General features: G+C 45.9%; 3 protein-coding genes, 1 long non-coding RNA gene and 2 pseudogenes across 5 annotated transcripts; 2 read left to right on the top strand and 4 right to left on the bottom strand.

Annotated features, from left to right (window-relative positions):
* Positions 1–2,146: 2,146 nt before the first annotated feature.
* Positions 2,147–24,893, bottom strand: LOC148517292 (uncharacterized). 2 transcript variants are annotated; one of them, XM_088478872.1, is made up of 7 exons: positions 24,813–24,893; positions 20,813–20,962; positions 18,111–18,302; positions 16,300–16,378; positions 15,771–15,868; positions 15,357–15,612; positions 2,147–4,910 (listed from the first exon to the last, which is right to left on the bottom strand). In XM_088478872.1, the coding sequence occupies exons 2-7, from the start codon at positions 20,888–20,890 to the stop codon at positions 3,634–3,636; spliced, it is 1,980 nt and encodes a 659-aa protein (XP_088334998.1). In that variant the 5' UTR covers positions 20,891–20,962; positions 24,813–24,893; the 3' UTR covers positions 2,147–3,633. The 2 variants fall into 2 exon arrangements, with proteins under 2 accessions (XP_088334998.1, XP_088334999.1); XM_088478873.1 differs by having other exon boundaries at positions 2,147–4,907.
* A 266-nt stretch (positions 24,894–25,159) lies between these two features.
* LOC148517290 (uncharacterized) lies at positions 25,160–49,247 on the top strand. Its single transcript, XM_088478888.1, has 5 exons — positions 25,160–25,241; positions 28,689–28,839; positions 31,797–31,988; positions 43,253–43,508; positions 45,971–49,247. The coding sequence occupies exons 2-5, from the start codon at positions 28,762–28,764 to the stop codon at positions 46,960–46,962; spliced, it is 1,518 nt and encodes a 505-aa protein (XP_088335014.1). The 5' UTR covers positions 25,160–25,241; positions 28,689–28,761; the 3' UTR covers positions 46,963–49,247.
* Positions 35,558–39,419, bottom strand: LOC148517291 (uncharacterized; annotated as a pseudogene).
* Positions 49,248–65,324: 16,077 nt separating the features above from the next.
* On the bottom strand, positions 65,325–77,785 carry LOC148517289 (uncharacterized; annotated as a pseudogene).
* Positions 77,786–77,858: 73 nt separating this feature from the next.
* Positions 77,859–91,165, bottom strand: LOC148517288 (uncharacterized). Its single transcript, XR_015879303.1, has 4 exons — positions 91,137–91,165; positions 85,479–85,540; positions 78,241–78,338; positions 77,859–78,111 (listed from the first exon to the last, which is right to left on the bottom strand). It is a non-coding gene; the product is annotated as an uncharacterized LOC148517288 (long non-coding RNA).
* A 231-nt stretch (positions 91,166–91,396) lies between these two features.
* LOC148517287 (uncharacterized) lies at positions 91,397–114,110 on the top strand. The gene is made up of 5 exons (XM_088478874.1): positions 91,397–91,470; positions 97,116–97,265; positions 98,065–98,316; positions 98,420–99,182; positions 112,508–114,110. The coding sequence occupies exons 2-5, from the start codon at positions 97,188–97,190 to the stop codon at positions 113,293–113,295; spliced, it is 1,881 nt and encodes a 626-aa protein (XP_088335000.1). The 5' UTR covers positions 91,397–91,470; positions 97,116–97,187; the 3' UTR covers positions 113,296–114,110.
* Positions 114,111–122,320: the final 8,210 nt, after the last annotated feature.

The raw sequence follows: 122,320 nt of genomic DNA, 5'->3' as shown, positions 1-122,320 counted from the left end.
ACATACCATGGAGTGATATAGGAAAAAGCTCATGTGTGTATATAAGAGGGGAGTAGAGTAATGAGGAGGCAATGTGTACAGAGGGGTGACATACAGGGAGAGTGATGGATGTAATAGCCTTAGAGAAGATACCATGGAGTGATATAGGAAAAAGCTCATGTGTGTATATAAGAGGGGAGTATAGTAATGAGGAGGCAATGTGTACAGAGGGGTGAGATACAGGGAGAGTGACGGATGTAATAGCCTTAGAGAAGATACCATGGAGTGATATAGGAAAAAGTTCATGTGTGTATATAAGAGGGGAGTAGAGTAATGAGGTGGCAATGTGTACAGAGGGGTGACATACAGGGAGAGTGACGGGTGTAATAGCCTTAGAGAAGATACCATGGGTGATATAGGAAAAAGCTCATGTGTGTATATAAGAGGGGAGTAGAGTAATGAGGAGGCAATGTGTACAGAGGGGTGACATACAGGGAGAGTGATGGATGTAATAGCCTTAGAGAAGATACCATGGAGTGATATAGGAAAAAGCTCATGTGTGTATATAAGAGGGGAGTATAGTAATGAGGAGGCAATGTGTACAGAGGGGTGAGATACAGGGAGAGTGACGGATGTAATAGCCTTAGAGAAGATACCATGGAGTGATATAGGAAAAAGCTCATGTGTGTATATAAGAGGGGAGTATAGTAATGAGGAGGCAATGTGTACAGAGGGGTGACATACAGGGAGAGTGACGGATGTAATAGCCTTAGAGAAGATACCATGGAGTGATATAGGAAAAAGCTCATGTGTGTATATAAGAGGGGAGTAGAGTAATGAGGAGGCAATGTGTACAGAGGGGTGAGATACAGGGAGAGTGATGGATGTAATAGCCTTAGAGAAGATACCATGGGTGATATAGGAAAAAGCTCATGTGTGTATATAAGAGGGGAGTAGGGTAATGAGGAGGCAATGTGTACAGAGGGGTGATATACAGGGAGAGTGACGGATGTAATAGCCTTAGAGAAGATACCATGGAGTGATATAGGAAAAAGCTCATGTGTGTATATAAGAGGGGAGTAGAGTAATGAGGAGGCAATGTGTACAGAGGGGTGACATACAGGGAGAGTGACAGATGTAATAGCCTTAGAGAAGATACAATGGGTGATATAGGAAAAAGCTCATGTGTGTATATGAGGGGAGTAGGGTAATGAGGAGGCAATGTGTACAGAGGGGTGACATACAGGGAGAGTGACGGATGTAATAGCCTTAGAGAAGATACCATGGGGTGATATAGGAAAAAGCTCATGTGTGTATATAAGAGGAGAGTAGAGTAATGAGGAGGCAATGTGTACAGAGGGGTGACATACAGGGAGAGTGACGGATGTAATAGCCTTAGAGAAGATACCATGGGTGATATAGGAAAAAGCTCATGTGTGTATATAAGAGGGAAGTAGAGTAATGAGGAGGCAATGTGTACAGAGGGGTGATATACAGGGAGAGTGACGGATGTAATAGCCTTAGAGAAGATACCATGGGTGATATAGGAAAAAGCTCATGTGTGTATATAAGAGGGGAGTAGAGTAATGAGGAGGCAATGTGTACAGAGGGGTGACATACAGGGAGAGTGACGGATGTAATAGCCTTAGAGAAGATACCATGGGGTGATATAGGAAAAAGCTCATGTGTGTATATAAGAGGAGAGTAGAGTAATGAGGAGGCAATGTGTACAGAGGGGTGAGATACAGGGAGAGTGACGGATGTAATAGCCTTAGAGAAGATACCATGGAGTGATATAGGAAAAGCTCATGTGTGTATATAAGAGGGGAGTAGAGTAATGAGGAGACAATGTGTACAGAGGGGTGACATACAGGGAGAGTGACGGATGTAATAGCCTTAGAGAAGATACCATGGAGTGATATAGGAAAAGCTCATGTGTGTATATAAGAGGGGAGTAGAGTAATGAGGAGGCAATGTGTACAGAGGGGTGACATACAGGGAGAGTGACGGATGTAATAGCCTTAGAGAAGATACCATGGAGTGATATAGGAAAAAGCTCATGTGTGTATATAAGAGGGGAGTAGAGTAATGAGGAGGCAATGTGTACAGAGGGGTGACATACAGGGAGAGTGACGGATGTAATAGCCTTAGAGAAGATACCATGGAATGATATAAAAAAAAAAAAAAAAAATTTTAACAAATGTTGATTTTGGATTAAAAGGTGAAATTTGTAGGACAGGACATAAACAAATGTCAGGTTTGAATATGAAATTAAACAAAAGAGAGAGAACCAAGGGTTGTTATCTCATGGGCGCACAAGAGTAGATATATTAAAATATAACTTTTATTATATTTAATTTAAAAATTATCCCATATTAGGGACTTGAGCAGTGAAATATAAGGTTAAAGTGATAAAAAAACAACCACCAATAAGTGAAAAGAAATAAATGATATGAAAAAATAATAATAAAAAGCAAGGTCCACTATATGATTTCTGCTAATGCTAAATACTGCCTTAAGAGTATATCCTTAACTGGAATATATGAGGATCCAATAGGTACCTTATCATAAGCCTAATTGGCTGGGGTTATCCACTATGGTCTTAGTATTAAATATTTAAATGTGGTTCCTAACACCAATTGCCTCCAATCAATATAGGAATGGTTTATCTATTAATAATTTGTGTCCGCACAGACCACAATCATAATATTCTTCTATGATGGAGAGAATATAATTGATTAAATTAATTTAAGAGTATGTATTTGCTCCAAATGTAACTACAAGGCAATACTTATTTTAATTTAAGTAGCTGAATATTAGTATTGTCTACTTCATACACTCAGAATATACCCCACATATTAGAGCGACAATTGCATTTATAGAGCAGCACATCCAATTTTACTGTTCTCTATTAGTGATAATCAATTCAAGGCTGCTAATCATAAATCGCAACTGTGTGTCACTAATGATACCTAATATGTGCCAGTTTTATTAAAATACCAGGTCGTAACAGATTGTAACAAATTGTAACAATAAATCAACAGCTAGTCAGATAATGACGCTGTTGCCCAGTATCAGCGCTTTACTTGTTATTGTCCAAGTGGTTCATGCAATAGGATATAGAACTAGTTGTCCATATAATGTGAGATCCGCTTAATAAAAATTCTCATTATTAAGGCATAAACTGTGTGATAATTTGTCTCTCAATAGCTGACACAGCGTTTAATGATTTGTCATAATAGATGAATTACATAGTATACATTGTTTTCATTTAGTTACATCATTCTCTAATCATCCGCTAGATCAACTGGTGCATAGTCCCATTATTAGGGCATAAACTATATGATGATTTATTCTTCAATAGCCAACACAGCTTTTAATGATTTGTCATAATACATGGGTTATATGCTATACATTGTTTTCATTTAGTTACATCATTCTCTAGCCGTCCGCTAGATCAACTGGTGCATAGTACCACAATATAATATGTCTTTAGGCAGTAATATATATTAATCTCAAATGAGGATATATTATAGTGGACCCGCTGAAACGCCGACGCGCGCGTTTCACTGCATAAGCAGCTTTGTCAAGCATTTAGACCATCGGCATCCACGACTTCATACCCTCAAACCACAATAAATTAGCCAAAAGATTTTAAGCATTTGAATTGCTTAAAGTATTGTGTTTTATGTCTATCAGCTCGTTTTTTTTATGTATTATTTGATGTGTAACAAGATTTGATTTCTGTGTAAAACATTTCCCACACTCAGAGCATGGAAATGGTTTCTCACCTGTGTGATTTCTCTGATGTCTTACATATAAATCAAATCTTGTAAAACATTTCCCACAGTCAGAGCAAGGAAATGGTTTCTCACTTATGTGTCGTCTCTGATGTCTAAGTAGACTTGATTTTCTTGTACAACATATTCCACACTCAGAGCATGGAAATGGTTTCTCACCTGTGTGACTTCTCTGATGTATAACAAGAACTGATTTTCTGGTAAAACATTTCCCACACTCAGAGCATGGAAATGGTCTCTCACCTGTGTGATTTCTCTGATGTATAACAAGAACTGATTTTCTGGTAAAACATTTCCCACACTCAGAGCATGGAAATGGTTTCTCACCTGTGTGATTTCTCTGATGTCTTACAAGATTTGATTTATGTGTAAAACATTTCCCATAGTCAGAGCAAAGAAATTGTTTCTCACTTGTGTTACATCTCTGATGTCTAAGTAGACTTGATTTTCTTGTAAAACATTTTCCACACTCAGAGCATGGAAATGGTTTCTCACCTGTGTGACATATTTGATGTCTAACAAGATATCTTTTGTCTCTGAAACATTTCCCACAATCAGAGCATGGAAACGGTTTCTCACCTGTGTGACGTCTCAGATGTATAACAACAGATGATTTATAGACAAAACATTTCCCACACTCGGGGCATGAAAATGGTTTCTCACCTGTGTGACATCTCTGATGTATAACAAGATGTGATTTATGTTTAAAACATTTCCCACACTCAGAGCATGGAAATGGTTTCTCACCTGTGTGACATCTCTGATGTGTAACAAGATCTGATTTATAGATGAAACATTTTTCACACTCAGAGCATGTATGGTGCTTTGCACTGGTCTTAGTTGGTTGGTCATTAATGACTTTTGTGTTCTGTTGGGGATCTATGGAACAGGAACACATTTTATCTACTGCATGAGCTATAATAGGTGTACCACTATCTGAGGTATCAGGATAACATTCCCCATAATCAGAGGGATCAGATGACACATGTGCACTGTGAGGTGCTGGATGTATAATTGTGGTGTTAGGGTTTTGTCCTAGAGAATCTCGGGTGTTGTTGTGACCTTCTATGTCACCATCTGTAGATAAGATGAGATGTCCCTCTGAGATCTTCCTTCTGTTACATCCATCTGCTGGGAATAAATTAAATATATGAAAAAAGTATTGTTTCTCTGTAACATGGATAGTTTTCCAATAGAGACTACGGTGACAGGTCCCCAAATTAGTAACAAATGGGGAAGTTCCGTTGTGTCATGGTACAATGTATAGCGGTCACATATTATGCTATGTTATAGCTATCACAGGGGTTACATGTTTATTCTAATACAAAACATAAAGACAATTGTTGTCGGCATTGGAGTCACCACTACAAACCTGGGTACATCTAGCAATCCAAGCACAAGGACTTCAGCAAAACATTTAAGCTTACAGCCCAGTATCAAGGTTCCTGCAAGTATCTATATTGTATATACATCAAACACCATTAGACTTCTGGTAACATGTGCTCACCTCCCAGATCCAGAGGCTAACGCCTAAACAAGCATAGGCTAGTGAGCCACACACAAAACAGCCTCATATCGGCATGATTGACAGCATTCAGGACTTTAGGCACAATTTTCAAACAAAAGAAAACAGGCCAGTCCTGGATGTTACCCATACGTTACATGGCACCAGACGAGTGGCAATAGGTTTTTGTTTCACAATTAGCTTCTGTAGCTGAGAGACAAGAAAGATGTAACTACAAGATAGTGGTGTATGAAGGATCATTCATAGAGTAACTAGCAGAATATTAGGAACTCCTGATGCCGGATTACAAGCTTAAATGTTTTGACCAAAATATGAACAAATCCCTATACTGTCCTTTCAGTGTTCGCAAATACGCGCTATAGAACGTATTTTACCCGCTACTGAGCAATGGGGACTCACTTTTTAAAAGTAGCCGGGTCCCCAGGGACGTGCTGTGGCCAATCCCTGACAGCAGGCTGCAGCGCAGCGCGTCCCCCTGAGAAAGACACAATACTGTCTGTTATTGGCTGCTGCTGTGGAAAGCCATGCTAGGATCAAGTGTCTGATCTGATCCCAGCATCGGCACAGCATCCGTGCCGGGCGCTGGGATAGTGTGTTTGTTCCCAGCGCCGGGTAAGCCACAATGGCAGGTACCTGGTGAAGGGGCCGCCTGGTCCCTTCCACCAACGTCAGTGGTAAAGTGGCGGCGGGAGAAGCTTGGCTCCAGGCGCAAGCTAAGCTGAGCTCGCTGCCCAGAAGCAGCGGTTGTTTGGCACTGGCCACAAGCCAAACACGGCTCGCGGTCCAGCAGCCAATCGGAGGCAGATGCGACGAGCCAATCGCGGCGTCTTGAATCAGACGCCGCTGAGAGGGAAAGTTCAGTCCGGTGGTGGAGGGGAGGAGTGAAGACCTTCCGAAGACAAGAGAAGAGTGGCGCGGCAACAGTTCCGGCGGCCACGCAAGAGGCCAGAAGACGGCGTGATCAAGGAGGAAGAAAGGAAGAGGCGGTGCCGCTGGCCAGGATGGGCCAACGGCAGAAGACTGAAGCTGAGGACCGAAGCCTCTTCCACCTTTACGGGTAGGCGGCCTTCGGCCACCGTTATTTACCCCCTTCCCTAGACCACCAGGGTTGTCGGGCACTAGGCCCGTGGAATAATTTCAGGCAATAGGCCTGTGGGTATATAGGTGGGCACAAGGCCTGGGCTACATAGGGGTCATTAGGCCCAATTGAAGGTGTGAGTGACCTGGGCATTAGGCCCAGGTCACCAAAGGGTAAATAGGTAGGCCAATACTGGGGGCAATGCATAGGGGGGATTACTACTGAGGGCAATGCACAGGGGGACTACTAGGGGCAATGCATAGGGGGACTACTAGGGGTAATGCATACGGGGATTACTACTAGGGATAAAGCATAGGGGGATTACTACTAGGGGTAATGTATTAGGGTATTGCTACTGGGGGCAATGCATAAGGGGACTACTAGGGATAATGCATGAGGGTATTACTACTGGGGCAATGCATAGGGGGATTAATACTGGGGACAATGCATAGGTGGACTACTAGGGATAATGCATGGGGGTATTACTACTGGGGCAATACATAGGGGGATTACTACTGGGGGCAATGCATAGGGGGACTACTAGGGGTAATGCGTAGGGGGATTACTACTAGGGGCAATGCATAGGGGGATTACTACTAAGGATAAAGCATAGGGGGATTATTACTAGGGGTAATGCATAGGGGGATTCCTACTTGGGGCAATGCATAGGGGGTCTACTGGGGGCAATGCATAGGGGGTCTACTACTACTGGCAATGCATAGGGAGTCAATTACTAGTGGCAATGCATGGGGGGGACTACTACTGGGGCAATGCATAGTGGGACTAAAGGGCATTAATGTGTGGCATAATGTGTAAAGGCCAGGCATGGCTGTGTGGCATAATATGTAAGGTCTATTACTGCATGGCATAATGTGTAAAGACGGGACATTAATGTGCGGCATAATGTTTAAAAATCGGGCATTAATGTGCGGCATAATGTGTAAAGGCCGGGCATGGCTGTGTGGCATCATTTGTAAGGGGTTAGGGGAGGTCTGAGAGGCATATGGGGAGCTCTAAAGCATAAATTATGATGGGACCCAGAAATGGTCAGGTAGGACCCCATTTTTTTTTTAAAGTGGAGGGTCCCTGGGACCCACATATTTTGTCAACACCGCGATCACTGCCTTTGCTGGATACACAGATTGTGAGTGGAGGTGACAAGCCCCAAAGTGTCAGATGTTCCTCCAGGTGATTGTAGAATTATTTTGGGCTTACTTTAACAATCCTAGGGACTGTCAGCAACCGCCTGTTACTAACTCCTCCCAATGCCTCCTGGGTGGTGCTGGCTAATTGCCACTGATCTCTCACTGTGGACCAGTCGGCACATGGTAGCTGGCAGAGGGACTGAGCTTGGAGACACTGGGCTCAAACCAGAACAGCTGGGAGTAGTGTTTGGTGCTTCTCTGGTAGTCACAGGATACGAGCAGATGCAGGTGTCTAAGGCAATTGGATATTTGTTGCTCATAGGATTTGACAGTTACTCCAAAGCATACAAGGTGTTACACAGGTTCTCTCCTCTCAGATAGTCAGAGCGTATACACCTTACAGAGCTACATCAGTTCTTTACATGCAGAAAATGTATATAACACAGCGGGGGTCCAGCCCAAACTCTACATCAGTTATCACATCAGGAAACCAAAATTAAATAGAATTTCAATTTCACAGTAACAGGTTAATTACATTCCTCCTGTGATAAGCCTGACACTTATTACAGTATATTTAGTCATTATGAAGGAATACAAAATTATTGTGACTTAAACATGACGTGTTACATGATTGGTCTCCTTAGTACGGAAGGCATGAACAGGAAACTCCAATATGCATGAAGACCAAAAGACAAAGGCGTCATTAGGCCAAATGGACAATATGGGTAACACAGGTGCGGACATGTTTGTTTTAATAATTTACTTGCGCTGGAGATTGCTTTGAGCCATCACTGGAGAGTATATCTCATATACTTTAGATATAGGGTCTCATTCAGACAAAGTCGCAAGCGCTGAGCGCTTGCAACCAGGTTGATGTTTTACTACTGGGCATGCGCACGTCGGAGCCGACTAGCGTCGGGCGCTCCGTCGCTATGGGTCTCGCACCAAACGATGGAGAGTGACAGCTCGCCCCGTTTGGGAGGCGGGCCGGGGGGGGGGGGGGGCTGAGCAAACGGATGTGTTCCTCAAGGAACACCTGACCGTTTGTGGGTGGCCCCACTGACATCACCAGTGATGTCAGTGGGGAGCTTCCTGCTCGATCAGAGCAGGAAGCTCCCTGGGGCTTCCAGATGCCGAGACCCAACCTTAGGATCTCGTCGCATGCCCCAATAGTCGTGATGGTCTTGACCATTGCGACCATTAACCTGGTCGCTCGCTAGAGCTGTGGGTGGTAACCCACAGCTCAGCTAGTGACCAGGAGGCCGCACTAAAAAATGCAAGCGGCCGCCCTCAGAGCGATCACTTGCATCAAGCGCCCGACTCTGAATGAGGGCCATAATGTGTTCTGATAACCTAGACCACGCCTGGCCAACCTGCGGCTCTGCAGCTGCTGTGAAACTACAAGTCCCAGCATGCCCTGCTGTAGTTTGGCTATAAGGAAATGCTAAAACTGTGGCAGGGCATGCTGGGATGTGTAGTTACACAACAGCTGGAGGGCCACAGGTTGGCCAGGCCTGTACTAGACCATGAAAGCTGAAGGCACGTGACCAAGACACTGCTGCCTCCAGGCTTACAGGAAAGATGCGCAATATCCATGGGATGTACGGAAAGAGAAGCTGGAAATGCACAGACGTCGCCATTTTGGGGAATATTTACATGAATAACAAGAGATATGGTAACAACTTACCTTTGTTATCTCTGTTTCTATGAAGTCCATAGGGTCCACAGGGTTGACCTTGGGGGTATAGGATGGGAACCAAATCCGGGCACCACGCAGTTAAAGCTTTTAGCTCCCAGGATGCACTTGGGTCCACTCTCCCTATAACCCCACCCCCCAGCCAGAGGCACCTCAGTTTGTAAGTAGCCAAAGGCCGGAGGAGGAGAGAAAAAGAGAGAGAAAACTGGAACACTCAATAACCATACTCACAGAAATGGGAGATGGAAAACCGGTGACCAGCCACACAGCCCATACGAAGCCAGGTGCGTCAGGGCGGGCGCCCTGTGGACCCTAAGGACTTCGTAGAAACAGAGATAACAAAGGTAAGTTCTTACCATATCTCTTGTTTTCTACTTCAGTCTCAAAGCAGTTCAACCAAGGGTGGGGACGCTCCTGTGCTGAGAGGAGAATCCGTCGCCAAAAAGGAAGCATTCTGAGAGGCAAAGGAAACCAATGCCTAGAACCTTAAAAAGGCGTGGTCACCTAGTAAGGCAAAACAGCCGAGGCGCCACAGCGGGCCGCCCTCGAGGGTTACATGGCCCGAGAAAACAAGCCTCAACAGAAAGGCCTACCCATGGGTAGGCCCCTGAGGAAGACATACAAGGCCATCGAGCCAACATTTGGTTATAGGCCGGCCATCCTTTCCTGTGAAAACCAGAAATCGCAGACCACCAATAAGGGGTCCGATTTCCGTAAGGACCTTGAACGGATCACATAAATCCCAAGAGGCCGGACCACAGTCAATGAGGCCACACCAGCCGAGAGGACTGGGGACTGAATGGCCGTACCATAAGTTCCAGAATATGGTACCTAAAAACCACTTTAAAAAGAAACACAGGGCGAGAGCAACTCACACCCTGACATGATGCCCTCCAGAAGAGGGAACCACATGAGAACGCTCCCAATTCAGACACTCTCCTGGTTGATATAAACACCCTGAGAGAAAGAGAGAGCCTAAGCAATAGACCATGTAATGGCTATCACAACCAGCGGTTCCATTGACTGTCCCCGGAGGGAACGAAGAACCACTACTAACTCCCAAGGAGTCCCTAGGGAGGACAAAAGGTGGCATAATCCAGAAAACACTCCAAAGGATGAACTGGATACCAGAGTGGAGCAATTCCATATCTTAACCCTACTGACAGTGTAGGGATCCGCACTGTCAGGAAGGCCAGGCCGAGGGAGAAACCCAAGCCAGCCGGAAGGAATGCCAGAATATCTGGAAATCCTGGACACCGGAGGATTGTATCAACAGGTACAATACCATAAGAATTATGGCTGCCACAGTTTGTTTGTAGGTCCCAGCAAAAGCTGATCTATGTGCTCTAATCATTCCAACGTTGACAAAGCCAGGGAAGCCGTAAGACCACTGTAGGGACGCAGTCAAAGACAAACGACCCAGGTCCTAGGCAAAACCAAGGACCCTGAGACAACAGGTCCGGGCAGTGAAGCATCAGGAATGGAGTATCGATGGAGAGACTCCGAAAATCCAAGTACCCCTGACATCTGGGGCAATCAGGAGCCACCAGCAGGAAAGCGTCTCCGTCTTGATTGAAACACTTCCCTCGAGGGAGAAGGGAGACCGGAGAACACAGGTACGCAAAGTGGAAGGACCACTTCACCGACAAAGAGTCACTGAAAGTTGCTTCAGAATCCCGAGAGCTGGACTGTAACACCATAGTGTGATAAAGTCAGAAGGCCATGAGGGCCACCTCAGGGGCCCCCCCTGCTCACCAGGAGATGAAACCTCTCTTGGGGAAGAGACTAGTCCCCGGGATGCACGTCGTGACGACTGAGGACTCCCGCTTCCCAATGGAGAGCTCCTGAAATGAACGCTGCCAAGATGGTCGGGAGGAGACCCTCGGACTATGTCCGAATGTGTGACATACCTGTCATTGCCACCCAACCAACAGTGTTGCTAAAAAGGAAGCCACTGTCCTGAACCTGTCGGACTGAACCTTTTCAAGTTCACCGGGAAACAAGAGTTATGCCAGAGTGAAGGCCCAAGACAGGCTAAAGGTCCAACAAGTTAATTGACAGGGTAGAATCGACAAAGACGTCCAACTGCACTGAAATGGATGCGAACCAGACACTGTCCATAGCAAAGAATACCCTGGACGAGATGGCCATAGCCACCCGGAAAGGGACCGACTTGCCTCCGGAGAGAGCACATCGTTCGAACAGTGATCTGACAGAAAAAACTCGTTCCATCTGGAGATAAGCCAATTATGGAAAGGCCTGGAATGGAACTGAGCCCATTCCACCCTTCAAAAGGCAGACACTGAATATTTGATCATGCATCCCAGAGTGTAAAGACATATGTCGACTGCGTAGACATCCATGGACTCCTAATGGAAGAGTGGAGACTCCGTCTTACGCCAGAAGAATTCTCAGATTCTGAGAATCCAGCAGGGCTCCTAGATGAAGAATACCCAGAGAGGGAGGACTTATTCCCCGTTGATTAAACGTCTGCACCCTGAAGAAGCCACGGTCATCCTGACCTGGCAGTAAAGTACCCCGGTGATCCTGCTAAGAGCAGGAGACCGTCCAGGTACAGGAGCATTGGGATATACTGAACAGGAGAACTGTCAGAAAATCCAAAACGCTGGTAAACCACTGTGGGGCTGAGGACAGTCCCAAGAGGCAGAGCCTGAAAAATTGTAAGTGTTGCTGTTATATAGCAAACCTCAGTCCATGCTGAGGAAAGGTCTCTGTAAGTACCCGTAAGCAGGCGTCCTGTATATCCAGTGATACCATAAAGTCCCCAGGTTCCAAACATAGTATGATGGAGCATAGGGATTGCCTCCTGAGCCCAGGTAGCTTTAGGAACTGGTTCAGGGAATTGAGACAGAGAATAGGCCAAAGAGAACCATTCAGCCACCACACCAGAAAGAAAGCAGAACAACCAGTCCCTGGCTGAGAAAGTGGGGATGGCCTAATCAGCTCCGCTGACCGCAAGCTTTCTGGATTAGTAAGGCCCTGTTCGGGTCTGAATAAGGGCCCGCGTACCATCACATGTAAAGAGGCCGCCTGAGCAAAGAGAGGGCGTATCCTCCTACCCACGTAGCCGCGGCAACCTGACACTAGTACCAGGCTAACTGAGAAAATCGCTATCTCCCAGTGGGAGGCCTGTCACGTCAGGCTGAAGATATATCCGTAGGTTCAGAAGCAGGATCGGCTGGCAGTCCAGGCCTGCTCGGGACTGGATATGTCGGCCCTTGTAGAGGCCGACAGTCTACGAAGAAACAGACCTTTACGGCTGACCCAGAGGACACAAAGACTTAACAGACTTAGTCTGAGGCCTTGTAGTGGGCATAGCTGAAGGCGGTAAACTGGTCGTTAGTAATACTGCCAATGTTACTACAATCTTGTCAAGGTCAGGACCAAACAAGATCTACCCTATAGATGGTATCTGCACCTCTGCATTCCCAGAGCGTAGCCATAGGGTATGACGGAGGATACAGTCGCAACCGGAACTCTGAAAGTTAGGAGACTGGTATCCAATATAGGCATTTCCACCTATGACAACTGCATATATTACGTGAGCGACCAAATACATTTGAACCCCAGACGTTTTGGAGGGGAAAAAACATTACAAATGCATCAGCTCAGTATGCAATAGTATTAACCAACCATGCTATAGCCATGGTAGGATGGGTAACAACCCCTGAAAGCGAGTAGACTGATTTCAGGTAGAGTTACCACCTATGGATCCGAAGAATCCGACCACGCCGGAATGGGAGGCGTAGTAACATCTGTAATGAGACGAGTAACACGCCCATCCACCCCAGGAGGGTCTCGTGATGACCCTCAGGGAATTTGCGACAGGAGGCCAAACGCTGTTGTAATACCTCGTATCTGGCAACAGCCAGAGTCCCGCCATGCGATCCACCCGCTAGTCAGCAACAGGGAACCCGAAGGCACGTAAGACGGAGGGTGTATGATACAGGTGCAGATCAACATTCACTCTAACCAGAATGGACCTGCTACCAGCCCTAAAGCAGGGATAATAAAACCTGAAATAGGCTTCCCCCCGTGTAAGAGGGAAAGAGCCAAAAACAGTATCCAGTACACGGCAGAGCCAACTGGGAAGTAACCACAGGGCGCCAACCACGCCAATTTGCGTTTCATAGAAAACGACATCCACCCAGGGTGGCTGTGGTAATCCCTGCAAGGGGAATGACAGACTATTGTGGCACCAGGGGGAATTCATATACTTGGAAAAATCCCTGCAGGGAGCGGTAGTCTGTGTCACAGGGGAAGAGTGCAAGAAACTGCGAGATACCCTGAGATGAAGAGGGCAGTATGGTGAAGTAACCCCCAGGTGAGGTACAACAATGGGGCCCACCCGGCTATCCGCAATTGAGAGGATCCCAAGAAAACAAACTGCCCAAGGGGGTCGTGTAAGGGGCTCGGCACCAGATGGCGCCGCATACAGAACCCTTTATGAGTCAAATCCTCCGCACTAACACCTGCAGCACATGACTTGCAGGATAGTAAAACTGGCTGCAGTATAACGCTCTATCTCCTGGTCAGACATATCTGACCAATCTTGGCGGAAATATCAAGCAGCAATATACTGGTCCTGACTGATGCCAAAATTAGCTGCAGGGACCCATTTTCAGCGTATGCAACACACAGTTCCATCGAAAATATGGCAAAGTGCAGCACGCAACAGTATGTGACAAACCTCACAAATATTAACAAGTATATAAATGTGAGGCCTCAGAACCACCCTAAATACAGCTGTATTAGGGCAGATAAAGAAAAGGGATAGATATATATTGACAGGTGAGATAATAAAGTACAGACAGTCAGCACTAGCATAAGTCACATACCATGCAGATATATACATATATATACATAAACATGTCATATAATATACTGCACTATGTCACTGCATTCAACTGCCCAGATTCAGTGTCTGGGAAGGCTACAGCGCTGTGTACACTGACCTGATGGTGAGGTACGCAGGGGGACTGGACTCACTGCCATCTCCAGAGCTCTGCTGCTGCACATAGAAAATGACCGCCTGGAGACCGCAGAAGAAGCGTAGCCCGCGGAGGAAGCAGCTCAGCGACGCCAGACTATAATACTGAAAGGCGAGCTGAGCTGAGGGGAGGAGCCGCTGTAACAAGGAAGGCTTGCTCCCCTGGCCGGCTATTAACCCCAGGGAAGCCGGCTCCCTGCGCCGATCGTTAAGTCCCTGGTGGTCTAGTGGACACACGGGGTATGGGGGGCCCGCCGCCACTGCCGGCACCTCCGGTCTGTCCCCAGAGACCGGAGGCACAGGACTGCATTTGAAATGCGCGGATCACCGCAAGCGGTGATCCGCGACCTTACCTGCTCCCCGTGGATTCGGCAGCAGTCCTGGGCGCCCACAGAGTCCGGCTAGCACAGACTCTGGGGTCCCGCTGAGATCCCCAGATCTCTACTGGCGTCTCAGCGCCAGCGGGGCGACGGAGCGGCAGGTTAGACGTCCTATGGACAGTCCGACGCTGCCGCTCTGAAGAGTCCAAAGTTGGAAAAAACTTTGTCCCTAAAAAATAAAAATAAAATAAGCTTAGGGGCTGCTAATCAGCTCCCCCTGCACTAACGGTGACCCGACTCCGGCCGGGCACCAACTTACACTGAGGTGCCTCTGGCTTGGGGGTGGGGTTATAGGGAGAGTGGACCCAAGTGCATCCTGGGAGCTAAAAGCTTTAACTGCGTGGTGCCCGGATTTGGTTCCCAACCTATATCCCAAGGTCAACCCTGTGGACCCCCTATGGACCCTGAAATAGATAGGGGCTGATGGCTCCTGATGTATGAGATACACCAGAGAGTGTGGGGAGGAGACTGGTCAGATCTCTGGGCTGGTAACACACAGTGACATGAATTGAGGGGGAGAGCAGGAGTATAATAGGGGCTGATGGCTGCTGATGTATGAGATACACCAGAGAGTGTGGGGAGGAGACTGGTCAGATCTCTGGGCTGGTAACACACAGTGACATAATGTGAGGAGGAGAGCAGTATAATAGGGGCTGATGGCTCCTGACTCCACCACTGGACAGATACATTTCCCTCATTAGTTTGTACTGTTGTAGTGATTGAGTAAGTGTTTATTACTCACCTGTGCTGATATCTGTAGGGATTTCCTCCTCCTTACACTGCTGATCACCCCTCACATACGTTTCTTCTTCTCTCTCTATATCTTCTACCTTCATATCAGTCACATACGTCTCTTCTTCTCCCTCTATATCTTCTGCCTTCATATCAGTCACATACGTTTCTTCTTCTCCCTCTATATCTTCTGTCTTCATATCAGTCACATACGTCTCTTCTTCTACCTCTATATCTTCTGCCTTTATATTAGCCAGACTTTCACCCTAAGAAACCCACAAATCAATAAAATAACAATTTAGAAATGTCATATTTCATTAAATCACACTAATTAGAAGAATTCTGGTTAATAAGACACACACAGCTTCCTACAGATCCTATAAAGACACTTTGGTATATTGGTGAGACCCTAAATCCCACCTACCTGATGCTCCTGTGGGGTCCTGTGATTCTCCTCTGTACAATCCTGTGAATAAAGAGGACGGGGACATCTCTCTGGAGTATTTCTGTTACTGAGTCCATCTGTAGGAGACACACAGTGACTGAGGGCCTGATTCAGAGTGAGAAAGAGCATGTAACTGTGAACCAGGACAAACCATGTTGCAATGCAAGGGGTGCAAATACATACATTATTTTGCATTTAGGGTAAATACTGGCTGCTTTTGCATGTAGCCCACATATACTGCACAGCTTTATTTTTACACTGCAATTTAGAAGTCAGTTTGGACACCTCCCTCCCAACTCTAAATCTCTCTGCTCATTATACATCTGCCGCACCTGCAGTGCAGCATGGTTTCACCAAGATGATCAGTTACGTGCTAATTCTCACTCTATTCCCAAAGCTGAATCAGGCCCTGAGTACATTGTATATATGTGATTATCAGGTGATGGGTGTATATAGGAGGCCCCCATACCTGCTCTCCCCTGTACAATAAATTACAGTCTCGTCTTACCCAGTGATGTGAGGGGCCGGTGATTCTCCATTATCACGTCCTTGTACAGACCCCTGTCATCCACTATATACTCCTCCTCCTGCATGGAAACATAGACAGTGACATCCTGACACCTTATAGGAACCTGACACACAATGATACAGTCATCACCCAGACACATCCCCTGGTGTTACTGTACAATGTCCCATTCCCAGCAGTCACTTCTCCAGTCATCACCCAGACACATTCCCTGGTGTTAATGTATAATGTCCCATTCCCAGCAATCACCTATCCAGTCATCACCCAGACACATCCCCTGGTGTTACTGTATAATGTCCCATTCCCAGAAATCACAGCTCCAGTCATCACCCAGACACATCCCCTAGTGTTACTGTATAATGTCCCATTCCCAGCAGTCACCTCTCCAGTCATCACCCAGACACATCCCCTGGTGTTACTGTATAATGTCCCATTCCCAGCAGTCACCTCTCCAGTCATCACCCAGATACATCCCCTGGTGTTACTGTATAATGTCCCATTCCCAGCAGTCACCTCTCCAGTCATCACCCAGACACATCCCCCGGTGTTACTGTATAATGTCCCATTCCCAGCAGTCAACTCTCCAGTCATCACCCAGACACATCCCCTGGTGTTACTGTATAATGTCCCATTCCCAACAGTCACCTCTCCAGTCATCACCCAGACACATCCCCTGGTGTCTGTATAATGTTCCATTCCCAGCAGTCAACTCTCCAGTCATCACCCAGACACATCCCCTGGTGCCACCGTATTATGTCCCATTCCCAGAAATCACAGCTCCAGTCATCACCCAGACACATCCCCTGGTGTTACAGTATAATGTCCCATTCCCAGCAGTCACCTCTCCAGTCATCACCCAGACACATCCCCTGGTGTTACAGTATAATGTCCCATTCCCAGCAGTCACCACCCAGACACATCCCCTGGTGTTACTGTATAATGTCCCATTCCCAGGAGTCACCTCTCCAGTCATCACCCAGACACATCCCCTGGTGTCACTGTATAATGTCCCATTCCCAGCAATCACCACCCAGAAACATCCCCTGGTGTTACTGTATAATGTCCCATTCCCAGCAATCACCTCTCCAATCATCACCCAGACACATCCCCTGGTGTTACTGTATAACGTGCCATTCCCAGCAGTCACCTCTCCAGACATCACCCAGACACATCCCCTGGTGTTACTGTATAATGTCCCATTCCCAGCAGTCACCTCTCCAGTCATCACCCAGATACATCCCCTGGTGTTACTGTATAATGTCCCATTCCCAGCAGTCACCTCTCCAGTCATCACCCAGACACATCCCCTGGTGTTACTGTATAATGTCCCATTCCCAACAGTCACCTCTCCAGTCATCACCCAGACACATCCCCTGGTGTCTGTATAATGTTCCATTCCCAGCAGTCAACTCTCCAGTCATCACCCAGACACATCCCCTGGTGTTACAGTATAATGTCCCATTCCCAGCAGTCACCTCTCCAGTCATCACCCAGACACATCCCCTGGTGTTACAGTATAATGTCCCATTCCCAGCAGTCACCACCCAGACACATCCCCTGGTGTTACTGTATAATGTCCCATTCCCAGGAGTCACCTCTCCAGTCATCACCCAGACACATCCCCTGGTGTTACTGTATAATGTCCCATTCCCAGCAATCACCTCTCCAATCATCACCCAGACACATCCCCTGGTGTTACTGTATAATGTCCCATTCCCAGCAGTCACCTCTCCAGTCATCACCCAGACACATCCCCTGGTGTTACTGTATAATGTCCCATTCCCAGCAGTCACCTCTCCAGTCAGCAGGTGAATGTTATTGTTGATGAGTTCCAGCATCTTCTGGTCATTGTGTCTCTCATGTATCAGTGAGTGAGGTGGAGGCACCGTGATGGGGCTCTGGGTCCTGCTCAGTCCTCCTGTCACACGGGGACGGCTGCTGGGAGTCTCATGCTCACCGGATGTCTTCTTCACTACTGTGTAATCCTGTGTATTGGGGGAGACATCAATGAGGAGGTCAATTAAACTCCACCTAAATGGGGCTGTTTATTTAGATGATCACTTTGCATAATATACAAAAAGACTATTTCACTAAAGCAAATATTATAGCAATCTCCTATATACAGAAAAATGTAGAGTATATAGTATCTCCTGCAGCTCCAACATCTTTGTGTCAGTGACAGAAAGAAAACAACATATAATTCCCAACTCCAGTGAGGACTGTGGGACTGATACTAATATCTGAGACCAGCTCCCTGCTGCTTGTTTAATAATATAGATATAAGTGATGTCACTGTGACACCCCCAGATCCCCTCACCTCCCCAGTCATGTCCCTGTATTATTAATATAGATATAAGTGATGTCACTGTGACACTCCCAGATCCCCTCACCTCCCCAGTCATGTCCCTGTATTATTACTATAGATATAAGTGATGTCACTGTGACACTCCCAGATCCCCTCACCTCCCCAGTCATGTCCCTGTATTATTACTATAGATATAAGTGACGTCACTGTGACACTCCCAGATCCCCTCACCTCCCCAGTCATGTCCCTGTATCATTACTATAGATATAAGTGATGTCACTGTGACACTCCCAGATCCCCTCACCTCCCCAGTCATGTCCCTGTATTATTACTATAGGTATAAGTGATGTCACTGTGACACCCCCAGATCCCCTCACCTCCCCAGTCATGTCCCTGTATTATTACTATAGATATAAGTGATGTCACTGTGACACTCCCAGATCCTCTCACCTCCCCAGTCATGTCCCTGTATTATTACTATAGATATAAGTGATGTCACTGTGATACTCCCAGATCCTCTCACTTCCCCAGTCATGTCCCTGTATTATTACTATAGATATAAGTGATGTCACTGTGACACTCCCAGATCCTCTCACCTCTCCAGTCATGTCCCTGTATTATTACTATAGATATAAGTGATGTCACTGTGACACTCCCAGATCCCCTCACCTCCCCAGTCATGTCCCTGTATTATTACTATAGATATGTGATGTCACTGTGACACTCCCAGATCCCCTCACCTCCCCAGTCATGTCCCTGTATTATTACTATAGATATAAGTGATGTCACTGTGACACTCCCAGATCCCCTCACCTCCCCAGTCATGTCCCTGTATTATTACTATAGATATAAGTGATGTCACTGTGACACTCCCAGATCCCCTCACCTCCCCAGTCATGTCCCTGTATTATTACTATAGATATAAGTGATGTCACTGTGACACTCCCAGATCCCCTCACCTCCCCAGTCATGTCCCTGTATTATTACTATAGATATAAGTGATGTCACTGTGACACTCCCAGATCCTCTCACCTCCCCAGTCATGTCCCTGTATTATTACTATAGATATAAGTGATGTCACTGTGACACTCCCAGATCCTCTCACCTCTCCAGTCATGTCCCTGTATTATTACTATAGATATAAGTGATGTCACTGTGACACTCCCAGATCCCCTCACCTCCCCAATCATGTCCCTGTATTATGACTATAGATATAAGTGATGTCACTGTGACACTCCCAGATCCTCTCACCTCCCCACTCATGTCCCTGTATTATTACTATAGATATAAGTGATGTCACTGTGACACTCCCAGACCCTCTCACCTCCCCAGTCATGTCCCTGTATTATTACTATAGATATGTGATGTCACTGTGACACTCCCAGATCCCCTCACCTCCCCAGTCATGTCCCTGTATTATTACTATAGATATGTGATGTCACTGTGACACTCCCAGATCCCCTCACCTCCCCAGTCATGTCCCTGTATTATTACTATAGATATAAGTGATGTCACTGTGACACTCCCAGATCCTCTCACCTCTCCAGTCATGTCCCTGTATTATTACTGTAGATATAACTGATGTCACTGTGACACTCCCAGATCCTCTCACCTCCCCAATCATGTCCCTGTATTATGACTATAGATATAAGTGATGTCACTGTGACACTCCCAGATCCCCTCACCTCCCCAGTCATGTCCCTGTATTATTACTATAGATATGTGATGTCACTGTGACACTCCCACATCCTCTCACCTCTCCAGTCATGTCCCTGTATTATTACTGTAGATATAACTGATGTCACTGTGACACTCCCAGATCCTCTCACCTCCCCAATCATGTCCCTGTATTATGACTATAGATATAAGTGATGTCACTGTGACACTCCCAGATCCTCTCACCTCCCCACTCATGTCCCTGTATTATTACTATAGATATAAGTGATGTCACTGTGACACTCCCAGACCCTCTCACCTCCCCAGTCATGTCCCTGTATTATTACTATAGATATGTGATGTCACTGTGACACTCCCAGATCCCCTCACCTCCCCAGTCATGTCCCTGTATTATTACTATAGATATGTGATGTCACTGTGACACTCCCAGATCCTCTCACCTCCCCACTCATGTCCCTGTTTTATTACTATAGATATAAGTGATGTCACTGTGACACCCCCAGACCCTCTCACCTCCCCAGTCAGCAGGTAGATGATCTCCAGGGTGAGATGTAAGATCCTCTCAGTCCTGTGACTTTCATCCATGTCCATTTTCAGTGAATCAGTGAGAATATAGAACGTGTGATGTGTAATAAAGACTCTGGTTCCTCACAGCAGGATTATCTAGGAATAAATAGAATACACATCACAGAGAACACATGTAACACAGTCAGACATGTAACACTGAGTGACCAGTAAGTCTCCCCTCTCCCCCCAGCCATAGAGCCCTGGTCAGTGTCTGTCAGAGGTTCCTGTGACCCAGCCCCATAAGGCTCCTCAGAGGCCGTCACACAATGCTGTACTGTATAAGGTTACACCAATGCTCCTCTCCTGGCCGGGGGTCTTATTCCTCCCAGACACATATTTGGTGAAATTTGCTCCACGTGTATCTTGTACAAACACATGAATTAGGGATGTTGGGATTTTTTACTTTTGTTTTACATTTATTCCAGAAACGGAGAGAATCTGTGACTATACTGAGGTCATACAGGTAACAGGGGTGTGAGGGGAGAGTACACAGGAGAGCAGAAGGGGTGCAGATATGGGCAGAGGGGAAGTAACGTAGGAATACAGAGCACACAACAGGGGGTGTAACAGCTGTACAGAGGTGTCAGTAACACAGGGGAGGGGAAGGGAACAGAAGAGGTTAGTAACACAGGGATAGGACAGCAGGCAGCCCAGGGGACACACAAAGGGTTACACAATACAGAATCCCATCAGTCACTCTGCACAAATGATGAAATGACAAATGACCGCACCTCAGATGTATGTTACATGTGTGACCAGCCTGCCGGCCGTGTGTGTGCAGCGTAGGGTGGGGTGAGACATGTCCTGGGGGATAATCAGTGACACTCTGAGGATCTGGGGACTGTCACAGCCACTGGCTGTCTCTGAGAGAGTCTCTATTGCTCAGGATAACAAGACGCCCTGACAGACAGTCTCAGCTCAGGGAGTGCAGCCCTTTATTACATGGCCTGTCTGTGTCCTTCTCACACATCCTTTATGTATCATCTGGTATACACAGTACATACGTGTTATACCTATTATGTGTTATTCCCTGACCACTCATTACTGTTATTATTACTCTGCAGCTGCTGCTATAACAGGACACCACAGCCTGCTCCCCCTGTATAGGACACCACAGGCTGCTCCCCCTGTATAGTACATCACAGGCCACTCCTCCTGTTCAATAGGACACCACAGGCCACTCCCCCTCTATAGTAGGACACCACAGGCTGCTCCCCCTGTATAGTAGGACACTACAGGTCACTCCCCTATATATAAGGACACCACAGGCCGCTCTCCCTGTATAGTAGGACACCAAAGGCTGCTCCTCCTGTATAGCAGGACACACTGCAGGCTGCTCTAGCTGTATAATAGGACACCGCAGTCCGCTCCACCTGTAAAGTAGGACACCGTAGGCCACTCCCAGTGTATAGTAGGACACCACAGGCCACTCGACCAGTATAGTAGGGCAACACAGGCCAATTCTCTGTAAAGTAGGACACCACAGGCTACTCGACCAGTATAGTAGGGCAACACAGGCCACTTCCCTGTAAAGTAGGACACCACAGGCTACTCGACCAGTATAGTAGGGCAACACAGGCCACTTCCCTGTAAAGTAGGACACCACAGGCCACTCCCCCTGTATAGTAGAGTGCAACAGGCTGATCCCCCTGTATAGGAAGGCACCACAGGTTGCTCCCCCTGTAGGGTAGGACAATACATGTTGCTCCCCCTGTATAGTAGAGTGCAACAGGCAGCTTCCCCTGTATAGTAGGATACCACTGGATGCTCCCCCTGTATAGTAGGACACTACAGACTGCTCCCCCTGTATAAGACACCACAGTAGGACTCAATAGGCCGCTCTTCTTGTATAGTAGGACACAATAGGCCGCTCTTCCTGGGTAGTAGGACATCACAGTCCGCTCCCCCTGTAAAGTGTTGGACAAAACATGCCGATCCTCCTGTGCAGTAGGACAATGCAGGCTGCTACCACTGTATAGGACACCACAGGCCACTCCCCCTGTAAAGTAGGACACCACCGGCAGCTCCACCTATATAGTGTAGGACACCACAGGCCACTCCCTCTGTACAGTAAAATACCATTACCTTCTGCCGTTTGACACAGCAAGGTTGCATTTTTCGCGCTTGAATTAAAAAACTCTTCCGTCAAATCCTTTCTCCCTTATATAATAATACTACCACATATAAGTGTGTGGTGAGATCTGTTTTTCCACGCTGAAGTATCACTAAACAGTTCCCACAGCTCTTTATATTATTACAACATATCAGTCTGTGGTAACATCTGATTTAATCCCCATTATATATCACTGTAGTCCCTTATCCTTTAAATATTAATAATACAGCATTCTGACTAGGTTGTTTTAGTGGGCCAATTTCAAAGGGCAGAATGCACCCTGCCCCTTTGGCGGCGCCCTGTTGGCAAACCGCTAAAACATCATGCCGGGTGGTGACCCCACCTGTGGACTGCAGTGCACCTCGGGTGGGAAAAATTGCGGTGCAGCGCTCAACGCTGGTGAATATTCACAGAGAAAGGAGAGCTTGGGGGCAGCCTAGCTGGGCAAATCCCCAAGAGTGATGAACAGGCCGCATCATGCCCCCTTTGCAGGCGAGCGCTTGAGTGACATACCCCTTGCCGGACCTAGAATGAACACTAATAATACCACATATCAGTGAGTGCTGGAAGCAGTTATTCCCCCTCATATATCACTATACAGTCCCATTCCCCCTATATAATAATAATACCACATATCAGTGTGTGCTGGGAGCTGTGTTATTCCCCCTCATATATCACTATACAGTCCCCTCCCCCCTATATAATAATAATACCACATATCAGTGTGTGCTGGGAGTTGTGTTATTCCCCCTCATATATCACTATACAGTCCCCTCTCTCCTATATAATAATAATAATACCACATTTCAGTGTGTGCTGGGAGCTGTGTTATTCCCCCTCATATATCACTATACAGTCCCATTCCCCCATATATACTAATAATACTACATATCAGTGTGTGCTGGGAGCTGTGTTATTCCCTCTCATATATCACTGTACAGTCCCCTCTCTCCTATATAATAATACCACATATCAGTGTGTGCTGGGAGCTGTGGTATTCCCCCCCATATATCACTGTACAGTCCCCTCTCCCCTAAATAATACAATATTTCAGCGTGTGCTGGGAGCTGTGTTATTTCCCCTCATATTTCACTGTACGGTCCCCTCCCCTATATAATAATAATAATAATAATACCACATATCAGTGTGTGCTGGGAGCTATGTTATTCCTCCTCATATATCACTGTACAGTCCCCTCTCCCCTATATAATAATAATACCACATATCAGTGTGTGCTGGGAGATGTGTTATTCCCCTCATATATCACTGTACGGTCCCCTCTCCCCTATATAATAATAATAATAATACCACATATCAGTGTGTGCTGGGAGCTGTGTTATTCCCCCTCATATATCACTGTACAGTCCCCTCCCCCTATATAATAATACCACATATCAGTGTGTGCTGGGAGCTGTGTTATTCCTCCTCATATATCACTGTACAGTCCCCTCTCCCCTATATAATAATAATACCACATATCAGTGTGTGCTGGGAGATGTGTTATTCCCCTCATATATCACTGTACGGTCCCCTCTCCCCTATATAATAATAATAATAATACCACATATCAGTGTGTGCTGGGAGCTGTGTTATTCCCCCTCATATATCACTGTACAGTCCCCTCCCCCTATATAATAATACCACATATCAGTGTGTGCTGGGAGCTGTGTTATTCTCTCTCATATATCACTGTACAGTCCCCTCTCCCCTATATAATAATAATACCACATATCAGTGTGTGCTGGGAGCTGTGTTATTCCCCCTCATATATCACTGTACAGTCCCCTCTCCCCTATATAATAATAATAATATAATATATACAGGACACGTTACCTGGCTCCGGCTGTCAGGAATATCTATGACAAAATGGCAGCGAAAGCCCCTGTGGCCCCGCCCCCTCTGCTCTGTGACTGGGAGACTATAAGAATATGGCAGCCGGTCACCGCACATGAGGACACCATTAGACTATACAGCTGTTACTCTAGTGATGGAGATGGGAGCGGTAGGAGCAGGTGGCTTCTAGTTACAGGACGTCCTTCCTACTATATGCCTCCTGATTGGCTTCTCGCTGCTGCCAATCACCGCCCTGAAGGGAATGAGAGGGCGGTCACTATGATAAGAGGGGCGGGGCAGACAGTAGCCATAGCTACAGGGAGATGAGAGGGGCGTTTCTTCTTCCAGAACAGCAACTTACGTTACTGGATACAGTGTCAGTAGGAGGAGGAGGAGGCAGAGAGCGGCCATTGTTGTGTCTGGCAGCAGGTAATGGTGTTTATTTGTGTTATATAGGGGGAGCAGACTCCAATGTTATATATGACAGGTGATGCACTGCAGACTGTTGTTATTATAATACAGCTTTGGCGCTGCATTATCTTTATACAGGTAGGTTAGATTTCAGTGTTACATATATTACAGGTGGAGCAGACTCCAGTGTTACATATATAACTTAAGCAGACCTATGTGCTGCATTACCATCATACAGGTGGATCAGCTTCCAGTGTTTCATATACTACAGGTGGAGCAGACCCTGGTGTTACTATAATACAGCTGGAGCAGTCACTGCTCGGTGGGTAACAGACTATAGAGATAGGGAGGTGACCGGTGCACTCAGACCCCCCCATACAGAACGTAGCAGCTGTAGCTGGTGGTCAGTACCCTCAGTAGGTGGTTATTAGTGTTACATATAATACAGGTGGAGCAGACCCTGGTGTTACTATAATACAGCTGGAGCAGTCACTGCTCGGTGGGTAACAGACTATAGAGAAAGGGAGGTGACCGGTGCACTCAGACCCCCCATACAGAACGTATCAGCTGTAGGTGGAGGTCAGTACCCTCAGTAGGTGGTTATTAGTGTGGAAGTGACAGAATACACAGAGAGACACCATAGTGTACACCGGGTGATGTATAAGATGCACAGACGTCCTCTGTAATAGGCCCTGCTGACTCCTCACCTGTCTGAGGATTTCTTAGCTTTCTTTTCATTCCTCTAATTATCACCAACCTGTATGGAGCCGCCTCTGCTCCCAGCACTTTCTCTCTTACCATCATGTGTGTAAGGACCAGCGCCAGTCCTCAGGGATTCATGACAGTGCATGTTTTCCAGGTCTCCTTCCAGAATCACCAGTGAGATCATAAGTACCACCTATGGATCGTTTAGATTGTGTTAGTCAGTGATGCAGGCACCTCTGCTTCTGCAAGAAGATATGGAAAACATGGCCCTTTTAAGAACCTTTCGGGGCTGGAGCTGGGAAACACTGTTCTAGATTCTCAGTTTGTAAGTGATTATCCTCCAAGAAATGCTTCAGCCTCTCCCCTGTGCTACATAAATATGGCCTGGAGAATTGTCACACATGGAACGTACATCCTACAGTGGTAGGCTTACTGTGGATTCCAGCATGATAGGGCATGCTGGGACTTATGGTTCCACTCCAGGTGCGGAGTCACAGACCATAAAACACTGCTGACACTCAGTAATTATTGCAGATGTGGGAGCAGAGAAAATAAGATGGGTGATTGTACACAAGTCGCCCAGATATTAGGAGACAGAGGAATAGGGCAGTAGTGGGGGAGAGAGGCTGGCTGGGAGATGTGGTGCGCTATCGGGGGCATATAATGGGGGAGGGGGAGCAGAGAAGTAGGGAGAGATGATGGGGGCAGAGACTTTATCCCAGGTTACTGGGGAGAATGACCTGAGGGTGGAATGAGGAGGAAAAGGTGGGTGGGCTGTGAGGGATCTGGCCTGGGGAAATATCTTGTCATATGGTGCTGTGTACTTGTGTATTTTATACTGTGTGTAGTAATCACTGGTTATCAGGTGTGTGACCTGTGTATAGTGATCAGTGTGTATCAGGTGTGTGACCTGTGTATAGTGATCAGTGTGTATCAGGTGTGTGACCTGTGTATAGTGATCAGTGTGTATCAGGTGTGTGACCTGTGTATAGTGATCAGTGTGTATCAGGTGTGTGACCTGTGTATAGTGATCAGTGTGTATCAGGTGTGTGACCTGTGTATAGTGATCAGTGTGTATCAGGTGTGTGACATGTGTATAGTGATCAGAGTGTATCAGGTGTGTGACCTGTGTATAGTGATCAGTGTGTATCAGGTGTGTGACCTGTGTATAGTGATCAGTGTGTATCAGGTGTGTGACCTGTGTATAGTGATCAGTGTGTATCAGGTGTGTGACATGTGTATAGTGATCAGTGTGTATCAGGTGTGTGACCTGTGTATAGTGATCAGTGTGTATCAGGTGTGTGACCTGTGTATAGTGATCAGTGTGTATCAGGTGTGTGACCTGTGTATAGTGATCAGTGTGTATCAGGTGTGTGACCTGTGTATAGTGATCAGTGTGTATCAGGTGTGTGACCTGTGTATAGTGATCAGTGTGTATCAGGTGTGTGACCTGTGTATAGTGATCAGTGTGTATCAGGTGTGTGACATGTGTATAGTGATCAGAGTGTATCAGGTGTGTGACCTGTGTATAGTGATCAGTGTGTATCAGGTGTGTGACCTGTGTATAGTGATCAGTGTGTATCAGGTGTGTGACCTGTGTATAGTGATCAGTGTGTATCAGGTGTGTGACATGTGTATAGTGATCAGTGTGTATCAGGTGTGTGACCTGTGTATAGTGATCAGTATGTATCAGGTGTGTGACATGTGTATAGTGATCAGTGTGTATCAGGTGTGTGACCTGTGTATAGTGATCAGTATGTATCAGGTGTGTGACCTGTGTATAGTGATCAGTGTGTATCAGGTGTGTGACCTGTGTATAGTGATCAGTGTGTATCAGGTGTGTGACATGTGTATAGTGATCAGAGTGTATCAGGTGTGTGACCTGTGTATAGTGATCAGTGTGTATCAGGTGTGTGACCTGTGTATAGTGATCAGTGTGTATCAGGTGTGTGACCTGTGTATAGTGATCAGTATGTATCAGGTGTGTGACCTGTGTATAGTGATCAGTGTGTATCAGGTGTGTGACCTGTGTATAGTGATCAGTGTGTATCAGGTGTGTGACCTGTGTATAGTGATCAGTGTGTATCAGGTGTGTGACCTGTGTATAGTGATCAGTGTGTATCAGGTGTGTGACCTGTGTATAGTGATCAGTGTGTATCAGGTGTGTGACATGTGTATAGTGATCAGAGTGTATCAGGTGTGTGACCTGTGTATAGTGATCAGTGTGTATCAGGTGTGTGACCTGTGTATAGTGATCAGTGTGTATCAGGTGTGTGACCTGTGTATAGTGATCAGTATGTATCAGGTGTGTGACCTGTGTATAGTGATCAGTGTGTATCAGGTGTGTGACCTGTGTATAGTGATCAGTGTGTATCAGGTGTGTGACCTGTGTATAGTGATCAGTGTGTATCAGGTGTGTGACCTGTGTGTAGTAATCAGTGTGTATCAGGTGTGTGACCTGTGTATAGTGATCAGTGTGTATCAGGTGTGTGACCTGTGTATAGTGATCAGTGTGTATCAGGTGTGTGACCTGTGTATAGTGATCAGTGTGTATCAGGTGTGTGACCTGTGTATAGTGATCAGTGTGTATCAGGTGTGTGACCTGTGTATAGTGATCAGTGTGTATCAGGTGTGTGAAATGGCTCAGGGAAGAGGAGGACTTAACAGGTATATATTACAAATACCCTGTGATATTTATTATAATATATTGATTACTCAGAGATACATGTAATCTGTGATGATTATTATATTTATTACTAGACACAAGAAGAACCAGAGAGTCTTTACTAGAAGTCATGTGAGGGTGAGACGTGTCCTGTATAAATCACTGAGGATGGACACAGACAGGACTCACATGACTGAGAGGATACTAAATCTAACCCTGGAGATCATCTACCTGCTGACTGGAGAGGTGAGGAGATCTGATAGTGTCACAGTGACATCACATATATCTATAGTAATAATACAGGGACATGACTGGGGAGGTGAGAGGATCTGGGAGTGTCACAGTGACATCACTTATATCTATAGTAATAATACAGGGACATGACTGGGGAGGTGAGGGGATCTGGGGTGTCACAGTGACATCACTTATATCTATAGTAATAATACAGAGACATGACTGGGGAGGTGAGGAGATCTGATAGTGTCACAGTGACATCACTTATATCTATAGTAATAATACAGGGACATGACTGGGGAGGTGAGGGGATCTGGGAGTGTCACAGTGACATCACTTATATCTATAGTAATAATACAGAGACATGACTGGGGAGGTGAGGAGATCTGATAGTGTCACAGTGACATCACTTATATCTATAGTAATAATACAGGGACATGACTGGGGAGGTGAGAGGATCTGGGAGTGTCACAGTGACATTACTTTTATCTATAGTAATAATACAGGGACATGACGGGAGGTGAGGATCTGGGAGTGTCACAGTGACATCACTTATATCTATAGTAATAATACAGGGACATGACTGGGGAGGTGAGGGGATCTGGGGTGTCACAGTGACATCACTTATATCTATAGTAATAATACAGAGACATGACTGGGGAGGTGAGGAGATCTGATAGTGTCACAGTGACATCACTTATATCTATAGTAATAATACAGGGACATGACTGGGGAGGTGAGGGGATCTGGGAGTGTCACAGTGACATCACTTATATCTATAGTAATAATACAGAGACATGACTGGGGAGGTGAGGAGATCTGATAGTGTCACAGTGACATCACTTATATCTATAGTAATAATACAGGGACATGACTGGGGAGGTGAGAGGATCTGGGAGTGTCACAGTGACATTACTTTTATCTATAGTAATAATACAGGGACATGACGGGAGGTGAGGATCTGGGAGTGTCACAGTGACATCACTTATATCTATAGTAATAATACAGGGACATGACTGGGGAGGTGAGGGGATCTGGGAATGTCACAGTGACATCACTTATATCTATAGTAATAATACAGGGACATGACTGGGGAGGTGAGGGGATCTGGGAGTGTCACAGTGATATCACTTATCTATAGTAATAATACAGGGACATGACTGGGGAGGTGAGGAGATCTGATAGTGTCACAGTGACATCACTTATATCTATAGTAATAATACAGGGACATGACTGGGGAGGTGAGGGGATCTGGGAATGTCACAGTGACATCACTTATATCTATAGTAATAATACAGGGACATGACTGGGGAGGTGAGGGGATCTGGGGTGTCACAGTGACATCACTTATATCTATAGTAATAATACAGGGACATGACTGGGGAGGTGAGGGGATCTGGGAATGTCACAGTGACATCACTTATATCTATAGTAATAATACAGGGACATGACTGGGGAGGTGAGGAGATCTGATAGTGTCACAGTGACATCACTTATATCTATAGTAATAATACAGGGACATGACTGGGGAGGTGAGAGGATCTGGGAGTGTCACAGTGACATCACTTATACCTATAGTAATAATACAGGGACATGACTGGGGAGGTGAGGGGATCTGGGAGTGTCACAGTGACATTACTTTTATCTATAGTAATAATACAGGGACATGACGGGAGGTGAGGATCTGGGAGTGTCACAGTGACATCACTTATATCTATAGTAATAATACAGGGACATGACTGGGGAGGTGAGAGGATCTGGGAGTGTCACAGTGACATCACTTATATCTATAGTAATAATACAGGGACATGAGTGGGGAGGTGAGGGGATCTGGGGGTGTCACACTGACATCACTTATATCTATAGTAATAATACAGGGACATGACTGGGGAGGTGAGGGGACCTGAGAGTGTCACAGTGACATCACTTATATCTATAGTAATAATACAAGGACATGACTGGAGAGGTGAGGGGATATGGGAGTGTCACAGTGACATCACTTATATCTATAATAATAATACAGGGACATGACTGGGGAGGTGAGAGGATCTGGGAGTATCACAGTGACATCACTTATATCTATAGTAATAATACAGGGACATGACTGGGGAGGTGAGAGGATCTGGGGGTGTCACAGTGACATCACTTATATCTATAGTAATAATACAGGGACATGACTGGGGAGGTGAGGGGATCTGGGGGTGTCACAGTGACATCACTTATATCTATAGTAATAATACAGGGACATGACTGGGGAGGTGAGGGGACTTGGGAGTGTCACAGTGACATCACTTATATCTATAGTAATAATACAGGGACATGACTGGGGAGGTGAGGGGATCTGGGAGTGTCACAGTGACATCACTTATATCTATAGTAATAATACAGGGACATGACTGGGGAGGTGAGGGGATCTGGGAGTGTCACAGTGACATCACTTATATCTATAGTAATAATACAGGGACATGACTGGGGAGGTGAGAGGATCTGGGAGTGTCACAGTGACATCACTTATATCTATAGTAATAATACAGGGACATGACTGGGGAGGTGAGGTATCCTGGGATGCTCTTTCCCCTCCAATTCTGTTCTCTGTAATGCACTCAGGCTGACACATTTAGGATATCATGTGAGTACATGTGAATTTTATTTTTGGACATTAGCTTCTGTGAGATCCTTTATAGTAACAATTGTATTACAGGCTTAGCCTACCTCTGTCGCAGTCTCTGCCATGTGTAGTGGGCGGCTGGTCTGAATCCTCTTATTGATCTTACACTACAGTATCCTCTCGCTGTTTGCACTACTCTGTACAAAGCATATGAGTCATCTATGGGAGTCGGCCATAGACAGAGGACACAGGGCCTTATTGGCATGTGCAGATTTACACAATTTTAACAATTAACCACTAAAAATTATAACACCAACATTTTTTATTTTACCTCCTAATTGATGTCTCCCCCAATACACAGGATTACACCGCAGTGAAGAGGACAACAAGAGAGTGTGAGACACCCAGCCGCCGTCCCCGTGTGTCAGGAGGACTCAGCAGGACCCAGAGCCCCATCACTGTGCCTCCTCCTCACTTACTGATACATGAGAGACACAATGACCAGAAGATCCTGGATCTCACCAACAAGATCATTCAGCTGCTGACTGGAGAGGTGACTGCTGGGAATGTGACATTATACAGTAACACCAGGAGATGTGTCTGGGTGATGACTGGAGAGGTGACTGCTGGGAATGGGACATTATACAGTAACACCAGGAGATGTGTCTGGGTGATGACTGGAGAGGTGACTGCTGGGAATGGGACATTATACAGTAACACCAGGGGATGTGTATGAGTGATGACTGGAGAGGTGACTGCTGGGAATGGGACATTATACAGTAACACCAGGGGATGTGTCTGGGTGATGACTGGAGAGGTGACTGCTGGGAATGGGATATTATACAGTAACACCAGGGGATGTGTATGGGTGATGACTGGAGAGGTGACTGCTGGGAATGGGACATTATACAGTAACACCAGGGGATGTGTCTGGGTGATGACTGGGGAGGTGACTGCTGGGAATGGGACATTATACAGTAACACCAGGGGATGTGTCCGGGTGATGACTGGAGAGGTGACTGCTGGGAATGGGACATTATACAGTAACACCAGGGGATGTGTCTGGGTGATGACTGGAGAGGTGACTGCTGGGAATGGGACATTATACAGTAACACCAGGGGATGTGTCTGGGTGATGACTGGGGAGGTGACTGCTGGGAATGGGACATTATACAGTAACACCAGGGGATGTGTCTGGGTGATGACTGGAGAGGTGACTGCTGGGAATGGGATATTATACAGTAACACCAGGGGATGTGTATGGGTGATGACTGGAGAGGTGACTGCTGGGAATGGGACATTATACAGTAACACCAGGGGAAGTGTCTGGGTGATGACTGTAATGGGTGATGACTGTAACATTGTGTATGTCAGGTTCCTATAAGGTGTCGGGATGTCACTGTCTATGTCTCCATGCAGGAGGGGGAGATGTATTACACAGGGCTGTGGGGTCGGTGTTACTAATAGGAGTCTGACTTGAAGGTTTGGCTTCCCGACCCCACAGCCCTGATATCAAAGCTCCTAAAGAGTGGAGAGTTTCTCAGAGCAACCAATCAGCTGTGAGCTAGCATTTATCATATACATTCTATAAAATAAAAGGTGGATGTTGATTGGTTGCTATGGGCAACTTCTCTACTCGTTCACTCTTAAGAGGCTATGATAAATCTCCCCAAGGTCTCTTAGAAGCCTGGGGTCTGATTTAGACCTGTACACAAACCCGATGGTGGGTGGACGGCGCATGTACTGCGATATCACTGCCACCCCGGATTACAGTGCCCTGGACACCTTCGCCTGATTGACAGGCTGCATCCATTTGTGGGTGGGGGCGGTGGACGTGTGGTCTTCTGTCCACACATTCATCAGGTTTTAAGCTTTTGATATGTTTGCCTCTCAGGATGCTTCCTTTGGGCGGTGGATTCTCCTTTCTGCTCAAGAGCGTCCTCACCCTTAGGGAAAACTGCTTTACTGCCCATGGTATCCCTGTTTATCCTCATGGAGCCTGAAGAAGAAAATAAGAGTTATGATAGACTTACCTTAGTTAACTCTTTGTCTTCGAGGGTCTACAGGGCACCCACCCTGACACACCTTGCTTCAATGGGTACATTTTTCTCAGGGTCACTGATTACCTCATCTTTGTGACAGTGTATCTGGTGTATAAGTTTGTGCCCCTTCCATACGTTGCACAGAAGTAATGACACAGGGATACAGGAAATGTGCACATAAGGTACCAGGGGTGGTAATAAGCCCCTATACTGGAGCAGAGGTAACTTTTTGGACAAAGGAAGCACAGCCCTCAGTGACAGAACTTAGCAGAGGCAGCTGGATGACCTCACTAGTCATTACCACTGGGATATATTATCCTCTGCTGATTCTCAGTGTGCGACACGTTCTCCACACAGCCATGTAATAAATGTATTATTATACTCACTGATAATTACATTTCATCATAGAGACCCCATGTCAGCCTTTACAATGGGATAACATCCCTCCCCCTATAGTTTAGATAGGACATTTTCTAGGGACAGCCCACCTGCTGGTATATATCCTCACTCCCCCCTTCCTCTGTGTCTTTCCAGTGTCTCCGTATAATTGGTTCCTGGAAAACACTACAAGGGGAGGATATTCTGAAGGCTGCCATGGGGTCTCTATGAAGAAATGGAATTATCGGTGAGTGTAATTTGCTACTTTCTTCTCTGATCCCCCCATGGCAGACATCACAATGGGAAATACCAAAGCAGAATAAGGGTCGGGTCAGTAACGCCAACAAGATACTTTATCATGCCAACTTATTCAGCAAGTGCCCTGTGCAGAACATGACCCCCAAAGTGGGCGGTAGAAATATTAAGGGGTCTATGTACTAAGACTTCGAGAGAAAGAGGTAAAGTGGATGAAGATAAAGTACCAACCAATCAGCTCCTAAATGCCATTTTTCAAACAGCCTGTAAAGTGACAGGAGCTGATTGGTTGGAACTTTATCTCTCTATAAGGCTTAGTACAAAGACTCATAAGAGCATAATGTTTAGAGAACATATGAATTGAAGACCATGTGGCTGCTTCACACACATCCCTCACTGAAGCTTGAGTTTCCTTACCCATGAAGTAGCCATTGCTCTAGTTGAGTGTGCCTTCATCACAACTGGAACCTTCCGACCGTCATTTTTGTACAGGAATATGATCAGCTCTCTAATCCATCTGGAAATGGTTTTGTGGGAGCATAACCTTTTATAATTCCACCTGGAATAACCAACAAGTGTTTGAATTTTCTAATATCTTTCATTGTTTCTCTGACAAGGTCCAACGTTTGTCATTTTTCCTCCTTTTCATTCTGAGGCTCAGGATAAAATGAGGGTAATATGATCCCTTGATTTCAATTGAAAGATGTTACCACCTTAGGTAGAAAGGCTGGGTTTGTTCTCAATACCACCTTATCGGGCAGAACATTTAAGTAAATCAAGAATAATTATTCTCAGTGCTTGTTCCATGCCTAAGCTCAATTACCACCACACCTGCTGCAGAATCATTAAGAGGTAATTGCCCACCTCATACAAACACTAGACTTATACAAATATAATTCTGCGCTGGTATGATTGGTGTATTCATAACAAAATATTTATTCAATAATACATAAAATCAAGTAAGGTTGTTTTGTCCACAAAGGTTGCAACTCACTGAGAAGAAATACAATTTTCCAAGTCAGAAATTTTAATGGAACATCCTGTAAAGGTTGGAATGGATGCATCATTAGGGAATTTAAAGCCAAGTTCAAATCCCAATGAGCTACAAAAGATTTGATGGTTGGACGGATTCTTTTAATAGCCTGGCAGAATCTTTTAATGAAATCTTCTTCTGACAGCCTTCTATAGAATAGGACACTCAATGCTGCTTGATAGGTGAAATTGTCTGACTTTTTGAAAACCTCTCATGTAGGAATTGCAAGACTTGCAGAGTTATTGGCTTGGTAACCTCCTCAGCAGACCCTTTCCAGGTAATAAATCTCTTCCAGACTTTATCATTTCTTCCCTGCTTGCAGCAGGACTTGGATTACTTGGTCGGTTAGGCCTTTATCCTTCAACTGGTTCCGCCTAATCTCCATGCCTTCAGAGTTTTTGTGGGTATGGGTGGTTAACTGGCCCCTGATGTAGAAGATCTGGCCTCACTGGCAGAGTCCACAGCTCCTGTACTGCCAAGAACATGGCAGTTGCAAACCACACTCTCCTTGGCCAGAAAGAAAGAATCGCCACTACCTCCACCTGGTCTTCTCATCTGTTTTAAAACTCAAGCTATTATTGGGAATGGCGGGAAGATATAACCCAGTTGGAACTTCCATTGTATTGAGAGAGCATCCACTGCTTTTGTCTCAGGAAGATAATATTTGGAAAATAAGTTTTCTACCTTCCTGTTGAGATGTGTTGCCATCAAGTCCACATCAGGCTGGCCAAATTTGTTTACAATAATTCGGAACACGTCGCCATTCATCTCCCGCTCTCCTGGAAGAAGAACTTTCCTGCTGAGGAATTCTGCCAATACATTCTGTTTCCCAGGCACATGCATTGCTGTTAGAGATTTCAGATTCTTTTCTGCCAATCTCATAATTTTAGCTGTGTCCTGCATTAATAAAATACTTCTTGTTTATGATTCAGATGCCCCATAACAGTTAGGGTTAGGCACTAAGGGGGGAGGGTTAGGTTTAGGATGCGGGGAGGGGGAGGTTAGGTTTAGGCACTGGGGAGGGAGGGTTAGGGTAGAGGTTAGTGTTACTATACTTACATATGGGTGTCAGGATTCTCACTGTTGAACTTCCACTGTCGGTATTCTGACCAGCGGCATCTTGACCGGCAGGAACTCATGGCCTATAACTTTTAGCCTCAATTGTTGTCTGGAGGATGTAGGCAAAGAAAATCTATTCCTTCTATCTTGCGGCAGCCTGACTGATTTTTCAAAAGATGATCTCTGTGTCATAGCATCAAGTTCAGCGCTAAATAGTAAGGTACCTTCAAACGGTAATGTTGCCAGCCTATTCGTGGAATGGGCATCTGCCACCCAAGCTCGTATTCATAAAGCTCTCCTTTCTGGTACACACCAGACACTAGAGACCTTGCTGAGAAAGATGTCACATCCAGAGATGCTTCACATAGGAATTCTATGGCCTTTTGCATAATCTACAAATGTCTCATTATATAAGGCTTAGAAATCTTCTCCTCTAGATCCATATGCATATTAGAACTCCGCAGCCTAAGGGACCTAGCTACTGAGGCTGTCGCCACTCCAGATTTTAAAGACGCCACAGAAGAAATGTGCAATCTTCTAAGAGAATTTTCCATTCTTCTGTCCATAGAACCACAAAATGTTGCACCATCTTCCCAGGGTATCGTAGTTCTAGAAGTTAATTCTGCCACAGCTGCATCTACCTTAGTCACTACACACCAATTAAGGAACTGATCACCCCTAAAGGGATACATATGCTCTATCCAGGACAATTTTTCTTGTCTCCTATCCAAATTCTGCCACTCCTTAGAAATTCACTCTTTCATTACTCTATGCACAGAAAATCATTGACCTTTTTCTATCCTATCCTCAAATAACGGATCGTGTTCCCCTGAAGGAACCACAGCTGCTTTATAATTCATGGTTTTCTAGATATTTTTTTTAGCATACTTTCAACCAGGTCAACATTAAACATTCTAGCTTATTCCCTTATCTCACCGGATTATTCACTGGAAATGTCACATAATTCATCTTCCAAAGGCTCCTCTGAGGAAACTGCACCATCATAATTTAGGGGGATGTAGTCAATTTACCTCCGATCAGGATGCCGGCAGTCAAAATCCCAGTGCTGGAATCCCGACATCAGTTGAGATGCCGACGCCTGGAATCCTGACAGCCAGCAGCCCGATCGTAAGTATAGCGGGCCGGGTAGTTGTTTGCAGCGGGGGAAGGTTATGTTTAGGCACCACGGGGAGGCTAGGGTTAGGCTGTGAAGAGGGGGGCTTAGGGTTATGCACCCCCAGGGGGAGTTAAGGTTAGGCACAAAGGGGGGAGGGTTAGGCACTAACCGGAAGAATTAGAGTTTGGGGTAGGGAGGGTTAGGATGCAGGAAGGAGGGTTAGGGTGTGAATGGGCTGGGTTGATACTTATCTGGCCCCTTTCGGGATTCTGAGCATCTGAATGCCGCTGTCGTTCTCCCATACCTATCCCTAATTTAGGATAGTTTGAGATCTAGACCTTTTTTTTCATAATTCTTTGATCATTCAAAATACAATTTAGTACATAAGAAAAAAACGGGTCAGAGAGACCCAATACAGACCAAATTTTATAAACAATACTAAACAAAGAAAAGAAAAATAAAAGCTACTCAAAATACTTGGTAGAAAAGAGAGGGGTAAACAGAGGGTAAGAGAGGAGGAAGTAGGGGGGGAGGGGGGAAGAGGAGACGACACATCTTCCAAAGAACCAATACATATCAAATATCTTCTGGACGGTAATCATCAGTCGTTGCCCATGGGTCGCTGTACAGAGTGTGTGGAAGAAAAAGGGGGACTATACTCAGCAGTCAGCCAAGGAGTCCAAACTTGAGAAAAAACATGCCCTCGATCATGGAGGTAATAAGTTATCTCCTCCATGGTCGCAACATGCCAAATCTGATAAGAGAGGAGTGGTGGGGAGGTCTTTTTCCAATTTAGAGCGATAAGGGATTTTGCTGCTGCGAGGATGTGTGCAGCCAATTTTTTTGAAAATTTGCCAATATTCGGGGGTGAATAGAACAATAAAAATATCCAAGGATCTTTTTGAAATTGGAGCTTCCAGAAGAGAATTTAGTAGTCCATGAACCGAGTCCCAGAAGGGGACAATAATTGGACAGGTCCACCAGATATGGATCATAGGGCCTGATTCAGACCCACTCGCGAGCGGCTGTCCGCTCGCAAGTGGGTCGATGTTATGGACTGAGCATGCGCACGACGGAGGGAGCTCCGTCGTGCGCATGCGCCAGACGCGACGAGCAAAGGAAAGTCCTTCGCTCGTTGTGTCCGATCAAAGGGGGCGTGCTGTCAATGTTGATTGACAGCACGCCCCCTTTGGTGGGCGTGCCTCCCTGACGGGGGCGTTCCCACGGGAACGCCTCCCGTCAGAAGCCGGCCCACTGACATCACTAGTGATGTCAGTGGGAGTGATTTTGGCTCTGATAGAGCCAAAATCACTCCGGAGCTTGCGGTTGAAAACCTCAACCGCAGGCTCCGGCTCGCAAATTCGATGGTCGCGATGGTCTCGACCATCGCGACCATCACAATGCACGCTCGTATAGCCTGTGGGTGGTGACCCACAGCTATACGAGCGTCCAGGAGGACGCTCCATGAAAATGGAGCCCGGCCCTCATTCAGAGCGTGCGCTCTGCTCAGAGCGTACGGCTCTGAATGAGGGCCATAGTGCCCCTGCAGCCACAGTCCCGCCAACAATCGGGTGAAGAAGATAGAAACATTCTATGAAGTCTTTCAGGAGTATAATACCACCTATAATAAATTTTATATGCAGTCTCCTTGATTTTGGTTGCAATAGAACTTTGGCTATCCCAGTCTCATGTCGCCCCAAGCCTCATCATTCGGAGGAGATCCAAGATCTGAGATCTAGACCTTTTAACACTCTGCATCCCCAAAAGCTCTTCTCTGGACACACAAGTTTTCTTCATCCATTCCATTGACTCCTGAAGCTGCTTAGACTGATTAGCAATAGAAACTGGATTGTCCTCACAATCCCCACACAAAGTTTTATCCAGAGTCCCAGGAAAAATCGTATCACAGACAGCACATGTTAAGGATAAATGCTTCTCCTTAGCCCCTTTTTCCTAGGTCCTAAAGTTACTGCAGACACACTGAATATAACAATAAAACCTGTCACTACCTAAAAATAACAGAGTAAAACCAAGCTCTTTAGAAAAGGACTTACCACTTGTGGGCATTATAAGGCTTATGGGGAAAGGTTCTTTATCCATTTCTTAGCAGAGGTTCAATCCAGTAAGCAGCTCAGTAGCAATTCACAGCCACAACTCAGTTACTATGTTTGCTCTGTGGTAGCCGGCGTCATCTATAAAGAGGCAGAGTTCCCTTGGTTAGCTGCTGCACATGCGCGACCTGACCCGCTCGGCATGCTGGGACACGTGACCCGCTGTGCACTGTGGGTCTTCCACGATCCCTGAAGTAGCAGGGAACTGCTCTGTTCATACACCCGATGGCCCGGCTCTACAGCAGCCACATGGGTAAGTCAAATGGCCGCTTGGATAGAAAGTTCCAGCCCCTCCAGCGGCAGTATGGGCAGGAATCTGAAAAGGCCACGCTCCCAACACCGTGGCCATTGTCCAGGGTGACTGTTGGTACAGTCCCGGCAGCACACTTTTTGGGCAGGATTCTGTAAAGGCCACACTCCCAGGTGCTGTATTCTCTCCCTCGAGGTGCCACCCCGCACAGTCACGGAAAACACGCATATGCTGGCTAAAAAAGGGAGGTAACCCCTGACAGAAAAAAATAAACTTTCCTACACAATCTCCACTCACTACGAGACAGAAGAAAAGACACAGAGGGAAGAAGAGGAGTGAGGCTATATACCAGCAGGTGGGTGGTCCCTAGAAAACATCCTGTCTAAACTATAGGAGATGGAATGTTATCCCATTGTAACGGTTGTCACGGGGGATCGTAGAAAAAAAATTATTAGTATGCAGCATATGTTGCTTTATATGTTTCTTTGTAGTCCTCGCTATTGTATAGCCTTTGTACGTCCTATGGTCAGGGCTGCCAAGGAGGACTAAAGGCGAAAATAGTGATTTATGTACCTGATAATTCCTATTTCTCCCAGCACTCCATGGCGGCCCAGTGTTCCCACCTATCTTGGTTCATATTATATATTTCTAGCTTGGGAAGTTTTTCAAAGACACAGGGCCTGATTCAGACGCGCTCGCAAGCGCTATGCGCTCGCGAGCGGGTCAATGTTTGGCCACTGCGCATGCGCACACCGGAGCTGGCTCCGACGTGCGCATGTGCGAGACCCGGATAGCAACAGGCGCTCTGTCACTACAGGTCTCGCACCAAAGCGGGGCAGCTGTCGATTTTGATTGACAGCTTGCCCCATTTTGGAGGCGGGCAGGGGGGGTGGCTGGCCAAACGGAGGCGTTCCCGAAGGAACGCCTGCCATTTGGGGGCGGCCCCACTGACATCACGAGTGATGTCAGTGGGTGAGCTTCCGGCTCTAATAGAGAGTCGAAAGCGCACTGGGGCTTGCGGGAACGAGACCCTACCACAAGAGTCTAGTCGCTAGCCGCGATGGTCGAGACCATCACCTGGCCGCTCGCAATAGCTGTGGGTGGTCACCCACAGCTAAGCGACCGACCAGGAGACCGCACAAAAAAAAAAAAAGAAAAACGCCAGCTCTGAATCAGGCGCACAGTGTGTCAAATAACCTGGGTGTAAACTTAACCAGTGAGGTTAAGGGGCGGATTTCAGTGGCAATAGCGGGCAGACATACACCAGCTGGGACCTGTATACTATCTGCAGGAGGAGCAGAACAGGGTAGTCACACACCAGCTGGGATCTGTACACTGTATCAGCAGGAAGAGCAGAAGCGGGTAGTCACACACCAGCTGGGACCTGTACACTATGTGCAGGAGGAGCAGGAGCCGGTAGTCGCACACTAGCTGGGATCTGTACACTGTATCAGCAGGAAGAGCAGAAGCGGGTAGTCACACACCAGCTTGGATCTGTACACTGTATCAGCAGGAAGAGCAGAAGCGGGTAGTCACACACCAGCTGGGATTTGTGCACTGTATCAGCAGGAAGAACAGAAGCGGGTAGTCACACACCAGTTGGGATCTGTACACTGTATCAGCAGGAAGAGCAGAAGTGAGTAGTCACACACCAGCTGGGATCTGTGCACTGTATCAGCAGGAAGAGCAAAAGCGAGTAGTTACACACCAGCTGGGATCTATACACTGTATCAGCAGGAAGAGCAGAAGCGGGTAGTCACACACCAGCTTGGATCTGTACACTGTATCAGCAGGAAGAGCAGAAGGGGGTAGTCACACACCAGCTGGGATCTGTACACTGTATCAGCAGGAGGAGCAAAAGCGAGTAGTTACACACCAGCTTGGATCTGTACACTGTATCGGCAGGAAGAGCAGAAGCGGGTAGTCGCACACCAGCTGGGATCTGTACACTGTATCAGCAGGAAGAGCAGAAGCGGGTAGTCACACACCAGCTTGGATCTGTACACTGTATCAGCAGGAAGAGCAGAAGCGGGTAGTCACACACCAGCTGGGATCTGTGCACTGTATCAGCAGGAGGAACAGAAGCGGGTAGTCACACACCAGTTGGGATCTGTACACTGTATCAGCAGGAAGAGCAGAAATGAGTAGTCACACACCAGCTGGGATCTGTGCACTGTATCAGCAGGAAGAGCAAAAGCGAGTAGTTACACACCAGCTGGGATCTATACACTGTATCAGCAGGAGGAGCAAACGCGAGTAGTCACACACCAGCTGGGATCTGTACACTGTATCAGCAGGAAGAGCAGACGCAGGTAGTCACATACCAGCTGGGATCTGTACACTGTATCAGCAGGAAGAGCAGAAGCGGGTAGTCGCACGCCAGCTGGGATCTGTACACTGTATCAGCAGGAGGAGCAAACGCGAGTAGTCGCACACCAGCTGGGATCTGTACACTGTATCAGCAGGAAGAGCAGACGTGGGTAGTCACACACCAGCTGGGATCTGTACACTGTATCAGCAGGAAGAGCAGAAGCGGGTAGTCACACACCAGCTGGGATCTGTACACTGTATCAGCAGGAAGAGCAGAAGCGGGTAGTCGCACGCCAGCTGGGATCTGTACACTGTATCAGCAGGAAGAGCAAAAGCGGGTAGTCACGCACCAGCTGGGATCTGTACACTGTATCCGCAGGAAGAGCAGAAGAGGGTAGTCACACACCAGCTGGGATCTGTACACTGTATCAGCAGGAAGAGCAGAAGCGGGTAGTCACACACCAGCTGGGATCTGTACACAGTGCAGAAACAACAGCACTTATGGATGTTTTCCAGTTAATATAAAGTGACCATGCTTCTGTCTCCACACTCTGGCCCTCATTCAGAGGCGGTCGGAGGATGCAAGCGGTCGCTCAGAAACTGGGCGACCGCTTGCATCCTGACCGGCCGCCTCTGTTTCAGTCGTTAGGCTGTGGGTTTACACCCACAGCTCTAATGACCGCTAGGGTGATGGTCGCGATGGTCAGCGACCATCGGGGCTTACGACGAGACCCTAGGGTAGGGTCTCACTTGTCGTAAGCCCTGGAGAGCTTCTGGCTCTGTCAGAGCCGGAAGCTCTCCACTGACATCACTAGTGATGTCAGTGGGGCCTCCCCCAAACGGCAGGCGTTCCCATGGGAACGCCTCCGTTTGGGCTGCCACCCCCCCAGCCCACCTTCCAAACGGGGCAAGCTGTCAATCAACATCGAAAGCTCGCCCCCTTTGGAAAGAGACCCACTACGACCGGCGCTGTCGGTCGTAGCGGGTCTCACGCATGCGCACGAAGGAGCCGGCTCCCTCGTGCGCATGCGCACTGGACAAACATCGAGGCGGCCGTGCGGTCGTAGACCGTATGGCCGCCTCTGAATGAAGCCCACTGTACCTCATAGTATCCAGTGTCCCTCAGAGGACTGAGATAGAAGGATACATAATGTAAGTATAGAAATCCAATATTTTATTTTCTGACCTGTGTGCATCTAATACACTAATATTCTTAATGGAACATACATTTTTAATGTGTTATGATTTTATGGGTCATTTAGAGTGAAGATCTGACTGATATCAAAGTAGAAGATGTAGAGGGAGAAGAAAAGACGTATGTGACTGATATGAAGACAGAAGATATAGAGGGAGAAGAAGAGACGTATGTGACTGATATCAAAGTAGAAGATATTGAGGGAGAAGAAAAGACGTATATGACTGATATAAAGGCAGAAAATATAGAGGGAGAAGAAGAGACGTATGTGAGAAGTGATCAGCAGTGTAAGAAGGAGGAAATCCCTACAGATATCAGCACAGGTGAGTAATAAACACTTATTACAGAATAGTCACATTCTCTGCACCATGATATAGTGTTCAGTTAGATTTTAACCATCTTATTATATGTGTGGAGTTTGTGTGTTCTACCCGTTTTGAGTGGATTTCCTTTCAAATCCCCCAAAAATACTGGTATGTTAATTGACTTCTCACACAATGCACCTGTGTGTTCGGGTATTTAGATAGTAAGCTCCAATGTGTGTGGCACATGTTAATAACTACATATCTTACATATAGCACTAAGATTGGCTTATTATAAGTAAACATGAATAATAATTCAGTCACTACAATCTCTTATTCTACACCCTCCTCTGCCCCTATTATAATCCTGCTTTCCTCCCTTACATCATGTCACTGTGTGTTACCAGACCAGAGATCTGACCAGTCTCCTCCCCACACTCTCTGGTGTATGTCATACATCAGGAGCCATCAGCCTCTATTATACTCCTGCTCTCCCCCTCACATCATGTCACTGTGTTACCTGCCCAGAGATCTGACCAGTGTCCTCCCCACACTCTCTGGTGTATCTCATACATCAGGAGCCATCAGCCCCTATTATACTCCTGCTCTCCCCCTCACATCATGTCACTGTGTGTTACCAGCCCAGAGATCTGACCAGTCTCCTCCCCACACTCTCTGGTGTATCTCATACATCAGGAGCCATCAGCACCTATTATATTCCTGCTCTCCCCCTCACATCATGTCACTGTGTTACCTGCCCAGAGATCTGACCAGTGTCCTCCCCACACTCTCTGGTGTATCTCATACATCAGGAGCCATCAGCCCCTATTATACTCCTGCTCTCCCCCTCACATCATGTCACTGTGTGTTACCAGCCCAGAGATCTGACCAGTCTCCTCCCCACACTCTCTGGTGTATCTCATACATCAGGAGCCATCAGCACCTATTATATTCCTGCTCTCCCCCTCACATCATGTCACTGTGTGTTACCAGCCCAGAGATCTGACCAGTCTCCTCCCCACACTCTCTGGTGTATCTCATACATCAGGAGCCATCAGCACCTATTATACTCCTGCTCTCCCCCTCACATCATGTCACTATGTGTTACTAGCCCAGAGATCTGACCAGTCTCCTCCCCACACTCTCTGGTGTATCTCATACATCAGGAGCCATCAGCCCCTATTATACTCCTGCTCTCCTCCTCACATCATGTCACTGTGTGTTACCAGCCCAGATATCTGACCAGTCTCCTCTCTCTGGTGTATCTTGTATATCAGTACATGGGATGTCACTATAATGATTAAATCACTGGCTAAGGTAATGAGACCCCATGATCCTTCTCATGCACAGCTACATGTAATAGCCATTATCTTACTTGAGTAATATGTGACTGATTTTCAATGTGCTGCATACTACACATCACAATGCACACGTCACATGAACTCCACCTTCTCACACACACACAGAGCTATAACCACACACCCGTCATTGCACAATGGCTTCCTCCAGTCTCTCTGCTTAGATGCTCTGTACTGTTGCGCTTTATCTGCCGACCTGTCTCTGAATCCTGCTCTGTCCTTCTGTTTTGCTCTTTCTGCTGTTGCCCGTCTGTGCCCTGCGCCTTTCTAGTACCCTGTCCCTCTGCCTCCCCCGCTTTACACCTGTGCCATTCCCCTACCCTGTTCTGCTGCCTCCCCCGCTCTGTGCCCTGCGCCATTCCGTTACCCTGTCCTGCTGCCTCCTCCACTCTGTGCCCTGTGCTATTCCCCTACCCTGTTCTGCTGCCTCCCCCACTCTGTGCCCTGCGCCATTCCGCTACCCTGTCCTGCTGCCTCCCCTCTCTGTGCCCTGTACCATTCCCCTACCCTGTGCTGCTGCCCCCCGCTCTGTGCCGCCATCATTCTGTGTTGCTCTGTCCTATCGCTCTCCTTCCCTCTCAGCGGTTATATACAGTGACTCATTACCCTAATTTAGTAACATGACTCTGGTGGGGCTACTCTCCCTGAGGATGACCAGAGGACCATATAGAGGCTGATTTTACTACATATATATCCTGGGGAACTTTGTGTAGTGACGCAGTTGGTGATTAGCCCACATGTTTCCCGTGTGTATGTGTGAGGACGGTATAGATGGATATTGTGGCTAATGAGGCTTCCTGCTCTGTGATGAAGGCTAGGGAACGTTACCCAGCAAAGTCTGCATTCGGGGTGAGATTTCCATTGGTGATGTACCATCTTCATATCTATGTGGAGTTTGTATGTTTTTCCTTCAAACCCTCCAAAAATCATAGTGGTAGGTTGCTTGGCTTCTGACACAAAATTATCTTAGTGTGGGTACATGTGTATCCATGTGGTAGGGATTCTAGATTTTAAACTCCACTGGGGCAGGGACTGATGTGAACGGACAAATATTCTTTGTAAAGTGCTGGTAATGTGTGTGAGCTGTATAAAGATCTCATAATACATTTATTGTATTCCCAGCAGATGGACGCACAAGCAGGAATGACTTGGAGGGAGATCTCATCTTGTCTACAGATATTAAGATAGAAGATAACATCACACAGGAATCTCCAGGAGACAAATCAGTTATACTTAATAAACATCCAGTACCTCACAGTGCAGATATATCATCTGATCCCTCTAATCATGAGGACTGTTCTCCTGATACCTCAGCTTTTGTTACACATAGTGCAGCTCATACACCTGCTACAGTGTTTGCCTGTTCTGAGTGTGGGAAATGTTTTACATGTAAATTGTTTCTTCTTACACATGAGAGATGTCACACAGGTGAGAGGCCATTTCCATGTCCTGAGTGTGGGAAATGTTTTACACGGAAATCACATCTTGTTAGACATGAAAGACATCACACAGGTGAGAGGCCATTTCCATGTCCTGAGTGTGGGAAACGTTTTACACGGAAATCATATCTTTTTACACATCAGAGATGTCACACAGGTGAGAAGCAATTTCCATGTTCTGAATGTGGCAAATGTTTTACACGGAAATCAGTTCTTGTTGAACATCAGAGAAGTCACACAGGTGAGAAACCATTTCCATGCTCTGAGTGTGGGAAATGTTTTACACAGAAATCACATCTTGTTACACATAAGAGACATCACACAAATGAGAAGCAATTTCCATGCTCTGAGTGTGGGAAATATTTTACACGGAAATCATATCTTGTTAGACATGAGAGAATTCACACAGGTGAGAAACCATTTCCATGTTCTGAATGTGGGAAATATTTTACACGGAAATCAGGTCTTGTTATACATCAGAGATGTCACACAGGTGAGAAGCCATTTCCATGTTCTGAATGTGGGAAATGTTTTACACAGAAATCAGATCTTGTTACACATCAGAGAAGTCACACAGGTGAGAAACCATTTCCATGCTCTGAGTGTGGAAAATGTTTTACACAAAAATCGCATCTTGTTAGACATCACCTATCACATAGGAGAAAAGCATTTTTCTGAGCTGATACAAAACAGCGTTGTAGCAACACTCCAGCCACACAGTAACAGTTTAAGTTATCCATCCGCAGATAATTGGGATGTGTGTCAATATAAAAAGAGGAGGGCTATACAGTGCTAGAGAAAACTAAACAATGATACATAATTAATATAGGGCTTGATAAAGATGCAATAAAAATTTATAGTATTTAATAGTAACACCCCTAGGGGCAGTGACAGATTTCACTGTGTCATCAGTAGGTGATCTGGATGTGCTAACTGAATTCGCTTCACTAAGATGGTTTCAACTAATCAAACTCATCACTATCACCTGATATCTCTGTGGTCTTCTAGACTAGATAGACAAGAGTCACCGGGTCCTACCGACCCCCAAGATATGTTATAATCCTCTGTGTGACTTCACTTATGTGATTTTATACCTTTTTGTTTATATGTGTATGTATGTATATTCTTTATTTATTATCAGTTACTTATATAGCGCGCACACATATTCTGGAATGCTTTGAATATTTGGCCATTCACATCAGTGGATATTACACTATATTCCCTACCATTTGCTCACACACTAGAGTTCATTTTGTTTGGAGACAATTTACCTACCAGTATATTTTTGGAACTTTGGGAGGAACCCGGAGTACCCGGAGAAGACCACGCAATCACAGGGAGAATATATAACCTCCACACAGTTAGGGCCATATTAAGAATTGAAGCCATGACCTCAGTGCTGTGAGGCAGTAATGCTAACCATTACACCATCTGTGTATGTATATATTATATATCAGTATGATTCCATATTCGAATATACCAAGATATCTTACGGGAGGTTCTCATTATGCCTAAATCTAAGCTATCCATATTCTACATAATTACAGATGAAGGTTTCAATACGGACGTAGGATGAATAATAATTGAATAACTTGGTTATACTGTATATTTAATAGATCACTAAAGATTAAGGAGGGAATTCAATTAGCCGCTTTTTGCTCCATAGGAAAAATCCACAAAAAGTTTTCAGCACCTCCTGAGTAGGTGATAAAAAGTGCACAACTCCTATTTTAGGCCAAAAATGTCAGGACTTGGTTTAGAACCACTGGGACACCCTCCTGTATGACTAATTAGGAAAAAAGAATGTTATAATTAGCTTAATTTGGCCAATATTGACATGTTGGAAAAAGTGGGTTTAAAGTAGTGGGACAGGTTTTTTGGGGGGGCTGTATGGATGGGACAGGTGTTTTTTAGTTTGCAGATAGGCGTTACAAGTGTATTTTTAATGTTTTTTAAAAGTTGCCTATAAGAACCCAAAAATATACTTATATGCATTTTTATGCCCCCCCCCCTAAGAAAGCAGTACATTTATTTTGCAGGAAAAAAAACTTACTGTCATTATTTAACTGTTTTAGAAACGTGCCTATAACAGTCATTCACCCTTTATAAGAACCCCAAATGCTTCTATTAGGGCCACTAATACACTTTTATATTATTATCCTACATCACTTTGCCTTTTTGGGGTACAGGCAGATTTACCTATTTTTTTCTTATAATTATCCTAGCACAATACATGAAAGATGATCACGTGTGTGCGGCTTTGTGACTTTTGTAATAGATCTGTGCGAATAATGGGGCGAGCATAGCAGAAAGACGAAATGATCGCACAAACGTCATGAAGTGTGCGATAACTTAACACCCGTTAAGTTAAAGCAATATCGTGAGTAATTGAATTCACCCCTAAGTCTCCGATAGGGACCTAGGATGAATATTAATTTGCTATATGTATATAATATACTGTGGTGAGAGGGGTTGTCTCTCATCTTAATTGCCCACATTCTGGTATGATCAACTCCCTCCAAGGGAGAGGAAAACAAGATTAGCACATTCTGCACCTACAAAAGAAGTTTGGAATTCCAGGTTTTCTGGGCTGCACAGCTCAAACTGGTAATATAGAATTCCGGGTTTTCCTGGTCTCCCAGAGCCACTAGGAAGTCAGCAGCATAGGAAGGGTTTAAAACTCTCACACACCTATTGCTCATTGCTCCTGATGATGGATAAGCTAGCCAGGCGATAGACAGGGGGTGGTGGTTAGCATTAAGTTGCCAGGATCTGGAAGGTCAAAGGGGTATGCTGGGAGAGCATGCCCAAATTGTGGCTGCAAGCCACTGCTGACTGATTAGCACAAGGAGTGCTGAGACTTTTATGTTTGTTTTTGTTATGTGCCTGTATGTGCCCAGGCCTAGCCTCATGTATGCTAAGCTGCAGTGTCTGCTACCATTAAAATGACATTGCTTTACCAAGTACCTGCCTGTTTGGAGTCCTCATTTCAATCCCCGTTGTACAATATTATACTGTAATATATATATATATATATATATATATATAAATCAGTTCAAGGTCTGGCACTCCAATTTGCTTTCAATGCTACTGCAGGTGCCCTCACAAATACTGAGATAATAACCATAAAGGTGCGGCACTCCAGGCATAAACTAGAAATGATCACAGCTTCGGAGATACTTTCTCAACATTTCAATATATTTATCATATTGTCATCAGGATAAATAAGTAACACAACAACATACCTTATATACCTTATCAACCAAGTGTAATGGTGGCTTCCAGGCTGGGATCACATTCCCGCCCCAGCAGCGTGCTCATTGTAGACCTCATCAACAAAGAACACTACAATGATACAGAAGTGTTTACCCATCACCATGGTTACAAAGTTAAAGGAACAGCAAAATCAAGTAACATAGCTATACAAAAATATACATTGTAGCAGAGATGAGGCTTATAGTCACCATACAATGTAATATCATAAAACATATGTCCTATAGTTTAATGGTTACGTCGCTTCACAAAAATACACTTTGTAATTTTATTGGAAACATGAATATGGGATACTATCATTCAATCCTTTAGGGTGATGTATCCATCTCGCCTCTATAATAACTTAAGAGGGCGATTCCCACCTCTTAACGATGGAAACTCAATCATTCAATATCTGAGACTTCTTAGCGCATGTTTAAATTCCTGGAAGTGGCGAGCAACAGTTTGCTCCCACCACTTGTAAGTGCGGCACGAATAGCCGCTCTATGTTGTTCCATGCGTTCTTTACATTTTTGTTCAGTTTTACTGATATAGTTCAGCCCACATGGATAAATTATTCGATAAACTACAAAAGTTGAATCACAAAGTAATGTCATATTTTAAACATTTTACCTGTATGGGGGTGTGCAAATGTATCCCCAGTTAATACTGGCACTTAATGCATGTACATTTAAAGCAGTCTAATTTAGTTCTGCGCAGAAAGTATTGTTTCACTGCACTTTAGTTGAAATTTCAGTTTTTATTAAAATGTCTCTGAGATTACGGCCTCTGGTATAACAAGGCAATAAATTATAATCAGACACATGAACTGCCTCATCTGAGTGCACTAAACCAAACCTTTTTAGCCATTTTGTTGATAATATATGAAGCAGAATGGTATTTATTAACCCATGGAAATTTTGCTAGATCTTCTTCTACAGTCTGGTTTCTGCAGTAATGTTTGTCTTTCCAGAGCTAATACTTTATTTTTACATGTATACAGGTTATTTCTATCATATCCCCTTTGTAGATTTTTTTTTTATTAATGAGTCAATTTGTAGTTCCGCTGTGCCTATATCACTATTTATTCGTCTAATCCGAATCAACTGGGAATATTGTAAGCCATTGATAAGGCTCCCAGGGTGACAACTTTGAGCTTTCAAAAATGTGTTGCGATCGGTAGGTTTGGAATATACGGTGGTTTTAATATGCTTATCTAGAATTACAAGGTTTACATCAAGAAAATCAATATTATTACAACTAAATTGATATGTGAATTTCACTAGGCTGTCTGAGCTATTATGATCATCTGTCAGATCACAAAGAATTTGTTTATCTCCACACGAAACAATTAAGAGATCAAATATGAATCTACTAAACAGTAAAATTTGATCAACCATTTTCTTATTTGCAAAAAAATATTTGATGTTCAACTGCAAACATGAATATATTTGCATATGACGGAGCCACAGCAGAACCCATAGCGCAGCCTTGAGTCTGAAGAAAAAAATGGTCATCATACACAAAATAATTATTATTCAAAAGCAAATCAAATAAATAAAGTATAATCTCAATTTGTGTCATGTCATAATTACTTTCTTAATGTAAAAAAAAAAATTCTTAAGACATAAGGCTCATGGCATGCGGAATTATGGTATATAGATTGGTAACATCAACACTAAAGAACCAACATTCATCAGGAAGTTCTGATAGTGTACCCAGTTTATTCAACAATCTAGTTGTATCCAAAAGAAATGTAGTTTATTTTTTAATTAATGGTTGAAGTAGAGTCCAAAAATGTCACTTTAGGCTGAAATAAAGAGCCTTGGGCTGACACAATTGGGCGACCTGGAGGCGGGTCTAAGCCCTTATTTATTTTAGGGATAGTAGAGTTGGTACTCGAGGAAATTCTGGTAACAATATTTCTTTGATTTGTTCAGTAATAAGACCACAATCCACTGCTAATGTATTAGTTATGAGTATTAAACAGCTTTTTCTTACAGATGTTAGTTGGATCGCCACTAAGTTTCTTATAAACCAATGGTTCCGGTAATTGTCACACAATTTCTTTGTTATAGTCTGCTAAATCTTGGAAGTACAATGACGCCCCCTTATCAGCGGGGCGAATCATCGGGTTATTGTTGCGTGACAGATTGTTTAAGGCCTGCCGTTCCAATGGAGACAAATTAGGATGTGGTGGTGGTATTATTTTCATATTGTTTTTTACTTCCGGTTCCAATAAACTAGAAAAAGTTTTTATACTTGGATTGTGTGACTGAGGCTCAAACGATGATTTATTTTTAAATTTTTTAGCTGTTGTGGGATCGGGTTTGTAGTTAATGTTTTCTCATCCTTAATTCTTTTAACTTCAACTTGCATGTTAGTTCACGTTTCCCAATATTCCATGTAAATTCATCAAAATTTGTGTTGGGTACAAATGATAGTCCTTTAGATAATAAACTATATTCACTATCGGACAGATCGTAGGAGGAGAGGTTAAAAATGACGTCTTTCTGGATAGTGGTGGACGTCTCACCCATCCCCTGTCTCTTATACTGTTGCCCCCTTCTCATGAATTACAAAGAGAAAGGTCTATTTGCGCTAATACGACACCATTTATTATTAAATAAAAATAGAATAATCGGGGGGTCTGATGTTCACTAAAAAATATATATACATTTATTAGTATATTTTATATGCAATGTATATTTATTGACTAGAATATGACTAGCCATAATGTAAACATTAATAATTAGACATGTAACACATACATAAATACCAACAAATACCGCATATAAAAAAATACGTACAACCAATACATTCGTTGTACGTATTTTTTTTTATATGCGGTATTTATGTGTTATATGTCTAAATATTAATGTTTACGTTATGGCTAGTCATATTCTAATCTAGTCAGTATCAACTAGTTCCCAGATCTGCCGGCCATCCACTTGTACCATCATACAGAACAGGGTGGTTTCTGCCGGAGAGATGGTCTCAGCAGCCATGATGACCATAGATTGGGTTACTTTCCCAGCGCTGCAATCCATCGTTTCATCCTGTTTTGGACAGTGCCACCGCATATGACAGGACTCACCGCAGTTGAAACACACCACAGAAAACAGGGTTTTGTCCTTAGCAACGGGTACCAGGGTTCTGGGCTTCGGGCACTGGTTGCCACCCTTGCTTAGTTTTGGTTAATTTTCCGAAGGTAGAATGCCACTCAACCACCACAGCTAACTCCTCAAATGTCTGGGGGTCAGCTTGCAGGGCCCAATGTTGTATCCCATGGTCTAATAACCGTATAGTTTAAGGCAACAATTTCTACTATGCATAGTGCTGCATGATTTTCTGGCTGTAACCACCCTTTCACGCTTAGCCAGTTGAACTCTGGGAGGCACAGAGGGGTTCAGCCGCCAATCATGGAACTCCTGAGCTTTACTGGGGCCGATCACCACAACCCTGCTAAGAATGGCCAGCTTTAGATGAGGATACGAGCTAGACTTCGCTACTGTCAGGTCAGTATAGGCTCGCTGTGATTCCCCTGTGAGACAGGGAGCTAACCGGGCAGCCCATTCCTCCTCTGGCCACTTTAATCGGGCGGCAGTACGTTCAAAAGTGCACAAGAATGCCTCAATATCACTTGTAGCTGTGCAAAACTTCACGTTCCTGCCACCTTTTCTTATTTCCCTCAGCTTCATGCAGTAGCTGGATTTGTGTTTGCTGCTCGGTAGCCAGCTCAAAGCCCGATACACAGGAATTAGTAACTGCTGTACAGAGTGCGCACTCACCAACAGCTCTCATACACAGTGCCAACAACTTAGCTGACAAAGCCTCTGGCAAAACGCAAGTCAGCCAGCCAGATAGGGGGGGTACCTCAATGCGCACTGCGGACCCCCACACCGCAAACCTATTCTTTGGGAGAGATCAGCTACAGGAATCTTTTACTTTATCTTCTCGCTGCTCTCTCAGTTGCCGGTCACCTAATTCCCAGCGCTACTTCGTGCATCAGGAATGTCAGAGTGTCCAGGCACTAACAGCAGAAGCAGTCTACACTGTTCTCTATGTGCCAGTGACTCTCATTCTTCCTCCTATACTCAGTAAGACATTGGAAAGTAGATCCCTGACCTATAAGTGCACAGCCTCTGATTTTCATATCTGATAGATTAAAAAGGTTTGTATCGTATTCTCCCGGGTAGAATGGAGGTACGCCTCTATTATATATCCATTGAGATAACTAATTGGGATGGGTTCCTGGGGAACAGCCGTTTAATATATTGTGTATTTTGCACCTTTGTTTATTGTTGTATTCTCTTCTTTATTTTTGCCTTTGTCACACATGAGGGTCCCTCCCTGATGCACTTTGTTTCATGTCTCTCAGTGTTTGCCTGTGTAAGCCCACTACTGCCAAAGGTACACATACATTGCAGATGCTTGCTGATTGCTATTGCATGTATATACTTTTGTGTTACCTGTGTATCAGGATAGTGCATATAAGGACTATCACCAATTTGGGCTTATTATACTTGTTGTGATGTACATAACATAATATGTTATTATAGCAAACTGCTGATATGTGCAAATGAGTCTGTTCTTTTCTAGTATATAATTGCAGTGCATACGGGACCAATTGTGATATCTCTCATTTGTACAGTGGCTTAGCTGAGTGTAACCTGTTGTGGGTGTGTGACATGTGATATCTCTCATTTGTACAGTGGCTTAGCTGAGTGTAACTTGTTGTGGGTGTGTGACATGTGATATCTCTCATTTGTACAGTGGCTTAGCTGAGCGTAACCTGTTGTGGGTGTGACATGTGATATCTCTCATTTGTACAGCGGCTTAGCTGAGTGTTACCTGTTGTGGGTGTGACGTGTGATATCTCTCATTTGTTCAGCGGCTTAGCTGAGCGTAACCTGTTGTGGGTGTGTGACATGTGATATCTCTCATTTGTACAGTGGCTTAGCTGACCGTAACCTGTTGTGGGTGTGTGACATGTGATATCTCTCATTTGTACAGCGGCTTAGCTGAGCGTAACCTGTTGTGTGGGTGTGTGACGTGTGATATCTCTAATTTGTACAGCGGCTTAGCTGAGCGTTACCTGTTTGTGGGTGTGTGACGTGATATTTCTCATTTGTATAGCGGCTTAGGTGAGTGTAACCTGTTGTGGGTGTGATATCTCATTTGTACAGCGGCTTAGCTGAGTGTAACCTGTTGTGGGTGTGTGACGTGATTACTCTGATTTATTTATGTATTATATACTTACAACTTACAATGTAACAAGAAGGTTTTGACTGTTTGCATAAACATACTGTATCTATACATATACTACTGCTGATAGTAACCCCGCCGCACATGGTCTACACCGGTATATCATATCCTTAATAGACACTAATAGTGGCATTATCAGTATGTGACTAATTCATCTATAATCCAGTGCATAGATGCAGATATTATCATTAATATGTGTTCTGTGCGCACTAATCTCTGTTGTTAACATGTGTCATGCCGTAATTTTATTTTATACCAATAAAAGGTATGTATTAATATATAAACCTTCCCCTTCACTTTCCCCTTACCAAAGGAGTTATTTTCTATTCTCTCTCCCTTATATACAGTATATACACTAGTGAGCACCTCCTTACACCCACCCAACCCAAGTCTGTGTGATATTTTGAACCATATCTCCTGTGCAATGATCTCATCTTCCCCTTCCCTACATGTATATAGATTATCTCCAAGCACTACTGTCCCCGGCCAATCAAATTCTTTTAGGCGTGACCCTGGTAATCAAGACCCAGGTCGCACCTCTCAGACTTTAGCTGGGTCTTTGACCTGGGTTGTAAGTCCCGGAAGAAACCGATAAGGACCATGGTTGCAGACCCAGGACTGTCAACCATGGTCAGATCTTTCACACATATGCCAGACCTAGGTCAATGTGCATTCACATGCAAACAATTGGGTTTTTGCCTGTGTGAAATGGTTATTAGACATTTGAACAATGGAGAGGGTTTGTGAGAATAAGACAAGAATGCCTCCCCTATAAGTCTACTTACCTCAACTTTACCTGTCCCCCCTTCCACGCGGGAGAGTTCCTGGGGTAGAGATACAGGAGGCTACAGGGGAGGGGGGAAGCTTGTGTCATTATGGCATATGGCAACAGCTTGTCATTGCCTTTCTCATCCTCTTCCCTCCAGCATACAGATGTAGTCATTACTAATTCTTCTTTCCATTATTCCCTCAGGAGAGTGAGATTCAGCTCTAGATGTCTACTACTTTGTATAGGATGTTACCTTTATCGGCAGACCGCATATGCCGCACCCTGTATATAAACCTTGGCAGGGGAGTCGTTATACCCCCTCACATATCAATGTACGGTTCCCTCTCCCCTATATAAAAATACCACTTATCAGTGTGTACTGGGAGCTGTTATTCCCCTCATATATCACTGTACAGTCCCCTCTCCCCTATATAATACCACATATCAGTGTGTTCTGGAAGATGTTATCCCCCCTCATATCACTATACGGTCCCCTCTCTTCTATATAATAATAATACCACATATCAGTGTGTGCTGGGAGCTGTGTTATTCCCCCTCATATATCACTGTACAGTCCCCTCTCCCCTATATAATAATAATACCACATAACAGTGTGTACTGGGAGCTGTGTTATTTCCCCTTATATATCACTGTACAGTCCCCTCTCCCCTATATAATAATAATAATACCACATATCTGTGTGCTGGGAGCTGTGTTATTTCCCCTCATATATCACTGTACGGTCCCTTCCCCCCTATATAATAATAATACCACATATCAGTGTGTTCTGGGAGCTGTATTATTCCCCCTCATATATCACTGTACGGTCCCCTCTCACTATATAATAATATCACATATCAGTGTGTGCTGGGAGCTGAGTTATTCCCTCTGATATATCACTGTATGGTTCCCTCTCCCTATATAATAATAATACCACATATGAGTGTGTGCTGGGAGCTGTTATTCCCCTCATATATCACTGTACAGTCCCCTCTCCCCTATATAATACCACATATCAGTGTGTTCTGGAAGATGTTATCCCCCCTTATATCACTATACGGTCCCCTCTCTTCTATATAATAATAATACCACATATCAGTGTGTGCTGGGAGCTGTGTTATTCCCCCTCATATATCACTGTACAGTCCCCTCTCCCCTATATAATAATAATACCACACAACAGTGTACTGGGAGCTGTGTTATTTCCCCTCATATATCACTGTACAGTCCCCTCTCCCCTATATAATAATAATACCACCACATATCTGTGTGCTGGGAGCTGTGTTATTTCCCCTCATATATCACTGTACGGTCCCTTCCCCCTATATAATAATAATACCACATATCAGTGTGTTCTGGGAGCTGTATTATTCCCCCTCATATATCACTGTACGGTCCCCTCTCACTATATAATAATATCACATATCAGTGTGTGCTGGGAGCTGAGTTATTCCCTCTGATATATCACTGTATGGTTCCCTCTCACTATATAATAATAATACCACATATCAGTGTGTGCTGGGAGCTGAGTTATTCCCTCTGATATATCACTGTATGGTTCCCTCTCACTATATAATAATAATACCACATATCAGTGTGTGCCGGGAGCTGTGTTATTTCCCCTCATATATCACTGCACAGTACACTCTCACTATATAATAATAATACCACATATCAGTGTGTGCGGGGAGCTGTGTTATTCCCCCTCATATATCACTGTATGGTTCCCTCTCCCCTATACAATAATAACATATATCAGTGTGTGCTGGGAGCTGTGTTATCCTCCTCATATCACTGTACAATCCCCTCCCTCTATATAATAATACCACATATCAGTGTATACTGGCAGCTGTTATTCCCCCTCATATATCACTGTACAGTCCCCTCTCCCTATATAATAATAATACCACATATCAGTGTGTGCTGGGAGCTGTGTTATTCCCCCTCATATGTCACAGTACGGTCCCATCTCCCCTATATAATAATATCACATATCAGTGTGTGCTGGGAGCTGTTATTCCCCCTCATATGTCACAGTACGGTCCGATCTCCCCTATATAATAATAATACCACATATCAGTGTGTGCTGGGAGCTGTGTTATTCCCCCTCATATGTCACAGTACGGTCCCATCTCCCCTATATAATAATACCACATATCAGTGTGTGCTGGGAGCTGTGTTATTCCCCCTCATATGTCACTGTACGGTCCCATCTCCCCTATATTATAAATAATATCACATAGTGTGTGCTGGGAGCTGTGTCATATCATATCACACATATCACTGTACAGTCCCCTCTCCCCCTATATAATAAAAATAATACCACACATCAGTCGTATTAAATTCACTACCCCAGTATCGAAGTTGGGAATAACTTGTACACTAGACAAAAGGTAAATCTAAATCATTTTCTTTATAGGTTTCTATATCAGGGAATTACAAGTCAGCAGTCATTAGCATATAGATATCACCCAGTCAGCAGCAGTGACATGTATGTCTGAGCTTCAATTCTGAAAGCTTATTATCTCATTACAACAGTCACTTTATATATAGCTCATTACAATATTCATAACTAACCAGTGCCAACATGTAATCTGTGTCCTCAATCTTCATCTTGGAGAATGTAAAGTGACATTACCCAATTCCTATTGCTTGTATGCAAATGTCCTATGCTGTAACTCAATGTCCAAAGGTCCAGAGTATTCTTGGATCCCAGAAATGACTCATACATCATACAGGGGATGGGCTCTCAGCTAATACCATGCCAGTATGGTTTGGCTCCTCTCCACAATATCAGGAAATGAAGTCACATGGTCATACAGGGCTGGTTATCTCACACGCCGGATCTTACACAGCAGGATGGTCATTGTGATTGTGCTTAGTCATTGGTGTGACCCACCAGAGCAGCTCTTATCTATGGGCTCTCAGATGGTAACACAGGGCTGGTTATCTCACACTTGGGATCTTGTACAGCAGGGTGGTCATTGTGACTGTGCTTAGTCATTGGTGTGACCCACCAGGACAGCTCAAATCTATGAGCTCTCATACAGCCACAGGTTTATATGAGTCTCCGATACATGATTTATATATCACTCTGCTTATTGGCATCTTGTCATCTTGGAAGTGTAAAATACATAAATTTCTATAATGTGCATCTTCTATATGTTACGTTTTATTAACATTAATTCTAGATCAGATATATATGGTAATATTGCCTATCAATATTTGTATCACTTATAATAATTTCAAAGTTATTTTAATAGCATAATTCACTTCATACAAATGCTTTTGATCATAAGGAAAATTATATTTTCTCCATGACAGCCATCACAGAACATGTGCACCACCGAGAGGACAACTGTCACAATTCCAGCCTTACTAACAATTTAGAAAATCGTTCAGGTCAGTAAGTGTGGTAAATACTAACAAACAAGCGCCACACGCAGCTGTGTTACCCCACATGGACGTCAGACACGTCCGTGCAGAGTTTGGTTTTCTTACTTTTTACCAAACTCTTTATCTCATATATTTGTAGGTGTATAACAAAGCTTGTATTGTCCTTTCTGTGATTTCCTCACTACCAAATAATCTCCATCTCCTGACCCTGTACATTACTGGTGGTGCCACCACTGTGGGAGGTGACAGTGCAGGACATACTGAGGACAATCTGTACTGATCCTACTTATCCTGTGATGTCCCTGTATTATTCCTCCATTACTACGTACCCTACTCACATCTGTATTCTGCTGGGGATATCGGGAGCCTGATGCACCAAATGGACATTACTGTTAGTGGTTTATACCAGGACCAGCAGCTTCCTGTGTCCCTACACTAATTACATTATCTAATAATGTATAAATTACATAAGTGATCATCATTGTAATGTCCTTATCTTTTGGAATAGTATAAATAGTAGGTTACAGGGGATCTAATTAGAAAGAACCAGACATCAGACTGCTGTAAGGAGATTAGAGATCCATTTACCAGGAAACCCAACCAGAGAATACTGGATCCAGTGAGATAACATCAGAGGTTACAGATGTCATTATATCACCCATCTCACCCCGTCACTTACAGCCCAGTCATCACATGATGTCATAGTTTCCCACTTCCCATATTACATCCCAGCACATTGTCATGATGACAGATTAGTTATGTCCCTATATTACATCATGTGGTCTTGTTACTGCACAAATAGGCCAATAGCACAATAATAATCTAATACAGAGCTTCCCAAACTCTGCCATTACAGACCAGGGTTTAAGGATATCCATGGTGGAGTCCAAATGGTTAAATCAAACTGACAATAAGTGACCTGTGCTGAAGCGTCGATATCCTTAATACCCGGCCTGTAATAGCGAAGTTTGGAAAACTGATCTGTTAGAATAAGGAAACTGAAAGCCATTACATGAGGAACCTGTTGGAGCCCTATGCTGGTGACAACCGTGTGGGTTTATACTAAATTGTAATATATTAGTATATAGTGTGATAATTCAAATATCATTTACCGTTTGCCAAGCAGGGACAGCAATCTAGGCTATGATTGAATTCATGTTTGTTTTTAACATTTTCAATAACAATACAGTACTGCAAATATCACTGCAATTTCTATATTTTTCTAGATGCTCATACATTGTTTTTTTCCTGTGTGATGTTTCTGATGACTAATAAGAGCGGATTTCTTTATAAAACATTTCCCACACTCAGAGCATGGAAAACAAGAGTTATGGTAAAACTTACCTTTATTAACTCTCTTTCTTCAAAGTCCATAGGGAGACCTTGGGGTGTAGGTGGTACTTGAGGTCCAGGCACCAAACAGTTAAAGCTTTGCTCCCAGGATTCAACGGGCCTTCCCCCTATACCCTGCCCCCAAGCCACTTCAGTTAGTAACAAGACTAATGCTGGAGGAGAGGAGAAGGAAGATTGGTACACACTAGAATCATAATCTCACACAGAAAGAGACAAGAAACATGTGACCAGGAAACATAGCCCATAGAAGCCAGGTGCGTCAGAGCGGGTACCCTGTGGACTTCGAAGAAAGTCCACCATTGTTAAGTTTTACCATAGCTCGTTTTCTTCTTCAGGGTCCATAGGGCTCCACAGGGAGACCTTGGGGATGTCCCAAAGCAGTTATTCAAGGATGGTGATGCACCTGATTTGAGAGGAGAATCCAGCGTCCAAATGGAGGCATCCTAGAGGCAAATGTATTGAAGGCATAGAACCTAAGAAAGATGTGGACAGAGGACCACGTGGCCACCTTAAAAAGCTGTTCAGCTGGGGCTCCACATTGCGCTGCCGAGGGACTCAGAGCGAGTGGAACGGGCAATGACAGTAGCCGGTACAGGAAGGCCTGCCTGTGTGTAAGCCTGTGAGTTAGTCATGCAAAGCCATCTGGCCAATGTCTGTTTATTGGCTGGCCATCTCTTCTTGTGAACTCCATAGAGCACAAATAGGGACTCTGTTTTCCTCAGAGAACTGGTACAGTCCACGTCGATCCTGAGAGCACGGACCACATCGAAGGAGGCCTCACATGCTGGGAGGTCTGGTTAATGAAAGGCCGGGACTAGGATTTCCTTATTAATATGGAAAAGAGTAACCACCTTGGGTAGGAAGCCAGGTTGAGTTTGGAGAACTACTCTGTCCTGATGGAAGATTAAAAATGGGGAGCAGCGTGAGAGCGCCCCTTAATCTGCCACCCTTCAGGCGGACGCCATAGCCAAAAGTAAAAGAGTTTTCGCTGTGAGCCACTTGAGATCCGCATATTCCAAAGGTTCAAACGGAGTGCCCTGTAGGGTCTGAAGAACCACTGACAAATTCCACAGCGCCACAGGAGGGACAAAGGGAGGTTGTATGTGGAGGACACCTTGAAGGAAGGTATGGACATCCGGCAGTAAAGCAATTCTATGCTGGAACCAAATGGACAGAGCAGAGACATGCACCTTCAGTGAGGTAAGGTGGAGTCCAAGGTCCAAGCCTGCTTGGAGGAAGGCCAGGACTCTAGAAACACAAAACACCTGATGGTCATAGTTTCTGGCATCACATCACTGAAAGTATGTATGCCACTCTCTATGGTAAATCCAGGCAGAGGCCGGCTTATGCGCTCAGCATAGTCTTGACCACAGAGCAAGAAAACCCTTTAGACCTCAGGAGGGATGTCTCAAGAGCCACGCCATCAAAGACAGACAACCCAGGTGCGGGTGAAGACAAGGACCCTGAGACAACAAGTCTGGCCCCTGAGGTAGCAGGAACAAGGCATCTATGGAGAGGCTCTAAAGATCTGAGTGCCAATGTCGTCTGGGCCATGCTGGAGCCACCAACAGAACAGTGCCTCCATCTTGTTTGAACTTCCGAAGATCTCGAGGAAGAAGGGAGACTGGAGGGAATAGATATGCCAGATGGAAGGTCCACTTCACGGACAATGCATCTACCAAGGCTGCCTCGGCGTCCCTTTTTCTGGACCCATACACTGGCAGTTTGTGATTTTGTCTGGAGGCCATGAGGTCCACCTCTGGTAGGCCCCACTTGTCCACTAGGAGTTGAAAGACTTCTGAGTGGAGACCATTTCCTGGTTTGCACGTTGTGATGGCTGAGGAAGTCCGCTTCCCAATTTAGAACTCCTGGAATTGAACACTGTGGAGATGGCCGGGAGGTGACCTTTGGCCCATGCGAGAATGCGTATCCAGCCGATGTCCAACATTCATGGAAGGAATGTTGACAGGTCACTGCGCCCCAGCCCAGGACACTGGCATCCGTTGTAAGGAGTACCCATTCTGGGACCCAAAAGGGGCAACCTCTGGTTAAATTGGACGTCTGTAGCCACCAGACGAGCCTCTGGAGAAAGGACCATTGCCTGAGCTTTTATGTGATGGGGCAACCCGTTTCACCTGGATAAGATTAGCTGTTGCAGGGGCTTGTAGTGGAACTGAGCGTACTCCACCATGTCAAAGGTAGATACCATGGATCGTAGAACTTGCATTGCTGAGTGGACTGACACTTGGCGACTGCGTAGTAATCTGCGCACACGTATTTGCAGTGTGGAGATCTTGTCTGTTAGGAAGATTCTCTGACCCTGAGAATCTAAAAGAGCTCCCAGATGGACCATTCTCTGTGAAGGGTTCAAGGAGGACTTTTTCCAGTTAACCAGCTGTGCCTCTGCACGAAGTCAATGGTTACCTGAAGGTGGCATTGAAGGACCTCTGGTGAGCTTGCCAAGAGCAAGAGGTCATCCAGGTATGGCAGGAGCCTGATTCCCTGAAAAACACAGGTTGGTTGCCATGACCGCCATAATTTTGGTAAAGACCCGTGGGGCTGTAGAAAGTCCAAAGGGCAGAGTTTGAAATTGAAAATGTTGCTATAGTACAGCAAACCGGAGATATCTCTGAGAGGGCACTGTAGGTATGCATCCCAAATATCCAGAGATACCATAAAGTCCCCAGGCTCCATAGCCAGTACAATAGAGTGCAGGGTTTCCATGTGAAATTTGGGCACCCTGATGAATTTGTTTAGGAATTTGAGGTTGAGGATAGGCCGATAAGACGAATTTTGGTTCTGCACCAGAAACAGGGTAGAATAATAACAATTCCCTCGCTGTGAAAGGAGGAACTGGAACTATTACCTCCACTTGAATGGCTTTCTGCATGAGCAGGGCACTGTTCAGGTGTGATGGAGGGCCTGTGTAGAAAAATTGGTGGGGTGGCCATCTCTGAAATGAGAGGGTGTACCCATGAGACTTCTCTTATCCACGCATCTGTGGTTGTCTGATGCCATTCTGAAGGAGTTGGCCTCCTACTCTGGGGTCCCCCAAGGGGAGACCTGCCCCGTCAGGCTGAAGGCTTGTCCTCAGATTTTGAAGCAGGACGTCTGGTGGCCCAGGTCAGCTTGGTCATAGGCTTTGTGGCCTAGTGGAAGCCGATTGCTTAGGAAAGGACTGACCCTTAGGTTTGCCTTGGGGATAAAAGGACCTAAAGGACGTTGTCTGAGGCCTTGCAGTAGTTGCTGATGGCAGAAAGGCAGTTTTTTATGTTGCTAATGTGGCCACAATATTATCCAAGTCAGGGCCAAACAAGATCTCCCCATTGTAAGGTAATGCTTCTAAGGCTCTCTTAGATTCTGCATCCTCCTTCCATGACCGCAGCCACAGAATACGGTGGGCAGATACCGCCGTGGCCGAAGCTCTAGAAGCTAGGAGACTGGCATCCCAGGGGCGCTTCTCCAATATATGAAGCTATATTCTTATTTGAGCTACATAAGACATCTGATCTCAAGAGGCATCTGAGGGAAAAGATTCTTCAAGGGCGTCTGCACAGCTGTAAATTGCTTTAGCCACCCATGCAGTAGCCATGGTCACGCAAGCAATGGCACCTGAAAGAGAGTACACAGATTTAAGGCCAGTTTCAATCTTTTCTATCCATAGGGTCCTTCAGTGAGGAAACTGTAGGGATAGGTAATGTATCGCTTTTAATCAAACGTGTAACATGGAAATCCACCGCTGGGGAAGTCTCCCATCTTGTACAATGAGCTGCAGGAAAAGGATAACAAGAGGTCAGGCGTTTTTGGGGCTGAAACCTCTTACTAGGAATCTGCCAAGCTGCTGCCATGTGCTCAACAAGTTGATCCGAGAGCGGAAACTCCGCTGGCCACTTTTTGTCATTCAAATAGTGGATGCTATGATGTGGGGGCGGGCTCATCATCTTCTATTTGTAAGATAGATCTAACTGTTTGCACCAAAGCAGGTATATTCATTTTAGACTCTATACTTCTTCCCCCGAAGGGGACTCCGCAGTAGAGAGATCAGCATTTTCTGCCTCCTCAGATGACAGCTGCGTGGACTGTGAAGATAAGAGAATGCTTAGTAAACTTAAGCTGGATACACAGTATACAGATATATCTGCAGATGATGATCGTTCATACACACTGAAAGGCCATCATCTGCTTCTAGCCGTGGGTCCCGGCGACCAAGTGGCGTGTCCCACCCCCCTCCCCGGCGGCTGCCACTGTGTATGGGCAGTATGCAGACCGCCCGTACACACTTGCCGATGGACAGATATGTCTGCAGACAAATCTGTCCATCAGCTGTGCAGCACAGCCAATGCGATATGTCTGAGAACTATGTGGTTCACAGACATATCACAGGTACACACTTGGCGATGGCCAGCAGATATTGGCCGATCAATTGATCGGCCAATATATCGGTCAGTTTGTACCTAGCTTTACTGGGTAGGGGTTTCTCACTGTGCAACATATTTTGAAAGGCTGTAGAGGTACCCGCCAGACTCTGTACTGAGTTAGAGAGTATGTCTACCGATGGAGGCATAGGAGGTACCTGGATTGCTTGTACATGTTGTGGGAACCCCATAGCGATGACCAGCCTTACCTGTCCCCTTAGAATCCGCATTGCAGTCTGGGTCTGTCCGCGGAACTGGCTAGCAATGTCCCCGGGATGCCCGCTGAGAGCAACAGGCGGAGCTGACGTTGCAGTGCCCATAGGGGTGTTGGAGCGGCAGCACAAACGTCCCACGGACAATCTACTGCTGCCTGCTCAGAAGCATATAAAAAAAGAAAATTATAAAATAAAAGCTTTTGGGCTGCATGAAACAGCCCACTGTTAAAATGGTGACCCGACTCTGGCCAGGCACTGACAAAACTGTAGTGCCTCTGGCTCGGGAGCAGGGTATAGGGGGAAGGACCATTGCATCCTGGGAGCAAAGCTTTAACTGTCTGGTGCTCGGTCCTCAACCACCACCTACACCCAAGGTCTCCCTGTGGGGCCCTATGGACCCTGAAGAAGAAATTATTTCTCATCTGTGTGACGTCTCTGATGTGTAACAAGATGTGATTTCTGTGTAAAACATTTCCCACACTCAGGACATGAATACGGTTTTTCATCTGTGTGACTTCTCTGATGTCTAACAAGATGTGATTTATTTGAAAAACATTTCCCACACTCAGGACATGAATACGGTTTTTCACCTGTGTGACTTCTCTGATGTCTAACAAGATGTGATCTCTGTTTAAAACATTTCCCACATTCAGAGCATGGAAATGGTTTCTCTCCTGTGTGACTTCTCTGATGTGTAACAAGAGCTAATTTATATGTAAAACATTTCCCACACTCAGAACATGGAAATGGCCTCTAACCTGTGTGACTTCTCTGATGTATAACAAGATCTAATTTATAGGTAAAACATTTCCCACACTCAGAACATGGAAATGGCCTCTCACCTGTGTGACTTCTCTGATGTGTAACAAGAACTGATTTCTGTGTAAAACATTTCCCACATTCATAGCATGGAAATGGTTTCACACCTGTGTGATATCTCTGATGTGTAGCAAGAGTGGATTTATTTGTAAAACATTTCCCACACTCAGAACATGTAAATGGGTTCTCACCTGTATGGCCTCGATAATGTGTAACAAGAGCGGACTTCCTTATAAAACATTTCCCACATTCAAAACACTGAAATGGTCTCTCACCTGTGTGAGTTCTCTGATGGACATCAAGTTTGCTCTGCTGCGCAAAACATTTCCCACACTCAGAACATGAATATGGTCTCTCATGTGTGTGAAGCTTTGTATGTCTAGTAAGACATCTTTCCAGTCTAAAACATTTCCCACACTCAGAACATAGAAAAGGCCTTTCAGCTGCGTGAACTCTCTTCTGATGTATAGAAAGAATCATCTGCTTGGTAAAACTTTTCCCACATTCAGAACATGAAAAAGGTTTATCACTTGTGTGATCTGAGCTGTGTGTAACACTACTGGGATTATCAGGGGAACATTCCTCATGGATAGAGGGATCAGATGACGTATCTGCTCTGTGAGATGCTGGATGTATACTGGGAGTTTCTCTTGGAGAGTCCTGTGAGAATTTATCATCTAGGTCACAATCTGGAAATAATATGAGACGTCTCCCCGAGTTCTTCCTGCTGCTGTGTCCATCTGCTGGGAACAGAATAATTATATGGGAATTAGGCTCTCTGCAGAATTATACCATACTGTGTAACTATAATAAGACATCCCAGCTGTATCCCAACATCTCCATACTGTGTAACTATAATAAGACGTGCCCGGCTGCACCCTAACATCTCATACAGTCAGTGTCATTTCCAAGTTTCACTTGTGAATGTAGAAGCCAGATAGCAAATAGATCATTGTGACTGGATAACCTTGCCTCCGCCAACGGCCAGAGATATTTTTTTGATCCCACTGGATCTTGCGGGGACTTCCTCTAAATCTTGGATCTTGAAGGGATTCCCTCTTACCGTCAGTAACCACCTGTTACGGACTCCGGCCACTGTGCCATGGGCATGCAACTTTGCTGCCACCACCAATATCTTGGAACCACTTATTACCAAACAAGTTCCTACACTGGAACCTTAAAGCACTTCTCTCAGGCACCTACATCGGCACCTGAACTGCCTCTGCTGCATATGCTTAGACTAGTAGCAGCCAGACCTCTGGACTGATGTCGGCTGATACCCACTGGTCCCTCGCAATGGACCAGGCCCAGCAGGGAAGCTGGCAGAGGGTTTGAGCTTGGAGACACTGCGCTCAATTTAAACCAATCAGAAAACGGAATATCGCTTGATGCAATGCTGTTGTTGCAGGATACCTATGTAGTCATCTTAGATGTTTACTGCACAAATAGTTTTCAAAAAGACATTTCCCCTTGGGAGTATCACAGCATACAGATGATACGGCAGTTCATACCTTCTTGATGTTCAAAAAGATACACAAAACAGGCTCACATGCCTTCTTTTATCTTAATCCAATACACAATACCACAATGGGTTAGTCCACCCTGTGGTTTTTACCCAATTAAGTGCACAAGGCATGCTCAACTTTAACATTGTCCCTATTGGACAGTGGTGAGTGCTCACTCCTCTATGCCTGAGCCCACCTGTCATCATTTTAGACGCCCAGGTGCCGGCATGCCTGGGATGAGAAATAACTTCCCTACAATAAGTACCTCCAGGATTCTGCTGAGGGGCACTTGGCTACCTCCTCTACCTGAATGTAGGCTCCAGACAAGGCAGACAAGATCCCCAGCCAGCAGTCTCCTGGTCACTTTAGAGGTCCCTGAAAATAATTAACTGACTGCACTGGCCAGTTCCCCATGCACTTCTTTCAGGCATGAGGCTGCATGGTGGGACAGTCCATTTTTCTCTGGAAGGGGCTGGGGATCCAGCAGCCCACAGAGAGCTCTGCATCCCCCGGACTTCCAGGGAAACACAGGTAAGTGCAATTTATTTAAAATGTATTTAAACATTTTTAACAAATGCACTGCACAATATATAATTATATATATACATACACACACATACATACATATATATTCACATACGTACATACATACGTACACACATACACACACATTTGGTGTGACTGGTGCCCTACAGCACAAGTACTAAGGCAATAAATACAGAAAAAAAAATAAACTTTTTTTTAAATTATATTTACATATTTGGAATACTAGTACTGGGTATTTAATCATAATACTGCTGGCATTACCGGGAGCTGCTCTCCCAGAACAAAAAAACAAACCAACTAATGGACTATGCAAGAGATTTAATGGAACTCTGAAGCAGATGCTCCGGGCATTTGTGACTTCAGAGGGGGCTGACTGGTAGTGAACACTGACGCACTTCCTGTTTGTTTATCTGGAGGTGCCATAGGCGTTCACCGATTTCTCACCCTATGAGTTACTATACGGCTGCAGAGTCCGTGGACCCCTCGACCTGTTCCGTGAGTCTTGGGTAGGGGAGTTGACTCACCAAGATGTGTCCGTGGTGGAGCATGTGCTAAAGTTCAGAGATCGGTTAGAAAATCTCATGAGGTTTACGCAAGCGAATCTTGCAAAATTGCAAACCAAGCAGAAAACTTGGAATGACCAGGGCTCATGTGTCAGGGTCTTTGAAGTTAGGCAGAAGGTGCTTGTTTTGGTGCCCATACTCCAAAACAAGCTCCAGGCTTCCTGGACGGGGCCATACACAGTCTCAAAACAACTAAGTGACATCCCCTAGGTGGTGTCATTTGCCAGCGAGGGTAGGAGGCAGGGTACCTACCATGTGCATATGTTGAAGGCATACCATGAGCATGTGGAGTCAGTAGCAGTCGCGTGCTGCTTACAGAAGGAGGAACCAGGAAATGATCCAATCCTTGAGATCTTCGCGGGTGCCCGAGGTGATGGTGGTGTAGAGGAAGTAAGCTGGAGGAAGGAATTTATTAACCTCAAGAGGAAGCAGCTTGAGTCAGTTCAGCAGTCCTTTGAAGCCCATTTCAGTGGGAAGCCTGGTCTGACTTCTTTGCGTGCACACCGCAGACACTGGTGAGCATAGGCCAATTCGGCAACCTGCATATCTGGTCTCACCAGAGGCGCAGGCAAAAATCTACAATGAGGTGCAGGAGATGTTAGTGCTAGGTGTAACAGTCCCTGGGCTGCCTCCATTGTAGTGGTTCCCAAGATGGACCGTACCATGTGGTTTTGTGTAGATTACTGCCGGTTGAATGAGGTAACCAAATCTGATACTTATCCCTTACCCTGCATTTATGTGTTGTTAGACGAGTGGGCAGGAGCAAAATACATCTCCACTTTTGAAATGAGCAAGGGGCATTGGCAGATAGTAATGACCCCTGAGGCTCAAGAGCGATCTGCCTTCATCACCTCATTTGGCTTGTTTGAGTTGAAGACCATTTGGGATGAAGAATGCACCAGCCACCTTCCAGAGCATTGTCGATGACATACTGAAGGGGTACAGAGATTTTGCTTAGGCCTACTTGGATGACTGACATCTTCAGCGGAACTTGTGAAGATCACCTGATGCATGTGGGGCTGGTGTTATAAAGGATTCGGTGGGCAGGTCTGACCATCAGGGCAGACAAGTGCCAAATGGGGATGTCAGCAGTACAGTACCTGGGGCACCGTGTGGGAGGTAAGGTGAAACCTGAACCAGCGAAAGTAGAGACAAATCAGAGACTGGTCCCGGCTCTATTAGGAATGGCAGGGTACTGTTATGAATTCCGCTGCCTACTCCATGTAACACCACAAGAACCCAGCTAGCGAGATCTTCCACCAATAACAACCGCCCGTTGTTCCCTTAGAACTAGGATACATTCACCGGTACTTGGGCGGCCGCCTGGACTTATGCTCAAGGTAGTAGCGGCTCACATGGAGATACAAGGGAATTCAATAGGGAAAAAATGTACAGTTAGGACTGAAACATTTGACGGTAATAAGGATATCAATGGTGCGGCTATAGTCGTGAGAGTACAGTTTGGTTTTTGGACAACGGCTTGGGAGCCGATGGTGTGGCAGCTGTGCCGACAGTGCAGCAATGGTGCTGATGGTGCGGCAATGATGCAGATGGTGCGGCAATGATGCCGATGGTGCGGCAATGATGCTGCTGGTGTGGCAATAGCCGTAGATGAACAGTCTAGGGATAGCAAATTGTTTTGAGAGCCAATGGTGCGGCAAGTGTGCCGATGTTGCAGCGATGGTGCCGATGTTGTGGCAATTGCCATAGATAAACAGTCTAGGGCTAGCAAATGGCTTTGAGAGCCGATGGTGCGGCAAGTGTGCCGATGTTGCAGCGATGGTGCCAAGGTTGTGGCAATTGCCGTAGATAAACAGTCTAGGGTATGAAAAATGGCTTTGAGAGTGTGCCGATGTTGCAGATGGCCGTAGATAAACAATCTAGGGTAAGAAAATGACTTTGAGAGCCGATGGTGCGGCAGGTGTGCCGATGTTGCGGCACGGGAGCTGCTTGGAGCGGCTAAGAAGCCGAGTGAAGAATGGTGGTAGCACGGGAGCTACTTGGTGTGGCTCGGAAGCAGTATGGTGAACGTTGGCAGCACGGGAGCTGCTAGATGCAGCTAGGAAGCCGTTTGGAGAGCAGACGGCAGCACGGGTGCTACTGGATGCGGCTAGGAAGCCGTGTGGGAGTTCAGTGAACAGGAACAACCTGACTCTGCAGCCAGGCCGAGGAAACTCACAGACACTCTATAGTCGGCACAGGTGCAATAGATCAGTGAGTATAAATAGGCTGAAGTCCCAATCAGGTTTGCACTTGTGGAATACACATCACTTCCTGAGGCGTGCCGATCTAGCAACAGGAAGAACTGGAGTAACCCCGTCCTGCCTGGGTATACTGTCAGAAAGTGTCAAGTCGTGACCGCGACTTGTAACAGGTACCACTGATGCTTTATCCCTGACTTCAGTTTTGTAGCTAAAACCCCTGACAGATTTGACTAAGAAGAAGCTCCCCAAGGTAGTTGACTGGACACCCTCTTGTGAGCTGGAATTTTAGTCATTTACAACGGCTCTGGTACAAGAGCTCCAGTACTGATGGTTCCAGACTACAGTAAGAACTTTGTTGTACAGACTGATTCATCACAGTATGGACTTGGAGGAGTACTGAGCCAGGAGGGACCAGATGGGCAGGAGCACCTTCTGGCCTATTTAAGAAGAAAACTGCTACAGCAGGAGGTTTCAGCTTGAATAATCCACAGCTGTGAATGAAACGCATCGCTGTCCGCATCAATTGGTGTCCACATTATCTTCTATAACTTTCCTATGGTGAGCCAACGAATTGGGACTATTCTCCTTTATTAATCAAGAACTGAAAAGGGTAAGATTACTGCCTGTAGTTACACCGGATGTGGAAGCCGGCGGGTCCTGCAGCCCTGAGCACGCTGCTTAGAGACCGGGAGCCCGAGCAGCTATATTTGTGAAGCCGGTGGGTCCTGCAGCCCGAGCACACCGCTTAGAGACTGGGAGCCCGAGCAGCTATATTTGTGAAGCCGGTGGGTCCTGCAGCCCGAGCACACTGCTTAGAGACTGGGAGCCCGAGCAGCTATATTTGTGAAGCCGGTGGGTCCTGCAGCCTGAGCACGCCACTTAGAGACCGGGAGCCTGAGCGGATATATTTGTGAAGCTGGTGGGTCCTGCAGCCCTTAGAAACCAGGACCCAGAACGGCTATATTTGTGAAGCCGGTGGGTCCTGCAGCATGTCGCTTAGAGACTGGGAGCTCGAGCGGCTATATCTGTGAAGCTGGCTGGTCCTGCAGCCCGAGCACGCCGCTTAGAGACCGGGAGCCCGAGCAGCTATATTTGTGGCAGTTGCCGGCAAAAAACCTTAGAGCAGGCGGGTCCTGCAGCTCAAGTACGCCGCATTGTGATCGGGAACCAGAGCGACTAAAATCTGTGACGGCCGCGGATGTACTACACTGAAGTCCAGACTCAGTGCGGCAACAATATACAGCCATCCAGCGCTTATCTGGTTTTACTTGTGTCAGCTAAGTAAGGAGTAGGTAACCCATTAAACTTCTTCCGACATATTAACAAGAGAGAGATATGGTCACCTTAAGGAAATACATGGGATAATTTTCTGACTTTGGACATTGGGCCTGATTCAGACCCACTCGCGAGCGGCTGTCCGCTCGCAAGTGGGTCGATGTTATGGACTGAGCATGCGCACGACGGAGGGAGCTCCGTCGTGCGCATGCGCCAGACGCGACGAGCGAAGGAAAGTCCTTCGCTCGTTGTGTCCGATCAAAGGGGGCGTGCTGTCAATGTTGATTGACAGCACGCCCCCTTTGGTGGGCGTGCCTCCCTGACGGGGGCGTTCCCACGGGAACGCCTCCCGTCAAAAGACGGCCCACTGACATCACTAGTGATGTCAGTGGGAGTGATTTTGGCTCTGATAGAGCCAAAATCACTCCGGAGCTTGCGGTTGAAAACCTCAACCGCAGGCTCCGGCTCACAATTTCGATGGTCGCGATGGTCACGACCATCGCGGCCATCACAATGCACGCTCGTATAGCCTGTGGGTGGTGACCAACAGCTATACGAGCGTCCAGGAGGACGCTCCATTTTCATGGAGCCCGGCCCTCATTCAGAGCGTGCGCTCTGCTCAGAGCGTACGGCTCTGAATGAGGGCCATTGTCTTTTGAATCTCATCTAATTGAGAAATTATTTTTATTATTAATCTTTTATGCGGTTCCTAAACATGTGTGTGGAATATACTAATCTGATTATCAGTGTAGCATAATCCTTTATAAAATGACTTCATGCCATGTGATTCTTTTAGCAACATTGTAGTTATTTGTGTTTAATTTCTAATACTCAATATAAGGGGTCAATCCAATTAGGTGCGAATTGCGAGTAGCGAGTTTGTTTCACGAAACTCACAGACTTTGCACAAATGCGCGCTCCCGAGAATTCTCCAATCCAATTAAAAATGCCTATTCACGGTGCTCGCAGTGAAGGGGTGCGAACTGACTTCCAAATGCGATGTAAAAAAAGGTGCATGAAAAAGTGGGGAGACCATCCTGGACCACCCAGTATTGATAATTTTGTTAGCAGGACCGTATAGGGCTGTTTGTGGGCATAAGGAAAGTACTGAAGGTTTTTAAATGGTGTGAAATGGCTGATTTGTGTTCTTGTTTAAAAAGATGCAAAAAAAAAATGATAAAAAAGCAAACTTTTTCGTTTAATCTCAAATGAAAATTGCAATAAAAAGTAGGAAACAATGAGATTTTGGGGTACATTGTGCACACTGAAAATTTTAAAAAAATTATGAAAACAATTATTTTTCAATTAATAAAAAACTAATTACATTTGGGGTGCCTAATCTAACGAATAAGTTAATTTTGGGGTAATTTGAGGCCATTTTTTTTACCCCCCAAATTGACATGTAATTATTGGACTAATTAAGCTAATTTGAAATTTCCAAATGCCTGATTAGTCATTAGGGGGGATGTCCAAGGGGTTCTTAAAATAAAGATTTTCCTTTCCAATGGAAAAATGCAAATTTACTCTGGTTCAGTGCAAGTTGCTAATTGGATTGCAAAATGAATTTGCTGTACTAATTAGAAGAGAAAACAGCAAATCGCACCTCGCAATTAACAAATAATTATATTAACCCCTAAGTATTTATTACAAATAATCTAAAGAATATATTTTAGAATTGATAAGAGCCTCTGACTGATTTGAAATGACCAGAGCTGTTGCGTTTGTGGGGTCACAATGTACATGACTGTAGCAGGTGATTTCCCCATTGGTCTGTCTCGGGCGCTAGGATGATTTGTGTCTTATTTCCGGGAGGTGGGGTACTTCACAATTGAAAAGGAAAGCTTGGAAATTGCTTGGGCTGTGAAGAAGCTCCAGCTCCATTTGTATGGCCGGTAATTTACTGTGGTGACTGATCACAACCCTTTACAGTGTCTACAACACACCACAGGGGACAATGGCAGATTGTTGCGGTGGAGCCTTGCACTTCAGATTTATGACTTTCATATTATCTGCAAAGCAAGGCTCACAGCAATGCGGATGGATTGTCTCGGCAGGAAGAGCCTGAACCCCATGTGAACTCCCGGTAACCCCAAAGGACTGCAGGACCTGGAGCCAAAGAGACATGGCCTACTGGTGGCCCGCATGGAATTGGGGTGGGGGGGATGGGGGAGTGTGGCCAGGTACCAGTCCCGATATTGGATCCCGTCCCCCTTGCAAGTGATTAATGGCGGCAGCAGCACTGAAGGGGTTCACCCCCGTGCTGTAGCACCATCTTTGAAATGTTATAGGCGCTAGGTGCCCATTTTTAAATGTGTGTTAGCGGCGATAGGCATCGAGTGTATAAAAGAATGGATTTTTTTTACTCTTATGTGCTGCAGCCCAGATACCCCCTGACTGCTGCAGCAAAGTGTTATCCCCACAGTGAACTGCACTGGGGGGGACTATATATGTGTCGCAGCCCCAAACCATGTCCATCTAAACTGCACCGGGGACTAGAGGTAAGGAGCTGCTGAGTGCTCCATGCTGGGGACTAGCCTAGCTTCGGGCGCCCCAGCTCGGCGATGGTTCCTGTAAACCCCCGGTGCACTGCAATCGGGGGTGGGGAGGGGAGAGACTGTGTGGAAGGAGTGGCACAGCAAGGCTGTGGTTTAACGCCTGGTGCGCTGCACTGGGGGACTGCACGCAAAGAGCTGTGTGTCGGCTGCTGGGAACCGGGATCTTAGCTGAGTGCCACACACAGGAGGACCGGACTAGCCGGCTCCCTGCCTGGAGCGTTAACAACGTTGGGGACTGGGAGCGCTGGCTTCTGGTACCCCAGTGCAGTGGGAGGGCTTTGTAAACAGGGCTTTGTGTATGCCTGATGGGGGACAGGGAGAGCCCGTTCCCCGGACACCCAGCGTTAAAGGCAGGTATGAGGAGGTGCATGGGGAGCTGGCCAATGCAGCCACCTAACTATTTTCGGGAAGCTCCAACAAGCATCCTCTTGGTGTCAAGGAGACTGCTGGCTGGGTGTTTTGCTGCCTTGTCCTGGAGCCCGGATTTGGGTATAGGAGATAGCCAAGTCCTCCTCAATAGAAGCGTGTAAGTATGTTTTGGGGGGTAGATTTTTACATCCCAGAAGTGTCAGCACCTGGCCCAGAGGAGTGACCATTCCCCACTGTCCATTGGGGACAATGTTAAAGGTGAACATGCCTTGGCCATGCAAGGCACATGTACTTAATTTGATTGGGTAAAAACCACAGGGCAGACTTACCCCATGTGGTAATGTATATTGGAGTAACATAAAAGAAGGTATGCAAGCATGTCTTCTGTGTATCTTTTTGAACATCAAGAAGGATTGTACTACTGTGAACATCTGTGTGCTGACCCCCTTAAGTCTTTTTGAAGACTATTTGAGCAACAACAGAATTGTGCCAAATGATATTCTGTACTCCTGTTCTGGATTGAGCCCAGTGTCTCCAAGCTCAAGCCCTCTGCCAGCTAACATGCAGGGCCTGGTCCGTAGGGAGGGATCAGTGAGTATCAGCCAACACCAATCAGGATGTGCGGCTGCAGACTGTTTACGCATACACAGCAGAGGCAGTTCCAGGTGCCGACATAGGAGCCTGGGAAAAGTGGTTCCAAGTGCCAGTGTAGGAGCTAGGGTGTACGTAACCAGTACCAAGCACCGATAGTAGGAGTTTGGTGGTGGCAGCAATGCTACACATCCACTGCGCATTGGGTGGAGTCAGTAACAGTCGGTGGGGATAAAAACTAATCCGTGATCAGGTGGCGAGCTGAGGTTCTCCGGTCCCAGCACACATGGTCTATACATATACTCAGGTCATACTAGCTGCACCCTGCTGTGATCTCACACTCTCCAGATCTCCATCTCAGTATGTGTAACAGAGTGTAGGCATGGGCTATACCAGGGGTAGTCAACCTCGGTCCTCGTGAGCTACCAACAGTTCACGTTTTCCAGGTCACCCAGCATGTGCACAGGTGTATTCATTACTAACTAACACATTTGAAAATTCCCAAGGTGGAGCTAATTATATCACTTGTGATTCTTTGAGGAGACCTGCAAAACATGCACCGTTGGTAGCTCTTGAGGACCAGGGTTGGCTACCACTGGTCTATACATTATATCACACACAGGTCATACTAGCTGTATCCTGCTGTGTCCTCACACTCTCCGTATCTCCATCTCAGTATGTGTAACAGAGTGCAGGCATGGTCTATACATTATATCACACACAGGTCATACTAGCTGCATCCTGCTGTGTCCTCACACTCTCCATATCTCCATCTCAGTATGTGTAACAGAGTGCAGGCATGGTCTATACATTATATCACACACAGGTCATACTAGCTGCACCCTGCTGTGTCCTCACACTCTCCGTATCTCCATCTCATTATGTGTAACAGAGTGCAGGCATGGTCTATACATTATATCACACACAGGTCATACTAGCTGCATCCTGCTGTGTCCTCACACTCTCCATATCTCCATCTCAGTATGTGTAACAGAGTGCAGGCATGGTCTATACATTATATCACACACAGGTCATACTAGTTGCATCCTGCTGTGACCTCACACTCTCCATATCTCCATCTCAGTATGTGTAACAGAGTGCAGGCATGGTCTATACATTATATCACACACAGGTCATACTAGTTGCATCCTGCTGTGTCCTCACACTCTCCGGATCTCTATCTCAGTAAATGTAAAATAACCAGTTTGTATCTCTCTAGGAATTGATATCTTCACTGGAGGTTAGATACGCTCTAACCTCTAAGGGGATCTACTGGAACATGCAAAAGAACCAGCTGGACTCAAATGAATCAGCAAAAACACAATGGAACAGAAGAATCCACATTTTAAACAATCGGAATCCACCATTGCTCTCGCTGTGGACCTCCAGGCAGAAATGTAATACTTTCCTAAAAGATATTTATACAGGTGTGGTTCATATCTCTGGTAAAACAGAATAAAATCAGTACAAGAAATCACATGCAAAGATGTTATTACCATCAGTGATCATTGATTATGTCAGGCAATAGTGGTCAGGAAGGATCATGGGTAATATCCCATTGAAGGGCATGAGAAGGACCATCGACAAAGGTCATTTTTGTAGTGGACAGTAAAGAACATGAGTAGCTGGTAGCTAACAAAGATATGATGAGTGTGGGGAGGAGACTGGTCAGATCTCTGGGCTGGTAACACATAGTAACATGATGTGAGGAGGAGAGCAGGAGTATAATAGGGGCTGATGGCTCCTGATGTATGAGATACACCAGAGAGTGTGGGGAGGAGACTGGTCAGATCTCTGGGCTGGTAACACACAGTGACATGATGTGAGGAGGAGAGCAGCAGTATAATAGGGGCTGATGGCTCCTCATGTATGACATACACCAGAGAGTGTGGAGAGGAGACTGGACAGATCTCTTGGCTGGTAACACGTAGTAACATGATGTGAGGGGGAGAGCAGGAGTATAATAGGGGCTGATGTCTCCTGATGTATGAGATACACCAGAGAGTGTGGAGAGGAAACTGGTCAGATCTCTGGGCTGGTAACACACAGTGACATGATGTGAGGGGGAGAGCAGGAGTATAATAGGGGCTGATGGCTCCTGACTCCCCCACTGTGCATATACATTTTACTCATTAGTTTGTACTGACAGAGCATGGTGTAGGATAAGAGATTGCTGTAGTGACTGAACAGAGTATGTGACTCTTTTCTGCAATAAGTGTTTATTACTTACCTGTGCTGATATCTGTAGGGATTTCCTCCTCTTTACACTTCTGATCACCCCTCTCATACGTCTCTTCTTCTCCATCTGTATCTTCTACCTTTATATCAGTCACATACGTCTCTTCTTCTCCCTCTAGATCTTCTGTCTTCATATTAGGGATGTGCAGGCTCGGTTCTACTCGGTTCCGTTCGGTTTTTTTTACCGAATCTTATTGGCTATCCAAAACTCGTGACAGCTGAAACCCAATAAGATTCGGTAAAAAAAAACGAACGGAACCGAGTAGAACCGAGCCTGCACATCCCTACTTCATATCAGTCACATACGTCTCTTCTCCCTCTATATCTTCTGTCTTCATATCAGTCACATACGTCTCTTCTCCCTCTATATCTTCTGTCTTCATATCAGTCACATACATCTCTTCTCCCTCTATATATTATGTCTTCATATCAGTCACATACGTCTCTTCTTCTCCCTCTGTATCTTCTACCTTAATATCAGCAAGATCTTCACTCTAAATGACCCATAAAATAATCAAGTCTAATTTAATTGAGAATAAACAGTAAAGTAATCAGTTTATAATACACACACAGATTCTCTATAGATCATATAGTCACAGTCACTTTGGTATACTGGTATCTACCTGATGCTCCTGTGGGGTCCTGTGACTCTCCTCTGTACAATCCTGTGAATAAAGATGATGGGGACATCTCTCTGTGGTATTTCTATTACTGGGTCCATCTATAGGAAACACAGTGACTGAGTACATTGTATATATGTGCTTATCAGGTAATGTGTGTATATAGGGCTCCCATACCTGCTCTACCCTGTACAATAAATGACAGTCTCCTCTTACCCAGTGATGTGAGGGGCCGGTGATTCTCCATCATCACGTCCTTGTACAGACCCGTGTTCCATTATATATACCCCCTCCCGCATGAAGACATAGACAGTGACATCCTGACACCTTATAGGAATCTGACACACACAATGATACAGTCATCACCCAGACACATCCCCTAGTTGTACTGTCAAGTATTATTACTATAGATATAAGTGATGTCACTGTGACACTCTCAGATACCCTCACCTCCCCAGTCATGTCCCTGTATTATTACTATAGATATAAGTGATGTCACTGTGACGCTCCCAGATCCCTTGACCTCTCCAGTCATGTCCCTGTATTATTACTATAGATATAAGTGATGTCACTGTGACACTCCCAGATCCCTTGACCTCTCCAGTCATGTCCCTGTATTATTACCAGTGCTATTTTGGTAGAAAAATAGGTGGGTGGAACCATTCTTGGGGGAATGGGCTGTGGGCAAAACTAAAATTGGGGTGGGGCATCAGCTGGTGCATAACCAATTTTTTTTTTAAATTTGAAGTTTGGGTTGTGGGTAGGGAGCGCTGGACCAAGCTGGTATGCAGGGCAGGAAGGGCTGGACTAAGGGTGGTCTGGATCTATTGGAGGCACAGGGATGTCTAGACATGGTGAGGGGGTGGCAAATGAAAGGGAAGGTTGGAGCTTAATGGGGGGCACAGGACAGGGAAGGCTGGACGAGGGAGCCACATGGTAGGGAATGCTGGACTGGAGGACACATGGTAGGGAGGGGTGGACCTGGGTGGGCACAGTGCAGGGAATGCTGGACCTGGGGGGAGGCATAGGGCAGGGAATGCTGTACCAATGGGGAGAGGGCAGGGAACACTGGTCTGTGAGGGAACTTGGAGGGAACGGTGGACTGGGGGCAGGGAGCACAGGGCAAGGAACACTGTAACTGACCTCTGGATTGGGGGGGTGTGACCGGACGCCTTTCGCATAGGCTGTCCCTGGTCATGGGTTAGCGCTTTTGGACTCCCACTCACCGTCAGTGACTGCCTGTCACTGACTCCGCCCACTGCGCTGTGGGCGTGTAACGATGCTGCCACCACCAAACTCTACCATTGGCATTTGGAACCACTTCTGCTGCGTATGCGTTTGATTAACTGCGGACACACCTCCTGTTTGGTGTCGGCTGTTCCCACCTGATCCCTCGCAATGGACCAGGTCTGCACGGTAGCTTGGCAGAGGGCTTGAACTTGGAGACGCGGAGTTCTTACCCAGAACAGCTGGAGAACAGAATAGCGTTTGGCGCAATTCTTTTGGTCGCAGGGTACACATGTAGTAGAATGTAAAGGCAAAGGTGTTTATTGCTCTCAGTCTTAAAAAAGACCCTCCCTTCGGATTGAAGGGGAATATCAGCATAAAAGATGTTACAGGAATCAAACAGCAGGTCTCCTGCTCACAGGATTTTCAAAGATGTACACATACAGGGCTCACAGGCCCTCTTTTTATGTCATTCTAACACACACTCCACAGGGGGTAAGCCCGCCCTGTGGTTTCCAACCAATCATCATAAGTGCATGACCTGTGCATGTGCTAGCCTGCCACAGTTAGCTGGCTGTCTTAGCCAGCTTCCTATGCACCCCCTCATACCACTTCCAGGCATGAGGCTGCATAGGAGAACATTTTATTCCCCTAGTGAAGAGGCTGGGGGACCCAGCAGCCCACAGAGAGCTCCGGATCCCCCTGAACCTCCAAAGACCACAGGTAAGTGCATTTTCTTAAATTATACATTTAAAATTATACCTTGCACATACAATTTATATACAAATTTTATTTAACATTATGTACCCAGGGGTGTGATTTTTATACTGTGCCCAGCACTCAGCTTTACTTAACTCAGCCCTTCCATGCTGGGACACTGGGAGCCGAGGTCCCAGTCCCCAGCATCTGGCTTTCAGCTCTGCAGCCTGGGACCTATGCCCTGGCTGCAGCAGCGTTAACTTTTGTTCAGCAGCGTTCATCCGCTGCTACCTCCTCAGTGCTGGGGGTCCAGGGAGCTGGCTCTCCCTTCCCCCCAGCGTGCAGGCACCTAGCCCCTGCAGCGCACTGCTGTGGCTCCCTCTGTGGTCTGCTCACAACGCTGGGGGTCCGAGGAGACCCCCAGCGTGCAGCCACTCTGCCATGCTGCTGGGTCGTGGGGAGTTAGGTTCCCAGCATCGCGCACAGTGGCCTCGGTGCCGCGCACTGGTGGTTAACCAGCGCCGTGCAGGGAGCCGGCTAGCCCGGTCTCCCTGCATGCGGCGCTTAGCCCTGCAGTCCGGGACATTCGTCCCAGCTGCAGCAGCTTCCTGCCACCCTGGGGCGCCGAGAGCGCTGCTCCTGGTCCCCAGCAGCCAGCCCTGCCGACTCTGGAGGTGGCCCCGGGGGCTGTAGTACAATACGCAGCCCCCCGGCGCCTACCACCTTGCTGGGTAGCTGGGGCGGCGGGAGCTGCGCTCCCAGCCCCCAGCAGTCGGCATCCAGCCCTGTGGAGCTGGAGTGTCGGGAGCCAGGCTCTCGGACCCCAGCGTGGAACCTTCATTGACGCGCCACCGCCGGAGATGATCCGGGGCCGGGGCGCCGTCATACAGCCCCCACCGAGGGGTTAACACGGTGCCGCGGCCATCGGACAGGGTCCGGGCAACGGCAGCATAAAACATTAAACACTCGGCGCCTAGCGCCGGTAACATATTTAAAAGATGGTGCCTAGCGCCGATAATACAATTAAATGTGGCACCTAGCGCCCATAGTTCATTTTTAAAAAAATGGCGCTGCAGCACAGGGGGTTAACCCCTTCAGTGCCGCGGCAGCCATTAACCACGTGTGGCCCAGCCTCCGGCCACATTGAGGATAAGTACCGGACCCGCATCCGTCCAGGAATGACAGCCATCAGTGCCGGCTCCGGTTGTCTTAGCACTCTGCAGGTCCGTATGAGTGCGACAGTGCACTGCGCCCTGTGCGACACAGCCACACCTTCCCTCCCCCCTCACTTTTCCTTGATCATAAAGCTTCCTCATCAGTGGCTGGGTGGAGGGTGGGGATGTCCTCTGGAGCCGGCCACATACAGTTCGCACTGCACGAGATAGTCCTGACAGTCATCTAGATTGAGGGACAGCCTCAGCATTTCAAAAAAGATGCCGACTGCGAGCCAATCACAGCTCGCAGACCGGCAGCCGCTCCTGATTGGCTGTTGGGTCAACAAGCTATGATTGTCTCATGGCTGGCAGCTTATCTGAAATGCTGCGGCTGTCCCTTTCTTCTTGATGATTGCCATTGTAGCATGGCTGCCGGTCCGGCACCAATTACTCATTTTTGCAAGTGCCACTAAAATCCTCTTTGCAGACAGGTTCAGGAACACCGTACCCGATAACGTAATTTTGCTAAAGAGCTTCAGGAAGTGTGTTCCTGACCGTTCCCCCTGAAAAATATCCTTGATTATTACTATAGATATAAGGGATGTCACACTGACACTTCCAGATCCCCTCACCTCCCCAGTCATGTCCCTGTATTATTACTATAGATATAAGTGATGTCACTGTGACACTCCCAGATCCCCTCACCTCCCCAGTCATGTCCCTGTATTATTACTATAGATATAAGTGATGTCACTGTGACACTCCCAGATCCCCTCACCTCCCCAGTCATGTCCCTGTATTATTACTATAGATATAAGTGATGTCACTGTGACACTCCCAGATCCCCTCACCTCTCCAGTCATGTCCCTGTATTATTACTATAGATATAAGTGATGTCACTGTGACACTCCCAGATCCCCTCACCTCCCCAGTCATGTCCCTGTGTTATTACTATAGATATAAGTGATGTCACTGTGACACTCCCAGATCCCCTCACCTCCCCAGTCATGTCCCTGTATTATTACTATAGATATAAGTGATGTCACTGTGACACTCCCAGATCCCCTCATCTCCAGTCATGTCCCTGTATTATTGCTATTGATGTAAATGATGTCACTGTGGCACTCCCAGATCTTCTAACTTCCCCAGGATTTAGGGGTCGATCCAATTAGACATGACAGTCGCATCCATGAGTAAGTACAGCTATATACCGCACTTACGGTGCCACCACACTCATATAAATATCCACGGTTGCGGGGCTAGATCGGACCATGAGCGGAGCAGGTTGCGGGTAAGTTGGTGGCGATTTCATGCCGTCGCAGCGGTAACTCACCCCTTTGCGTCTAATTGAATCAAAGCCATAGTATTCCCAGTCATTTCACTCCTGTCTTTGTCTTTACTATAGCATATACACTAGATAAGCTCACTTAAAAAAACAGGGATCATACTTAAACGTGCACCACCGAAAGATGTACTTTGAAATCTGAGAGCTCTCATGGTAAAGGTTGTTTTAAATTACAAAAAAACCCTCTATTTACTCAGGTAGTTACTGTAAGAGGCAATAGGTGTATGTGTGTGTGTAGGTGGTCGAGTGATAAGTGAGGGGTTATATTTTGCAACAAAGGTTAGTTTCTTTTTATCACTCTATATCAGCTCTAAGAAATATGGTGATAGAGAATCAGCCCTTAGTCACATCTCCATCTAACACCACTAGTAATACATGTGTCCTGTTATTCCCTAATAACTACAGGGATATTACATCTGATTCTCCATCTACCACTGATCTGTATTATTGTATTACTGAGAATCAGCCCTTAGACACATCTCCATCTAACACCACTAGTAATACATGTGTCCTGTTATTCCCTAATAACTACAGGGATATTACATCTGATGCTCCATCTACCACTGATCTGTATTATTGTATTACTGAGAATCAGCCCTTAGACACATCTCCATCTAACACCACTAGTAATACATGTGTCCTGTTATTCCCTAATAACTACAGGGTTATTACATCTGATGCTCCATCTACCACTGATCTGTATTATTATATTACTGAGAATCAGCCCTTAGTCACATCTCCATCTAACACCACTAGTAATACATGTGTCCTGTTATTCCCTAATAACTACAGGGATATTACATCTGATGCTCCATCTACCACTGATCTGTATTATTGTATTACTGAGAATCAGCCCTTAGTCACATCTCCATCTAACACCACTAGTAATACATATGTCCTGTTATTCCCTAATAACTACAGGGATATTACATCTGATTCTCCATCTACCACTGATCTGTATTATTGTATTACTGAGAATCAGCCCTTAGACACATCTCCATCTAACACCACTAGTAATACATGTGTCCTGTTATTCCCTAATAACTACAGGGATATTACATCTGATGCTCCATCTACCACTGATCTGTATTATTGTATTACTGAGAATCAGCCCTTAGACACAGCTCCATCTAACACCACTAGTAATACATGTGTCCTGTTATTCCCTAATAACTACAGGGTTATTACATCTGATGCTCCATCTACCACTGATCTGTATTATTATATTACTGAGAATCAGCCCTTAGTCACATCTCCATCTAACACCACTAGTAATACATGTGTCCTGTTATTCCCTAATAACTACAGGGATATTACATCTGATGCTCCATCTACCACTGATCTGTATTATTGTATTACTGAGAATCAGCCCTTAGTCACATCTCCATCTAACACCACTAGTAATACATGTGTCCTGTTATTCCCTAATAACTACAGGGTTATTACAGATGATGCTCCATCTACCACTGATCTGTATTATTGTATTACTGAGAATCAGCCCTTAGTCACATCTCCATCTGACACCACTAGTAATACATGTGCCCTGTTATTCCCTAATAACTACAGGGTTATTACATCTGATTCTCCATCTACCACTGATCTGTATTATTGTATTACTGAGAATCAGCCCTTAGTCACATCTCCATATAACACCACTAGTAATACATATGTCCTGTTATTCCCTAATAACTACAGGGTAATTACAGCTGATGCTCCATCTACCACTGATCTGTATTATTGTATTACTGAGAATCAGCCCTTAGTCACATCTCCATCTAACACCACTAGTAATACATGTGCCCTGTTATTCCCTAATAACTACAGGGATATTACATCTGATGCTCCATCTACCACTGATCTGTATTATTGTATTACTGAGAATCAGCCCTTAGTCACATCTCCATCTAACACCACTAGTAATACATGTGTCCTGTTATTCCCTAATAACTACAGGGTTATTACATCTGATGCTCCATCTACCACTGATCTGTATTATTGTATTACTGAGAATCAGACCATAGTCATATCTCCATCTAACACCACTAGTAATATATGTATCCTGTTATTCCCTAATAACTACAGGGTTATTACATCTGATGCTCCATCTACCACTGATCTGTATTATTGTATTACTGAGAATCAGACCATAGTCACATCTCCATCTAACACCACTAGTAATACATGTGTCCTGTTATTCCCTAATAACTACAGAGTTATTACAGCTGATGCTCCATCTACCACTGATCTGTATTATTGTATTACTGAGAATCAGACCTTAGTCACATCTCCATATAACACCACTAGTAATACATGTGTCCTGTTATTCCCTAATAACTACAGAGTTATTACAGCTGATGCTCCATCTACCACTGATCTGTATTATTGTATTACTGAGAATCAGACCTTAGTCACATCTCCATCTAACACCACTAGTAATACACATGTCCTGTTATTCCCTAATAACTACAGTTATTGCAGCTGATGCTCCATCTACCACTGATCTTTATTAGTGTATTACTGAGAATGATATTAGTGGTATTGGCCAACGAAGAGGAAATTGTTACATATATGTGCATCTAAATTGGCTAAAAATGTATGGGATGTACTAAGGGCCACATCTGTGAGGGAACCTGGCAATCGGTCCCTCGTTTCATCCTCGTCTACCGTATATCCAGAGGCCAGACTTTGTGAGGGAGAAAACACAATAAAGAACATTATTTTAGTCTGGATCTTATTTATTAATGTGTGACATCCTGTACAAGGAGACGGCTGGAATACGGGAATAATAATAAATCACAGGATAGTGACAATCTTACCTGTGGGAATGTTCTTATGTCTACTTTAGGCGTCCGCAATCATCAAAGGTTGGGAGGGGGCACTAGGAAAGAGATAATTCTCTTTAGTCTAACACAGGTTGTAACCATAGTATCAGAACCCCTAACACTAAAGTCGGTTACACACTCACATACTGTGTATATGTGTGTGTATATATATATATATATATATATATATATATATATATATATATACACAGTCAGGTGCATAAATATTGGGACATTGACAGAATTCTCATATTTTGGCCTCTATTCACCACCACAATGGCTTTGAAACGAAACAAACAAGATGTGCTTTAACTGCAGACTTTCAGATTTAATTTGAGGGTAATTACATCTAAATCAGGTGAACGGTGTAGGAATTACAACGGTTTCTATATGTGCCTCCCACTTTTTAAGGGGACAAAAGTAATGGAACTATCAACTCAAAAGCTATTTCATGGACAGGTGTGGGCTATTCCTTCGTTATTTCATTATCAATTAAGCAGGTAAAAAGTCTGGAGTTGAATCTAGGTGTGACATTTGCATTTGGAATCAGTTGCTGTTGACTCTCAATATGACATCCAAAGAGCTGTCACTATCAGTGAAGCAAGCCATCTTTAGGCTGAAAAATCAAAACAAACCCATCAGAGAGATAGCAAAAACATTAGGTGTGGCCAAATCAACCGTTTGGAACATTCTTAATAAGAAAGAACGCATCGGAGAGCTCAGCAACACCAAAAGACCCGGAAGACCACGGAAAACAACTGTGGTGGATGACAGAAGAATTATTTCCCTGGTGAAGAAAAACCCCTTCACAACAGTTGGCCAAATCAAGAACACTCTCCAGGAGGTAGATGTATATGTGTCAAAGTCAACAATCAAGAGAAGACTTCACAAGAGTGAATATAGAGGGTTCACCACAAGATGTAAACCATTGATGAGCCACATAAACAGGAAGACCAGATTAGAGTTTGCCAAACAACATCTAAAAAAGCCATTACAGTTCTGGAACAACATCCTATGGACAGATGAGACAAAGATCAACTTGTACCAGAGTGATGGGAAGAGAAGAGTATGGAGAAGGAAAGGAACTGCTCATGATCCAAAACATACCACCTCATCAGTGAAGCATGGTGGTGGTAGTGTCATGGCGTCGGCATGTATGGCTGCCAATGGAACTGGTTCCCTTGTATTTATTGATGATGTGACTGCTGACAAAAGCAGCAGAATGAATCTGAAGTGTTTCGGGCAATATTATATGCTCATATTCAGTCAAATGCTTCAGAACTCATTGGACGGCGCTTCACAGTGCAGATAGACAATGACCCGAAGCATACTGCAAAAGCAACCAAAGAGTTTTTTAAGGCTAAAAAGTGGAATGTTATGCAATGGCCAAGTCAATCCCCTGACCTGAATCCGATTGAGCATGCATTTCACTGGATGAAGACAAAACTGAAGGGAAAATGCCCCAAGAACAAGCAGGAACTGAAGACATTTACAGTAGAGGCCTGGCAGAGCATCACCAGCAGGGCCGGATTAACGGGGGGGGCGACAGGGGCGATCGTCCCTGGGCCCCCACACGTTAAGGGCCCCCACACCCATCCGGGTTAAAGTGGACCGAGGAGGCGGAAATAGTATCGCCTCCTCCGGCCAACCTAACCCCGGCGCCGCAGGGAGGCTCCTTTCACCAGGCGCCCGCTGTAAACAGCGGGCACCCGGCTCCCTCCCTGCAGCACAGCCAGTCGGAGGCTTGAGCTCACATGAGCTCCAGCTTCCGGCTCATGCAGAGCACTATGTCATGACGTCTCTGCCATAGTGTGGAGGAGCAGCCGAGCGGACAGCAGCGTACGCGGGGCTAAGGTTAAGGTAAGTATGAGCATTTATTTTATTTTTTTTAGTGCAAGCGGCCTACTGGGGGCATTACTGGCGGGGGGCATTACTAAAGGGGACATTACACGGGTGGGAGCATTACACATTACACCTGGGGCATTACTCGGGGAGAAGAGAGGCATTACTACTGGGGGCATTACTGGTGGGGGGCATTATTCAGGGGGGAGCATTACTACTGGGGCATTACTCGGGGAGGGGGGAGGCATTACTACTGGGGGCATTACTGGGGGGGAATTACTACTGGGAACATTACGGGGGGGGAAGCATTACTGCTGGGGGCATCTCAATTGGGGGCACTACTAGAGAGGGAGCATTAGTATTGGGGGCACTAATGGGCATTACTACTGGGGGCATTTCTACAGAGGGCTCTACTAAAGGGGGAATTACTACTGGGGGCATTACTATTGTGGGGCACAACTGCATGGGTATTTCTACTGGGGGATTTATACAGGGGGCATTACTACTAGGGCACATGCCCAATTACTACTGGGGGGGCATTACTATTTGGGGCACAACTACAGGGGTATTACTACTGGGGGCATTTATACAGAGGGCATTACTACAGGGGGCACTACTAATGGGAGTATTGCATAGGGGGCACTACTACTGGGTGCACTGCATACGGGGCACTACCACTGTGGGCACTGACACTACTGGGGGCTCTGCATAAGGTCCCCATTGCACATACCCCCAGTTTGTCACATTTAATAGGGGCACCCACAGACCTTAATCCGGCCCTGATCACCAGGGATGAAACCCAGCGTCTGGTGATGTCTATGTGTTCCAGACTTCAGGCTGTAATTGCCTGCAAAGGATTTGCAACAAAGTATTAAAAAGTGAAAGTTAGATTTAGGATTGTTTAGTTTGTCCCATTACTTTTGGCCCCTTAAAAAGTGGGAGGCACATATAGAAACCGTTGTAATTCCTACACCGTTCACCTGATTTGGATGTAATTACCCTCAAATTAAATCTGAAAGTCTGCAGTTAAATCACATCTTGTTTGTTTCATTTCAAAGCCATTGTGGTGGTGAATAGAGGCCAAAATATGAAAATTCTGTCAATGTCCCAATATTTATGCACCTGACTGTATATATATATATACACCAAGGGTGGGAGCACTGCTGCAAATAACTTAATTACTGGAAATTATATCATGTGATTAAAAACTCATAGACACATAAATAGGTTACACTATAATACACAAAACATAAAAAGGCCAAAAGGTCCTATTTTGTATCTAAAATCAAATGCACAGACACTTCAACTGGTCACCAACACTGTATTATACAGAGGGAATCTTCCTCCTTACACATATATATATATATATATTCCCCATACCTCTGAGCACTGGGTGATGATGTATATGTCTGACCATAAATGATACAGATAATCACTATATACGTCTCCCATCACACAGCTGGTCAGTGCTGAGGGGTTATTGGCCCTGGTTAGACCAGGCTTTATATCCTCTTTCTGTTATGTTCTGTGTATTTCCTGACTTATTGCGCTATACAGATAACACCTCGGTCATTTCTTACTGACACTATTACGGGAGCCGAGGTGCCGCGAAGATGGCGCCGGAGCAATTTAAGGGAGGAGGGGCGCCCTGCGGCCCAGCGGCGGGAAAATGGGAGGACGGGCAGGTATGCGAAGGGCAGCCAGTAGAGGCCATCGGGGGCCGGCGCAGCGCAGCAGGGTTTAAATCGGGAGGAGGGCGGGGGGCCAAGGCATTCGCGGGTAGCAGCGCACAGAGCATTTCCCACTTACCTTCAGCGGCATGGAAGTACAGCAGGCACGTGCGGCGAGGAAGAGGGCCTTGCCCCAGCGTTTTCGGGAGGCATCCGAGCAGCGAGACTTGCAGCCCAGAGCGGTGCCCAGAGGAAGAAGCAGGCAGCAGCAGAGCTCTTCTAGGAAGCACGTGGTCGGAGCTCCCTCTGGTGGCCGGAGAGGTGCAAAGCGGCTGCACGAAAATAAAAGGAGACCAAGCATCAAGCAGCCAGACGGAGCTTCTAAAATCAAAGGGCGAGGGGGAGTACTTCCCAGCCAGGAGCTTTCGCAAGGGGTGAGTGGATGGCCGGCAATGTCAGATGATGTTCCGGCGGCTACAGAGTCAGATGGCCCCGAGTCGGGAGGGGGAAGAGCAGGACTGTTACCTGCGCCCACAACCTTGGATCACCCCCAGCTCTCCCATAGTGCCGGCGAGGCAAATCCCCACATTATATCCAGAACACAGAGACAATTCACCAAGAGGGTCAGAGGGGCAAGCGCAAAGGTTTGAAGACGCAGATGGTGAGCAGGATGCCACAGCAGGCTCACAGGGGGCATGGGTATACCTCGCCAATACACAGTTATTCCAAAGGGCAGCGCAGCCACCTTGTTTCACCCCGAGAAGCAGGGTGCGGCAGAGTGTGACCCACCGCAGCCAGCGGGAGGGCCAGTTGAACAGTACCCAATATCAATATCATGTCTCCCCGCAATACCTCTCCCCCCCCAGGAGCAGGCACCATTTCCCATCCCCCCATGGGAGCCTAAGGAGTCAATTATCGCCAGCAAGGTCAGCCCACCAGCAGTGCGCATCACCACAAGGGAGCAGTGCGCAGGACCAAGGCTGCCGATTCTGCGGCAGGCATTCAGACAAGCGTTTAACACAAGGGATGCAGAAGGACGTTCAGCTGTTTGTACAAAGTAGCAGAGACAACCACCGCAGCAGTCCACAGCGGCGGCAAATGCACCCCATCCCTCCTGTACATGCCTTCCCTATTTTTTTATGTATAACCTACCAACTTGTGGGTGGGTGGGTGGGAAATGCTCTGTGCGCTGCTACCCGCGAATGCCTTGGCCCCCCGCCCTCCTCCCGATTGAAACCCTTGTGCGCTGCGCCGGCCCCCGATGGCCTCTACTGGCTGCCCTTCGCCCCAGGTGTGAGAAAGGGGAGGACGGGCATACCTGCCCGTCCTCCCATTTTCCCGCCCCTGGCCCGCGGGGCGCCCCTCCTCCCTTAAATTGCTCCGGCGCCATCTTCACGGCACCTCGGCTCCCGTAAGGGGGAGAGGCCGACCCGCCTGTGTCCCGCTACCCAGCTGTCCCACCCATAAATCAAACTCAGAGACAGGAAATTTGGGATACCAAACTGGCCACAGCTTTATTTTCAACCTTATTAGCATACGCTGCAGGGCACCAAAATGAGCAGTGGGCAAGGCTATCTTCACTAGATTATTTTCCGGGGCGTGCCCCGCCTACCCAGTAGGCGCCCAGGCTACGCCCGTATTGGGAGCCGCCCCTGTGGCGCATATCACGCTCGCCTGGCACGCAGCCCCAGCGGCACAACCGTCCAAAGCTGGAACCGAGCGTGCAGCCATTCGCCGAGGGTGAATCTGCAAACCTCGGCTGGCTCCCCCCTTACCTCTGCCTTGCGCACTGCTTCATTCCTGTATAAAGAGAATACAACACCAGAGTTGTCTCTAGCTGTATTATAGTAACAAAAGGTTCTGCTCCTCCTGTATCATACCAACACTGGGGTCTGCTACATCTGTATGATAATGTAGCACCAGAGTCTCCTCCAGCTGTATTAGAGTAACAAAAAGTTCTGGCATCTGCTCTACCTGTATACTCAAAGTGCAGCATTAAAGGCTGCTCCAGCTGTATTATAGTAACACCAGTGGCTGTTACACCTGTATTATATAGAACACTGGTGTCTGATCTACCTGTATGATAATGATGAGGCACCACAGTCTGCTCCCCCTGTATAATAACAATAAATACCATCACCTGCTGCTTATTCCTGCTGGGACCGTCACCCGGAAGCTGCAGTTATACAAGAAGACACGCCCCTCTATATAGCCACGCCCATCTCTCCTCCGTGTAGCTATGGCTACTGTCTGCCCCGCCCCTTCTATTATAGTGACCGCCCTCCTCTCATTCCTCTCAGTGCGGTGATTGGCAGCAGCGAGTAGCCAATCAGGCGGCTTAGTATAATGGTGTCCTCATGTACGGTGACCGGCGGCCATATTCTTATAGTCTCCCAGTCACAGAGCAGAGGGGGCGGGGCCACAAGGGCTTTAGCTGCCATTTTGTCATAGACATTCCTGAGAGTCGGAACCAGGTAACGTGTCCTGTATATATTATATTATTATTATATAGGGGAGAGGGGACCGTACAGTGATATATGAGGAGGAATAACACAGCTCCCAGCACACACTGATATGTGGTATTATTATTATTATATAGGGGAGAGGGGACCATACAGTGATATATGAGGGGGAATAACACAGCTCCCAGCACACACTGATATGTGGTATTATTATTATTATATAGGGGAGAGGGGACTGTACAGTGATATATGAGGAGGAATAACACAGCTCTCAGCACACACTGATATGTGGTATTATTATTATTATATAGGGGAGAGGGGACTGTACAGTGATATATGAGGAGGAATAACACAGCTCCCAGCACACACTGATATGTGGTATTATTATTATATAGGGGGAGGGGACTGTACAGTGATATATGAGGGGGAATAAACACAGCTCCCAGCACACACTGGGCCTGATTCAGAGCCGCTTGTAAGCGGCTGCTCGCTCCGAGCGATGTTCGCACATCTGCGCATGCGTATGGGTCGTAATGCGCACGCGCCAACCAGTCAGTGCGGTCGGAAATCGTGTGCTCGCAAAATAGCGAGGGGCTGGTAATTTGATTGACAGAATGAGGCGTTTGTGGGTGGTAACAGGGGAAGGTGCTTGAAAACGGGGAGTGGAGATCCGAACGCAGGCGTGCCAAACGGTCAAAACGGGTGTTTTAAGGATGTGCATAATTAACAAAGCAGCGTCATCGACCACGTCACTTGGTTGTCTTTTAGCCTGAACTGCTCGCATGATTGCGGTAGGAAAATCCTACCACAAGAATTGCGAGCAGTTCATACGCCTTTCGATGTACTCGATTAATCTAATAAATAGCGGAGATGACGTATGATGCGAGCAGCCAAGGGGCGTCTTTACAAAATAGCGAGCACATGTTTCGGACGCTCGCTCAGCCATAGAGGCGTCAACAGACCGCAAAGAGCGAGCGCTCAATTTAAATATTCGGCCCCTTTTTCAGAACGAGCGTCCGCAAATAGCGTCCGGCTCTGAATGAGGTCCACTGTTATGTGGTATTATAATTATAGAGCGGTGTCCAGGACACAACAAGGAACTACCACGTGCCAAAAAACAGACCTCACAGCTTTCCTGACAAAAAAGATCAACTTGTATTGACCTCAGGAATAACAAGGACTATAATTATATTCCTGGTGAGGATAACCTGTAATCCAATATGGGGCTCCCAATTAATAATACCTTTTGATGAATTTTTACTGTTTTGCCCACCCTTTTTACCTTTTCTACCCAAATTATTTATTGGAGCATTACCCCCCACCCCTGATGCTTATAGACCCCGCTGGGAGTATTACCACCCACCCCCCATGGGCAATACTCCCCCACATGCAGATATTACCTGATGACCAGTGCCCTCTGCTGCAGCTAATCTCTGTACTTGCAGAGATCAGCCAAATATCTGTCCCTGGTACATGCGCTCCAGAATGACTTTTGTACGGCATTCTGGGGTGCGATTCCGGAAGTGATCTCGTCGGTCACAGACTGCCGCAGTATTGTAGGGTGGTTCGGGGAGTCAGAGGGCATTCGTTCTGTATATATATAGATCAGATCCCTGAAAAATTGAGGGACACGGTGGTGTGGTCGGGGACCTTGTCTATTGACGCACAGCTGATTGCGGTCATATCACATGCTACCACGCCAATTACATGGTTACACAGTTATACACAAGTCTGAGGATGTGGATAAGTAACTTGTGAGACTAAACAGATAATATTATGTAATATAAATGTAATCCGTGTATTCTTTTCAGGTATGTTAGGAGTAAGTGCTTGCTGGGTGTTGTGACTGTGAATAACTAAATTATACGTAATTAATAGCAATAGATAATATTTAGTGATATGAGTGAAATAGTTGCTGAAGTCTATAATAATAATAATGATGAGTGTATAATAATAGTGTGTAAGTAATACAGAAACACCTGAAATGATTATACATTGGTGACTAATAGTCAGACTTTCTCTGACCCTTACGCCCTGTGTGTAATAGGGGTAGGGGGATGTAGCCTCAGTCTTAGAGAAGAGTCCTATTTGTCTAGAACACAGGTTCTCAAACTCTGGGTCTCATTCAGACCCGCTCGCAAGCGGGTCGATGGTACCCAAATGCGCATGCGCGAGACCCGGTGAGCAACGGGGAAGCCGTCGCTCGGGGTCTCGCACCAAAGGGGGCGTGCTGTCGATGGTGAGTGACAGCACGCCCCCTTTGGTGGGCGTGCCGGGGGCGTGGCTGCCAGACGGAGGCGTTCCCATGGGAATGCCTACCGTCTGGGTCCGGCCCCACTCTGATAGAGCCAAAATAACTCCAGGGCTTGCGGTCACCGAGGCCCTACCGCAGGGTCTCGTCGCAAGCCCGATGGTCGCGATGGTCTTGACCATCGCGACCATCATCATGGACGCTCGCATAAGCTGTGGGTGGTAACCCACAGCTATGCGAGCGTCCAAGAGCCGCTCCAATTTTAGGTAACCCGGCCCTGATTCAGAGCGAGCGCTCTGGTCCGAGCGTCCGGCTCTGAATCAGGCCCTCTGTCCTCAGGACCCCAAACAGTGCATGCTTTCCAGCTCTCCTCACAGAATCACTAGTGAGATATTAGCTCCACCTATGGATCTTTTAAAAATTCCCTGCTGAAACAGCCTAGTGGGAACGCTAATTATGAGTTATACTGTACATACCCAATTCTAAGATATTGCACCCAGTGTTATTATATATAATCTAAGAACACCCTCCCTACAGAATATTTTCAGGACTGAAATTCTCTGTTAGGTCATATAACATTTATTGGGCGAAAACACTATTGAAATAACTGCACGTTCGAATATACAGACACACAAATACTAACACTAACACGATTGTCACTACTCTGGAGCACTTGGTCACATCATTTATTCAGAAATTTGTAGCAGAGGGGTGGGGATACCCCTAATGTGACCAGCAGCTAGGGTAAAACTAGTACCTTAGTAGCGCCTACCTATATATTTATCTAAAGGATAATCCCTGGCTGAGGAGATAAATGTGGGCATTATTGAGGACTTGATCGTAAACATTGCTTATTATTTCTTTCTGTTCATCTTTTTGGTGGTAGCATCATGTTCCTTCCAGTAGATATCTTCTCTCCAGTTCCTTCTCTCCTCTTTATATTCCCATTGGTCTCATCTGTGTTCCTCACAGCTGCTCTGAGCGATCTAGGTCGTGTCTGTGTTACTCACAGCTGCTCTGAGCGATCCAGGTCCTGTCTGTGTTCCTCACAGCTGCCCTGAGTGATCCGGGTCCTGTATGTGTTCATCACAGCTGCCCTGAGTGATCCGGGTCCTGTCTGTGTTCCTCACAGCTGCCCTGAGTGATCCAGGTCCTGTCTGTGTTCCTCACAGCTGCCCTGAGTGATCCAGGTCCTGTCTGTGTTCCTCACAGCTGCCCTGAGTGATCCAGGTCCTGTCTGTGTTCCTCACAGCTGCTCTGAGCGATCCAGGTCCTGTCTGTGTTCCTCACAGCTGCCCTGAGTGATCCGGGTCCTGTATGTGTTCATCACAGCTGCCCTGAGTGATCCAGGTCCTGTCTGTGTTCCTCACAGCTGCCCTGAGTGATCCAGGTCCTGTCTGTGTTCCTCACAGCTGCCCTGAGTGATCCAGGTCCTGTCTGTGTTCCTCACAGCTGCTCTGAGCGATCCAGGTCCTGTCTGTGTTCCTCACAGCTGCCCTGAGTGATCCAGGTCCCGTCTGTGTTCCTCACAGCTGCTCTGAGCGATCCAGGTCACGTCTGTGTTCCTCAAAGCTGCTTCGAAAAGGTTCCAGGCTCCTGAATTTATGTCTTTTGCTTAGGAAACCACATATTAGTGGCATAGATAGTCACACTAAGGAGCAGATAACAGTAATGCTTATCCACCGTGAGGCTTTATAATGGAATAATGTATCATATATATGTGCGAGGAATGATAACGTATTGGCCATGTCCCAGGAGAGAGTTATGGGGGATTTCAGGAATCACTCCCAGAGCTTGTGACAAAACCTCAGCAATGCCCCATTCTGATTATGTATGTATTTATGCATGGATATTATTTCTATGTATGTATGCATGTATCTGATATGTATGTCTCTAGGAAATAGAGTGAATAGTGTAATTTGTGTAATTATATTTTATGTAATTATGGGATCTGACATTGTCCATTTCTAGGGTGACATTAAAACAGAAACTAAATTATCTGGAAAGCCCCCGTTTCTGTCCCATTGTTATATAACTGGATACCTGTAATGACCGTTGTGGAGTCAGGAGCATAGTGACATATAAATTGTTTATTGAAACAAAACCATAGTGCAGACAATGCAGAGAAGCCAGGAGTGATACATGAACCGGACGGGAACTGGGGGTAACAGAAACTTGAAGGTCTGCAAAGCTGGGTACAAACAAGAACCATATGCTGCAGAGTGGGTGAGTCAGAGTCACATGCAGTAATAGGAGGGACAGCTTGCAGAGGCCCAGCTGGCTTTAGCTGCACATATTATAGGCTGGGGATATACAAGCTATATACAAGCAAAGGCAAAAAGCTGCAGAGTAGATGAGACAGACTCACAGACATTAGTGGAGCTGCATTTTGCAGAAGTCCAGTAGACAGGAGATCAGGTTCAGGCCATGGAATACAATCCATTTAAAACAGTCAATAACCAGCAGGGTGCATAGTGAGGGGCAGGAATAAATAGTATCTGAGACAGGTGCAGGTGGTTAAACAGGGGAGTAATATTCCTGCATGTGAGGAGACAATGTCAGAATACATCAGCAGCACCTCTGGTGGCACAGAGGTGCTGCAGGCCAGATTCAAAATAAAGGACAGTGAGGGTCATTCAGAGTCGGTCGCGAGCGCTAAGCGCTCGCAACCGACTCGATGTTGCCCCACTGGGCATGCGCACGATGAAGCCGGCTCCGTCGTGCGCATGCGCGAGACCCGGCTAGCGACGGGCGCGCCGTCGCTAAGGGTCTCGCACCAGATGGGGCGAGCAGTCGATGGTGATTGACAGCTCTCCCCATTTAGTGGGCGGGCAGGGGGCGTGACTGCCCAAACGGAGGCGTGATTTCAGTGGGGAGCTTCCTGCTCGATCAGAGCAGGAAGCTCCCTAGGGCTTACGAGTGCCCAGACCCAACCTTAGGGTCTGGTCGTAAGTTGCAATGGTCTTGACCATCGCGACCATCACCCATGTCGGTCGCTAGAGCTGTGGGTGTTAACCCACAGCTTAGCAATCGACAAGGAGGTGGTCGTTCAGGATGCAAGCGGCCGCCCTAATTCAGGGCGACCGCTTGCATCTAACGACCGCCTCTGAATGAGGTCCTGTGTCCTAACACCAATGTAGCTTATTTCCAGTGGTGCAAAGAGCATCTGATTTTGTGTCTGGGAGGAATAAGACCTCCGGCCAGGAGAGGAGCATTGATGCAGTACAGTGTTGTATAACGGCCTCTGAGAAGTCTTATGGGGCTGGGTCACAGGGACCTCTGACAGACACTGACCAGGGCTCTATGGCTGAGGGGATAGGGGAGACTTACTGGTCACTCAGTGTTACATATCTGACTGTGTTACATGTGTTCTCTGTGATGTGTATTATATTCTATTTATTCCTAGACAGTCCTGCTGTGAGGAACCAGAGTCTTTATTACACATCACACGTTCTGTATTCTCACTGATTCACTGAGGATGGAAAAGGACGAGAGTCACAGGACTGAGAGGATCTTACATCTGACCCTGGAGATCATCTACGTACTAACTGGGGAGGTGAGAGGATATAGTAATAATACAGGGACATGACTGGGGAGGTGAGGGGATCTGGGAGTTATACAGTGACATCACTTATATCTATAGTAATAATACAGGGACATGACTGGGGAGGCGAGGGGATCTGGGAGTGTCACAGTGACATCACTTATATCTATAGTAATAATACAGGGACATGACTGGGGAGGCGAGGGGATCTGGGAGTGTCACAGTGACATCACTTTTATCTATAGTAATAATACAGGGACATGACTGGGGAGGTGAGGGGATCTGGGAGTGTCACTGTGACATCACTTATATCTATAGTAATAATACAGGGACATGACTGGGGAGGTGAGGGGATCTGGGAGTGTCACAGTGACATCACTTATATCTATAATAATACAGGGACATGACTCGGGAGGTGAGGACATCTGGTGGTGTCACAGTGACATCACTTAAATCTATATTAATGATACAGGTATGTGATTTGGGAGGTGACGAGATCTGGGAGGGTCACTGTGACATCACTCTGACCTAGATCGCTCAGAGCAGCTGTTCTCAGTCCTTGGTATCAGTCCTGACTGTAGTTGGGAGTTATTACATTCCACATATTATGTTATTTTCTTTCTGTCATTGACACAAAGATGTAGCAGCAGGAGATATTATATACTGTACATTTTCCTGTATATACTAGATTGTTGCAAGACATGTATTTGTAAAATTGTCTTCTTGTATATTATGCAAAGTGATCACTTGAATAAACAGTCCCATTTAGGTTTAATTTACCTTCTCATTGATGTCCTCCTCCAATACACAGGATTACACAGTAGTGAAGAAGGCATCCGGTGACGGTGAGACACTCAGCAGCCGTCCCTGTTTATCAGGAGGACTGAGCAGGACCCAGAGCTCCATCACGGTGCCATCACCTCACTCACTGATACATGAGAGACACAATGACCAGAAGATACTGGAACTCACCAACAAGCTGCTGACTGGAGAGATGACTGCTGGGAATGGGATAGTATACAGTAACACAGAGGAGAATCACAAGATCCCACAGGAGCATCAGGTGGGTGAAATGTAGGGTCTAAAGCTGTGTGTGTTATACACTGATATCCTACTGTTTAATGTCTATTAATGAAATCTAAAATTAAAAAACTATTTCTGTTTAGTGTATAGCGCTGACTAATATTATGATAGAAGATACAGAGGGAGAGTATGAGACATATGTAACTGATATGAAGGCAGAAGATATAGAGGGGGAAGAAGAGACGTATGTGACTGATATGAAGGCAGAAGATATAGAGGGGGAAGAAGAGACGTATGTGACTGATATGAAGGCAGAAGGTATAGAGGGAGAAGAGACGTATGTGACTGATATGAAGGCAGAAGATATAGAGGGAGAAGAAGAGACGTATGTGACTGATATGAAGGCAGAAGATATAGAGGGAGAAGAAGAGACGTATGTGACTGATATGAAGGCAGAAGGTATAGAGGGAGAAGAGACGTATGTGACTGATATGAAGGCAGAAGATATAGAGGGAGAAGAAGAGACGTATGTGACTGATATGAAGGCAGAAGATATAGAGGGGGAAGAAGAGACGTATGTGACTGATAATAAGGTAGAAGATATAGAAGAAAAGACGTATGTGACTCTTAATAAGGCAGAAGATATAGAAGAAGAAGAAGACATGTACGTGACTGCTTTGAAAGCAGAAAATACAGATGGAGAAGAAGAGACGTATGGGACTGATAAGTCAAAAGATATAGAAGAAGAAGAGACTTATGTGACTGATAATAAAACAGAAGATATAGAAGAAGAAGAGACTTATGTGACTGATAATAAAGCAGTAGATACAGAGGGAGAAGAAGAGACGTATGTGAGGGGTGATCAGCAGTATAAGGAGGAGGAAATACTTACAGATATCAGCACAGGTGAGTTATATTCACTTACTACAGAAAAAGTTGCGTATTTTTCTTGTTCAGTCACTACAGCAATCTCTAATCCTACACCCTTCTCTGTCAGTACAAACTAATGAGGAAAATGTATCTGCTCAGTGGGGGAGTCAGGAGCCATCAGTCCCTATTACTCCTACTCTCCCCCTCACATCATGTCACTGTGTGTTACCAGCCCAGAGATCTGACCAGTCTCCTCCCCACACTCTCTGGTGTATCTCATACATCAGGAGCCATCAGCCCCTATTATACGTCTGCTCTCCCCCTTACATCATGTCACTGTGTGTTACCAGCCCAGAGATGTGACCAGTCTCCTCCCCACACTCTCTGGTGTATCTCATACATCAGGAGCCATCAGCCCCCATTATACTCCTGCTCTCCCCCTCACATCATGTGTGTGTGTTACCAGCCCAGATATCTGACCAGTCTCCTCCCCACACTCTCTGGTGTATCTCATACATCAGGAGCCATCAGCTCCTATTATACTCCTGCTCTCCCCCTCACATCATGTCACTGTGTATTACCAGCCCAGAGATCTGACCAGTCTCCTCCCCACACTCCATCTCATAGATCAGGAGCCATCAGCCCCTATTATACTCCTGCTCTCCCCCTCACATCATGTCACTGTGTGTTACCAGCCCAGAGATCTGACCAGTCTCCTCCCCACACTCTCTGGTGTATCTCATACATCAGGAGCCATCAGCCCCTATTATACTCCTGCTCTCCTCCTCACATAATGTCACTGTGTATTACCAGCCCAGAGATCTGATCAGTCTCCTCCCCACACACTCTGGTGTATCTCATACATCAGGAGCCATCAGCCCCTATTATACTCCTGCTCTCCTCCTCACATCATGTCACTGTGTGTTACCAGCCCAGAGATCTGACCAGTCTCCTCCCCACACTCTCTGGTGTATCTCATACATCAGGATACATCAGCCATTATTATACTCCTGCTCTCCCCCTCACATCATGTGTGTGTGTATTTGAAACACAGGATTATAATGATCCACGTCATAGAGAAATTATAATACAGTCAATAAAACAGGTCCAAAAACATGGCAATCACCATTCACAAGATCTGATTGGAAACTTCAAATGATGCATCCGAATGCCTAGATCCTTGGTCACTGTTGGTAATAGCTGTTTGTGCTTTGTTATTTGTATTTTACAGGGTGTCCTAGTGACAACGTGTGTGTGTAGTTTTGGGTGAAACTCCATATACAATACTGTGCAAAAGTTTTAGGCAGGTATGGAAAAAAAATGCAGCAAAGTAAGAATGCTTTTAGAAATAGAAATGTTATTAGTTTATTTTTATTAATTAATAAAGTGCAAAGTGAATGAACAGTAATCTAAATCAAATCAATATTTAGTGTGACCACCCTTTGCCTTCAAAACAGCATCAGTTCTTCTAGGTACACTTGCACAAGGTCAGAGATTTTGTATGATTATAGTCAGGTGTATGATTAACCAATAATACCAACAGGTGATAATGATCATCTCTGAGAAATACAGGCAGGTACTTATCCATCATGCAATACCATCAGGGAGGCGTCTGATTGGCTCCAAATATATTCTGCAGCAGGACAGCGGCCCCAAACATACAGCCATTGTCATTAAGAACTATCTTCAGCGTAAAGAAGAACAGGGAGACCTGGAAGTGATGATATGGCCCTCACAGAGCCCTGATCTCACCATCATTGAGTCTGTCTGGGATTACATGAGGAGACAGAAGGATCTGAGCAAGCTACATCCACAGATCTGTGGTTTGGTCTCCAAGATGTTTGGAACAACCTCCCTGCCGAGTTCCTTCAAATACTGTGTGCAAGTGTACCTAGAAGAATTGATGCAGTTTGAAGGCAAAGGGTGGTCACACCAAATATTGATTAGATTTAGATTCTGTTCATTCACTTTGCATTTTGTTAATTGATAAAAATAAACTAATACTTATATTTGTGAAATCATTCTTACTTTGCAGCATTTTTTCCACACCTGCCTAAAACTAGCATAGTGCTGTATATTCATCATATATCCTCTGAACTCATATAACCTCTGCAACCGCTCACACAGCCCCACCTTGTTCTGGCCTTTGCTAGGCTACCAGGACGCTGCATGATATCATCATGTCAGCCGCACTGCTTTCTGGTCCCGGCTGTTGCCTGGCTGTTTTCCCTTACAGTGGATTTACGCAGATTAGAGGGCTTGTCCCAGCGGGCATGCTGATTGGGTGTCTGTTTATGTAAGAGGCAGTGAGGACATAACCTCTCTGTTATAGCATCCTGTCCTTGGTGCTGACCTGCTCCCTGATACCTCCTGTCTGTTACTGGAATCCTGACTCCCCTTGCACCTGTTCCTGCCTTTGTGTGCCTCCTGCTTGTTCCTAAACATCTGGACCTTCCTGCACCCTGTCCCTGCTTCCTGTCCTGATTTCCTGACCTTCAAGCTCAGTACCGGTTTCATTCTTCTCCTGATTGCTGACCCTGATCTCAGCTATTGCCTCCTGGTTCTCAGCACCAGTCATCTGGCTCCGGTTTCATTGCACCGTTTCCCACTCCAGCTTACTCTCTGCTGCCACCTGGTTTCCATCATAAGCTCCTACTATCTTGAGTATAAGACCTGGAGACATCCAAGTATCTGTGAGAATATAAATATCTATGGGAAAGGCAGTTGCTATAGGTGACGACCTCTTTAGCCAGACTCTAGGAGTTTATGTGGATCCCTGGGTGTGCCCTAACAAAAGGGACTTTCATTAGTACAAGATATTATATGTAATAAGTTATTAGTGCATTTATTTACAGAGGATGTAAAACCTTTACCTACAATAACACAATATAATGCAACATGTAAATATCAACATAATATCAATAAAATATGTCTCACTTTAACAGTCACTTAAATATATTTCTTCTTCAGGGTCCATAGGGGGTCCACAGGGTTAACCTTGGGGTATAGGTTGGGAACCAAATCCGGGCACCACGCAGTTAAACCTTTCAGCTCCCAGGATGCTCTGGGTATACTCTCCCTATAACCCCGCCCCCAAGGCAGAGGCACCTCAATTTTAGTTGGTGCCCTGCCGGAGTCGGGTCACCCTTAGCAGCTCCTAAGCTTATTTTATTTAAAAGAGTTTTAATTTATTTTATTTATTTTTCACTACTCTTCAGAGCGGTGGCATCTTGGACGTCCAATGGATAGTCTGATGCTGCCGCTCTGAAGAGTAGTGAAAAATAAATAAAATAAATTAAAACTCTTTTAAATAAAATAAGCCAGTACAGATCTGGGGATCGTGGCGGGACCCCAGAGTCTGTACTAGCCGGGCTCTGGGGACTCCCACGACTGCTGCCGGAGCAGCAGGGATCAGGTAAGACGCTGCCTCCGGTCTCTGAGGACCGACTGGAGGCGATAGCGGTAGCGGGCTCCCCCTCTGCAGAGGCATCCCCCGTGTGACCGCTAGACCACCAGGGAGTTATGCCGGCAGCGGGAAACGGTGTCCCAGGGGTTAATTGCTAGCCAGGGGAGGCAGTCTTCCCTGTCTAGCGGCTCCTCCCCTCAGCTCAGGGTGCCTTTCCATCGTAAGGTCTGGCGTCCCTGAGCTGCATTCCTCCGCGGGCCGCGCTTCCTCTGAGGTCTCCAGGTGGGCATTTTCTCTGTGGTGCAGCAGCAGAACTCCTAGGATAACAGTGAGCCCAGTCCCCCTGCGTACCTGGCCGTTTGGGTGCGTGTACACAGCGCTATAGCATTCCTAGACACTGAATCTGGGCAGTTGAATGTAGCGACATTTGTAGTATATTATATGTAATGTTTATGTATATATCAGTGTTCGCAAAATATGCGCTATAGCGCGTTTTTATGCGCTACAGGCAGAAAGGGACTCAGATTTAAAAAAGGAGCGGGTCCCGTCCGACGCGTTGTCCGTGTCACTTACATATACTCTACCAAACTTAGTGCTGGGCTGCCTTTGCTGCTCTTGCTACATGTGGTTGGCAGCCAACAGCATGGTCTTGGTCACCTCTGATTGGCTGAAACTCCCGTCCTGGCTTGTGATTGGCAGGGAGCTGCTGCCAGCCTGACGCGCCGCCTCTATAGTGTCCATGGAGCCTGCTGCCGCTGCCAGCTGTGAGTTAGTGACCTCTCCGGCAGTCAGCTCGGGATCAGGAGGGAGGTTGCTGGCGGGGTCTGGCCGAGCAGTGTTCAGGTCCCCCTCTCTCAGGAGGCCCCCCGACCAGCGACAGTGCCAGCCAGTCTGTGTGGGATCCGCGACGCTGCTTCATTGTCACTGGTATCTCTCCCGGCCGGCTCAATAAAGTTGTTGTTTTTTTGGCCGCAGTGCGAGTGACGTCACGACGTCCGCGCACTGCTTGGGAGAAGATCAGCAAGTGAGGAGCCTGTCGCCGCTGTCTGCAGGAGTAAGCAGAAGATGCAGCCCAGGTGAGTGTGGGGTTATGGAGAAATACGGGGAGGTTGTGGCTGCTCCTGCAGAGAGATGGGGGTGTGGGGGAGGTGCCCGGCATGCTGCTGGGAACATTTATTTGGGAAACTCTGACTTCTGCTGCAAAGACTCAGGTGGGCCAAGGCTTCTACAGGGACAAGGGGGTGCTATGGATTTTGCAGAGACAGGTGTGGGGGGGGGGTTCAGCTGCTGGTTAGACACGTGGAGAGGGTGTCTGAGACATAGGTTGATCTGTGGCTATGGAGAGACGGGGGATAGGGATCTGTGGCTATGGAGAGATGGGGGATAGGGATCTGTGGCTATGGAGAGACGGGGGATAGGGATCTGAGGCTGCTGGAGAGATGGGGAACTGAGGCTGCTGGAGAGACATAGTAGGATGAGACAGCTGAAAAAACAGGAGGGAAGAGGCTGAGGCACAATAATCTTCATTAAGACACCAATTTAAAAAAACAAAAAACATACAACCTGTGTTATATGATGATGACGACATTGGTAATATTCCTACTTAAACAGGCATCTTCTGGCCCATGCGATTGTCTACATAAATAGTGCATACCATCTGAAGCCATCATCTGACCAGGAAGGATCCATTTCTTTAGAGAGACCCCATTGCAGAGGTAGGAAAAGACTCAAGCCAACCAGCTTGTACCAAGTGGGGAGGGATGAGATGGGGACAAGAAAAATTAGTGTGATGTGCCCCAAAGTTTCTGTTGTCGGCCCTCGCTCCAACCCAGCTCTGCTGCTGCTGTCCAGGAACGATTCTTTTCTCCACCCTACAGAGCCAGCAGCAGCATGCCCAACTGTTACTGCTCTGCTGCTGGGGACAGAGGCTGGAGATGAGCAGCATTAGCGCTGCCCAAGAGAAGGCTCCGGAGTCTGCCCCCCCCTGCAGGAGTTCAGGTAGGACCTCATGGAGGTGTGGGAGGAGGCGGAACACACACAACTGGCACAGCCAGGGGGAAATCGCTCACATGAGAGAGGCCCCCGTCTTAAGTGCCCCATGCCCTCCGAAGGCTTTATCTGGTCTTGGCCAGCTTTCATTGTGTTATATAGTGTGGCATCCCAACTTTCTCTCTACCGCCACATGGGCTATCCCCACAACCCTGCGTGCCACACAGCACAGGGCATCCCCACATCCCTGTGTGCCAGGCTATGTACTAAGGGGAACTCACAGGGACAGTGGTTGCGGTAACCGCTGTCCCTGCGAGTTATACACCTGACAAATTTTAGAAGTCTTTCACAGAAGTGAAAGACTTCCCCGGGAAAAGCTGACACTGCGCATGGACACAGTGTCAGCTACCAGAGCCAACCGGGGGCTGCGGGGGAGAGAGATTGAAAGATCTCTCTCCTGCATCTGGAGCCCCCATAGGCTTACAGTAGTTTACACCATGTGGAGATAGTGTAAACTACCGGGACTAAACTCCAAAAAGTTTTGCTTTTTGGAGTTTAGTACATAGAGGTCAGATCGTAGTCCTCATTGATAATAATGATGAAGTGCTAATTAGCACTTGCTGGAGATTTCTGTGAAAAACAGCTGTATACATAGAATCATTATGGTTCAAATCCTGACTGCAGCATCTCGACACAGGAGGAAATCCCGATCGTCAGAAGGTAAGTATTAAATAACCTATTCTACCCCCTAGCCCTAACCCTCCCTTAGGGGTGCCTAACCCTAACCTCCCCCCCAAGTGCTTAACCCTAATCCCCCCGCTAAGTGCCTAAACCTAACCCCCCCTTCCCCGCTGCCTAAACCTATGTTCCCCTCGGGGGTGCCTAACGCTAACCCTCCCTCGCCCTAGCCTAAACCTAAACTCCTGGGGGAGTGCCTAACCCTAAGTCCCCCCTCGGGAGCCCTTAACCTAACCCTAAAACCCCACCAACGTCCCTTCGATCGGGATGCTGGGCGTCAGGCTCCCGGCGTAGGTCTAATGTCAGGCGTCGGGATAGCGACGCCTGTCATTTGACACTTGCCGGGACATGTCAGTCGGGAAGCCGGCTGTCGGTATAAGGTCCGCAGGCTTCCCGACTGCATACTGTATACATTAACCCCATATAGTCTGTGCTCATTTCATAAGTTTTATTGATTTGGGTGCTGTCATGGCCATGGGGGCTGGGGGGAGATGCCAATGATGACACTAATGGGATGGGGAAGATTAAGGGGTGTTTGGTGACTAACTTTCCATAGTGTACAGTATGTGTAGGGCATTTGGGGTTGTCTCATGGCATATGGGGAGCTCAAAACCATAATTTGTGATGGGACCCGGAAACTGTGGAGTAGGATCCAAATTTTTTAAAGTGAGGGGTCCTTGGGACCCACATTTTTTTTTGCTTAACCCGATCACTGTATATTTCTGCATTGTATGTGACTTATGCTAGCGCTGACTGTCTGTGCCTTATTCTCTCCACTGTCAGTATATATCTATCCCTTTTCTTTACAATCTGCCCTAATACAAGTGTACCTAGGGTGGTTCTGAGACCTCACATATATATACTTGTCAATATTTGTGGTTTGTCACATACTGTTGTGTGCTGCACATTGCCATATGTTAGATGGAACTGTGTGTTGCATACGGTGATAATGGGTCCCTGCAGCTAATCCTAGCGCCAGTCAGGACCAGTATAGCGCTGCTTGATATTTCCACAATGATGATTGTTTGACCAGAAAATGGAGCACGATATACTGCACCCATTTTTTGCTATCCTGCAAGTCATGTGCTGCAGCTGTGAGTACGGAGGATTTGAATCAGAAAGGGTTATATATTAGGTGCCATCAGGTGCCGGGCCCCTTAAAGGACCCCCTTAGGCAGGTTCTTCCTCAAGACCCTGGCCTCCATTGCAGATCGCCTGGCGGCCCCCATAGTTGTAACCCACTTGGGGTTAACTTAACATGCTACCCTTCCCTCTCAGGGTATCTAGCAGTTCTTGCACTTTACCTCTGTGACACAGACTGTCGCTTCATACCAGGGTTTTTCACAGTACATGCAATTCCCTCAGGTTCCACAACAGTCTGTCATTTCCCTGGCAGGGATTACCAAAACAGCCACCCTGGGTGGATGTTGTTTCTACGAAACACAAAATGGCGTAATAAACGTCCAGAGGTTACTTCCCAGTGTACACTGCTGGACTCCTATCCCTCTCACACGAGGGGGAGCCTAAATCCAGTATTAATATCCCTGCTTTGGTGCTGGTGGTCAAGTCCATTCTAGTTATAGAGTATGTCAATCCTGCACCTAAATCAAATCACCCTCAGTTTAAGCATTAAGTGTCTTCGGCTGTGATCCCCTTCTCTGACCAGCGGGTGGATCACATGGCAGGAGGCTGGCTATCGCCAGATAAGAGGTATCAGAAAGCGTTTGGCCTCATGTTTCCCATTCCCTGAGGGTCATTACAAATAATAGGAATCACCTCCTGGGGTGTATTTTCATGTTACTTGTCTGATTAAGAGCGCTACTACGCCTCCCTTCCCTGCCCGGACGGATTCTATGGATCTGTAGGTAGTAACTTTACCTGAAATCAATATACTCGCTTTCAGGGGCTGTTGCCCGTCCAACCATGGCTATCGCATGGGTGGCTAATGCTATTGAGTGCTGGGCTGATGCATTTGTAGAGCTTTTTCCCTCAAAAACTTCTGGGGATCAGATGTCTTTTGTTGCTCACATAAAAAATGCAGTTTCATATGTTGGAGTAACAACATTGGATGCCAGTGTCCTAACCTTCAGGGTTTTGGCTGCGACTCATGGAAGGCAGAGGTGGACTCCAAGATAGGCCTTAAAAATGGATACTCTATATTGAGGAGATTTTGTTTGGTCCTGACCTTGACCAGATTGTAGCAACGTTGGCAGTATCACTAACGGCAAATTTCCGCTTTCAACAACTCCCACTACAAGGCCTCGGACTAAATCTGTTAAGTCTTTTTGTCCTCAGGGGCAGCCTAAAGGCCAGTCTTTTCCTAGGCTGTCGGCCTCCACGAGGGCAGCCATACCCGGTACCGAGCAGACCTGGACATCCAGACGCCCTGCTTCTATACCTAAGGATAAACCTTCAGCCTGACAGGACAGGTTTTCATCTGGGGGATCCCAGAATGAGATACCGACTTTTTCAGTACGCCCAATGCTGGTGTCAAGTCACCACGGATGCTTGGGTAAGAGTTGAAGACTCTCACGGGTACGCCCTCTCATTGCTCAGGCGGCCTCCCCACATGTTTTGCTACACAGGCCCTTCTTCAGACCCGAACAAGGCCTTACAAATCCAGAAATCTATACAGTCCTTGCGGTAAGCAGGGATAATTATGCCAGCCCCACTATCTCAGCGAGGGACTGGTTATTCTATTTTCTTTCTGGTGCAGAGGCCGAATGGTCCTCATTGGTCTATCCTCTATCTCAAATCCCTAAGCCAATGCCTAAAGATGCCTAGGTTCAGGAGGGAACCCCTACAATCCATCATCCGAGCTATGGAACCTGGGGACTTTTATGGTATCGCTGGATATTCAGGACGCGTACCTACAGGTACCTATAGAGCCCTCTCATCAGTGTTGGATAAGGTTTGCTGTGCCACAGCAACACTTCCAATTTTCAGGCTCTGCCCTTTGGACTGTCCACAGCCCCACAGGGATTTACCAGATTTATGGCTTTTATGACAGCCACCTGTTCACTGTATCCAACTACTCCAGTATCTGGATGGCCTGCTCTTAGCAGGATCACCAAGGTACTTTAAAGCCATTTCCAGTTAACCATTGCTTTCCTTCACAAGCACAAATGGTTAATCAACTGGTAAAATGTCCTCCCTGAATCCCTCCCAGGGTATGATTCATCTGGGAGCCCTGCTGGATTCTCAGAATTGGAGAATCCTTCTGACGTCAGACAAGATCTCCACTCTTCAACTACGAGTGCGCAGAGGTCTCCACAGTCAAGTGTCATTATACTCTGTAATGCGGGTTCTGGAATCTAGGGTATCTACCTTCCGAATGGTGGAATATGCTCAGTTTCAGTCCAGGCCTTTGCAAAACTGATCCTCTCCAGATGGAACAGGTTTCTCCATCGGATCACTGTTCAGACGATGATGCTCTCTCCGGAGGTGTGTCTGTCTCTATCTGGGTGGCTATAGCCATCTCATCTAGGGTAATCCTTACAACAGATGCCAGTCTCTGGGGCACAGTGACTGGTGCACATTCCTTTTGGGACAGTTGGATGTCTGTCGATTCTGCCCAGCCAATCAACTTATTGGAACTTCAAGCTGTCTTGGGCCCTTGCTCTGGCCTAACACACACTTCACGGTAAACCTGTAAAGGTTCAGTCCGACAATGTCACAACAGTGGCTTACATCTAGGAGACACTCATAGTTGGGCAGCAATGACAGGAATGTCATACATTCTGACATAGACCAAGGGTCTCCTCCCAGCCATCTCTGCAGTGTTCATTCCGGGAGTTCTCCATTGGGAAGGGGACTTCCTCAGCCATCACAACATGCATCCCGGGAAATGGTCTCTTCTCCAAGAGAGGTTTCAACTACTAGTGAGCAGAGGGGGCCTTCCAGAGGTGGTCCTCATGGCCTCCTGACTCTATCACACACTGCCGGTGTTAGGGTCCAGAACTAGAGGTACTGAAGCAACCTTTGGTGACGCGTTGTCAGTGAAGTGGACCTTCCAATTTGTGTTCTTGTTTCCTTCGGTCTCCCTTCCTTGAGTACTTTGGAGGTTCAATCGAGACAGAGATACTGTCCTGCTGGTGGCTCCAGATTGACCCAGACATCTCTGGTACTTAGATTTTCAGAGTCTCTCCATCGACACTGTTCCTGCTGCCTCAATATCCGGAACTGTTGTCTCAGGGTCCTTGCCTTTCCCTGGACCTGGATCGTTTGTATTTGACTGCATCCCTACTGTGGTCCTAAGTATTCTTTTGGCTCTGTCATCGGGATGTTTAGAGCATCTAGGCCAGCTTTTGCTGGGATCTACCACAGAATATGGCATACATAATTCTTATGGTATTGTACCTGTAGCTACGATCCTTAGGTGTTTAGGATTTCCAGAAGTTCTGGCATTCCTTCCAGCTGGCTTGGGTCAAGCCCTCCACCTGGCCTCCCTGAAAGTGCGGGTCTCTGCATTTTCAGTATGGTTCGGTTGTGGAATAGCCCAACTCTCGGGTATCCAGATCCTCCTTCAGGGTGTTTTCTGGATTCTACCTCCCTTTATCCCCCCTAGGGGCTCCTGGAGATTTGCCGTTGGTTCTTCATGCCCTCCTGGGACCTCCATTTGAACCACTAGTTTTGATAGCCCTTACGTGGTTTATGGCTTAGACTCTTTCTTATGGCGTTTGCATCTGCCAGGAGAGTGTCGGAATTGGGAGCATTCTCATGTGGCTCCCTCTTCTGGATATTTCACCAAGACAGGGTTATGAGTCGCACTTGTCCTGTGTTTTTTCCTAAAGTGGTTTTTAAGTTCCATATTATTCAGGAACTTACTGTACCGACATTTCAGTCTCCAGTCCTATCAGCTGGGCTGGCCTCATTGACTGTGGTCCGGCCTCTCAGGATCTACGTGGTCCATTCAAGTTCCTTCAGGAAATCAGACTCCTTATTTGTCGTCTATGGATTTCACAGGAAAGGATGGCCGGCCAATAAACAGGCATTGGCTAGATGGCTTCGTATGGCTATCTCAGGGGCCTACACATAGGAAGGCCTTTCTGTTTCTGTTGATGCTTATTCTACTCGGGCTGTGGGCCCCTCGTGGGTGGCTCGCTGTGGCGCCTCGGCTGTTCTGCCTTGCAAGGTGGCCACTTGGTCTTCTGTCCAAACCTTTCTAAGGTTCTATGCATTGGATTCCTTTGCCTCTCAGGATGCTTCCTTTGGGCGATGGATTCTCCAGGAGCATCCCCACCCTTATAAGGACTGCTTTGGGACATCCCCAAGGTCAACCCTATGGACCCTGAAGAAGAAAATGAGATATGGTAAGCACTTACCCTTGTTATCTCTCTTTCTTCGAAGTCCATAGGTTCCACAGGGCACCCACCCTGACGTACCTGGCTTCATATGAGCTGTGTTACTGGTCACCAGTTTCCCATCTCCTTCTCTGAGTATGGTTCTTCAGTGTTCCAGACTTCTCTTTCTTTCCTCCTCTGGCCTTTGGCTACTTGCAAACTGAGGTGCCTCTGGCTTGGGGGCGGGGTTATAGGGAGAGTGGATCCAGTGCATCCTGGGAGCTGAAAGCTTTAACTGCGTGGTGGCCGGATTTGGTTCCCAACCTATACCCCAAGGTCGACCCTGTGGACCCTATGGATTTTGAAGAAAGAGAGATAACAAGGGTAAGCTCTTACCATATCTCTCATTTTCTGTGACACTAATAAAACCAGAGCCCGGCTCTACAATCCTGTGAGTCTCATGCAGACCCAGAAAGAAAACTAATTCTGCTAGAAATGTGCAGAGAACATGCAGAGCCTTAATGTGACTATTACACAGGCGTGGTGATGTGACTATTACACAGGCGTGGTGATGTGACTGTTACACAGGCGTGGTAACGTATTACACAGGCGTGATGATGTGACGGTTATACAGGTGTGGTAACGTATTACACAGGCGTGATGATGTGACTATTACACAGGCGTGATGATGTGACTATTACACAGGCATGGTGACGTGACTATTACACAGGCATGGTAACGTATTACATAGGCGTGGTGATGTGACGATTACACAGGCGTGGTGATGTGACGATTACACAGGCGTGGTGATGTGACGGATACACAGGCGTGGTGATGTGTCGATTACACAGGCGTGGTGATGTGACGATTACACAGGCGTGGTGATGTGACGATTACACAGGCGTGGTGATGTGACGATTACACAGGCGTGGTGAGGTGACTATTACTATTACACAAGCGTGGTCATGGGACTATTGCACAGGCGTGGTCATGGGACTATTGCACAGGCGTGGTCATGGGACTATTGCACAGGCATGGTAATAGGACATGGTAATGGGACTATTACACAGGCGTGGTCATGGGACTATTGCACAGGCGTGGTCATGGGACTATTGCACAGGCGTGATCATGGGACTATTGAACAGGCGTGGTCATGGGACTATTGCACAGGCGTGGTCATGGGACTATTGCACAGGCGTGGTCATGGGACTATTGCACAGGCGTGGTCATGGGACTATTGCACAGGCGTGGTCATGGGACTATTGCACAGGCGTGGTCATGGGACTATTGCACAGGCGTGGTCATGGGACATGGTAATGGGACTATTACACAGGCGTGGTCATGGGACTATTGCACAGGCGTGGTCATGGGACTATTGCACTGGCGTGGTCATGGGACTATTGCACAGGCGTGGTCATGGGACTATTGCACAGGCGTGGTCATGGGACTATTGCACAGGCGTGGTCATGGGACTATTGCACAGGCGTGGTCATGGGACTATTGCACAGGCGTGGTAATGGGACTATTGCACTGGCGTGGTAATGGGACTATTACACAGGCGTGGTAAGCATTTGCAGTTACAGCTTTTCTTTCATTATAGCTCTTGGATATTTCGCACCTCTTCTGCCGTCCTGGAGGCAGCAGTATTTTATTTCACCTTTATATTATGCAAACAATTGTTTTATTATTTTAAACCATATTTCAGCTTAATCATATTCACATCATCCTTTCACATTGCAAATTAAGCTCTTGCACAGGCACTTCAGCTATTAAAAATAAATATGTACCAAACAAACACATGTAGAGAGAGAGCACAGATTGAGAAATGTTAGTTACAAATTGTACCTTTTTAAACGTCTTAAATTCATCACTTAGAGGTTTTTTTTATATTAACCTTATTTCGTTAAAACATTAATATTACTGTACATTTATTATATTCCCAACAGGTGGAAGTAACAGATGGAATATATCGCAGGACCATCTAATTATATCTCCAGATTCTAAAATAAAAGATGACATCAGACGGGATTCTCCAGTTCTCCACAGTATAGATATGTCATCTCATTCTTCTCATGTGTCATGTTCTCCTGATAACTCAGATATCGGTATATCTATTACAGCTCTCAGAGTAGATAATATTTTTCCCAATAATATAAATGCCACGTGTTCTACAAAGAAAACAAAGCGTATTACCCATCAACCTGCTAATATATATGTGAAGCCATTTTCATGTCCTGAGTGTGGAAAAGGTTTTCCATATAAATCAGTTCTTTATTCACATCAGAGAAGTCACACAGGTGAGAGGCCATTTCCATGCTCTGAGTGTGGGAAATGTTTTAGACATAAATCACATCTTGTTCAACATCAGAGAAGTCACACAGGTGAGAGGCCATTTCCATGCTCTGAGTGTGGGAAATGTTTTAGACATAAATCACATCTTGTTATACATGAGAGAAGTCACACAGGTGAGAAACCATTTCCATGCTCTGAGTGTGGAAAATGTTTTACACTGAAATCAGCCCTTGTTAGACATCTGAGAAGTCATACAGGTGAAAAACCGTTTCCATGCTCAGAGTGTGGGAAATGTTTTACACACAAATCAGATCTTGTTAGACATCAGAGAAGTCACACAGGTGAGAAGCCATTTCCATGCTCTGAGTGTGGGAAATGTTTTACCTATAAATTCAATCTTGTTACACATCAGAGAAGTCACACAGGTGAGAAACCATTTTAATGCAGTAAATGTGAGAAATATTTTACACTGAAACCAGATCTAGTTAAACATCATAGAACTCACACAGGTGAGAAACCATTTCCATGTTCTGTGTGTGGGAAATGTTTTAGACAGAAATCACATCTTGTTATACATGAGAAGTCACACAGGTGAGAGTGCACATGCTCTGATTGAGAGAAATTACATTAAAGTCAGATCTTACGGATTATTATTCACACACATTTAAATGGGAAAGTCTGAGAGTGAAAATATTTTATCTAAAGAGCAAATCTCATGCCTAATTTGCTGAGATGGGCTCTTCAATCTCTCACAAGATAATATACACTCATTGTCACTATGCAGCGTGTATGGTCACTTTTGGAATTGTATCACCCAAAATAGCATAAGAGTGCACGAGAACATGGACCATGCTCCAGGGACTTGGGGTAAATTCATAGTGACTTGTAATGTGACATTGGGTCTAAATACCTGACAAACACGTTCCTGCTATAAGCCTCTTCCCCCACCTGCAATAACCTGTGATATACAAGGATGCCAGGTGCCCAGAGAAACATGATGTCATAAATGATCACTGTGATGTCATAGGTTTGTTTTCCAGAAATAAAGAGACCAACACAAATTGTTCTTCGGTTAGTGGCGCCATCACCAGGACACCACAAATGTGAGGGATAAGGACTGTCCTATATGTGGGTGTTCCTGGCGCTCTGGGTGGAGTCTGATTATATTTGTGTCTATAATAGGACCGCGCTCCCTCTCCTGAGCACAGAGGATGATGCTATATGTACTGGTAGACTAATAAATGTGGTTTAACATCTTGTAGTGTTATTGTTCTACCTTTTATATCACTTTATATTTTATGTTTGTTACATTAATGGGCTATAATCACTCAGGGCTAGATTTGTGATATAGTCTTGTTATAAAACTGTCCCTAGTGTCTATGGCAGCGCTAGTAAGGGGATGTGTGTGACATCACTGGCGGGGGTGTGATGTAATAACAGGCATGGCTGGTGCCAAGAGGAAACAATGGAGATCAGACATCAGCACCACTGACCTGCAATAATACTATATAAAATCTGCACTGCTATATCCATATAATATAGTGCAAATACCATGAAAAAAATTAATACAATTTATTAAAATAATCATAGGTTAAAGGACATTAAATGCATGGGTCCCAGCATCAAAAATATAAAATAGCATAAACAATACACAAATGTAGACAATAATTATGCAATAATTGTCACAAAAAGAACCCTTGTTAAAATCCACTCAATATGGTGAGGTATTAACGTGTAGATGTTCTTTATGTCCAAAAAGGCATCACCAGAGTTCCCAACAGTGGAAACTAATGTACAGTCAATTGAAGATGTTGATACATGTGACAAAGAGACACTTCTCTGTTAAATATTATCTTCACTGAATAGTAACAAAGTTCTAACATGTATTCCAATGTGTGTATGTGGAGATACAGAGGTAATGGATGTGTATTCCAGGTAGCTTACCCCAATAATTAGATGTGGTGATCACCCAATTCTCCATCTCCTAGTTGTTTTAAGGACTGGTGCTGTCTCTGGGATCCAAGTATAATGTGAGCGTCTCTGTCTACTCACTTGGATGAGACTGCCATCTCTACCCTATGAGAGCAGGTGACTGCCGAGTAATCACGTGGTCCACTGTCACGGCTGCCGACACTTGAGACTCCTGGAAGGAGTCAGGCCTACTGGGCACTATAAACTAAGGTGGTTTTAGGAATTACCTTTTCATAAAATCTCAGTAGCACGGAATAAAAGTAAATAGAATTTTTTCACAGGCAAAAATATATAGCAATGTTTCACATAAAGTCTCAACAACACAGGGGTTCAAATATGCAGTAATTAATATAGGAGCAAACCTGTATATGTAAATAAAGTCTTTGATGCACAAGAACTAATGTGGTAGGGAAACCCCGAGTCCAATATGAGGCTAAGACCTCAGGATGGCATAGAGGACCTTAACTAGGGTTGAGCCGTGTAGCGCGATAAAAATCCAGAGCAGGGTTGAGCCCTGCAGTGTAGTGAAGATCTGGAACAGGGTTGAGCCCTGCAATGTAGTGAAAGTCGGAGCAGGGTTGAGCCCTGTGATGTAGTGAAGATCCGGGACAGGGTTGAGCCCTGCAATGTAGTGAAGGTCGGAGCAGGGTTGAGCCCTGTGATATAGTGAAGATCCGGGACAGGGTTGAGCCCTGCAATGCACTGAGGGACCGGAGCAGGGTTGAGCCCTGCAGCGTGACAAGGATCCGGAGTGGGGTTGAGCCCCGCAATGTATTGAGGGTCCGGAGCAGGGTTGAGCCCTGTGGCGTGATGAGGATCCGGAGCGGGGTTGAGCCCCATGATGCACTAAGGGTCCGGCGACGATAACGGTGCAGTTGACAACTGTAGCAAAGTTAACTACAATGTCCACGGAAGTAGAAGACAACAGGCAGAGTAAATAATGCAGCAAGGAATGGAACCACAGCAATAGAGCAGAATAACAATACTTAGGCAATGGCGATGCTGAGCTCTGTAGTGCGGCTGGTAAACTATCAGAAGTTTAACCGGAACACGGGCAGAGATAGCAAAGTCCACAGCAAACCACAGGCACAGCGGGGATCTGGCAGGAGTCCAAGAAAGACCTGAAAGTAACGTTGCACAGACACTGAGACACAGTAACAGGCTTTATACTAGAGGTCTGTGATCCATAGGAAGTTCAGAACATGTGACCTAAATGGAATCAGGTTTCAAATAATGAGCAGTCTACGAGATATTGCAATTGATTTTGATGCTTACGTGAATCCAGAATCTTATCGATCTCAAACTCCACACCTTCAGAAGTTGTTATGGGAGGTACTTTAGGCAAGCTGTCATGAAATCGATTAAGAATCAATGGTCTAAGCAAGGAGACATGAAAGGAGTTAGGTACATGCATCGTTGGAGGTAACTGTAACTTACATGCTACTGGATTGATAATTTTTACAATATGAAAAGGCCAAATACCAGGGAGCAAACTTCATAGTAGGTACTTTAAGTCGAAGATTTCTAGTGGACAACCAGACATGATCCCCAACAGAATGTTTAGGAACAACCGAACGTTTTCTAGCAGCAAAAATGTTATAATTATGAGAGGCTTTCCTAAGACACTTATGTACCTGTCTCCACATTCCAGGAAAATGTTGGAGAGTAGCTTTAGCTGCTGGAATGTCCACTGTAGGAATTGATTGAAGCTCAGGGATGCCGACCATAGTTGGCGAAAAAAGGACTTACACCTATAGCAGATGAATAATGAAAGTTATGGGCAAACTCAGCCCAAGGCAAAAAATCCATCCAATCATCTTGAGAAGAGGAAATATACATTATCAAGAAAGTATCCAAATCCTGGTTTACTCTTTCGGTTTGTCCATTTGACTGAGGATGATATGCAGAAGAAAACTGTAATTTAATTAGCAATGTTGAACATAAGGCCCTCCAAAAACGAGCAACAAACTGGACACACCGATCAGACACTATCTCAGAAGGAAATCCATGAAGACGGAATATCTCTTTAATAAATATTTGTGCTAATTTGGGGGCTGATGGAATTCGAGCCAAAGGACAAAAATGGGCCATCTTGGTAAAACAATCCACTACCCAAATAACCATACACCCCCTAGACTCAGGAAGATCTGTGATAAAATCCATGGAAAGATGGGTCCATGGTTGGGTAGGAATGGGTAGTGGATGGAGAGGACCTACAGGAGACTGACGGGAGGATTTATGTTGTACACACTTAGAACAAGAACGTATAAACTATTGGACATCTTTTTTCATGGAGGACCACCAATAAGAACGTTGCAAAAATGAGTAAATTTTATGAATCTCTGGATGTCCAGAGAAACGAGAATTTTGAGCCCAAGAAAGAAGTTTACCTCGTAACTCAGGTGCCACAAATATCTTCCCAGGAGGAGGATCAGGAGAGATGGAGGTTGAAGAAAAGGACAGAGGCTTTATTATAGGGTACCTTTGATCCTCATTTTGTTCTTTCTCTTCCAACATTGACCGAGAAAGTGCATCTTCCTTTTTATTCAATGAACCTGGACGATACCTGTGGGCAAAATCAAAACGAGAAAAGAAGAGTGCCCAACGAGCCTGTCGTGGGTTCAAACAATGGGCAGTCTTCAAATACAACAAATTCTTATGATCTGTAAAAATAGTAATGGAAAGCTTTGCGCCTTCTAATAAATATCTCCATTCCTCCAATGCTAACTTAATAGCTAACAATTCTTGGTCCCCAATGGAGTAATTACTCTCAGCGCTGGAAAACTTTCATGAAAAGAATCCACAAGATACTGTTCTCCCATCTGCAGCCACTTGTGACAAAATAGCCCCAACTCCTTAAGTGGAGGCATGCACTTCCAGCATAAATGGTTTCTCAACATCAGGTTGAACTAGACAAGGGACCACAGAAAATGCATCTTTAAGAGTCTGGAAGGCATCCAATGCCTCTGGGGACCACACTTTGGGATTAGCCCCTTTTGTTGTCATAGCAGTAATTGGAGCCACAATCGTTGAAAACGCTTTGATAAACTTTCTGTAATAATTGGCAAAGCCTAAAAATCTCTGAATAGACCTTAATGAAGTGGGCAAAACCAAATCTTAAATAGCCTTCAACTTCTCGGGGTCCATCTGAAGTTTGGAACCAGAGATAATATACCCCCAAAAAGGGTATAACCGGAACTTCAAAAACGCACTTGGAGATCTTACCATAAAACTTATTAGCTTGAAGACGACTTAATACCTCTTTGACATGGGAAAGATGATCAGAAAGATTCCTGGAAAAAAATCAAAATATCATCAAGATAAACAATAACAAACTGATAAAGTATATCTTGGAAAATTTAATTAATAAACTCCTGGAACACCGCGGGAGCATTACATAAGTCAGAAGGCATGACGAGGTTCTCATAATGGCCATCTTGCGTATTAAACGCAGTTTTCCACTCATCTCCTTCTATAACTCTGATCAAGTTGTAAGCTCCTCTTAAATCAAGTTTAGTAAACAGTCAAGACCCCTTAACTCCTTCAAACAACTCTGTAATGAGAGGCAAAGGATATTTGTTTTTTACCGTGATCTCATTTAGACCTCTAAAGTCGATACATGGACGAAGACCACCATCTTTTTTCTTTACAAAAAAGAAGCCCGCTCCAGCGGGAGATGAAGAAGGACTGATAAACCCCTTTCATAGGTTATCTTGCACATATTCTGACATGGCTTGAGTCTCAGGAACAGAGGACCTGATTCAGACCCGGTCACAAGCGCAGAGCGCTCGCTACCGGGTCGATGGTCGCCCACTGCGCATGCGCACGATGGAGCCGGCTCCGGCATGCACATGCGTGAGACCCGGCTAGTGACAGGCACTCTGTTGCTCTGGGTCTCGCACCAAAGGGGCCGAGCTGTTGATGTTGAGCGACAGCTCGGCCCGTTTGGTGGGTGGGCTGGGGGGGTGGCTGCCCAAACTGAGGTGTTCCCATGAGAACACCTGCCGTTTGGGGGCGGCCCCACTGACATCAATGGTGATGTCAGTGGAGAGCTTCCAGCTCTGTTAGAGCCGAAAGCTCTCTGGGGCTTGCGATGGATGAGACCCTACCACAAGGGTCTTGTCGCAAGCCCGATGGTCTTGACCATCGCGACCATCATCCTGGCCGCTCGTACTAGCTGTGGATGGACACCTACAGCTATGCGAGCGGCCAGGAGGCCGCTCAAAAAAAAAAGACGGGTCTGATTCAGAGCAAGCGCTCTGTCAGAGCGAGCAGCTCTGAATCAGGCCCAGAGCGAGGGTACACTCGACCTTTGGGTGGCATTTTACCAGGAATAAGTTCAATAGGACAATCCCAGGGATGATGTGGTGGAAGTTCGTCTGCCGCCTGCTCAGAAAAGACATCAGCAAATTCATGATAAGGCTGTGGGAGAGAAGGTGGAACATCTACTTTCACTTCAGCCAATCGTACCACATGAATCAAACAATTTAATTTGCATTTAGGGCTCCAAGAAAGAATTTGAGAACAAGTCCAATTAATAGGGGGGTTATGAAGCGTTAACCATGGTAAACCAAGAACTATATCATACATAGAAATAGGTAATACCAAAAACTAAACTTCATGCAAAGCTCCAACCCTCAACTTCACAGACTTTGTTTGATATGTAACATATCCATTAGAAATTCTAGTCCCAGTTAATTTGACAACAGGAATTTGCAATTCTTGAACCAAAGACAATGAAATAAAATTGCCAGCTGCTCCAGAATCTAGCAATGCAGAAAACTCTTGACACGGAGAACCAAAATCTGGAATACCCACAGAGATTAAACAATCCTTTTTGGGGAAAACTTTTGAAAGCACCCCTAGTTTGACTTCCCCTCCATCAACTAGGGATGACCGTTTTCCCAGCCTTATTGGACATTTAGCCAAAAAATGTTCTGAGGATGCACAATACAAGCACAAATTAGAACACCTCCTACGTTGCGTCTCCACTTCAGACAACTTATCTTTATTATTTTGCATAGGCTCATCAGATGTATCATGAAAGGAGCGAGACTGGGTAAGAGAATTCTTAGAACCCTCAGAGCGACTCCTCTGAACCCCTTGTTCTCGCATACGCAAATCAATTTTAATAGTGAATGAAATTAACTAATCCAAATTCTCAGGAAGATCCTAAGTCACGAACTCATCTTTAAGTCTCTCAGAGAGACCATTCTTATATGCTGCTCTTAATGCCTCATTGTTCCACTTAAATTCTGCCGTTATAGTTTGAAAGCAAACCACATACTGACCAACTGGAGATGTTCCCTGTTTTACTCGTAAAATGTCACAGATGCGGCCACTGATCTTCCAGGTTCATCAAATATCCTTTTAAAAGTAGAAACAAAAGCTTGGTAATTAGACATTAAAGCATCATTTCTCTCCCATTAAGGAGAGGCCCACTCGAGAGCAGCACCCGACAATAATGACATAATATAAGCCACTTTAACACGAGAGGTGGTAAAACTTTGGGGTAATAATTCAAAATGAATCTCACATTGGTTGAGAAATCCTCTACATGTTTTTGGATTACCATCATAAGAGGTAGGAGTTGGTAAGCGTAGGTGAGGAGCAGAAACCCCTAATGTACTTGTAACAGGAATCTTAAGTTTGTCAAGACGTGTGGAAAGATCCTGTAAACATTGCAAAACTTGAACTTGAGTATATTCCTGTACTTCCAGACGGGCGGTCAAACCCTGATGCACCTATACCCCAGTAGCCTGTTCCAGATCTGGATTCATTTTTAGGTCTGTGCAAACTGTCACGGCTGCCAACACTTGAGATTCCTGGAAGGAGTCAGGCTTACTGGGCACTATAAACTGGGGTGGTCTTTGGAATGACCTTTTCATGAAATCTCAGTAACACGGAATAAAAGTAAATAGAATTTATTCATAGGCAAAAATATATAGCAACGTTTCACATAAAGTCTCAACAACACAGGAGTTCAAATATGCAGTAATTAATATAGGAGTAAACCCCTATATGTACATAAAGTCTTTGATGCACAAGAACTAATGTGGTAGGGAAATCCAGAGTCCAATATGAGGCTAAGACCTCAGGATGGCATAGAGGACCTTTACTAGTGTTGAGCCGTGTAGCGCGATAAAAATCCAGAGCAGGGTTGAGCCCTGCAGTGTAGTGAAGATCTGCAACAGGGTTGAGCCCTGAGACGTAGTGAAGATCCGGAACAGAGCTGAGCCCTGCAATGTAGTGAAGGTCGGAGCAGGGTTGAGGCCTGTGATGCAGTGAAGATCCGGGACAGGGTTGAGCCCTGCAATGTAGTGAAGGTCGGAGCAGGGTTGAGCCCTGTGATATAGTGAAGATCCGGGACAGGGTTGAGCCCTGCGATGCACTGAGGAGCAGGTTTGAGCCCTGCAGCGTGACAGGGATCCAGAGCGGGGTTGAGCCCCACGATGTACTAAGGGTCCGGCGACGATAACTAACGTGCAGTTGACAACTGTAGTAAAGTTAACTACAATGTCCACGGAAGTAGAAGACAACAGGCAGAGTAAATAATGCAGCAAGGAATGGAACCACAGCAATAGAGCAGAATAACAATACTTAGGCAATGGCGATGCTGAGCTCTGTAGTGCAGCTGGTAAACTATCAGAAGTTTAACCGGAACACGGGCAGAGATAGCAAAGTCCACAGCAAACCACAGGCACAGCGGGGATCTGGCAGGAGTCCAAGAAAGACCTGAAAGTAACGTTGCACAGACACTGAGACACAGTAACAGGCTTTATACTAGAGGTCTGTGATCCATAGGAAGTTCAGAACATGTGACCCAAATGGAATCTGTTTTGAAATAATGAGCAATCTAGGAATCCCACAACCTGACAACACCTTGGAAACAGATGATCACTTTAACTCTCTATCCCCTGTATGTGGGGAACACCAGCAACCAGGATAGTTCCTCCAACGACCACAATGGAATTTTGGCAAATGTAGTTTATCTTTATGTACTGAAATAGTTGCAGTCCTGACACACTGTAGTTCCCGACTGTCACGGGACAGTATGTTAGACGGTTAGAAAATACCAGAGCCGCTTGTATGCGTCGTGGTGAATCCACTTGGTGCAGGCTTCCTTAATGGGTCTCCGCAATCTATAGCAATGTGGTACGATGTCACAATATTAAAGGGCTAGTGAGCTAGGTGTGCACAGTCTACCTTATGCGTTTCTTTACACCTGGTAATTTTGTGAGAGGAAACACTACTGAGGTTACTTATTGTCCCTACAGAGGGATACACCTGTGTGTATCACATACAATGATTAATAAGTTTGAACAATGTTGTTCACAGATGTATCGGGGGTACACACACGCCAACATGTTCGCGATATATCACCCAGTGTGTACACAGCTTTATTAGGGTGGAGGAAAGCTGACTGGTGCTCCTACATACCCTTGGGTGAAAGGGAGACAGAGACCGGGTCCCACTAACTATACCGGGTCTCCACA

This window comes from Taudactylus pleione, unplaced genomic scaffold (assembly GCF_031769625.1).
Source record: "Taudactylus pleione unplaced genomic scaffold, aTauple2 ptg000224l, whole genome shotgun sequence".
NCBI lineage: Eukaryota > Metazoa > Chordata > Amphibia > Anura > Myobatrachidae > Taudactylus > Taudactylus pleione.
This window is presented reverse-complemented; position numbering and strand designations above follow the sequence as displayed.

Coding starts and splice junctions, on each gene's coding strand:
- LOC148517287 (XM_088478874.1), top strand. CDS start 97,188: ATGGAAAAGGACGAGAGTCACAGGACTGAGAGGATCTTACATCTGACC. Junction 97,266..98,064: donor TCTACGTACTAACTGGGGAG/GTGAGAGGATAT, acceptor TCCAATACACAG/GATTACACAGTAGTGAAGAA. Junction 98,317..98,419: donor AGATCCCACAGGAGCATCAG/GTGGGTGAAATG, acceptor ATTTCTGTTTAG/TGTATAGCGCTGACTAATAT.
- LOC148517290 (XM_088478888.1), top strand. CDS start 28,762: ATGGACACAGACAGGACTCACATGACTGAGAGGATACTAAATCTAACC. Junction 28,840..31,796: donor TCTACCTGCTGACTGGAGAG/GTGAGGAGATCT, acceptor CCCAATACACAG/GATTACACCGCAGTGAAGAG. Junction 31,989..43,252: donor TTCAGCTGCTGACTGGAGAG/GTGACTGCTGGG, acceptor TGGGTCATTTAG/AGTGAAGATCTGACTGATAT.
- LOC148517292 (XM_088478872.1), bottom strand. CDS start 20,890: ATGGACATGGATGAAAGTCACAGGACTGAGAGGATCTTACATCTCACC. Junction 18,303..20,812: donor TCTACCTGCTGACTGGGGAG/GTGAGAGGGTCT, acceptor CCCAATACACAG/GATTACACAGTAGTGAAGAA. Junction 15,613..15,770: donor GGACCCCACAGGAGCATCAG/GTAGGTGGGATT, acceptor TGGGTTTCTTAG/GGTGAAAGTCTGGCTAATAT.